Here is a 144179-nt window from a genome sequence, read left to right as displayed (position 1 = left end):
CCTACAAGCCAGAGTGGCCTGATAGGCCTCCTTCTTTAGTCTGACGGCATCCCTTACTTCCGGTGTCCACCACCGGGTTCGGGGGTTGCCGCCACGACAGGCACCGGAGACCTTGCGACCACAGCTCCGAGCAGCCGCATCAACAATGGAGGCGGAGAACATGGTCCACTCGGACTCAATGTCCCCAGCCTCCCCCGGGACATGGGAGAAGCTCTCCCGGAGGTGCGAGTTGAATACCCTACTGACAGAGGGCTCCACTAGACGTTCCCAACAGACCCTCACAATGCGCTTGGGTCTGCCAAGTCTGTCCGGCTTCCTCCTCCGCCAGCGGATCCAACTCACCACCAGGTGGTGATCGGTTGACAACTCTGCCCCTCTCTTCACCCGAGTGTCCAAGACACGCGGCCGGAGGTCTGATGACACGACAACTAAGTCGATCATTGACCTCCGGCCTAGGGTGTCCTGGTGCCACGTGCACTGATGGACACCCTTGTGCTTGAACATGGTGTTCGTTATGGACAATCCGTGGCTAGCACAGACGTCCAATAACTGAACACCGCTCGGGTTCAGATCGGGGAAGCCGTTCTTCCCGATCACCCCTCTCCAGGTGTCACTGTCATTGCCCACGTGGGCGTTGAAGTCCCCCAGTAGAACAACGGAGTCCCCGGTCGGTGCACTGTCCAGTACCCCTCCCAAGGACTCCAAGAAGGCCGGGTACTCTGCACTGCTGTTCGGCCCGTAGGCCGCCACAACAGTGAGAGACCTGTCCCCCACCCGAAGGCGGAGGGACGCGACCCTCTCGTTCACCGGGGTAAACTCCAACACGTGGCGGCTGAGCTGAGGGGCTATCAGCAAGCCCACACCAGCCCGCCGCCTCTCCCCGCGGGCAACACCAGAGAAGTGGAGCGTCCAGCCCCTCTCGAGGAGATGGGTTCCAGAGCCCAAACTGTGCGTGGAGGTGAGGCCGACTATATCTAGTCGGTATCGCTCAACCTCCCGCACAAGCTCAGGCTCTTTCCCCCCCAGCGAGGTGACATTCCATGTCCCCAGAGTTAGTCTCTGTGTCCGGAGATCTGGTCGCCGAGGCCCCTGCCGTCGACTGCCGCCCAGATCTCTCTGCACCGGCCCCCTATGGATCCTCCTGCGGGTGGTGGGCCCACGGGAGGGCGGCCCCACGTCGCTCTTTCGGGCTGTGCCCGGCCGGGCCCCGTGGGGTAAGACCCGGCCACCAGGCGCTCGCCATGGAGCACCCATCCCAGGCCTGGCTCCAGGATGGGGCCCCGGTGACGCCGATCCGGGCGACGTGAACTGCCTTGATTGTGTCGTCGTCATAAGAGGCTTCTGAACCGATCTTTGTCTGACCCGTCACCTAGGACCTGTTTGCCTTGGGAGACCCTACCAGGGGCATGAAGCCCCCGACAACATAGCTCCCGGGATCATTCGGGCACTCAAACCCCTCCACCACGTTAAGGTGTCGGCTCAAGGAGGAGCCGACACAAAACTAACCATGTTTTATTCACAGTTCACAAATAGTTATGTACAGCAGGTTAGGCACATGATAATTCTGGGCTAATTTAAGATGAGTTGTAGTTTGTGAACTGTACAAATGAAAAGAGACTGTACAAAAGTAAGCAAGACATTTTTGATTTTTTCCTTTTTTAGTTTTCTTATACAACCTGTGTCTGCATCTATAAATATTCATTTGTTTAATTGTATTCATAAAGATGGAACCAAATTTTCTTTTTTTCCAGCGATGTAGTAGAACATGTAAAGTTCTATGTATGATATTTCCCGTGTTGTAACGGATCTGGAGAGATCCCAGGACAGACGTCACCAGAGGAACTGTCATGTGGCTCTGTCAGAAGAACTGTCAGATACAAGTGGAGTAGATTAAAAATATTAATATCTATTATAATTTCAATTAAGTTCATTAATATTATAATTTAGATAAAGTACAATTGAACTCGGTCTGCAAGACTGATATCAACTGAATCTAAATCTTAAGTAATATATTTTCTTCTGTAAACAACAAAATATTCATGGTGTCTCGTTATAAAACTTGATACAACTAGTTTATGCATTGTGTATTACTTCAACATTTTAACATAATGCTCTTTGATGTATTTGAAACATTTACTTTGAAAAATCGACTTGAAGTTCTCATCCCAAAGCCTCATAATGACTCGCAGGACTCTTTCTTTCTTACAAGTTGCAGTAGATCAAATGTTTTGAATAGATGAAGGTCGGATGTTTGTCTACACTATTACTATTACTATAACATTATTTTTTTTAAAGGTGGCAAAAAGCGTCACCTGGTGGACATTTAAGTACATCTGATCTTCTGTTCAAATACTTTAGATGTTATAGCTTATGTTTAGCCACACAACCTTTAATAATAAAATGCTCTAACAAAACAAGAGCATTACTTCCTAAACAAGAGCTTTTTAAATGTATGATGCCAGAAATACATAAACACTGTCTCCAATCATATGCAATAATGTCATATTCATGTTCATATAACTGCTGTAAATAAGAGTGTTTACTTTACCTCTATTATTATTATTATTATTTTGTCTTATGTTATCCTATTTTTATGTTATTTTATCTTTTTATTTTTTATTTTTCTCTCTCTATTCCTTATTAAAAATGTGAGCAGTTCTGTATATAGGAGTTTTGTTTATAAGAGTTTTTCCTATTAAGATTGTTTTTTAAACCTTCCTATAAGTTATCTGTCCTCTTCTTCTGTATCTACTTGCGTTGCAACACCGAAATTTCCCCTTTGTGTGGACAAATAAAGGCTCTTATCTTATCAACTGTGAACTGCATTCCCCTCTGTGTCCACCAGACGTCAGCAGAGCCTCTGTCCTTGCTCCATCTGTGTGTGGTCTGCCCCAGCCTCACTCCTCTTGTAAAATCACTGAATTACACATTGTGGATCTTTGTCTTTGGTTGAGTTAAAGAACAGGAAAGTGAGCTGTAATGTGCTTTAATGTGTCCATCAGTGACCTCTGTCTTTGTTTGTCCTTTCACCAGGGAGACGGCGCTTTGATCACGGCTGGAGTGGCTTTACGCACAATAAAGTCCACTGAAGAGCAGGGACAGTAAACGTCACATGTACGCTTCAAATACTGCCTCAGAGTTTAGGGCCACTGCACAAATGAGGCTTTAGACCTAGACTCTATAAATAAGACAGGTCATGGGTAATAAATATCTCTAAAACTAAACTTGATGATTTTTGGGCCCAATACATAAACATATACATATTATACATATACATACACATATTATACATATACATATTATACATATACATATTATACATATACATACACATATTATACATATACATATTATACATATACATATTATACATATATATACACATATTATACATATACATATACACATTATACATATACATATAATACATATACATATACATATTATACATATACATATACATATACATATTATACATATACATATTATACATATACATACATAAACATATACATTCAACATTTAAATAACAATTGGAATATTTATTGTCTTGTTTTTGTTTGGTCAGTTGTTTGTCAGTAGATCTATGACATTGTCTCTGACAGTAGTTCCATCACTGTGATCCAGGTTCTAGATGAGAAACAAGTTTGAAGAAAGTGCAGGTTTAGAAAAGCTAAAAACAGAACTAAAACATAACAAAGAACAACATGAAGGAGCAGAAACTAGAGTTTGAGAGAAAACTGCTGTAGCTAAAATGGAGCTAAAAGAGCAGAACAATGAACACCAGACAAAGGTCCAGATGATGGAGGACGTCTTTAGGACGTCTGTTCAAGAGGAGCATAAAGATTTTGAAATGTTGGACAAAGAGATTAAGGTATGAACAAAAAAAACTAGAGGTAAAAGTGTCTGAGACCATCGAGGAAGTGGAAGGACTAAAACGTTAACAAGAGAAATGTCCAGATGATGGAGGAACCAGTCACCACAAAAGCACAATGTGCACACAAGACTGGAGAAAGCTCTGAGGAGCAGAATGAGCAGAAGATCAGGCAGATCTTCACCAGGATCAACAGAATAATCCAATAAACTCTAAAGCACCTTTCTCCTCCCACCACCAGAATCACAGTCAGAAAAGGTTTATTGCCACAGTTCACAAACATAGAACACGTTAGCACACGTTACGGTGCAACATCAAACAATGAGTAATAAAATAATAATAATAATAATAATAATAATAATAATAATAATAACAACAAATATAGAGAGAAATATGGCATGCATGAATTAAGAATTTACCAATAAAATAAGATGAAAAAGTCAAAGTCATGTACACAGATATTTACACAAATATTATAGATGGTCGGGAATATTCCAGAAAGTGAAGAGTGTTAAATAAATAAAATAATAGTATCAGGACTTAATATTAAAATAACTTTAAACAATTGCACTAAATTAAGAATAGGTCACATCTGTGTTTAGCAGCTTAATAGATGAAGGTATAAAACACAACTAACATCTATTTGTTTTGGCTCGAGGTGTATTATAGCGCCACCTGGAGGACAAGAGGAACTCTGTAACAGGATGTGCATAGAATGTTATATCAAATTATGAATTAGTTTATAATTGACCACTTATATTCTTTATTCAGAATGAGTGTTTGCATAATGTGCATCTTACATTTAAACCATAATGAGTGAGTGGTATTATGTGATTGTTGCTGTCTCACAAACATCCACCAGGTGGCACCAGGCGTAACAGGTTTTGTATTTCTCTCACATAAAACACTCAAGTTGCTTCTAAAAATCACTTTCTCTATTGTTATTGTATAAAGTTGTGTCCTTTACTCTAGTGATGCTTATTGTGGTTCAGAGTCCTCCTCTGGGTTATTTTCACAACTGGAAATGAAGCAGGAGCGTTGATCTTTTACACTACACTCACTTTTTAAATGTTCTTTTAAATGAACCTCATACATCATTTACACAATATAATACTGTTTCTGCATCTGCATCAACCTTTAACAGATCAGGACCAAAGAACATCCACATATTTTAATGTAATATTTTTATGTTTACACCTCTTGATGGTGTTTATTTGGTGAATCTATGTAATTCTAATAGAATCCTTCAAATCCTTAAAAGTAATTTAATCAGCTCATAAACCTAATATTTAATGGAATCATATTTTAATACATTTGAAACAACAAATAAACCAAACAAACACATTTATCCGCCCACACTGACATAAATCATTAGCACAACAAAGTATCTTGTTATTTTATATGATCTTATTAGTATCTTTTTCCATTGGAGCAATCTATTCCCCTGTCAGAAGTGTTTAACTCATTTTACACACATTTCTTAATGTTCAATTATATTAATAAACATGTAACAACACATGCATAAAACACAATAGATGTGTGCATAGGTGTGGGCCAGACTGACAGACATTAACATCTCAATATAAATATCAGAATAATCAGGAGATAGTTTTACAATACAACATAAATGTGTTGAATGTTAGTTGAGGTTAAAGTGCAGACATCAAACAAAAGACTGTAAAACCCTGACAAAAGTGCTGAAATATCGTTTTATACTCTTATTAGAGAAATTACAACATTTCTTTTTGCAGTATTTGGTAACAGCAAATATATATTTCCCACTTTACCCACAGTTTGTGAAAAGTGATGTTCTACTTCTGACACTTTTCAGGTTCTGTCAGACGTTACATGTGATCTAGTTTAAAGCCAAACTGCACATAAACGACTGCACGAGATAAACCTGCAGAAGTGAACACCTAAACGTCACATTTTCCAGATGTTTGTTCTGAAAGTGGCAGGAGCGGCGGTGCAGACAGGGTTGTGTGGGGGCGGCAGGTGCAGGTGGTTAAAGGAGACTTTTTGCAGATGCTGTGACCACGTCCTGTTTCCTCTCGCATCTAAAACCTGCTTTAACCCGGTTTGACTCACCACAGACACATATCCTGTCAGCGCTCGATACATTTGCAATCATTTGTGCTTCTAGTTTAATCCTTCTGCTTTGGTAGTTTTAATAATACTTGTTTATATTTGTATTCTCACTTTATTAACCATAAAAACATATCCATGTTAGTGTTAGTGCCATGTTCTAAATTCCTGTCTGACACTTATTTTACAATCAAAAAATATTCTCTTCTTCAAACAGCCATAGCAGCTCTAAATAAGAGTATAACGTGGTGCTGAGGCAGATGTGGAGATAATGTTTGTATGTTGTGTTTTAACTGGCTCAAGTTCAGTTGTTTTTAAATGCAGCTGCTTCATTTGCAGTTTAAAATGTAATTAATTGTCTTAAATAGCAGAAAACGTCTCTCTTCTGGTGCATTCACACTTGTACTAACACTACATTCAAATTGTGACTAAACTAGAACTAAATCAGGACCAAATTAAGTTTATATCAGAATTAAATTGGGCTCAAACTGGGACCAAACCAGCACAAGTGTGAATACAACCTTAAACTCTTATGTTTAAATGATGCAACAGATCAGCCCTGAACTCATGAAGAAACTCAAACATGATCAACAAGACAAATAAGAAACAAATATGTGTTTTATTAAAAAACTTAAGCAATTATACCATTCAGTAGCTCTTTACAGACATAACATATTTAAAATCCACTGCTTATAGCGCACAATTAAAATACATCAGCAACTCAAAGTGCTGCACACGTTTAGAAATATCAGAGGGCAAAAAAACCAACAAGAACATTTATAGATTAAACAGATTTGATGCTAAACCAGGCGACAATACGATGAAAGACTCTGATGCCACGATTCTTCTGATGACACCAACTTGAATTTGACTCAGGTTTGTTTCCCGTTCAAACGCTGTAACAAAACAGGAAAAAACACAGTTACTCAGACTTTCAGGATCACTGCTGAACTCAAACAATTCATATTTTTGTACCGACCTGAATCCTCCAGACCAGGAAAGCCACAAAGAGCCCGTAGACGACGCCTTTGACAATGAAGACGACGTATGACAGTTTGGCGGTTTGCGTGACCTTCAGGTATTCCTCTGTGGACACATTAGAGACACAAATAATGACTCACCATGTGTCAAGCCTTAACTCAATAGCAAATGAATGGAGTCCTTTGAAATGAAATGCAGTATTTTGCTCACTCAAAGTCGCATTAAATTGGTGCATTATTCATTCTTTAGTTCACTCAGAGCGCTGAAGTGACACTGTAACACATTTGAACCGTAAACCTTTTGGTAAGTGGGCATATTCTCCAATTAAGCTACAGATGCACCTATTTTTAAAACGTAAATGCAAATAATTTGAGCCTCGATTGGCTTTGTCTATGTGTCGATGTGTTTAAAAGCAGTTGAAGCCCATTTTTACAAAGACACATTTAAATAAGTCTCATTTAAATAACCGATCACATAATAGAGGCCAAACTATTGATTTTCTGACTTGTCCAGAGTCTGATGAGTTCATAGAGTCAAACACATCACATACATAATACATCATTTCATACCTCTAGTCAAGCTCGTCAAGCCACCTTCTTCTTCTTCTTTTTCTGAGGGAGACACATTTTTGATGAGACATTTCCTCTTTGAAGATGGCCATTGTAAACGTCTTGGACTCACCTTTAATCCCACAAACTCCATCAGTGTAATCTTTGTATCCTGTCCCGTCATAGAACTGGACTGTGCAGTTGAAACAGTTCTCTGGGTTGTTCCAGTCTGTGGCTTTCACTCTGAGGCGGCTGCTGATGCTGTAGTGCTTTTCTTTCCTCTGGGCCGCGCTGTCTGTAGAAACCCCTTGAGTTCTGTCCAGTCCATTGACCTTCCAGAACACGGTCACGTGATCCGGGTAGAAGCCCCTGGCCACACACACCAGCGTCTTAGCTTTAGGGTCTTCTCTTCTCCTGGGACGCTCGCTCTCAGACGGGACAAAGACTTGTACTTCTGGTGGTTTGACCTCATTGTCCGATTCTGCAGAAGGACAAAATATAAACATGTAGAAATGTGACGTTTTACACATGGATAAAGTGTGTCGTGGACTAAAATGGAAATTGTCGTGAATTTTCATCAACGTGATTCAGTGACAACTCGGCAAATTAAACCAGTGTTTAAACAATTACTGCAAATTCAAGGTCGTTTCATCTGCAGATATTGTAGAGTTTAGTAAGAACAAATGTTTTTAACCTCGACTCTCTTGTAATTCTATATAAACCTCTGTAATATTGTTTGTTTTACCAAAAATACTACATAGAATAACTACACCTTCATTGGCCTTAATAAAGCATGAACAAAGAGTTTATTCACAATTATTCAACCTCAGTAACATAATATCATAAGTCATAACCCATTATTTTAGTCATTCCAAAGTCTTTGTACATTATGAATTAAGCTCATGTTTTATCAAGGCTATTTTAGGTTTTTTCACAGTTTTTCCAGATTTTGCTGTGAAACATTTTCTTCATAATTCTTAGAACACTATTCTTCTATAACAATAACACAGGAATAAAAATATATGCTTCACAACAACAGCACTTATGATATTATTATATTTAGCCTGAGCGGTTGTTGTTCACACTGTTCCACTGCCACTGTTAAAACCTCCACCTCTTTTACCTCAAATGCTCCAGTCGGATTAACACCAAATTCAACCAGTATTTTTCTCCTTTACATTTGGATCAAAATACAAAAGCCGTTTATGTCACTGCTCCAAAAGAAACTGAATCTTTCCTCATGAAACAGATTTTTGTTCTGACTTTGTGGAGATTACAAAGACTTACCCAACACAGTCAGTTTAGTTCCCTCTCCAAAGTACGCCTGCTCGTTGTAGTTCACACTGCTGCAACGCTACTGTCAAAACCTCAACCTTCCCAGCTTCATTTCCCACTTCAATAAAACACCTCATTTCATGTTAAAAACAGAAAACCTTCATCAATAACTTTTATATCCATTGAAACGCTGTAGATCAATAGTTTGTGCTGAATCGGGCGAGTTTTGTGATTGTTTTCACTGCAAAATTTGATTTCAAAGTGTTTTACAATCAACAACACTACTTTCTAGAATAAAAGGTGATCATTTTATGCATTTTCTTACCCAAGACAGTGAGTTTGGTCCCAGCTCCAAAGTAAGCCTCGTACTGGTTGCCCACAGTAACACGTGGATATAATAAGAACCTAATAACTCTGAGCACGGATCTCACCTTTTCTCTTGCAAAAACAATGCTTTAATGTTTGTATTTAAGGGTTCGACATATTCTACCTTTGTAACAAGCAGTTTGGACGATTTGAAGGACATCATTCTTACCTAAAACGGTGAGTTTGGTCCCAGCTCCAAAGTAAGCCTGGTTGTAAGAACACAGAGCGACTCAACTGTGCATAAACGTGCTGCTTTTTCTGCCTCTGCTTCAACACGATCACGTCTTTACCACTGGCACATGTTTGGGGCCAGGGCCGGCTTTGCAAATGAAAACCTTGTTCAATGTGATACGTTTAGCATTGATTTGGATGTTGAATCTACAGCTCAAAGCTCAACGTTTCTGAGACTTATTGGAGTTTTGTAAATGTACTTCACACTGCAATATGGCCAAGAATCTAACCTGTTTCTGACAAACACTGATTTACTTTATTCTTACCACCTTTTGGATCAAGCCAGAGAAATCAGAGGAATGTGAAACGTTCTAACATTCTCCAAACATACTGCACTATAATACAAACGTAGACTATATTAATACATCTGTTTATGCTGTTTTATTTGCAATTCAAGGAGATTTCTTACCTATAACAGTCAGTTTAGTTCCTTCACCAAAGTAGGCTTCGGAGGTGCTAGTCACAGTGTGAAAGTTCTGTACTCAAATGTATTTGCAGTACTTACCTTTAGGCACAAACAGGTCCAAGTACTACAACTACTGCTATACTACAAGTGACTATATGGCCACATTTTGACTCACCCACAACAGTCAGTTTAGTTCCTTGGCCAAAGTAAGCTTCACTGTCGAAGGCACAGCAATAAGACTTAACATAATAACCTCACCAATAAAAGTCACTCAATTGAAGTATGTAAGTCACAAATATAATGCTGTAGTTGTTTAGGTCTCTTACCTAAAACAGTGAGTTTGGTTCCTCCACCAAAGAAGGCTTCAGAGGATCCAGAGTCACAGTGAACTGACTCAATGCTAAAATCAGACCATTTCTTTCCTAAACTTACTGCCAATGTCCTCAGGAAATGAGTGACTTACCAATCACTTGCTTCAGTCCATACAATAACTATATTTTCAACATTAGAACAGAATTAAAGGCACACAAATCAATATATTATGGTGTCTTACCCAGAACTGTTAATTTAGTTCCTCCACCAAAGAAAGCCTCGCTGCCAGAACCAAACACAGTGTATTCAGCCATTGCCTTAACACTGAACCAGCTGCTTTTCAGTCATTCTTTTACTAATACTGTTTTAACATGTACCACCACCATTACTGACTATCTGCCCGTCATAGTTAAAGATAAATGAATCAGGCTGTGTTGGTTCTACTCACCCAGAACAGTCAGTTTGGTTCCTTGGCCGAAATACGCTTCATAGTTGGCACAGAGCTCAAGCGTGATATCAAAATGTCCTCGTATGGACCTCAGCCTCGAATGCCAGTTTATCACACCACAACATTTAAATATTATACATTTAACTGCATTTGCTCACCTAAAACAGTCAGCTTGGTTCCTGTCCCGAAGTGAGCTTCGTTCACATTGTCACAGTGAAACGTTACAGAGCAACAAACACTCATCATTCATTTGACTGAACCAATATACATCTGTGCAGACTCAACATACCTGTGATTCTACTTCATGTAAGACCAAGAGCATCATAAAAACATCATATTTACCTAGAACAGTGAGTCTGGTGCCTGGTCCAAAGTAAGCAGGTTCAGTGTAGGTCACAGTGCTGTTACTGCAGATCAAAACTCAGCTTCAACACTCACTGTTTCTTCCATGAAACAAGAGTCTCTTTAGACCAGACTGTGGCCACAACTATCCACAACTCTGACTTTCACCTCGTCTCCTAAACAGACTTCAGCTCCAGTCACAGGCCTCTGTCATATGTATAGACTCACAGTCATTTGGAGACAGTTGCATCAAAATCTAAATAATAAATGTTATTCTAATGTCCTCAGTGAGTGAAATGTCCCGTTCAGAGCGAGGGTTGTGTCCATGTGGACTTGTCTCTGTCCTGTTTCTCTCTGTTCCTGTCCCAGTGCAGTGAGAGCAGCCCTGTGTGAGAGCTCAGAGGTTTTTGTACGGCGCCTCTATAGGAGTGTATCACGGTGCCCCATGTCCCCACCATGAAAAGACTTCATACAAAAAGCTCAGCTCTCACCCGCCTCCTCTGAGAGCGCCGCTTCACTCATATCTATAGATCTCACTGAGCTTTACACAAGCTCAAGAGAAGAGCTTTTTATAGAACAGGAAGATGAAGGACATCACACATGTGTCACATACATGTCATACGTCACATACGTCACATACGTCACATACGTCATATGACACGTGTTTTTTTTAACTTTGCATGGAGTTGGAAGTTATATCTTGTTCAAACTCTTTGGCGTTTTAAGCGTTAGTGATGATAAAAAACTACAATAACTACGTTGACGACATTTAAAAAAAAATACTTTCTTTTATGAGGCCAGGGGCATCCACAGTATTTATAACATTATTGTTTTGATCAAGAATCAAATCTACATCACATGTTGTCATTTCAGAGACCAGTTTATTTTATGTGATTTTAATTTGTATTTTAATATAGCACATATTACTCACATGCACTTATCACATTTATTTTACCTGGAAAAAATTAACAACAAATTCTTATTTACAACGTTGGCCTGAGAGTGCTAGAGGGATTTAACTAATGAATACACATCATCCAAGTCCTTAAAAATGTCCTTTAGTTTACATTTTAAAGCAGTATTCTTGAAAGAACAATGTATTTTATCTTCAAATCACTTGTTAAGCTGAATAAATTCACTCAGTGGCAAGAAAAATCTATCAAAAAATCGGATCAGGTTCTTATGGCTCCAGATGTGTTTTCTATTGCAGTGCCACGTGCTGCCTGTAGAGGTCAGTGTGGGATCACATGGTTATAATGTGTTTAAACTTTGGGACACACATATAAACTTCTTTATTTGTTATTATACATGTAAATGACATTATGTAGATCAAATGTGGGGTTCATTTAAGTTTATTTCTTCTCTCTAACACTTTCTGACAGTTGAGGCTCTAACAAAAGACTTCATGTTAAACATAGAAACAATCAAACTATTAGTTGCAAAACAATGTTGATTCTTCATCTTGATTTTTTATTTAATATTTATCTCTTCAAAACTACCTTTCAATAATGTTATATTTATTGTTGTTCTCCTCTAAAGCGTCTGTGGGAGTCCTGAAAAGCACTATTTACAGTAAGTGTTGTGTATTATATTGTATTAAAGGGTTGAACTCCACCCTGCCCCTTTCCCTCGCCTGTAAACCATGTGTCAGTGTTATTTGTGCAGTGATGTGGTTGAATGCTTCGCTGTGAGAGGCAGCGCAGTAGAACGTGCCACTGTCGTCTGGGACCAGATTACTGATCACGACAGAGAAGTTATTCTTGGCTCCATCGAGCAAACACTGGAAATTTTCCCTTTTTTTTTCGATTTCACTGCAAACCAGTTCCATCTTTGCTCCATAAACCTTCTGTCTGTACCAGTACATATAAAAGCTGTTCATTGGACGTCCCTCCACACTGCAGTCGATCCTCGTGGAAGAACCAGGGTCAGTAAATAGATTTATCGTTGGCTGGATAACTGTGCTGGAGAGACCTGGAGGAACAGAACGTGATTAGAACTCCAAGAAAAATGATGTAAATATAAGACAAACTGACCTGATCTGAACAGTAGAGTCAGACACAGGAACAGCATGTTGTTGATGAGAGTCATGGTGCTGAATGAAGCTTAAATCAAAGGTGTCACAAGGTCACATGATCCGAGGGTGGGACAAGGTTAGGCCCCTTAATGAAAAAGATATAGATATCACTGCCATACAATATCTATATATATATATATTTATATATATATAGAAGTTATTCATGTTTTCCAGATATGCGTCGAAGTACTCTTATCTTTGGATGAATTGAGGCAATGTTGGCAGTTCCAAAATGTATAAAATATCACATTCATGTTGCTTTTTATTTCAAATGTGTAATTTTGTGATGGAGTGTGTTTTTGTGATTTTATTACGTTTAAACTATTTATTATAAGAATGTATGTTTTTAAAGGTATTTTTGAGCAATAAAAACACCTGCATTTAGTTTCAGTTTATCCAGTTTTTATTCAGACATTTTGTTCACAAAGGCTAAAGTAAGTATTAAATAAATGCTTTAGATTCCACCAAAAACAAATACATATAAACCTACTTTATATCATTTTCATCTTTGTCTTGACAGTTTGTAATGAACAGTTCAGAGCTTATATTCTTCACCACAATCTACACGTCCTCTCAGTTTGATTTGGGCTTTATTCTTCTCCCATTGTCCAAAAGATATAAAACACTTTGAAATGACATTTTCTGTATTAACTTGAGTTTCGTGGTCTTTTCTTTTCTGCGACTCTTGTACCACAGACCACTCAATCCAACGTATCATTTGAGAGGTTTTTGTGATGCGTTTCCTTTGTTCCTGTGACTGTGTGGCTTGTCTCGCAGCTCCAAAATACACGCCACAGTCTGAGGTGGTCAGGTTGGAGATGTGAAGATGAGCCGCCCTCTCTCCATCACCGCTCACAGAAAAAGCCTCCGTAAATGCGTCCTCGGCGTTGGGGATTTTGTAGTACATGTACCCTAGAAGTTTGAGCGCCGTGTCTCCATTTAGTCGCTGGTACCATAAAATTGTGTCGTATTTGGTGCTTTGGTGAGACAGAGTCAGTTTTAGCTCAGACCCGGGTTTAAAAAATACATCTGAAGACTTTATGTTCATTTAGACTCACGGCTGCAAAAGAAAGTTTCAAAATGTGATAAATAGTTGTTAAAAGTTCACATGTGACTGAAATGAAGAGACGTTAAATGCATCTTTACCTGTGATCATTAATGTTGTGATGAAAGGAAGGATGACTTTAGTCCACCTCATGTTGAGAATGACACGTATCATCACAAAGACATGACGTTTATTTGAGGACAGACAGGAAGTGACTCTTACTCCACAGACAAGCTTTTTATTTTTTACATAAACCATGGGAACAATACAAAACATTTGAATCTTTTCAGACCAACGCATTTTCATCAAATCATACATTTCATTATTTTATTCAGCTCTTACACACTAAAACATCAAAGTTTTATTCATTAAACATTTGTATCTCAAAAAGTACAACAGGCAGAAACTTGAAGTAGCTTTTATCTGGTTTGAAAAAATATTCTGACATTTTTAGTCGTTTGTCATTTTTGGGGGAAGAGGATTGTAATTTCAGCATTTGGGAAGAATATGTTTTTAAAAAGTTACCGTTTTTCCTGTGATTGTGATTTGTTGGACATTTTTGCTGTATAATAAGGACTGTTGCATAACACAATAGTCCTAAAAACGACACTACAACATAGAAAAAGACAGGACTTGTTCTATTGCAGGTCATAAAGATGTTTGGGACGCTCAGTGCTGCCTAAATTATTTGAATAATCTCCAGAGACCTTCACTTCTGCCATTGTTGACACGTCTCAATTAAAATAATTGACATCATTTAACTATTATAGCATAAGCTTCTGACCGTCCCTCACTTTGCTGCAGTCATCGATATGCAGAGATGTGGATTTACAGACGTGACTTAATTGAGACAATGATTAGTCCATTTAATCAAGTCAAAGTTTAATCAAGATGTTTCTCCTAAAAAATATAGCTTTACAGTTGATGATCAGATGTACAGATTAAACATGTTTCCACTTTTCAAAATGTGCTTTTCCACCTCAAGCAAGTGTATGAAGTTTTATGTGAATTAAGGATTCTAAATGTGAAATGTGACAGTTACTTCAAAATGAGCATTAAAAAAAAAGTGATGGAAACACAGTTATTGTTTCATTTAATAGGAACAAACTGGAACATGTCACTCAACACTTTTTTATTTGTGACCAGCGTTTTATGAAGAAGAACAATTCAAAAAATCATATAAATTACAAAAAAATATAAGCAATATTCAATCGTTTGGTTGTAGTGACTTAAAGGACTTGGGACTCGACTCAGACTTGAGGCCAAAGACTTATTTGCTCTAAATTGCCTTCCCATGTGTCCAGGTCTTCACTTTACAACTCCAGGACTCAACAGAACATTATTGTAATGAAAATACATCCTAAATCATCTCATTATAGACGATACAAAAACCTGAGAACACTTTTAATAACGACACCCATAAACCTGAATAAACCACAACAGCAGGTGCAGCTTCTCTCTCTCTGAAAACCACTAATATCAAACAAAGTGCTATAGTTTTTGTTCACTTTGTCACTTTCTTTGTATCGATGTGCTTCACTGGCTGCACAGAAGTAAACTCCGCTCCGTTCTGCTCCGTCTAACTGGATTGACAGTGACCCGTTTTTGGCCTCAGTTCCCCCCAAATCACCACTGATGCTAAATGATGTTTCATATTGCTTTTCCATAGTGACTGCTTTAAAATATAAATATCCGATTAACTTCATGGCCGTGTCTCTGAATGGTTGTTGGTACCAAAGCATCAGTCTGTAGTCTGATTTCCCATGAGTGCAGTAGATGTTTACTTTTTCATTTACGTGTTTGATTAAATCTGAAGTGGATTGATGGACCTGAAGACCAAAACAGCATCCTGGAAACACAAGAACATTAGCAACAATGTCAAAAGTACGGCAAATTCATTAATTTTAACCTTTTTTTTGCCATCAATTATAAATCACACATAATCAATTACCTGTCATGAGGCAAAACAGGCAAAAGTAAATCATTATAAAACGTTTTTTCTTCAAGTTCAAGTCACGTCAAGAGCGACAGTATTTGTCCTTTGTTTGAACAGGAAGTAGTTGTATTATAGCGGCTGTTTGTGGGCGGAGTTTACATGATGGATTCATATGTTGGTTCTAGTTGTTGAGCTATAGCTTTAGTAATTAGTGTCATGATGATGTCATGATGATGTCATGGTGATGGTTGCTCCGCAGTATCTTCTGGTCCAGTGTTCAAGTAGTGGTCCAAGTATCTTCACGAATAACACATCCACAGATATAAGTAACATAATTATGGTTGAGATATGCAATAGGATTTGAACTGGACATTCCTAGTGAAGTTTTATTCCAGCGCAAAAAATATGACACATTAAAATAATACTTATTTGAATGGGTCTATGGCTAATTTTCTTTTATCTTGCATCAGTAAGTCTACAAAGAGAAACATACTTCTTAATACTGAAGTGAAAGTACATTTAGCAAAAGTTGTAATTACTAAAAACCCCTCAGACAGTAAAGTCTTCAGTAAAGTCTTTAAATCTGGAGTTGCAGCTCCATCCACAGAACACAAACCAACATAGATTTTGTACTTTAGGCAATAATTATGTTTGTATTACAATAATGTGATACATGAAATAACATGGCTTCAGATTCATGGACATTTCAACATCTGGTTTACATAAAGTGTAAACTACAATGACACAATGAAATCCACATTTGCAGGTGTTGGTTTCTCTGTTTTTTCATGTTCCTATATTTTTATATCAGATTTGGCTGAGCTCAACATGCTCCAGGTGCAAATGGATGTGAGCTCATTTTAATCAGAGTCAATATTCTTGTCATGGGGTCGACCTCTTTGACTCACTGTGCTACTCGCTGCACAGTAATACTTGGCACTCTCGTTGTTCTTTGGAAGAGTTAAAATACAAGTCTGGTCCTTCAGTGCTCCACCTTTCATCTCCACATCCACTCCTTTCTCTGGATATCCATCCTTCACGTTCATGTATCCCAGAAGCTGCAGTTGAGTGGAGTATTTGGATTGTTTGTACCATAATATACGGTTGTAGTCTTGGATGCTGTGAGAACATTTGATTTCACTTGGTTGTTCCATTTCAATGACAATTTCAGTTGGAGTTTGATGGACATTTGTAGAAGAGCCTTAAAAAACAAAAAGTCACAACCATTATCACAATTTTCCCCTAAATCGTACGATATATTTAGCCAAGTATACACAATATATACTGAATTAGATACATATTCAGAAAATATATGAAAAATACCTGAAGCCAGTATAATTTTAAAGGCTATTAAAATTATAGAAAGTTCCATGATCATTTTGGCTATGCATTCATACTCAAATCTATCTTTTCATGCACATGTTTCAGTTTGATAAGTGTTATGTAAAAGTGGGAGGTACAAAACACTGCTGTTCCTATTGGTTATTGTTCATCGAGCCCAAGGGGAAAGTACAAAGTAAAAGTAGGCATAATTTGCCACTATTACTTGTACTTTACTTACTTACATTTAGTTTAACTCCACTGCATTTCTTAACTGGACTGGAAAGTACAAAGTATTTCTAATAACATCTTTAGACTTCAGGTCAAACAAAACAAATGCAAGAAAATTAAAGAGCCTGAACCTGATTTTAATTTATTCAAGTCAAAATACAAATCAAGTCTAGATCTCTTAAAAAAGTAAAGGTGAAGTTAAATATTTAGTTAATAATATTTTATTTATTTTATTTATTTTATTTATTTTATTTATTTTATTTATTTGATTTATTTGATTTATTTTATATTATTTTTCCCTGTGTTGCTGCACGTTTGGAAACTATCATTTATGTGTTATTATATTATAACACGTGCTTTATTCTGTAAATAACGTGGTTTGTGTTGATGCTGCTTCTTATTGTGACAAACGGCGCCCTCTATTGGATTAAATGCACATTACATCACATCAGTCTTGTCAAAGAGCTGCTGCAGGTGTGTGAAAACCGTTATTCCTCAGTATTTCTGGGCTGACTTGGTTTTTGTTGCAGTTGTGGAGCTTTTTTTGTCACTGTGGCTACTGGCCGCGCAGAAATACACAGCGCTGTCTGAGGCTGTTTCCAGAGTCAGAACACGCAGAGACGATTGACTGGACCCGCTCCCACTAACGACGTACGAGCTTTCAAACTTCTTTTCTACAACTAAAGTGGAGAATCTGACGTAAGCGACGAGGGTCAGGTCTGTGAGTCCAACAGTTTGTCTGTACCACAGGATCATGTCCAAGTCTGAGCTCCAGTGGGTGCAGTTAATGAGCAGCTCTTTAACCAGAGCTGTGATGATGCTTTTGGGACTTTGGTCGACCGCATATTTGGACTGATCTGCAGAAAAAAGAAAACAAAGAAGGAAAAACGTTTCATTTATTTGTCCTGATGAATTAAAATGCAACAAATGCTTTTGGTCTCACCTGAAAAGCACAAAGGCAGAGTCGCTAAAGAGAAAAGAAGTGTGAACTTGAACATGATGCTGACTCAGGGCGGAGTGTGTGTGTTTCTGAGGATGAGAGAAAGACGTGGGAGGAGTTTGAGTCAGGGGAGATAAAAGAAGCCAATCAAAACTGTCCACGTCATTTATTCTGAAGAAGTTAACCTTTAGTCTCAGGAGAACATGACTATTTACAGTAGGAATAACAGTCTGCAGTAAAATTACATGTCAAAAAGATGTTCAAAATCAACATTAGACCAGTTTGCAATGTATATTATCTAAATTTGATATATGTCTCTGGGAAAGAAATCCCGCACACTGTCTTACTTGCAAATAAAAATGTATTAGTAAAGGGAACAAGCGGTAGAAAAATGGATGGATGGATGGTAAAGAGGCAACGTTTCGGCCACTGGGCCTTCGTCAGGCAAAATCTGAAAAATCTTTTGCCTCTCAGGTTCAGTTGAGATGATGATGGTTTTAACTTAGAAGTAGAAAGTTGTTGTCCAAGGAATGACATGCTTGTTGGTTATTGAATATGTGCAAAACTTTTGGGCAGTGGGTCTGTTTATAAATGTGCTATATAAATACATTTAACCTTGACTCAAGTAAAAATAAAGAATATCGGGGCATAACATATGATTTATCATTTAAAGGTCATGTAAATGGGAGAACTAATATCAAATTCTGTACATTATCTGTTATTTTCAAAGAATAGTTCACACAAATGAGCCAAAACTGAACCATATCTTAAGTTGCAATGGCAGAAACACATTTTCAAGTCATTTAATATAATCATATAGTCACATAACTCTAAGCAACTATCTGATGTTTGTATAACTCTTTTCCACGTCACGTTGCCATAACCACTTTACAGTATATTGAGTGTGTGCCAAATGCTGCAGGTGTATCCTCTCTTTCAGTTTTGTTGAGTTTTTGTTCATGTTTTAAATGAGTTTGTGTCACTGTGTTCACTGACGGCACAAAAGTAAACTCCTCTGTCTACAGGCTGCAGCTTTTCCACGGTCAATGTGCCACTTTCTGCATTAGGTTTTGTGACTTTGAATCTTTCGGATTTAAAATCGGGCTCAAAACTGGAAGTGGTTGTTGTAGTAAATACAATTTGTCTCATGTGTTCTCCAGGTCTCTGTCTGTACCAGTACATTTGATAATAAAGGGCTCCTTTAGTGTGCTGGCAGTGCACAGTGGCATTTCCCCCTTCAGTGGTCCACAGCATGTCTGACTGAGTGACATCTCTATCTGCGGCGTGACCTGTGTCAAAACAAGACTTTACTTTCAAGGTAAATGTTCAATAAATTGTTGTGTTGTTGTGTTGTTGTGTTGTTAAACTGGTCTTACCCTTTTTATTCAGACAAACCAGCGTCAGTAAAAAGACAAGGACATGTCTGGCCATGTTTGTGTCTGCTTCCCCTTTGAGAGGTGCATGTTATAATGATGAACCCTTTGACAGTGCTCCATATGAATATACATGACAGATGAGTGACTGCCCCCTAGTGGACATGAGGTGTTGTGCTTTGTTCCTGGGTTTCAGTCACATGACTTTTCCTGTTTTGAAATACTTTTAGAGGACTTCTGCTTGTTCAAAAGATGTCATATTTTGGTTTGAATTCTTCTTTGCTGTGACACTGTAGTGGTGGGAGACATGCCCCCTCCAAAAAATAAAATCAAAATTTTCTTGTTTTCATATTGTGATTCCTGATAAAGGGTGTTTTTAGTTTCACTTGAAATCAACCCTCTTTGTTTACTATCAAACTAACCTCTATGTTTACTATCAGTCCTATAATGGGCTATCAGCCTCCTATTGTAACCTGGCTTTCGCTCCCTCCTCACTGAGTCCCTGATTAGCCTCCGAATTCCCTGGTCTACCTCTCCAGGGATTCAAAACTCCATCATAAACGGCCGGAAGGTTGAATCTTAAACCTCCGTCTGACCATAGGGCTTCACAGTGAGGTGAAGAAATGTACACACAAAAAAGGTACAATTACTTTCTACTCCTTCAACAATCATGTCTCATATGTTTATGTTCTTGGATCTGTTCTGCTCAATGGTAACAACACTTTTCTCTGTGATGTTGTAATAAATCTGGTGTAATAAATCTGATGTACAAACATTTCTCAACTTTGATACTAAAGAAAGGTCTGGATGCTGATTAGTGGCCATTCTTACCAGTCAGGAAAAGTCCAATTATGTAAATATTTTAAAACATATACGTTCGATACTCAATTTCAATCAGTTCAATACTAATTTGAGTATAAAATCTCTCGGTTATTGAAATGTGCTGTTTGTGGTGTGAGTTTGCAGCTGCATCGTGTCTGTTCATCTGCCTCTGCTCACATTAAACACTCTGAATCCATTTATGTCAAATTTGACCAATGAAACAAATGCTTTGATGTGTGTCCTGCCAAAACTCCCATAATAATGTAAACTGAGCTGTCGGCACCAAAAAGTACATCCAGCTCATGATTGAACCCAGAGAGTGATCACAGATTACTGCTGCATGTCAAATATGGAGTTTGCTTCAGGTAAAATGTTAGTTAAAGTTTAATGTTTGTCTTTTCTTATACCAACAATTTGTACATAGTGTATTTACCGCTGATCCAGAGAATAAAGATAAGTTAATTGTTAATCACAGAAGAAGAATAAAGAAGGTTAGTGGTTTAGTTGTGTTTTGACAATAAAAACAAATCATCTCTTTATTATATTATATACACAATGTAGTTAATTTAGACAAGGTTTTATGGGGACATTTTTGATTATTCCGTGGTGCAGTGATCTTCCATTTTTTTCCTGTTTATTGCAATATTATTTGCAGTTATGAAAGGCCTTGGTACTTAAGAGATTGAGATTCCTTGGCCTACATTGTTTTTAATGCTTGTGGCTTTGTGGTCTAATAGTTCTTATGGGACGAACATCTCCAGAGACACTTTATGATGAGATAAGAAGGTGAAAAGTAAATTAGATGTCAAGAAACAATGTTTGGACACAATCTACTTTCTTTTGAAGCAAACTCGTGCAGGGTGTGGGACGCTAATATTTCATTTGATGAGTTTTTTAAGATGAACTGGGATTTACATCTTCAATAATGACAAAGAAAAGTCTAAAATATCCATGAGAAAAGAATAGTTCTACGTTTAACACAAAGGAGGACAAAATGGTGGGAAACATGTCTCTAAATGAATCAAAAGCTGCACCTGACAATAGCCTCCATGATAAGACAAAGTGTATAATGGTTGACACAAATGAGCAGCTGTATTTGTTTGTTTGCTTGTGTTGCTCATGCTGCATAGATAGAGGTCAGATTAGCAGCCGCTTGTTGCGCAGGGCGCTTGCTGCAGCTGCTGTGACCACGTCCTGTCTCCTGCACCTTCACACAACGCCTTTCACGTCAACAACCGCTTCAACTGGGTTTTTCCGACACCACAGCTCACTTCCTGTCAGACTTTCCACGCACTGACTTCAAAACTTCAGCTTTGCAAGGCATTTGACTGTTACGTGTACAATTGTTCTAATTAAAGACTAAAGAATATATTTATGGACTGACATTATGGTTTGTCTGTCTTCAACATTGACTTTCTAAACCTTCTATATCCAACTCTGACAATTTATATGTAATAGTATGAACCTAAAACCATGAATCATCCATTTGCAGAGCATTTTAACACAACATGTAGAGATTTTTTCATAAATAATGGCTTTGAGTGGATTTTCAGACCATTTATTTCTCTCATTACAACACAACTCACAGAAATACATCAATTACAACTGAATATTTGCAGTACTTCAGGGGTTAATATATTGAAGTAAAAGAGCTAAATATGCATTGTTTTGTAAAATTTGACTGATACAATTCACACCACAGAATAGGACTTTTAAACAATAGTTATAAAAAACAACTTATTTTCAAAAAGATACAAAAGAAAAAAAAGCCATATCAGAATATTATAATTTGCAGATGGCTTTGGTCAAGGAAAAAGAAAATAGCATTAAAAAGCAGTTTAAATTCAGCAGCTTGACATTTACATTGCATCAGATCAACATTTCCACAAGCACAAAGTGTGATAAATGTGAATAATTGTCATATTTCTCTAATTCACTCACTGTTTTCCAGTTGTTCCCTGAAACCCAAAATACAGAGATTTATATAACGTCAAACACAAACATATTCAAACAATAAATGAGTCTTTATTCGATCATATTTCTGATGTTGTGAGACCGACCTGAAGTTTCCAGACCAGAGCCCCCACAAAGGCTCCATAAACGAGGCCTTTGACGATCAGAACAGTGTAGGACAGTTTGCCCGCTTGTGTGGTCATCATGTACTGTTCTGAGCAACCACACAAATCAGACACATTGTGAACCAGGATGTCACCGTGGCAACTGTTATTATTTTCACTCATGATTATTTACATCCTGACCAAACCTATTCACACTTGTTCTAGTGTGTGACCAGCTTTATGGAATCAAACTTTCTGAATGAAAATACAAAGTTAATCGGTCATAAACGGCCAGATAACAGAAACACGTTATATTTTTGTATCCAAAATTCTCACTAGGCAGTTATTCTTTTTTGTTCATAATATTGATCTGAACAATTACCAACATGACTTAAACATGTCCAACTTAGGCTAAAATTAGATCTATATTTGGCCGGAAGTGAACCATAAGCAAACCACATCTGAATCAATACTAAATACGTACTGAAGTTTTACCCAAAACTAATTCAATCTTTATGGATGATCATTTCTATTGTGGGTTAGGTCTAAACCATGATTACACTAAACCTGGACTGAATTAGGACTGAACCAGGATTGAACCGGGGTTTAAACAACAGTGTGAATTACATACCTCGCGTGATCTCTGTTTTTCCTGTAGAAACAAAGATCATTGAGAACCAAACACCAATGCATTTTATTAACCTTAACAAACATTTAGATTTACCTTCAATGCCTTTAATCTCCACAAAGTGATGTGTGTAGTGCGTCCCATTGAAAAACTGCACATTACATTTGAATGTGTTTGTTGGTTTGTACCACTCTTCAGGGGGAATCATGAGCCGGCTGCTGATGGTGTAGTACTCTCCTTTCCTCTGGGGGGCGCTGTCTTTAGACACCCCTGTCACATTCTGTCCATTAATGACCCAGTCAACGGTCACATGGTCCGGGTAGAAACCACTGGCCACACACACAAGGGTCTTTTTGGGACCCTCTTTTTTGGACGGTTGGAAGATTGTCACTTTTGGTGGAGTGATCGTGCGGTTTGGCTCTGCAGAGATGAGAAGAAGAAGAATGTGTGCAATTTATACGTTTTTTTACAGCAATATCAGCACATTTTGACAAAGTAGCAAAAACTAGTAGTGTATATCAGTGATTTATAATAAAGGATGTCAAGACTATTCAAATAATCGATATGCGTGATTATTCAAGCCACAGTATAATTGTGAGAACTAAAAAGTTATAATTATGACGATGTTAGAAGCAAAATGTGTCTTTTTACTTCAATTTATAGCTGAAAACTGCATCTGAATATAAGGAAATTGCTGTTTGTGTCACATTAACTTTATTTTGTCATTCAGAATGTACAATTTTGTAAATCTGATCACAAATATGAGGAATAGTCATGCGTTAGACAACGGAAAGATTTCACAATTGTTTGGTCTCAGTAATCGTGAATAATGAATAATATTGTGTTTTTCTCACAATAATCGTAATCATTTGATATAGTGACGTCCCTATTTATAATCCAAAACCTCTCAAACAATAGACAGAACAAGATATCGATGATAAAGTTGTTTCAGTTGATTCATGTTCTCAATATTGTACATTTTGAGCCTGGAATCTTTTAAACATTTACTGCACGTTTTATTGATCAGCCGCAAGGAACTTTACAGAAGCAAATCTCATCAGAAAATAATGTTTTTACAGTTTATGTCTTTACATTTAGATTGTTATTAGACTATTACTATCATTTTAGTTGAACATTTTACCATGAATCTTGGTAAAGTTTTGCTTCTTTCTTTATTTCTTCAAATTGTCACATTAAGATATTTCGTTGAACAATGAAACATCTTTAGAACGGTAGATTTATGTTGTTCTTACCTAAGACGGTAAGTTTAGTCCCTGGTCCAAAGTGAGCCTCTGCCTGGTAGTTCACAGTAAACATCTGAACACTATCAACCTGTTAAACTAGAGTCGACGCCGCAAAAACTCGGCAATGAGCCAATTATTTATAGCGGCAATAGTTTCACAAGATACAACTGTATTTATCTACTAACAATCTGCACAACTTCAACTTCAAAAGCTTGAATTAAAAGATTTTATAACCAGAACAATGTAACGACAAGAGTGTAACACGATCAGTTTATCATTCAAAACTCTTCTAAATGAATATATTCTTATTCTTACCTAAAACAGTGAGTCTGGAGCCAGGTCCAAAGTAAGTGTTGTCGTATGAGCACAGAGCCACTCAACTATTCAAAAACCACACACTTTTACCTTTCTGCTTCAGTAACATTATGAACTCTATTTCTTACAGGCAGGTGGCAATTTTGATCAATAAATGATGATTCATGAAGTCTACATTAGTTTGTCTTTATCTAAAACGATTAACTTGGTTCATTTGCTAAAGTTTGCTTCAGTTGAGCCGAAAACATAATGAATTTTCTTAGTGTCCAAACTAAATCACATATCCAACTAGTCATTTTATAATATAGTCAGTTTACACATTTAAATGGATTTAGATGCATTATTGAGTGATTATTTCAAAGCTTTTTTAACACGTCGTTGGTTCTACTCACCCACAACAGTCAGTTTGGTCCCTTGGCCAAAATACACTTCATAGTTAGTACAAAGCTCAAGCGTGATATCAAAACAATTTCTTAATCACATTATATCTTAAGCTCATATCTTGTAATAATCCAACTGTGTTTTTAGTTTTTTTCATCCCAACACTTACCTAAAACAGTCAATTTGGTTCCTGGTCCAAAGTAAGCTTCAGTGCCAGAGTCACAGTGAAAGAATTCCCAGCATCAAACTCAAACCACACATAATGGCATCTTTGTACTGTTTTACAAGTCAGTACTTGTATTTCACATTTGACTCTGGCTTTGAGTATCACAAATAAAGGATCAAACGTACCCAGAACAGTCAGCTTGGTTCCTTGCCCAAAGGAGGCTTCGTTCATGTTGTCACAGTGAAGTCATCAAAGGCTTTAAAGCCCTCGTTTTCTCTGCTTGTTCAACTGTTTCCAAAGCGTTGCATTCGGACCCAAACTATAAAATACAGTGAATATTTACCTAGAACAGTGAGTCTGGAGCCTGGTCCGAAGTAAGCAGCTTGTGTCGATCACACTGTTCCTGCAGATCAATACTCACAGCTCAAAACATTCTGCAATTTCAAACGTTTAAATGCTCAGAAATTCAAACCTGTTCAGACAAATCAAATAATAATCCATCCATAATCATTCATGAACAAGTTAAACTACAATAAACTACAATATCTCATTCAAAAGTGTCCAAACATCACAGTTACATATTTTATCTGTTGTCTTCATGCTGCATACGTCTCTCTGTCACATATATTTGACTTCTACTTCATAGAATAATTGTCTTTATCATATCCCAGTGTCCTCAGTGAGTGAAATGTCCCGTTCAGAGCGAGGGTTGTGTCCATGTGGGCTTGTCCCTGTCCTGTGTCTCTCTGTTCCTGTCCCAGTGCAGTGAGAGCAGCCCTGTGTGAGAGCTCAGAGGTTTTTGTACGGCGCCTCTATAGGAGTGTATCACGGTGCCCCCTGTCCCCACCATGAAAAGACTTCATACAAAAAGCTCACATCAGAGACAGAGGAGAGAGAGGAGCAGCAGCTGTGCGCCGCTCACGCATCATGTCAATCAAACACAAAGTGGGAACACGTTTAGTAACAGAGAGAGCAGCGTTTGAAGGATCAGGAAGTGACACGTTTCCTGGCCACACCTCAGATCCAATCACATGAGACAAAGATCTAGTGCACACTTTGAGGAGTTTTCTTCTCACTTTATATTGGAGGACGGCGTCTTTATTTGAACACTACAGACTCTTGTAGGATTGATGGATTGTGCAGCCTGATCACTGCCCCATAAACATACACATAAAACAACAAAAACATAAGCAAGACCAGAGACATTTAGTCCATTGTTGGTCAAATGTGTCAATTTCCACAAGTTATTATTCTTTTTTTCCATATCGCATTATGTTGATGATGGTGTTGGTGGTGATTTGTATCATCCATTGTTTTGTGATGTCTTCTTCCAGCTGCCAGAAGTATGTTCCAAAGTGATCCATCCATTGTGTCCATGGCTGGGGTTTTGAGGCCCAGATACACAGTTCTGAAACTGAAGGAACTGCTTAATTACACTCATTTATGTCAATGTTAAACCTTCAAGTTATCTTTTCTATGTACAAAAGTAAAATTGTATCACACTTGCCATCAAATGATAAACACAAAGCTAGAGGTTCAAGCTATCAAGTTGTCTTTACTGTATATACATGTTATAGATCACACATCCTAAATTGAGTAAAAGCCAATTATATCATATTCTTTAGATACAAATAAATCTGTGACCACAGGCCTGATGTATTATGTTTTAAACAATATGGCTGATCCATAAATAATAAAAGAAAATGAAAGAAAATAGGAAAATATAACCTATTATGAATTACTATATAAGTGGTCTGTATTAAATCGTCTACATAGTAAAATGTTGTTGTGAGTTTAAAGGTCCCATAACATGCAAAATCGACTTTTCAGAGCTTTTAACCTTCTTACATTGCTATTTGTGCTTCATATATGTACCCAGAGTGTTTTTTTGATTGATTCCCGCAGTGTTTAGCTATATTACAGACTATCTCCTTTCCTCGAATCTCCAAACTGACGGGCGGAGGGGCAAGACCGCGTCATAAGGGCAAGCACGCATCACCATCCCCCCTCACCCTTTAATATCTCTAAATGTAATCCTATTTCCTCCCAACAGAGGGCAGTGTCTTCTCATACTTTAAACTGTTATCATCTCACATCTTAAGACAAATACATTGATCCAACATCTATGCTGATAGTTACAAAGATGACATTATTAGTTATATCTCCAGTCTAACAAGGTAATGACAGTGTGTTGTGTCTATTGTGTGTGAATGACTGAGGTTTATAGACACTAACACAACACCTGCTTATCTCACATTTGTGGTGAGGGTTTGTCTGTTCATTTATATCATGTACTTTTGCCTCAAAGCTTCCTATAATTTATTTAAACAGAAATACTGAAATGAATGGATATGTTTAATAGTTTACACTTACTTCATCCTTAATGTAGTCTATGTTTTTATCAAAATGAGGTTTTGTAAAGCATCAGTGTTTCCCTGAGTCACTTTGCTCGACTGGAATCGCAGTAAAACAGCCCAATCCTCTTTTGTCACATTATTTATAATCAGGCAGGATTCAAACACAGACGGCCTTAATAAAGTGAGTATTTGTGAAAGGACTCGATAGTGGATGTGTTTTTACAGACAGAATACGCCATCAACGTCATTTTACTCTCTGAAATACTGTGTCTGTATCAGTACATGTAGTGGTGGTATTTTTGCTCATGAATACAGAAAAAAGATGCAATTTCTCCAACGTGGCACTGAAAATCTTGATGTTGTTGGATAGTCACAGTGAGGCAGGATTCTGAGAGACAAAAGACACACACACTGTACATTATGATACAGCCGTGACATCTGTAATTGTGAATAATATAATAGTTTTTCTTACAAATAAAGATTAAAATCAATAGAAAACTTAATTTCATCATAGTCATAGTCACAAGTTATTACCAGCTCCTACAGCTTCAGTGCAGAATATTGTGCTGCAGTTATTTAAATAGATTATGCTCCACATCTACACAAGCTGATACAGGCTTTGTGCAGGGCAAACAGCGCCTCCTACTGGTGACAACGTTCAGTGTATCACAGTTTGGTCATTTGGGTCTTGATGCTCACAAAAAGTCTTATTTGTTTGATTTAAATGAGACTAATTGATTCAGTGTTAATCACGTATATCTACTTTGGCATTATATCTTTCTTATTCTGATTTTATATTTTTATTTATATAGTATTTACAATCATAACCATAATCGTCTGCAACGTGTGTGGAAATGTATCACTGCTGAATATATATTTTTACATTTATATATATTTTTTGTTTGAATGATTGAATCAGAATGTAGTAGATTATCTCTTCTCATGACAGGCCTGTCCCTGAGTATTTTATTTAACTAAAGGCAGTTTAGACGTTTTACCACAGTGGACTGTCCAATACCAGCGCCGATGTCCACTGTCCATCTCTAATCCAGGAATCGGACCCTGGGACCATAGTTGTGGGACACTGACTAGTCAAACTTGCTCAAACTGTCTCATTTCAGCTTTAACATGTGTTTCTGAGTTTTGAACGTGATCCAGGAGGTTTCTGTATCAGAGTCAGATTAACCACATCACTGTGCACTGGCAGCACAGAAGTACGTCCCAGAGTCGGAGGAGTTCACGCTGGAGATGCTCAGAGCTCCTGTCTGCCTGTCTGCTCTGCTCATCACAAACCTCTTCACAAAGTCGTTCTCAAAGTCGGGGTCAAAGCCGATGTAGCTGTACACGATTAACTTCAACTGTCCGTCCTCCAGCTGTTTGTACCAAAGCATCACGTACATGCCATTGTCATCGTGGTGGCAGTTTATTTGTACTGTAGTGGTTTTGTTCACTATCATGGGACCAGATGGGTCAAATCTTATAGCTTCAGCATCTGTAAAATAAAAAAAACAACATTAAGACAAACATTTTAAAGTTTAAAATATAGCGTTGTGAGCAGCAAATAACATTACGTGAAAATAAAGTGAGAATGAATCCAATCACAGCAAGAGGCAGTTTAATCTTATTAGACATGTTTGACAAAGAACATGATTGTTCAGGTCCTGTCTGAATATGAAATGATGCAGTTACTTTAGATCTTTTAAGGGGTGAGGGAGGGGCCTAAAGTTACACCACACTTCAGTGCAACGTTTGTCACCTTCATGGGTCGATTATGACCTTATATTTCAGTATTTAACATGCCATGAGTTCGCCAGTTTTTGTCTTATAATTGCAGATGTATTAATCTAATCCAAGGCAAAATAACAATTCAGAAGGAAACAGATTTTATTTATTTACTTATTTATTTACATTGCATATTACCGTAATAAACCTTTCTGTAAATATTTCAAAATTAGGCAAAATGTGCTGTAGTCCCATGACAGTTGCTACTTTCATCCTAAAAACAGGGAATGAAAAAAAATACAATAAATCAATGACTCTTTATATAATAGTTATATTGCACAGACACATCAATCATCCAGTTTTCTGTACAATATTTTTACCCTACCTTGCATTTCAATCTTGCAATAGAAAAGAATGGTGTAAATAATCCTTCCAATTTCTTATAGTATATAATATAGTTTATCTTGTCAAACTAACACATTTTTTTTTTTTCTTGATTCTGTATTTGGTTTTTAGTAATACCTTTTAAAGACGTATGCCATCTCTTCTCCAGTTGTTTTACCAGAATTTATAAAGCCCTTGAACACAAAACATCTTCCACCCAAAACCTATTTATAATGAATAAATTATATATTCTTTTAAACCAGTGTTGTGACATTAGTATTGTAAAACTATAATTTAAATCACAAAACAGAAGTAGGAGTTGGTGCAGTAAGTCCTTCCTCTTTGTGTGAGGGGTTTTGAGCTGGGGGCCTTGTCCTTTAAGGTTTTATTCAAATTTAGGTAGTATTTCTTATAGTCAGAGCTGTATTTGTGTTGCCATCCTCAGAACTGTCGCTGGTGTGACTGTGACTTGTCTTCTCAGCTGATTTTAACAGATTTCTTCCTACTTGGAGCAGGAGGACGACAGCACCATCTACAGTCTGATTTCAGAACTGTACACCAGGTGTGAGAGAGTTGATACGCCCCCTCGTCCTGGTTTACAGGTTCTGCTTGTCTCTTTATGGCTCGTGAGGATGATTTCTCATGGTCTCATTTTCTTATTCCCTTTGATTTTCCTTAAAACGTGAAGACCTAATGTACCTAATCAGACTATTTAGGTAGTATTTTCATCATTGTAATAAAGAATTTAAGAATCTAAAATTTAACTCATTTTTTTCTGGATGTCACATTCTGCCACTGTAAAATATTTTTTATTCCATCCTAACCCATATATATGTAGTAATAGATGAACAGTGTTTGATACTTAGACACTGAATCGTTGCCACAGTCTGGTTCTTGTATTGTGTGTGCAGTAGGTTTTGAGCTGGGAGTGGCTCTACCTCTCATCACTGTGATACTTGCTGCACAGAAGTACACAGCCGAGTGTGAGGTGTTTGCACTGAGCACCGTGAGAGAGCCAGACAGTGTGTTGTGCCTCTTCATCTTAAACTGATTCTCAAGTTCATCCTCATATTGTTCACTTCCCACATAAGTGTATCCAATCAGCATCATAGACAGAGTGTCCGGCCGGTGCTGGTACCAGAGCATAACAGTGAGGGAATCATCGTTGTGGCTGCACTCTATGGAGACTTCAGCACCGCGGTTCACTATTATTGGGGGAGATTGCTTAAATGTTGCAGCCGCTGTCACATCTGTAAAGATAGAAAGGTTTAAAATTAGTTGTGGATAAATGATGACTCAAAATGTCTAATTTATGAAAATATTTGGCATTATATTAGAACAAAACATAGATTAAAATGTGGACAAAACCAGGATCAGAACAAATCTCAACTAACTTTGTCAAAAAATAGAAATATTGAATCTAGATTTAAACAAAAAGCACTTTAAAGATTAAGTTCATCTTGCACAAAAAGAAAGGATTAACATGATTTAGCTAAACTAAATTATAACTGCAAATATCTGAGCCTTACATGAAAAATACAGACAGAATGCAGCAGCAGAAATGAGCAGAGTTGAGGACATTTTGAGCGCTCACAGCATTTGTGAAGGTGCAGCTTGTTCTAGTGGTTTTATTCTCCATCATTTCCTGCTAAGAATCCGTGGCTGGTGTTATGCTGCCACCAAACGGTTCACTCGACTCAAAACCAGCTATAATCATATATAATTTATTTTCTTTCCCTCTATGCTTATGTGTAATGTGTACATAAAGTAACAGAAATTATCCTCCAACATAAGTAACTCTTAAGTAATATTGTGCTTGTTTTGCTGCTAAAATCCTGTTCAACGTCTTCTCTGGATTCTATCGTTTTTGATGTGGATAAATCCCATGTTACGCAAAGTTTAGGCAATTTCTCATTCTATCCCTAATGCGTCCATCACATTTTTACCAGTGTTTATGGTGGTAATATTAGGAGTGTGCAATACTGACAAATATGTATTCATACTTTAAATCCCAGTGACAATAAAGGAAGATATTATGGCATTTGGCATTCGGTGCATGAATTTCAGATGTACAGGACTTTGTGGGTCGGTCAGCACGTCGGACGGAGACTGCGTTATCATCTCATCATCTTTGAGAAAAACTCCTGCAGAAAAACATACACAAAGCTTAGTTTAATCGATTTAGATAAGATGAATGAGAGATTTAATAGTACCTTTGATAATGTTCATACAGAAAATCAGACGGATACAAACAGATGGCTTCATGTTGAGAGTGGAACTACAAGTGTGTCTGTGTCTGTCAGTCTGTCATGTTTTAGTGAAACAGGAAGTGATGTTGTTTTAGAAACTCAGCCAATACTGTGTGGGCATCATTCACTTTGAACATGAGTTTATTTGGCATTGGCACTTAATAGAACAGAATAGGTTTTGTCTACTGAGGTCAAATTAATTTTTGGCACAGCAACAAGACAGTCATAAAAACAGCACATTACAAATCATTATAGCCGGCTGGTTTGTTTTCTGTGCTCAGTGTGATTTGCACGATAAAAATCTATGTTTTTGACTTGTTGATTGCTTAAAAAGGCGTAAAAATGAAGTAAATGTAGTTTCATGCTCCATCACACACGCAGCCTTAACTGGGACTTCAACATTTAGCATGTTCCCTGGTAAATTGTATTAAACTCGGCCGGCTCATTTCCATTATCAGGCTTATTTGTCCTGTTGTGACTCTCACACATTTACAAAACATTTTAATTGACAGAAAGTCAATAGAATTAAAATAACTGTGACTAATCTGCCTCATTTGCAAGTAGAGATGTCACAACATGGAATGTGAGTCTTATTGTGATTAGAAACATCACACATTTACAGTTATTCATGATTATTGACACCAGGACCAAAGAGTGAAACAGTGAAATCCTTCATTTTCTTTCATGAACATTCTTTAATATATAATCATGTTGAAATCAAACTGTATGAAAGAAAAAGTGAAGTCACACTGGCATAAACAGCTAAATAAAAAAATACAGCATTACATATTTCTGCTTGTAAAATGTTTAAAGTGATTATCTCTTAGTTTTTATCATAATGTTGTGTGACCTGAATACATAGAATAATGTATTCTAAACCTTGACCTGACTAAAACATGTCATGATATTGTTTGAACCCTCTTGTCTCCTCAGCTGCATGAGATAAGGTCGACCTCACAGGTTTCATGTCTTGACTGTGGCTCTTTTTGAACGCTGTGCTTCTCTTGCTGCGCAGTAGTACGTCGCCGTGTGCTCTTCTTTCTGTGCATTTGTAATAAACAGGGATCCGTTCTTCACGTCCGCCTTGAGATCTCCTCCTAGTTTAAAGAGTTTCTTAAAAGCTGTTTCCACGCTGTCGTTGTTGAACTCGGTGTATCCGAATCCGATGAGATCCAGAGCAGTGTCTCCAGGTTTTCGACGGTACCACAGCATCACTCTGTAGTCGGATCGATGGTGTGAGCAGAGGAGACGGGCTTCAGCACCACTTTCAACCAAAACACCTGAAGGAGACTGACGAACAACCACAGCCCAAGAAACGCCTGCAAAAAATGAAATGAAGTTAGAAAGTAATTGTACTATGGAACGTTTTTGTTTTTTTTGGGGTCATATTTTTCTACCTGAGAGAAAAGCTAAACATAGTAAAAGCTGTATCATTTTCTCAGGGCTTTTGGTGAAGGCTTTGACTCTGGTGAGAGATGGAAGAAAACTGATTGTGAGAATGAACTTGAGCTAAAACAGCGTCAGGAGGAAGTGATGTCATAATCATGTGACAGAAAGTGACATCCAAATAAAGGTTATACGAGAGTTCATTAAAATATGACCAGATGCAATTCAAAAACCAAAGTGATGAATTGTGATGAACTAAGGGAAAAGATTGATTGAACACAAGATGCCACTTCATTATTATAATATCATGCGATAATATAATTGTATATTCTATATATTTTGTACATTTTAACACTGAATAATAATAGTTTTTTATGCTGTTTTAGTATTAATGAGTTGTAATGAGTAAACTCTGTTTTTTACTTGCTTCAGGCGTCTGCTGCGTCTCCACTAGAAAACTGACCTAGTGCACCTTTAATATCATTGTATTAAGCTTTTGTAAAAAATAACATCATTAAAAGAGTAGAATGGATGTAGAAAACTATACAGTACAAATGTCTGAGTGTTTATGATGCTGCGGCTTTAGCAGGTGCTTCCTTTCTGTTCATGTTGCTTCTGATTAAGTCCTGGATCTTGTCCTTGTCTCTTGCCTCCTTGTGACAGCGCCCCCTGCTGTCCAGGAGCAGAAGTGCACTCCACTCTGCTCCTGGTTCTTCACAACGATCCATAACACACTTTTCTTTTGAGAGCGCTCACTTAAATCCCCACTTATGTTAAAAAGTGCTCTGTAGGGTGCTCTATGCTGCTCTGTAGGGTGCTCTATGCTGCTCTGTAGGGTGCTCTATGCTGCTCTGTAGGGTGCTCTATGCTGCTCTGTAGGGTGCTCTATGCTGCTCTGTAGGGTGCTCTATGGTGCTCTGTAGGGTGCTCTATGGTGCTCTGTAGGGTGCTCTATGCTGCTCTGTAGGGTGCTCTGTAGGGTGCTCTATGGTGCTCTGTAGGGTGCTCTATGGTGCTCTGTAGGGTGCTCTGTAGGGTGCTCTATGGTGCTCTGTAGGGTGCTCTATGGTGCTCTGTAGGGTGCTCTGTAGGGTGCTCTATGGTGCTCTGTAGGGTGCTCTATGGTGCTCTGTAGGGTGCTCTGTAGGTGCTCTATGGTGCTCTGTAGGGTGCTCTATGGTGCTCTGTAGGGTGCTCTATGGTGCTCTGTAGGGTGCTCTGTAGGGTGCTCTATGCTGCTCTGTAGGGTGCTCTATGGTGCTCTGTAGGGTGCTCTATGGTGCTCTGTAGGGTGCTCTATGGTGCTCTGTAGGGTGCTCTGTAGGGTGCTCTATGTTGCCCTGTAGGGTGCTCTATGGTGCTCTGTAGGGTCCTCTATGGCGCTCTCTTTGAAGTAGAGGTTCTGATTGGCTTCAGGGCTGTGTCTCTGGTCAGTTGATGGCACAAATGCTCTGCCTTAAATCTATTACATCATGAGTGCACTGGATCTTAGCATCAAGTGTATGTTTAGAGATGTAAATATGGATGATATAGATATTTAGATATTTGGTAGACTTTGATACATTTTATAACATGTGCATATAACTGTGCAAAACTAATTACCTAAATAAAGACACAATATGAACAAAATAAAGACTAAAGCTGAGGTAGAACTAGACTGAACCAGTGCTATTCTCTAAACATGGCCTTTAAAGGTGCACTATGTAACTTCTACCACTCGTTTATTCAATTGCACATGTTTTTATTGCTTATATGCCTTGAAAAACATTCTTACTGTGAGCGGTGTCGTCCCTCCAAAGATCTGACCTGTAACTTGCCTTGTGCCATCACATGCTTTGTCTCTATGGAGATAGATACATTTGATGCCATACTGTGGAACCTTTCAGACAAAGCAACAACATCTCCAACAGAAAAGTTAAATAATGCACCTTTAAATTAACTATATCAAGGCAATATAGCATTTTACTCAATTACCATGGAAACTACACACTACAAATGACTTTACTCTCACATCACAGTTGGAAGTGTAGCATTATCTGACATAAAAAAGCTAACGTTAGTCACCTGTTAGATATAGAATAAGTCCAAAGTGTTCAGTTGCACGTTACCATCACAACGAATAAGAAAAGTGTTGTAAGGAAGGACACGGCAGCTGCGATGGGCGGAGCTTTTCTCATTTCTGATTCAAAACCACGATATAAGTTTTTGTACAGGGATGACATGATATGGAGTCATTGTGCATAGCTCGCTGCACAGTAATAGACCGCACTATGCTCCAGTTGTACGTCCTTTATAATCATGGAAGCGTTCTTGGCTTTTTCCCCGCTCAAATCTCCAGTGAATGTGAAATGTGTCTCAAAGGCCTTGTCGTAGTCTTTGTTCTCGTAGTATATATGTCCGATGCGTTTGAGGGACAGTTCTCCAGGTAATCTTTGGTACCAGTGCATCATGGTGTAGTCTGTTCTCCCGTGGCTGCAGAACACTTGGACCTGTTCCTCTGGGTTTTTGAAGACAGATGATGGAAACTGGTGGACTTGAACAGAGAGGCAAACGCCCAAAAGTGACAAACAGATGGATGATGAAAGCATGTCGACCGCTCTGAGACATCAAATCTACTGTGACAGGTCTGAGTCTCAGAGGCACTTTTGAATCAAGTCCTGGTGGTGTTCCTGAAGCTGCAGCGCCACCTACAGGGGGCATTAAGAGAGGCCAGTACTTCTGTTCTGTCATGATGATTTGTAAACCTTTGCAATAATAAATACCCTTATGATTTATCAAATGTTTTAGTAATGAAATACAGGATTCACCGTGAAGAGATTTTTGTTTGAATTCTCAACATTTAAACAGCACAACTTAATATAGCAACAAAGAAAACAAAACCAATGGAAATAGCTCAATATGAAGTGATGTTGAAAGATCACATTTAATGCTTTAAAGATTTATCATTGGGAGAAGCAAATTTAGTTTTCTAATTTGAAGTTATTATTCTTACTGAAGCAAAATATTTAACGCTCGTAACATTGGCAAATACTATTTTAAGACCGTTAATATTTCCTCAACTCAAGATAAATTCTGTTTAGTTGAAGCTCTCATTCATTTATTATCAGTCAGTGCTTTATGTGTTAATTGTATATAGTTTGCAGATGGGAATGTGATTGTATAACTTATATTAACATGTCTGTACCGGCCCAACATCACATGCAGCTGCAATGTTTACTTCAAAAAGTGGGCGTGGCCTGCTGAAACATATCAAACTGCTAATTCAGTGTGGTTTTTGTCACGAGAAACAGGAGCTTTCATCACTGTGAGAGAAGCTGCGCAGTAGTAAACGGCACTGCTCGGCTCCTCGACGGTTAAAGTGCACGTTTTGCCTTTGTTAGCGCTTCCTTTCATTTGCACTTTGACCCCAGACTGTGGATACGCCTGATTGGCCAGCATGTAACCCAGATACTGCATCTGTTCATCACTCAGCTGCTTGTACCAGAGGATTTGGTCAAAGAGATAAATGTCATGTGAACATCTGATCTCAGCGCTGGTTCCCTTTGTCTGGTAAATGTCTGTTGGCGTTTGGAGAACCAGAGAAAAACCTACAAAACAAATCATAGTTTAGTACGTCTTCATCACAACTATACAATGCTATTTTCATGGACTTTATGTTACCTGAAACCAGATTGATGTTAAAAGATAAAATCAGTGTAATGAACATCTTGCCGTTTTTCTAATCAACAGGAGAATCTGTTTGGAGACGTTGAACTGCACCAAGAAATCGTCCAATCAATGAAGAGGGTGTGTGTAGTGGGTGTGGTCAATGTGTTTTGATTTTTTTGTGGACAAATGGCACATGACACTGTGTTCATGGTCTTTATTCATGTTAAAATGTGTTGAATTGTTGTGGTGGACTAAGCATAATTTCCTACCGTCTTTAAAATAGGGCTGCAGGATATTTAACATTATAGTGATGCGGCTGTTAATAGTTTTTAACACAATTATTTCAGTTAAATAAAAATGTATTCGCTCAATTCTATCCAAATAAAAACTTAAAGGTGGTATGGACGATTTTTTTCAGCAATTTTTTGTATCATTTTCCTCGTGGCGTGGATAAATCATTTGTCCTGCCACGTATCAATCATAAAACGCACCTATCGCTCACCTGCAGCCGCGTGCGGTCCGTCCCCATGTTTCCGTGTGCCTAAGTGCATGGATCTATCATAATATAGTTCCCTCAGTGTACGGGGCAAAATGAAGACGGAGAAAGACAGTTTGAGCTGACGCAGAAGTGGACAGAAATCTACGGGAGACGAGCGATGCGATGCGCTAATAAACAAACGCACGTGTGTGTTGTATCAGTCCGCACGGGGGAGTGCGCATGCGCACTTCCACCTGCGTTCTCAAATCGCCGAAAAATCGTCCATACCGCCTTTAACAGAGACAAAACCAACATGAAATCAAGGCTTAGACTGAAAAAAAAAGAAGAACATCATGACTAAAACCAGACTTTTTCAACATTTTCATTTCAAAAACAGAATTTCTGTGGTGGACTTTGTTATTTTATGATATATTTAGTTCCTTACGACATTGATCATTACTTTTTATCGTGTGTTTTGTCTCCTGTAGCGATATTGTCCAATGTAACGCTACAAAAACAATGGCTGCTTATGCACAGTCGTGGTCTCATATGACGGCATGTGACTTTCCCGTGTGCAGAGTGTCTCGTGTGGGCTGACACATTGTTTTGTGGTTTATTCCCGCAGGTGTTCACAAATGTGCTTGAAAGCGTGTAGTTTTTGATTGGCGGCGAGGCTGGCTTTATCACTGTGCAGACTGGGAGCACAGTAATACACCGCGCTGTCTTCCACTGTGAGATTTGAAATGGAGAGACTTGTTTGTGAACGACCGTCTCCCTTTAGAGTCATCTTGCCTTGAACGCCTTCCTCCAGGTTAAGAAAGTTAAGATTCATAAAACCGAGCAGAACGATGGAGCCACTTTTCTCCTGTTTGTACCATAATGTGCGATCGAAGCTGGGGATGGAGTGAGAACAAGTGAGCTCATTGTCGTGGATCGATTCGTGAGTGAACTTTATCAGGTTGTGAGTTTGGTTGATTTGATTGGAGATGGATTGTCCTGCAAGAAAGAACAGGGAATTTAAAAACTGTCACATAAAGTTGCCAAATGTATGTTTCTGGAATACTCACCTTTTATGCCATGAACCAACATGAGAAGAAAAAGGATCATGTTTGTGATGCAGCAGGGGAAACGGGGCTATGGTTCGAAAAGACTGATGCAGCTGCTTTTGGAGGTGTTTCTTTGTAACGGGGGGAGGGTTCTTTAGAGGCAAGTCATCGGTAACAACTATCTCCCTCTCGTGGAGTCAGAAAATCAACTGATCCACCACATTTTAACATCAGAAATCTCCTGTATTGTGTTGGTCCTTGTTGGAAGTCACTTTGAACTATTCCAGTCCAACTCTCGTCTCTCGTCTGGGGAATCAGCCTCAGAAAAGATTTAACTGGGCGAATGTTGAAAATGTGGAACCGAGAAAACAAAGGGAAAAAGACAGAGAAACCGTTTTTGTTTGTACTTTTCTATAACTGTCCGATAGTAAACTACATACTATTAGAAATTATGTATTTATATTATTAAGTAGCTGGAAGATTATAAGAATATAAATATGATTTATTTATTTTTTAAATTAAACTACTAAATTTTCTAAAAGTTAATGAAACAGGGTAAAAACAATTTACACCAATGAAACTTATTTTAGTTAAGCCCATTATTATTGGCAAAAACAAGAACTAAAATAAACAGAAAACAGCAATTTATGTGAGTTTCCCCAGAAATCCCCTATTGATCTTTCAAGGTTCAAATATTGTTATATTATATTATCATTATTTAAAAATTATAAAACCTGGATACGAATGAATTGTTTCATTCCTACTTTTGTTATATTTCTGTTTTGTCTCAGTTTAAATACCTTAATACATATTTGCAGTGTGAGAAGGATCAGAGGGTTGTTGTTGTGTGGAGCTGCAGCATGTAGTGGGAGTGGTGCAGGTTTGCACTGGGTTCATCTGAGTTGACTTGTGGTTTGTCTGTTTGCAGGTGGCTCTTTGCTCTGATATTTAAAGGCAGGAGGTTTTTGTGAGCTCTTTATAAGGCTCTGCACCACTGTGTCGTCTGGCTGCACAGAAATACACAGCGCTGTCTTCCACTGTCAGGTTCTTGATGGAGAGAGTGGCACTGGAGCGGCCGTCTCCAGACAAACCAACGCCATCTTTGACATCGTCCTCGGGGGAAGCGCTCTTGGCGTTCAGGAAGCCCAGGAGTTTGAATTTGGCACTTTTCCCTTGTTTGTACCAGAGGATGTGTTCAAAGTTTGAATCCTTATGGGAACACCGCAGGCCGCTGATCAATTCACCCTCCAATTTGATAACGTCAAGAGGAGTTTGAAACACATTTTGTGCAGCTTTGGAAAATAACGTAAGAAATCTGATTATTTCACAAGAATAACATGTTACTCAGTCTATTTTAAATGTGTTGTTTTCTTAACTTTAGTTTCACAAATGTAAAAACTAAAGCAAATAAAAAGCATGAACATTGTTGTGTCAGATTTCTGCCTCTGTCTCTGCCTGAAGTTCAGTGATGTTTGAGTCATGTTCAAGACTGTTCTTATGAAGATCATTCAGGAAACTCACATGTTCTGGAGTTTAGCTTCTCCTGGTGGTGAGGTTTAAAACTGCAGCTACAGGAAGAAGATACGTTTGTAGATAAATAAAGATACCAATTGCAATATTTATTTATTTACATTTAAAAGTTGCTTTTCTGTTAACAATCTTCATCTTTGTTGTAATGTCTCACTTCTATGATGAAACATGTCCTGGATGAGCTCAAATCTATGCGTTACCTGTTCTAAAATCCAATATTTGTTCACAGATCTGCAGTTTTTCAGACATCTTTTAGAACATGTGTGAGATTTCACAGACCCGTGCACCAAACAGTCAGTCAATCGTCAGACAGTTTGCTGAGACTCCATTTCCCATGTGCCCCTTGTGTTTGTCATGTGCTCCCATGTTTGTTTCTGTGTCTCCGCCCCTCACCTGCCTCTGCTACTTCCTGGATTTCACAGTCACCTCCCACCACACCTGCTTATCTTCTCATTCCCTCAATTAGTTTCTCCTGCCACTTGTTTGTTCTCCACCAATCACCTGCTTCTCTGTGTATTTTAGTTCAATCTCCCCTTTGTTCTGTGTCTGTTCGTCATTTGATGTCTGTCCAAAAGACCGCTAGTAGCTCCTGCCCCTGCTCCTGCTCCTGCCCCTGCCCCTGCTCCTGCCCCTGCCCCTGCCCCTGCTCCTGCCCCTGCCCCTGCTCCTGCTCCTGCCCCTGCCCCTGCCCCTGCTCCTGCCCCTGCTCCTGTTCCTGCCCCTGCCCCTGCTCCTGCCCCTGCCCCTGCTCCTGCCCCTGCTCCTGTTCCTGCTCCTGCTCCTGCCCCTGCTCCTGCTCCTGCTCCTGCCCCTGTCCTGCTCCTGCCCCTGCCCCTGCCCCTGTTCCTGCTCCTGCCCTGCCCTGCTCCTGCTCCTGCCCCTGCTCCTGCTCCTGCTCCTGCCCCTGCTCCTGCTCCTGCTCCTGCTCCTGCCCTGCTCCTGCCTGTCTACCTGAGCTAAGTTTGTGCGTTCCTGTTTTTGACTTTTGGAATTTTGGATATTTTGTGTTTTTGGCATTTTTTTGGACATTCTGAACCTTTTTGCTTTGCCTTTGGATTTTGAACATTTGTTAAATAAACTCTACTTTGCCTTTATTCTGACTGCTTTTGGGTTTTTGCCACCGGGATCATAACAAAAGCAAGGTCCACATGTGTGTCATTTGAAAATAATAATAAAGAATAAATGAAGAAACACATTGTATTGTTTATCAATAAATTAGTGAAGCAAAACTAACCATGTTTTATTCACAGTTCACAAGATGATTATGTACAGCAGGTTAGACACATGATAATTCTGTGCTAATTTAAGATTAGTTGTAGTTTGTGAACTGTACAAATGAAAAGAGACTGTACAAAAGTAAGCAAGACATTTTTGATTTTTTTCTTTTTTAGTTTTCTTATACAACCTGTGTCTGCATCTATAAATATTTATTTGTTTAATTGTATTCATAAAGATGGAACCAAATTATCTTTTTTTCCAGTGATGTAGTAGAACATGTAAAGTTCTATGTATGATATTTCCCGTGTTGTAACGGATTTGGAGAGATCCCAGGACAGACGTCACCAGAGGAACTGTCATATGGCTCTGTCAGAAGAACTGTCAGATACAAGTGGAGTAGATTAAACATTAATATCTATTATAATTTCAATTAAGTTCATTAATATTATAATTTAGATAAAGTACAATTGAACTAGGTCTGCAAGACTGACATCAACTGAATCTAAATCTTAAGTAATATATTTTCTTCTGTAAACAACAAAATATTCATGGTGTCTTATTATAAAACTTGATACAACTAGTTTATGCATCGTGTATTACTTCAACATTTTAACATAATGCTCTTTGATGTATTTTAAACATTTACTTTGAAAAATCGACTTGAAGTTCTCATCCCAAAGCCTCATAATGACTCACAGGACTCTTTCTTTCTTACAAGTTGCAGTAGATCAAATGTTTTGAATAGATGAAGGTCGGATGTTTGTCTACACTATTACTATTACTATAACATCATTATTTTTAAAGGTGGCAAAAAGCGTCACGTGGTGGACGTTTATGTACATCTGAAGTCAAGATCTAATGACAACTTTAACTGTGCTTCTGAGCTGCATTCCCCTCTGTGTCCACCAGGCGTCAGCAGAGCCTCTGTCCTTGCTCCATCTGTGTGTGGTCTGCCCCAGCCTCACTCCTCTTGTAAAATCACTGAATTACACATTGTGGATCTTTGTCTTTGGTTGAGTTAAAGAACAGGAAAGTGAGCTGTAATGTGCTTTAATGTGTCCATCAGTGACCTCTGTCTTTGTTTGTCCTTTCACCAGGGAGACGGCGCTTTGATCACGGCTGGAGTGGCTTTACGCACAATAAAGTCCACTGAAGAGCAGGGACAGTAAACGTCACATGTATGCTTCAAATACTGCCTCAGAGTTTAGGGCCACAGCACAAATGAGGCTTTAGACCTAGACTCTATAAATAAGACAGGTCATGGGTAATAAATATCTCTAAAACTGACTTGATGATTTTTGGGCCCAATACATAAACATACACATATACATATACATATACATATACATATACATATACATATTATACATATACATATTATGCATACATATACATATACACATACATATACACATACACATACATATTTATTTTTTATGACCAGGTTTGAATGTATTAATTTAATCCTGTTTTAGCAATTGCATTTTTTTTATTCAACATTTAAATAACAATTGGAATATTTATTGTCCAGTTTTTGTTTGGTCAGTTGTTTGTCAGTAGATCTATGACATTGTCTCTGACAGTAGTTCCATCACTGTGATCCAGGTTCTAGAAGGAGAAACAAGTTTGAAGAAAGTGCAGGTTTAGAAAAGCTAAAAACAGAACTAAAGCATAACAAAGAACAACATGGAGGAGCAGAAACTAGAGTTTGAGAGAAAACTGCTGTAGCTAAAATGGAGCTAAAAGAGCAGAACAATGAACACCACACAAAGGTCCAGATGATGGAGGACGTCTTTAGACGTCTGTTCAAGAGGAGCATAAAGATTTTGAAATGTTGGATAAAGAGATTAAGGTATGAACAAAAAAAACTAGAGGTAAAAGTGTCTGAGACCATCGAGGAAGTGGAAGGACTAAAACGTTAACAAGAGAAATGTCCAGATGATGGAGGAACCAGTCACCACAAAAGCACAATGTGCACACAAGACTGGAGAAAGCTCTGAGGAGCAGAATGAGCAGAAGATCAGGCAGATCTTCACCAGGATCAACAGAATAATCCAATAAACTCTAAAGCACCTTTCTCCTCCCACCACCAGAATCACAGTCAGAAAAGGTTTATTGCCACAGTTCACAAACATAGAACTTGTCTCCACGTTACGGTGCAACATCAAACAATGAATAATAAAATAATAATAATAGCAGCGTCTATAGAGAGAAGTATGGCATATATACATTAAGAATTTACAAATAAAATAAGATAAAAAAGTATAAAATAAGCTTGTCTCAGTATGTACACAGATATTTACACAAAGATTCACAGAAAGTGAACAGACAGAGTTAGCATAGCATCTTTTCTCTTTGAGGTTCATGTTCTCTGGGAACTGTCCTTGTTTTAAATAAATAAAATAATAATATAACTTTAAACAATTGCACTAAATTAAGAATAGGTCACATCTGTGTTTAGCAGCTTAATAGATGAAGGTATAAAACACAACTAATGTCTATTTGTTTTGGCTCGAGGTGTATTATAGCGCCACCTGGAGGACAAGAGGAACTCTGTAACAGGATGTGCTCAGGTTGGTCTAAGATTAGATTTCCCTGTCACTTGTTATTACATATTTAGTCTCTCTGACATGGTGTATGCACAAGCATATTGTTTCAGGCATTTCTTATATTTTAAGCCTGAAAGAATTAAATTAATTTGGAATTCAAATTAATGCAAGCCTGCATAATAAAAAAAAAAATGAATTAGAAAGTAAAAAAAGTAAATTAGTTTGACTTCCACACAGTGTTTGCTCTCTGAGATCCCTCTCAGATCATGATCTCCAGTTACAAAGCCGTAACAGTCCCATATCTCAGACGTGCAATGCTTTTGTTAATCCCGAGTTGTCCCACTCAAACTCTTTGCCTCTCGCTTCAAGTGTTGTGTTTCCTCTGGTGATGTGTGTATGTAACGGCTGCTTCTGCGCGTTAAGTCGCATCTGATCGGTCAAAAGTCAAAACAAGCCCATGTGTGCAACAAACATAAGATTAAATCATTTCAGTTTGCAATATGCATATTGCATATATTGTGCAGCCCTGCACTTCCCTGTAACTATATGGTGAGTTGTCATAAAAGTGTTAACAAATAAATATACTTATGTCTATTGAAAAAGCTTAATTGATCGTTGTGCGTAAAGCAGTGGTGTGTGTCCAGTCTTTAGAAAATGGTAAAATAGGAAAGAAAGAAAATGTATTTTAAGTCGACTAAAGATATTCTTGGTCGACTAAAACCTGCCCTGTCGATGGATTGGTCGACTAAAAAGGGGGCGTGTCATAAGCTCTCAAAACTATGAAACATCTCTGTGTATCTGACCCAAACTGCCCTAACAAGACTAAAATGGGAGGGAGTTCATGCAAAAACAATCATTTATACTGAAGTACTAGGAAGAAATGTAGTTATATGTAAAAGGAAGATTGTCCTCGTAGTTCACTCCAGATCTTCACCTTTCTGATGTTGTCCCTTATAAATCCTTATCATCTAAATAAAAACATTGGTCGAACAATACAAGATTTGCTCGACTACGACGCCATCGACTGATCAATCGACTAAAGACAGCCCTAAAAGAAGCATGCATTAGTTGAACAAATTTCTCAAACGGCGTACACTTTTCCACACTATAGTTACCGGCACATGACTTGATTTGCAACGTTCTTTAATGGCTGCTGATCCTAGAAAGTTGCTTGTGCTTACGGACATCTTTAAAGCCCATAATAATAAACCAGCAGCCCCCGGAGGCCTCAGACAGAGTGAGTGACAGCGGACTATGTGTGGCGTGTTCAAACCTGAGCGTGTTTGGTCCACAGGTGAATGGGCCGAGCGGCTGTGCAGGTAATTGCCGGTGTCCTCTGTCACAAGACGTTCTGTTTTGGTCTCCGCTGCAGCTGGAAAATAAAAAGGGGTGGTTTTATTTACTACAGCGGGGGTCTACAAACCTTCCTCCCCTGAGCTGGACACATTAAAACAGCTATTTGTATTTCGTAACAGTCATCTATGTCCACTTCCCATTATGGAACTGCATTTGTGATGGAGAAATTATACCACTAACTAATGTACTTTTGTAGATACAATAGATACATTAAAGTCAAATTATGATAACATTGAAAGATATATGCTAATTAATATAGAATTTAGTCTGCTCCACATATCGTTAGCCAAATTTATGCTTGAAGTAGCAAATATTTGACATAACGAGACGTGTAAAGGGCCCAAAAGGTAAAGGGTAAGTATTTTTGTCATATATGTATATACAAGGCCAAAGTGAGCCACATGTTTTAGTGTGAAGATAAATTGGAGCACCCTGAGACACAGACGTGGGGAGAACGTGCAAACTCCACACAGAAAGGCTGCATAAAATCATAAAATCAAACCCGAGAGCTGCTTAATGTGCGCCAGAAAATGTTCTGAATTTTACCAGCAATATTCGGCCCCTTTGCCACCAATTAATATTGAATAGACAAATCAGGCGGTGCACACTATTAATCGATACTAAAACAATCAAAACAAGATGGAAAATTACATTAAAGGAGGTACAGTATGTGCATTTATTTTTCATAGGTAAAATATGTCTCGCCCCAGCACAAATCCATTGTAAAAGCAGCTCTTAGGGTCAAAATGAGACCACAGTGCACTGTCTGCACCCAATTATAGAGAAATTTATCATCCATAAAGTAGGAAGTGCACTGTAAGTTGTCAAAAACGCTTATAAACTCATCACTGTGAATAACTAGGATCCTCAGAAGTCGATAGGAAAGTGAGCAACACGTTTGGACCGTGGCAAACAGTTTAAAATGAAATAGTTCTGTTTTTTTGTGGGTTTTTAAGAAGTATCGCACTTTTAACAGATCAAAATTTGACCTGTATCAGAACTAGTATAAGACCACATTGTAACATAAAGAAAGTACTATGTCTATTGTCTAAAATATTTCTTGATATGGAGTTCGAGCGTCTACAGGTGTCTCTCTTGTGGCTGAAACGGCATCCTCTGAAGCCCTGCATTAGTCTCCATTACCACACACACCCTAAAAGCAGCCAGCTCCTCGTTTTACTGTGAGAGACCCTTTTTCGAGGGGCAAAAGAGAAAGAGGGAGAGAGAGACAGAGAGCCCGGGGGGGAGGCGGAAGTGTGGCAGTAACATAAGCAAACAGAGGAGAGGAAATGGTCTGGTCCTAATGAGCAGTGGTGCATTCAGGAGCAGCTCGGAGCTCCACCGAAATGCTTTATGGACAGGCCCTGACACCCACAGGAAGTGTAAACATGGGTCAAGTGTTAAAGTCCAACCCGCCAATTCTCACCTCCATTAAACTGGTGTGAGGAGCGGGAGGGAGGGGGGGCCCGAGCACCTGGGACTGGGAGCATCCCCCCTCCCGCCCACCTCCGCCCGCTCGCCACTCTGCAATGCTTCGTAAAACAGCTTCACAGGTCGCTCCGCTTGTCAAACACGTCTCTGTGCGGCCATCGAGTCAACTATGACCTTCATATTGAGACCGCGGGGTGTTCACATGAAACCTCCGACAGCAACACTCAACACGACATGGCAATCACTCAGCAACTGGTCTTTGGAGCGAGTTTTACACGTTTGGTTACTCGAGTATTTGTGACTCTTTGGTGAATATATTTATGCACATGAAAATACATATTCGACAAGGTAATTTCATGCAATAGATCCGAAACCTTGATTAAAAGGAGATAGGACTAAATATGCCAAAAATGTATGTCAATTATTCGCTGTAGTGTTACTTTCTCAGGTAGATAGTCCCAAACATGTCCACCAATCACAGCTGGAGAACTGCAAAGGTTTACAATACTACAGTACTTGCAATACTTACAATACTACAGTACTTGCAATACTTACAATACTACAGTACTTGCAATACTTACAATACTACAGTACTTGCAATACTTACAATACTACAGTACTTGCAATACTTACAATACTACAGTACTTGCAATACTTACAATACTACAGTACTTGCAATACTTACAATACTACAGTACTTGCAATACTTACAATACTACAGTACTTGCAGCGTAAGCCGGTCACAATTACTTTTTGGGCTCAGTATTTATCGTGTGCACATTTTCTTTGCTCTAGTGGGAAATTGATTTTGTTATTTGTATGTGGAACAATAAGATCTGAGAGTTAGAGTCAAATAAGTAACTTCCGGACCAATTACAGATACAAAGTTGGGTTTTGTTGGTCTTTGTATTTGTTGCAGCTCATGTTTTTTCAAAGATATCGTGTTTCGGAAATTGTTATACTGATAGTGGTCAGTCAAAATGTGTCACTGTGACAGGTCTGCAGCATCGCCTCATGTAAGTGGTGGGAACTCTTGATAATAACCAGTTTGCACCATGATGTTTGTAAAAACCACTGCACAAAAGAGTGTGCTTCAGGGCCTTGTTTTTGGTGGGTCTTGTGTCTTTGTGGTTGTCATGGTAACAGTGACAGTGGCTTTGAACCGAGTCCGTCCCACCTGAACGACCGCAGACAACAACAGGACGAGGCGGAGGGAGCACAGTCCAAACAAGAGAATTCACTTTTTACACACGTTTAAAAAGCTCTTTATGTCCTTATTTTTAGGTGTTTTTTTAATTGATTTGAATTGTATTGATGATCACACAGGGAGAGAAAGTAGCTAATTACAAATGCTCACGTTGCTGTACTTGGGTGCATCTTTAGCCATGTAACAGTACTTTTACTCAAGTACAAATATTCTCTAATATTTCCACCACAGTTTTAGAGAATGGATACAAGGGATGTTCAGATATCAAATGTTAGTGTTACGATTATTGTGTGAAAAAACGTCACTATTTAACGATTATTCACGATTGTGACAAAATAACAGTGAAATCTTTCATTTTCTTCAATAATAATAATAAATATAGCCGCAAGCGGCAATGATCGGCCCTCGCCACGCCGCCGCCACGCCGCAAGAGGAGGGGGCGCTAACGCGCCCCAATTGTCCTTTTATTACGCCTACTGCTGAATCTGTGAAGCTGTCACATCTTCTCACTTTGTTTTACCATCAAAAAGCAATTTTATTTTGAATTCTTGGCAAAATGTGCGGCTTTGCCGCACAGACACCGTGACTCTTTGAATAAAAATGTGGATAACTTTTGATGGTCCACCCCTGAAGATGAGCCTCACCAAATTTCAGGTTAATAGGGCTAATGCCCTGGGAGGAGTTTGTGAAAGTCTAAAGTGTAAACATGTTCTGGCGATTTCCCCATTGGAATAACAAGGGAGGTTTTGGTCATTGCTACGGCAACGCCATAACAATTATGACATGGGTCTCATTGACTTTTTTGATGGGGAGGCCAAAATTGAGTTGTGTGTCAAATTTCATAAAATTTCGCAAAACTAAACATTTAACCTCCATATAAAATCTGTAGGGGGCGCTGTGGCTCCAAATTAATTTATTTCACTTCAAGTAGGTTTAGGGCAAAGAGTTTAACAACTGATTCTAATTTGACGCAATTCGGACTTTATCTGCGCAAACGGCAGAAATTTTAAAAATGGGAGATTTCTGAAATTCTAGCTACAGTTTGCGGCTTCGCCGCACAGAGACCGTGAGAGGTATCAATGTAATTTGGATAACTTTTGATGTCCCACTCCTCAGTAGCATTTTCACCAAATTTCAGCTTTTTAGGGCCAACGCCCTGGGAGGAGTTCGTAAAAGTACGACGTTTGGAAAAACTCCGAAGTCATGTTTAGCCATTTTTGAAGCAATATGGCCGACATTTGGTTGGGCGGACGGCGTTGCCGTAATAATATTTTTTACTTCTCTTGTCACCATCTACCTCTGCGCCAAATTTCATGATTCTACGATCAGATCTTTTTTGGGTCATTTCCCATCTCTCAATGCATTTTTGGTACATTTGGGGGCGCTGATGCGCCAATTTTTTTTATTTTAGAAAAGGGAAATAGCCAGAATGTAGAGAGGCACGATTTTTAGAGGTGTGCAAATTTTTGTGACTTTTCGTCAATGTTCACTGGGTGAAAAATAGGGGGGTTGGTCCCGAGAAGAAGAAAGAAAGAATAATATTCCGATGCGAAAACAATGTTTCCCATTTTTCAAATATCATAAACTATACATTTTCGGAAAACGCTCGCGCTTTCCTACCTCATGGTGTGGGTCCCTGGTCACTGACGGGTACTTTCGTTAATTTTGAGTGGGCTCCGCCCACTTTGTGTTTTTGGCCCTCTATACAGTAATAATGTTCAATTTTTGCATTACATGCTTATATGCACGGAACATGCAAGAGATGGGGAACGTATTCGTGAGCTACTTAGCGCAAATGAGTGCTTTATATGGGGATGACGACCGCTTCGCGGTCGTCATCCCAATGTAAGGTGCTCGTTTAGTGCGCACTTTTGCACGGGCTTCGCCCGTTTACAACGGTAATGTTCCATTTTCCTACTACTAATTAGTATGCACGGGGCGTGCATGAGTGAAGGAGTGCGTTAGTGAGTGTTTGGAAGTGGGCGAGCGCTTCGCGCTCGATTTCGTGCGCACTACGTGCGCACTTTTGCAGCCGTGCTTCGCACGGCCTTACGAGATTAATAGGCCTCTCGCCAGCTTGTGGCGCTCGGGCCTAATAATACATTTTATTTGTAATGCACTTTACATTCCAATGGAATCTCAAAGTGCTAAGTGCTCTTTCATTCCTGTGGTCTGAAATGTTACTCTTCCTCAAGTTTGTGACCGGCTTTACCCAATTGAACTGCCTGAAAGACAAATTAAAGTTAAATTTGACAGAAATAGACAGATAAAAGAAGTTCTTTACATTTAGGTAAATTCTTCGGACTATATATTGAACAAAAAATACTTCTAAAATCATCACGATTATTATTGTTTGGTTCTTACAATTATATTGTGACCTGAATAATGACGATTATCGATTAACCTAATAATCTTGACATCCCCACTGGATACATACTGCACTTAAAAACACAAAAAGTTAGGGATTTTTACAATTATTTTGTAAATGTCTGTTTCCTGAAAATCATAGAAAATGTTTTGTCTATCTTACTATAATATCCAAACTATAAAAAAGTGAAGTGGTGTTTTTGTGAAATAAATACTGTTCTAATGGGTCATTCCTCTGTTAATAAGTGTTTACCTGCCTCATTATGAGCCTTACTCATTCAGATTCATTTCAGTGTGCGACTCTCAGACAGTCCAATACACAGGGACAGGGGTTAGGGGCAGAAACCTGCTCCTGGGAGGCTAATCCCTAATTAGTTTGGTAATAACATGGACTCTCATTATAATGAAGAGACTGGGGGCCGGTGTGTTTGAATGATGCAGGGAGTAGCTCGTCGCACGGGACACAAAACTATGTGTCGATGTAAATGAAGGTCTATACACAGTGTCCTCCTCCCGCTGTCACATGGAAATACAAAACACACACAGCACAGTCAGGAATTAGGAGCCTCATTCCACTGTTACATGGAGAAGTCAGTGTTATCTGGGCTTAAACTGGCCGAGTGAAACAAGAGGAGTTCAAGAGTTTTGATTTAAGATAAGGATGAAAAAAGCAAACACTATAACGACCTTAAATCCCTTTTCAAGCCTTAACTCTCATATTTAAACTATAGACACACTATAAACACGTTTTGCCGTATCTTTAACACAAAGATACACTACGTGACACACTGTTTGGAATTCAGTCAGACACAAGGGACACAACATGACATACAGGAACCACAATGAGGTGTTATCATATATATATATATATATATATATATATATATATATATATATATATATATATATATATATATATATATATATATATATATATATATATATATATATATATATATGATATTATCATATATATATATATATATGTATGAGAAAGCACTAGGACTTCTGCAGTGAGAACAGTCTCTTCAGGTGCTAAAAGTAAAATATAGAAAATAATATTTTTTTTGTGTCATAAATAATTGCATGTAATATTTCATACAGAAGGTTGCAGCAAGGTGGTTCTGAAGGATTATTACAAAACACACCTAGAATATGTCTTATTGTGTCGGATTACGATCTCGAAATAAAGTTTGGTGAATAAATGAATATATATAAATATAATAGAATAGAAAATATCAAAACAGTGACATTATCTGAATATAATCAGGTCTATTTGAATCTAGAGCTGATATTCAATAATCACGGTAATTAAATATGTTTTATCCACCTAAGTCAATAGTAGAAACAGTATAATTAGTATTCAGAGTGCATAGTTTGCATGCTTCAAATTAATTACATATCATATAATTCAGACAATTTTGTTTAGTTAGTTCATTTTGCAGTGAAAAGTATTTTTATTTGCCTAAAATGATCAAAAAAGACAGTAAAATCCATGTGCAATGAAAGCAATTCACCACTTCATGCAGTATAACAACACATTATTTCACATGTTTGCAGAATGTGTCATTTCTTTTACTTATATTTTCACCATTCCAGAAGTCCTTTCATATGGCACAGAGTTGCTGCTATTGGCCAGTGTTTCTCTCTCTGTCCTGTGCTGAGCAGTGGCCCTCAGTCGTGTAGTGGATGTGTATTGGAGCCAGACAGAGTGTACCTGCCCTTTCACTGAAGCCCATTCATAGTCAAGGTGAGGGCCACAGCCCCTCCAGCCCTATATAAAACCTTATATACAAGCCAATGGGGCATTAGTTCATAAAGTCATTAGAGATGCATGAACAGGAGCAGAGCAGGGCACAGTGGCTGTTAAAAGTGTCGGGCAGGCGAGAAGACGCTCTCCTTTTCAGTGTAGTCATAATAATGATTATAGTGTTTCTACGTGCTTTTGTTTGGTTCAATCATGTGTGAACTGAGAGCCGTGGTTTTCCATCTCACTTCTACGACAGGCACAAAATACTGCACTGATAGAAAGTTTTACGGCCGCCACTGTCTTTAAATGACCACTTTGATCCTTCGGCCAGAACACTAAAGGCTCTGCCAAGTTATATGAGCTGCTAATAATGTCATTACTTTGGGCTTCCACTTCTGCCCTTTGAATTAAGATGTACAAGTCTGCATTATCGTAATCAGTTAAATCTGTTAAATGGACCTCCTGATGTGATTTTTGAGAGTAAGACAAGGGTATTTGATCTAAAATAGTGGGTATTTATAACTGCATAACTGAATGACATCCAAACCAGGCATGTGCAGTTTTTAGTAAGAAGGGCTGAACGAAAAGACACAAAAAGACCCACTTTATATCATTGCCATTTAAACAAAAAAATAGGAAAAATATTTTAAAGTCAGAATTCTGCCCCAAACTGGACAGAAGATCGCGATTAAAATGACACAAGAATATCATTGACGATTGGAAATGACAAAATCTCTATCTGGATCAAAATTGTGTTAGTTACACTGCCTTAAGTAGAAGCAATAATTAGCGGACAAATTCTAAAATAAACTTACTTTGGGCATTGTGCACATATCAATTTCTTATCCAACCAAAATTCCCAACTGTTGCAGTATTTGAATAATTAACTGACATTTCCAAAACATTTATAATATAAATAAGTGCCACTGATTCTTTCAATTATTCAATGATTTATACATTTCTTATCATTATATATAGGTAGTTGTTTGTCCATTTATAGGTATTTGTTATGAGCATTATAGAAATTTTAAATAATTGGATTCGCTTGACAGTGAGTTTGAATAAAATATCCTTGTTTGAGCGGATGATATAACCAATTAAAGGTTTAAAGGAAATTAAAGTGTACAACTAAACACACATTATAATTTGTTGAACGTATGTGTGACATGTTCCCCTTATTTGAAATGCAAACAACAAATGCTTTTCATAACAGATATCAGATTGACCTTATTGATTTGAGTTTCAAGCCTTATTATCAGACCATTACCTTTCAGCGTTAACGGTCGGAGTGAACGATTGCCTCTGCATGAATAGGCGCTCATTTGAGGAGGATGGCCCATGGAGCTATTAGTGCTGTGGTGGGCCTCACTCTGCCCCAGGACCATGACTATGAATGGGCCGCCTCGGTGTGTCCGTGTATTCCTTGTCTGGCTTCAATACACAAGTGGCAGCTTCAGGGAGAGAGGGTTGGTCACTATCACATGAAAAAAAGATGGATGAAAGCTTTACCAAGGCAACTTTGGCTTTTATCCCTTTTATCCCTGTCAAGCCTTGCATGGGAATAAAATAATAGAGATAATAAAGAGTCAGAGTTGGTATTGTTAGGGTCTATGGCGCTTCCTTAGAGAAAAATGCAAAGATACAACTTAAAATACTGTGATTTTTACCATATGGAGAATGTATTTTGAACTATGAGAAGTAATAGCCTAAAGTATATATTAGCCAAAATAAATGTGACTTATTCAAACTTGACATGCCTTTTTGGATCCAAAGCAATTCAGATCAAAGTGTGGGCCTGAGTGAATGGGTTCCTTGGTCTAAAATTATTTCAGTGCTCATTTGTCAGTGAAAAATAAAAGAATGATTGGTAACATTTATCTGTAAGACGTTACGTTGTTAATGTAAATTGAGAACGTTTTAATATATACGTCAAGCAGTAATTTTATGGGTAATTTACACCCTGCCATTGATGTGAAGCTTTGGGCAACATTTGTTAGCTGTAATTTGTGGTAAAACAATTGGGCAGAATTTTTCACAACAAGTAAACTACATTAAATAGTTTTGGTGATTGTGAGTAAATCTACAAATGACAAAAGCTTAATGACAATAACACATGAGTTCCTTTGATGGTTTGTCCTTTCAATTAACTTCAAATAATAAATGAGATGTTACGTCCAATCTGCAGTTACTATTACTTGATTAGAAATACTTTTTAGCACTATTTTGTACTTCTACCTGAGTAAAATTATTTTGAAATGACTTATCCTCTTACATTAGAGCCTACATTATTAGCTACTCTACCATATCTGATAATTAAAGGGAAAATTGACAAAGTATACATTAAAATAGTTAAATATAGAGTTAAAATAAGTCTTTCTCAAATGTAAATAAACTAAAAACTCAGAACAAAATAAATTTTCAAACGAACAATGACTATATAACACGTCAAGGTGAGTATAATACCAGTATAACGTGCGCAATGGCGCACTTGGACCCCTGATTATGACCCCCGCGTGGCCCCGTGAAGTGCACCTCGAGTGGGTGGTCTCCTGTATCCCGCATCAGAAGAACCAGAGTCTTTGTAGAGAGCGACTCAACAAAGTCTGTGTTTGCCCTCTTCATTAGACATTCTCCTGCGAATAAATACGTCCCGGCGCGGTCAAAGGAGCCGGCGACTCGCTACGCGCTTTAAATGTGTTTTAACAGTTACTTAAAGGGCCGCGGACGCATCTCAGCCGCTTCACAAACGATGGAAATGAGGCCGCGGAGTTTGCAGAGCTGGCAATAATCCCAGTTGAAAGAAAGTGGCGCTTTGTCCCGATGCTGTAAGAAGCAAATGACTTCCTTCGACTTCAAAAACCCCGCGGCCTTTTGACGGTTGCTGATGAGATTGAGGCTTTACGCACGTATCCAGATGCCATTAAAAACACGCACAGCACTGAGTTAAAGTTCAAGAAAGGGTTGTTATGATTATTGGACACTTCACTGAGGCACAACTTGTCGGGACATGAGCAGTTTGGGTCAAGCAAGAGTCCACTCAAGTTCATTTGGATCAAAGCGGCAGTGGAATTACGCGTGTAACATGATGGCCCAGTCACACAAGAGTCATTTACACCTCGCGTTTTAATTTAGGCCTTTGACTGATTTCTCTCATCTCACGTTGAGATTGATGTTATTCACGTAAGCATTTGTTTTCCTCCTCTTTGGTGAAAGGCCTAAATGTTGTGCCACACATTTGTTTGCGAAAGAAGTTGGATTGTGTTCATTTTAGACCGTTGTGTGTTTCCTTTGTATTTGCCCAAGTGCTCAATTTGCATCAATTAAAGTCAAATGATCCAGCCACCAAAACCAGACATGTCCAGTCCAGTTTTACGGGTTTTGTTAGAGCATATACACGACTTTAGATTTTGAAATGCATCAATCAAATGTATCCCAACTGTAGGCTTTGACTTAGAAATAAAGAAAATATGTTGCGTCTCAGCGTCCACAAATTGTTATTGTAAAAAGAAAACTAAACACAATTATTATGAACAAAATACTAAAATAGTCTATCAGGTTTTTTTATTTTTTTTAATACTGTTGTCATGGCTTTCAACTTTTCAGTTTGGAGATTATTTGCGTGCGTAAAGGTGAATACTGACACGTTTGCAGGCCATTATCTTGTATACCTAGGACTTATCACTGTCATTTATGTTCTATTTCACGATAAGGCTTGATTATCTCTCGTTTCAGATGTAATACCTGTGGATTAATGTAGAGATTGAGAGTGAAAAGGGCCGAGCTGGTGACGCCGCACTGACACTTCAGCAGCCGCCGGGTTTCACGCCTCCATCACGGCCCGGTTTGAGACGCCACACCGCTGCTGTTAAAAGACACACTCAGCTAAAAGCCACGTTGATTTGATACAGGAAAAAGATTATGGACTGTTTGCGTAAAGGAGCGATTCTTCATTTGCAACAGGTTGAGACAGATGCAGGGATATATATAGTGGCAATACAGGGCAATTCTTAAGAACAACTAAAACTATACAGTAACGTCTTCATTGTGAGATGTGAAGCCGGCGGTCACGCTCCTAAGAGCATCTGCGACTTAAAAGAGACCAGGAACTAAGATGATTTGGGAACATCAAGGGTTTCTCAGCGTAATGATTACATTTGGACTTAAGATCCATGCAAAGAATTTGTAGCCCAATAAATCCCCCTCCAGCCCCCGCCGCCCGAGTCTCTTCAAAAGCTCCGGGCTACACTCAAAGGCGGAGGATGTTTGACTATCCCAGCTTGTACTACTTCTTCACCAATTAATTGGATAGGCCCACGTTGTCGGGATGTGCGCCTCTCACAAGTGCTACTTAGAAAGACAATGGGCCGGTGGGGGGCTGTTGACACCTCCGCGTCCGGGCGCACTATAAAGAAGGAGGTTTCTGGTTCCAAGTCATTCAGAACTCAGACTTTCAAGGAGCAACAGCTTTGCAACAGCAAGAACTTATTATTGTTTTTGGCTTTTTGGACTCTGCCTCAGGATGCAGGTGAACGCGTATGGATACACTCCCCTCTACTTCCAGAGCAGCTGCTCCGCTCCAGCAAAACCGCCTCCGGGAAAATCTTTTACAATTGACGCGCTTTTGGCTAAACCGGACCCTCTCCCGAGCACTGACCGAACCAGTCCCGTGTCCTGCGGGGTCAGATACCCAGCAGCTCCCACTCCCATCATGCCTCTCGCTGGAGCTATGTCCGGAGCGCCCTATGTCTATCCTCACAACGTGCTGCACCCCGCGGTCCACACGCAGTCCAGATACTCCCTCTACTGCTGTCCGTCATGCAGCTACGGGACGTCCTGCCGCAACACCTTTTACGCACAAGGTCAGTTGAGTTTCACATCTTGATCTTTTCTTTTTTTAAATGTGCTAGTTGTCATGTTTGTTTTATTTAGCAGAATATTAATTTGCTCTTGTATTTTCAGGTCCAATGGCCAAAATGAGCTCAAGTATGCACAGCTTCAAATCCAAAGGCGGAAAGTCCAAGCGCATGCGCACCAGCTTCACCAGTGAGCAGCTGTCGCGGCTGGAGAAGGAGTTCGCCCGTCAGCAGTACATGGTGGGCTCAGAGAGGTTCCTGTTGGCCTCCGCACTGCAGCTCTCCGAGGCCCAGGTCAAAGTCTGGTTCCAGAACCGACGCATCAAGTGGCGCAAACAGAGCCTGGAGCAGCAGCAGGCAAAGCTGGCCAAACTGGGCCTGGCCCCTCCCAAAAGCCCCGGGTCCCAGGGCCACGGAGACGAGGGCGACGACTTCTCAGACTCCTCTGATGTCGATATCGATGTTTCAGATGACTGCATCGATCACTGCTGAGCTGAACTGATCCAAAGACTTTGTACATAGCGACCCATGAACTATTTAATAGATGTATAGTTTTATTTAATTTGTACTTTTATTGCTCTTTGCAGAGTTCACTTGAAGCTTTGTAAATGTCATTGAATTATTCAGAAATATATATTTTTTATGATAAGATAACTTCTGTCTCTTTGATTAATAAAAAAAAAAAAAAAAAGCAAATAGTGTGTTCTAAAAGCTACATTATACCGTATATGCATAGTCAGTGTAATTGTTCATTCTCCAGGAGTGTTTGTTAAAAAAAAAAGTCATTCTGCAGTTAACGTTTTGACTTTCAAAAGTCATTCTCTAAAGACAGTCTCCATTTTTAGAATGACTTTTGGATGAAAGTCAAAACAGCGTCCAGATGACTATGATTATGACTTGAAGCATGATAGACACTAAACACACATTTGTTGGGCACAATGAGGATTCAGTGGAGTCCAAGTTTGACGGTGAAGGTGTTCAAATCTGATTCAATGCACGGAACATGGCACCAGCAGTTTGGAGCACATTTTAGCATTTCTGTGTTTATTAAGTACAAACTATTAACATGTTAAAAGAACAATCAGTTCTGAGTTATAGAAGATAGAACAGATAGTCAAATTATATGCAATTATGCTGTTAATGGGCCTTAACTAAAACAGGCTGAAAACAGGGGAAAGAGACAGAGCACTGGACATAATGAGTGACGTAAGCGGCCATGGCCCCCCTGTGTAAGATTTGGTTCTGGGACCAATTCATTAATCTAACAATATGAGCAATTCTTGTTCACTTATAATAAGAGTGTGGTGGCATAATGACTATAGAGGTCATTCACGTGACGTCACACGACCGCCCCCCAGGCTCCTCCAGGCTCCTCCAGGCTCCTCCAGGCTCCCCAGGCTCCTCCATGCTCCTCCATGCTCCTCCAGGCTCCTCCAGGCTCCTCCAGGCTCCCCAGGCTTCTCCAGGCTCCTCCAGGCTCCCCAGGCTCCTCCAGGCTCCGTCTGTCTGCTTCGATTTACGACGAAAACACGGTTCGAAGAGGCCCAAAACCTCATTAATGATATCGCACGCTTTACTATAATCACAATGGTGAAGGCAGATCAAGGACCTTAGTGGGCCCCTCAGGGCCCGTGGCCCCATTGCAGCTGCCCTGTCTGAACTGCTTGAACTATCATGCCCCTGTACTCAATATAGTCCCATTTTTTGTCTGAATATTTGAACACACTAAATAATAAACAAACACAAGAGTAAAAAGTCACTTTAAAAGTCTGATTCGGCCCAGTGCAATCCTGAGTATAACCTTTGAACTGTAGTTATTACTTTATATGGCTTCATTTCCTCCTTAAATGTGACGCCTGCCACGACCTGTAGCGAAACAATCCACACAGAGCAGCATTTCTGGGATTAGAAGTGAACCTCGGGTGGCAGTGGTCAGTCTGTCTGGTCATTGTATAATCTATTTAAACGGCCACTACGCCTGTTATCAATGCTCTGAAATAAAAAGAAAGGTCACAAATGTCCAGTCAGTGTAGGCAGGTGCCTATCCTCTCCCATTGCCTCTCCACATGCTGCCTCGTCTGCAGACTGTGTGGATGAAGCGGTCAGAAGCCGGCGTGGGGAAAGGATTGGGATGTGCCAAATGAGTCCATCAGAGCAGCTAATTGGCCTGGTGCACCTCAAAGCTCCTTCCTGTGGCTAACGCTAAACAAAGAGGGTTTCTTCCTAATCCTTAAATCCTGATGCCACTATATGTGATACATTTAGATGTGTTTCATTGTGCCTCTTCAGCTACATGAGTGGTACGTTTGGTAAAGTAAACCTCAGCTCCCACTACAATGCACAGCATTAGAGGTGGACAGATTATGCAAACATTGATGATGGTGGATGTTGTTTTGAAAGTATACAAAATTGGAAAATGTAATATCATTTTGCAAAAAGACCCGATTAAATTGAAAATGGAAAACACTTTAGTTATTAAGGGCAAAATGTTATATTTTTCAGTGGGACATTTTACTGTCATTTCACATTTAAAGACATGTTTTAATACATTTTTGTAATTTCTTCTGAATATATAAATCAAGATACTCCAAACAATATCAATATGCATTTTTTGTCATTATTGCTGACCACATACTGACACACTATTGTGACAGAAGAAGACTGTTTCTATCATTTACTTTTCTAGATGTTGGGGGAAAAAGTGCTGCAAACCGAAGTTGGGCATGCAGACAATGACCAAATAAGGCTGGGGATACAACCTAAACTTGTACACTTGCCAATGTACACAGATCAGACTGGAGTAAAGAGTCTGAGTCATTAGATATTGTTCCTCCAAAAAGTAGCACGAGTCAAACTGCCCAGTGAGACGGTTGTGCCCGAGGGAAGCTCTTGCTGAGTTAGTTTCTTTTATAAATTCCGGCTTAAAACAAACCTTTGTTGAAGCTCAGAGCATAATCCAACAAACCAAAACACTTCTACATGAAGAGCAGCTCACAGTGAAGCAATGTAGCTCAGCCCAAAGCCTCTCGTGAAACAAGGCAATCTGATCATGTCATATCAAAGCGCTACAAGGTGCTGTATGTAGTTACACTCAGTCCTCTGAATAGAGCCAGAAGCAATCAAATACACACAAACCAGATTAGATTTTTTTGTTGGTTCTATTTGACAAAACAGCACTGTGTAAAATGGAGGTGAAGAGCAAATGAACAGTGTCAGGAATCGATCTCATGACTGAAGGCAGTTTTGTGGCACTTTCATGTTATAAAGTGTTTATGTTTTGCCTTATTTCAGGAGGCAAAAGAAAATGTAATTCTGTCAACTGGACAAAAGTTTGAAGACGTTTCCACACAGACTAAGACACAGACACAGAATAATGACTGAAATACAGGCTGTTATCAGTCAATTACCATTTTAAAGCCATTTTTACTGTTATTCTATTAAAATAAGTGCATATTTATATCAGCAGCGACAATCAACATTTTACTTATTTCATTTACTTATTTTAATGGGGCTCGGGTCACTTGTTTTAGCCTTCGTCCTCAATGTTTTGGTCACTTGTTGCTCTCTGAAAACCTAGCAAGCGACCCTGTGGTTCACCTGGAAGAGAAGAAGAAGGTTTCCTCCGTCAGGAAGATCCAATTTCCTCATGTTTGTCCCGTCTGTCACTCTGCTGTTGTCAAAGAAAGACAAATATGACACGTCTAAATCAAGCAGTAATGTAAGTTCAAAACATTTATAAAAGTGTGGCAACTGTCCTGGTACAAATGTAAATGTAATGCTGTTTATTATATAAGTCATGCATAACCTGGTGGATTTTGTACATGTATAATATAACTGAAAATACAAGATATTTCCTTAAATCAGGCATGTCCAAACTAGGGCCCGGGGGCCAAATGCGGCCCTCAGACCAATTTTTGTTGGCCCTCCAGCTTCCTGCTATGTCGGCCCAAACAACAAAAACTAGTACTTTTTACTGTGAAATTGGGAAAATTCAGGCATATTGATGTTATACCAACCTAATATTAATGTTCTAGGTATAATTAAAGGTGTGGAGGCTCATCGCAATTACATCAAATGCAAAATTTCGAATGATTCACTTTGTCATTCAACAAATTCGACATTGTCAAGTTGTTTGTGGCCCTCTGCCCCGTTTAAGATTCAAAATGCGGCCCTTGGTGAAAAAAGTTTGGACACCCCTGCCTTAAATTGATTGATTACAACTTTGATTATATCGTATTATTAATTTCCTGACCATAAACAAAGTGGACAGAACTATTCAACACAAAAAATAGTCAAATTTCCTCCACAATCTGAACCTTGATCTCGGTTAAAATCCAATCAAACCATTTCTCAATCTTTAATTTAGCAGAAAATAGATTAGATTGTTGTGTTTTTGGTTATTTGTCAATCCTAAATGAGAGAATTGCACGAGTAAACGACTTATACCTGAGTATCAGACCTAGTTGCAGCGTCACCCCCCCCGTCTATTATACCCCGTCCTGCCTATTTCTGATGCGATCCGAGCCCCCCCCTCACACTGTCCCGGCAGCTCCGCGTAATCCCATTGAGGAACAGAGAGAAGCAGTGAGAGCTCTGGGAAAACCTGAGCGTCCCGGGAGGAGGGGGTCACTGGCTCCTCGTCCCAATTAGCACAGAGGGGCAGATGAACGGCAGGAGACAGGTTTGTTAGGCTCTCTCCAGGACCAAAGGAAGCGGCTTAAGTCCAGTGACATCTTTATCTGGGAGAGAAAACGCAGGAGCAAAAGCGTGAGAGACGTTATCAAGCACAAGCAGTCATTTTGTAATGTCAAACTTCATATAATCCATATAATAAAAAGAAAAGAATGAATAAACTGAAACAAATCAAAATAGCTGAGTTATTAAAAAACAACAATAAACTGATGAATAATATCCATGTCTAGATGTTTGACATATGGTTGTTTTACAGTAATATGTAGCATGGGAGAGTATGGGAAATCTGTATCATTCCTAAAATTAACAAGGATATTAATAAAAGTAAAACTGTTTTTCACCATCACATATTGACACGCTTCAGCTCCAATATTATTTATTCACTAAATTAATTAATTTTGGGTTTGTTTGCATCTGGAAGCCTAATTGTTGGGACATTCTTTCATTACAACTAAACCGTTTTTGGCCATAAATGTGGCCATGTTTCAAACTCAAAAATCCCAACTAATCTGTTTAACTCAGAAATGTTGGAAGACACTGATGTCTTTGTTCTGAGTCCATCTCTGGTTTAATCCTGAGATGACACAGGGGTTGCTCCGAACAAAAACTGTTTCCTCTCTTGTCTGAGGAGAGTGTGAAATTTGAACCAGATTGTCATCACAACAGGGGAAATCCACTGCTGCTTGTGTCGTCTTTCAATTAGGCAAGAATTAAAGCAGTGGCAGTTTGTGCAACAAAATGCATTCAAAAATGTAATAAAATAAAATAAAAGGCTGTGCATGAAAAAATGCTTAAATTTGCCTCGTGGTCCAGGTGTTCCAGGGATGTACTGCACCCTTAATATCAGGTTTTATCATAAGCCGGAGTACTTTGTCACCACACACAGCCTACAGTAAGGCTCAGATGGCCTGGTAGTCTAAAGTGCTCTGGCCTCTTAGGTTGTATTGTAGCGGTGAAGGTGTGAAAGTTCTCATGGAGACCAGTAAGCCACACTGCTCCATTGGAAGAGTGCACTCCTCCCAAACATGTCCCTTTTATTGCGTGTTATTTGTAGAAGTGAGGGCCCTTCTACTCAATCTGATAGTCATTAGCTTTCATTGCCTCGTTTGAAGTGGGACCTGCTCTTTGTCTCCTCCTGAAAGGGCCGTGTTTGAGCCACAAAGGCTTCTGACACTGGCTCTGCGCGCTGAGTGAAGCCTCATCCTCCTGGTGTTGGACGATTTCTCTTAAAAAGAAAAGTAGCCGAGGAAAGCGCGCCTGCCTTTATAATAAGCGGAAATGACACGTTCAACGACACCGAGGGGCGTAAAGGCCTAAAGTCTATTTCAGTCAATGTTTTTACGAGACCAGAACTGCCCTGGATAGTCAGACGATTGTAACAAGGAACTAAGAATATCAATAAGTAAATATGAACAAACCATTAGGCCTAATAAACGACGCCACATTAAATTGAAACGAGCTTACCTTCATATTAGTAAGTAAGTGCCATGAATCTATGTCCCTGCCATAACTTGTAGTTCATTAGCATGTAGAGTTGAGTTGTTGGGGTGAGATGGGGGATGTTTGTTTATGCTTGTAGGGGCGCTGGGGGAGCGGGGACTCTGCAGGAGGAGCGGGGTCTGCAGGAGGCGCGGGGTCTGCAGGAGGCGCGGGGTCTGCAGGAGGCGCGGGGTCTGCAGGAGGTGCAGGAGGAGCGGAGTCTGCAGGAAGAGCGGGGTCTGCAGGAGGCGCGGGGTCTGCAGGGGGAGCGGGGTCTGCCTGCAGGAGGAGCGGGGTCTGCAGGAGGAGCGGGGTCTGCAGGAGGAGCGGGGTCTGCAGGAGGAGCGGGGTCTGCAGGAGGTGCAGGGTCTGCAGGAGGTGCAGGAGGAGCGGGGTCTGCAGGAGGAGCGGGGTCTGCAGGAGGTGCAGGGTCTGCAGGAGGTGCAGGAGGAGCGGGGTCTGCAGGAGGTGCAGGAGGAGCGGGGTCTGCAGGAGGTGCAGGAGGAGCGGGGTCTGCAGGAGGTGCAGGAGGAGCGGGGTCTGCAGGAGGAGCGGGGTCTGCAGGAGGTGCAGGAGGAGCAGGGTCTGCAGGAGGTGCAGGAGGAGCGGGGTCTGCAGGAGGTGCAGGAGGAGCGGGGTCTGCAGGAGGTGCAGGAGGAGCGGGGTCTGCAGGAGGTGCAGGAGGAGCGGGGTCTGCAGATGGATCAGGCTCGACGACACTTGTCACGCACGTGGCACAAACGCACACACATGCTACTTTCCCCATCTCGTTATAATGGGGTGAATTTCTCCAACTTTTTAAGTGGAACAGATTAGCTGAGCACACAACGCTAATGTGAAACAAAATGAGCAATTAGTTTATTAATGAATGGAGGAGCAAAGGAACCAGCTTAAATCAGCCTTTTGACAATAACCTGAGAATAACCTTGACATGACAAAAGAAAAGCCACTCCATTAAATATACTTGATTATATAGGGCACTTAGTACAAACATTTGAATCACATTAGCAATGTTCCTATGGTTATTGCATCATCATATTACAGACATCTTATACTTTCATTGATGCTTTATTGTTCCATGTCACTGTCATCGATATGACGTAAACATATTTCCCCTTAATCCTGTTTTAGGATAAACAGAAGGTAAATTTGCACATTCTGTTGCATAAAGTCTCCACTTGGGAGAAGCATTGGCCAACAAGACGGTTGTTATTGGCCAAATGGATGCAGACCAAGTGGGGAAATCCTTCTTATATCATGTCATAAGTCCTACTTTTCTTAGAAGCAGAAGAAAATTGAATAAAATAAGTTTACGGACCTATAATGTTTGCCGGATAAGACTATTTAATTAGGCAATATGAACAAATAAAAACTGAATTGTTAACATTTTAAGTGGCAGGAAAAAGTGTTTATTTTACTCCCACAAGAGGGCGCCATTTATTTGAAACCATGTGAGTGGTGTTATTTTACAGCATGTCATGTCTAATGATGGAAGCATAAAGCCTGAATTATAATTAAGTACAAACAAATCGGGTAAATCAAGTAGACAAAATTATACGGCTGTCAACAACACCCTTAGGATAATTATAAGCCTATTTTAAAACACAAAAGGTTCCCCACTTGTGTTCTAAAATAGTTTTTAAACATTTAGAACATTTATCACTTATTAACAGTCTTATATCTGACATAAAAAGGTTGTTTCAAAAAGGTATTTTGTTTTTGCCAGAGTAGTAGATTGTGGTAGTTGGACACACAGAGCAGCTGAGGGTTTATGACCATCAGAGCCACTGAGGAGGGAGCTTTTGGACTTAAAGGTCCGCCACCTGCTTGTCTCTTTGGTGATGCTTTGCCTCGAACGTTTCCAAACGTCTATCTTGGATTAATTAAATGCATTGCCCAAAACATATAATGAGCAGAGTCGCCTTTCCAAAAATCTGACCGTGGAGCCATAGAGCCACTGATTGTCTCCGTGGCTGGAGATGAATACGTTTAATGTCATAATGTAGCACATTCCAGGGTAATAACATGGACACAAGTGGGAGAAAGGTCAGATTGGACCTTTACGCGCTCATGAAGAACTTCATGAAGAACTTCATTTTCGTGGTCAAATAGATTGCTACTAAATCCATCAGAAGCAGTGCTTGTGACAATAGCCTTTGTACATCCAATTCATTGACATTTAGGGGACTCTACACGGCCTTAAGTTCCTAATAATAGCGCCACAGAAAGTAGAAGAGGAGGTGTGCTGAACACAGCAGCCCGAGGGAAAACAGAGCTCCGCTTTGTTGTTGTTCGTGCCGTGCCATTTGTCCATCCATTAACCAGCAGAGATCAGGGTCAGTGCGTAAAAGCGCACGGGATTCATCATTAAACAAACCTGTGGCCTCCCCTCGTGTCGCCACAGCGACGCACCGCGGCTTAAACACAAAACCCATCAGACGCGCTGCGGTGGTGACGGACATTCAATTTGACCACGCAGTGTTTTATTCTCTGCGAAAGGTCGAGTCAAAATGTCTAGTTCCTTATCTCTAATTATGGCAAACACAATTCAATTATAAAATAAAACCTATATGAATTAAAAGTTATGGCGCAAATATTGAGTTAGTTTTAGTTGGTAATAGCTTCAAGCTAGTTATCATTTTTTAATTAGACTGAAATTAATTTACCTGCCACGAATTAACGAAAGAGAGGTCAAAAGTTTAATAATAATTCCTCTTGAATATTTCACAGAAAATCTTTTAAGTTGGGTTTCAAAGAAGTGTCTGTCTTTAGGAGCCTTTAGCTCTAAAAGCCTAATAAACAACTTGTTTTAGCTCATAATTTCCATCGGTAATGATTTTCTAATGCAGCCCGCGCACAAACGACCTTATTAAAGTGGTAATGATTGACTTGGTTAGTGCCGTGGGACAAAGCCGCGGTTTCCTCCCGCACCACACAAGACTCTTAGCTCCAGGAAAGAGCCGGACAAACCCGCGCTCCGGTGCCTAGGACGGTTATTCATGCGTAAAGAGCAAAACCGAGCACGTGTTTAACCAATACGTTCTGTCGTTTTGTCCAACAGCTACAAAAATGACCCTTTCATACAATTAATTCAAGCTAAAAAGGGTAAAATCGTGCGTAAAAAAACGATCCCCGGTCTTCTCTCTGCAGACCCAAATGGACTAATAACATCTTTAATGTATTTTTATCATAAACGTTTTAATTTGGAACAAAAACTAACTGTTCTAATTGTGTAGTTTATTGTAAGCTTAATAATGAATAATCATATTTTTCCTTCAGAACTGAAATTTTCCAACGTAGGCTAACTATTCAACCATCAAATCCTTTAGTTACTTTTGCAAATCATTAAGTTAGTTTCTTGTTTTTACAAAGAGCAAATGCTTTGGTGCATAGTTTCAACTGATTTGACTTGAATTGTGTGCAATAAATTACACTGTCAAATGCTTTTGTCTGTTCAAAATGCACAATAATGGCTCTCCTCTATTTGAACAAACCACTCCAAACATTTAGATGTTACTTCGTCGTTTGGAACCACGATTAAACCTTTGGTATTTTCAAAACTTTCATGATTTATGAGATATAGCCTGTAGCAAGGTAAAACTAAACTTTAAGTGTTTGTTTGTGTGCGTGACTTGGGCTTATAATGGAGCCAGTATAAAATATGATCCATATCTAAAATTACACAACTAAAACCTGATGGTGTTTTTTTCTCAAAATGAAGAATCACCTGAGAGATGAGTCATTTGCACCCATCATCTGATAAGTGCTATTGTAAACAATAACAAATACTTATTTCTCTACATTTCCAACATGCCTCATGCATTTGGTCAGAGCATTATCTGAAAACACTTGAAGACTGTCCATCCTGAGGCACGAGAAGAGGCCTTCATTCTGTGACATGAACTGAGGGTCTGAGAGGCTGATTTGAGTTTGTAATGGATACAATGGGGTTTGATGTGTATGACTTGTTTTGAGGAATGCAGTTGAAGCTTTGAAATTAAATGTGCCAAAGCAACTGAGAAAAACAGTAATCTAAATGTCTTATGATGTGCGCTTTAGAGCGCAGCCTGTTTCTTCTGATGTGTTTAATAAAGTGTTTAATGAGGTGTTAGCGGAGGTTATTGTCTTGTGACGACACCTTTGTGTTAACGTGAGCCGTATCATTACAGAGCCACAGCCTTACGAGGGGGATTTGCAAAGAGGAGGGGAAGTCATGATTTACTTTAAGCTTAAAATACAATGTGTAGTGAGCCAAGATAATTGAGATAATATGAGACTGTGTTGTTTATGTATCTGGAAATAAAAATATATTTAGTTTGAAATGACTTAATATAATAACAGGTTTTAGTTCTTTTCAAAATAGGCTATAGTTGTTGAAGTCATGTCAAAACACGAGTTGTTGATTAGTAAACTTAACACATTTTATGCACAGTATAACACATTTCTCGAGTATTGCTTGTTTATGTGCCCATAAGCTCCCCCATCCACCTGTTCCCTCACATACACCAGGCACAGGCAGAGCAGAGCTTTAATGAAGAGAGGCGTGTTTCCACGCGCAGATCGTTTTGCGCGTGAGGGAGGCTATTGGCAGCTGCTCTGGTCCAATCACATCTCTTCGTGCGCAGCGTCAGGTGTCGTGCACAAAAACAAGCAGTGCGCATCTCGGATTCAAAGGATGTTGAGTTGAAGAGTCTGGGATGGAGTTCTGAGCCCTGCTTTTACTGGAGCATTAACACAAGACAATGTTTTCGTCCTCGGGAAAGCGCTGTTTCACCATCGAGTCTTTGGTGGCCAAAGACAGTCCACTGTCGGAGGAGCCCCTGAGGCCCACGGCGCTGCAGTATCCCTCCCAGCACGGGCCAGAGGCACTTATGGGGGGCTATCAGCCCCCGGCCCCGGCCCGGCCGCTGTACCAGAGCCCGGAGCTTCTGTTCCCAGAGTCTGCGGCTCATCATCTCTCTGTGGCGCCGCATCAGCACATGCAGCACCCGCACTTCTTCAGCTCTCAGCACCGCGACCCTCTGCACTTCTACCCCTGGGTCCTGCGGAACCGCTTCTTCGGACACCGCTTCCAGGGTGAGTACGGGACACCGGACACCGGACAAGAGGCAAAAGAGTAAATATATAAAATGCATTGCGTTGTAATGTCTGCGCGTAGAACAGCAAGTGTAGTTTTTAAGCTATAGCCAAACATTTCAATCGTCTTACTTAAGGTTTAACGTGTGCATGTTTGTTTTTATATTTCAACATTAGGCTGATTAAAGTAATTGAAAAGTTAGAATATTAAGGATTATTGTGCGCAATTGAGCACGCACAAAGTTAGGCAAGTGATTAATGGTCTGCGTAAAAACACTTTCTTCTTTTAAATATAAGTCAGTTCAAAAATAAACGAGACAAGAATGCAACATATCATAGGCTACCGTAACCTATTATAGTTGAACAGTTGTTAACAACAAAAACACGCATATCCTAATAAATAATAGGTTGCTTAAAGATTTAAAATAGCCTAATTCAGAATACAAATGAAAATCGTAAATAAGAATAAAAAATGATCGTACAGTGGCTACATTGGCCCATATCGCCTCTGTCCCGTACGGGGCTTTACATTGTGATTATTCACTGCGATCTTCAAATACAAATGCTTGTGTAAATAAAATAAATATAAAGGTGCCGGTGATAATTATGAAAATAAGATTTTACGCATGTGAATCGATCAAATGCCGTGCTAGTGTCCCGTGCCTAAACCTATTAGACATGGGCTATAACCTATTTTTCAAATGTAAATACATATTTGTAGTATTTGAATCTTAGCTTTTTCTTAATTTTAGTCTATAATAGGACACACATTTTCATAATAAAACTTGAAGTAAACTTTGATTACTTATTTATAAACTATAAAAAGTCAAAATAAATTTTATACTGCAACATGACCTAATATAATATCTAATAATATCTATCAATAATTTTGGCCTATAACAACAGTAAACATTCCATATTAATTTTGGTTTGGCAATACCTCCAGGTCTCATGATAAAATGCGCACTATTACTAAAAATGCCCTCAGCTCGTTTTGAAAGTCTTGTGTGTGTTTTCAGGTAATGACGTGTCCCAGGACAGTCTCCTGCTCCACGGTCCGTTCGCCAGGAAACCTAAGCGCATCCGCACGGCCTTCTCTCCCTCTCAGCTGCTGCGCCTGGAGCGCGCCTTCGACAAGAACCACTACGTGGTGGGAGCCGAGCGGAAGCAGCTGGCAAACAGCCTGAGCCTGTCCGAGACACAGGTGAGACAGGATCTGTGCTGATAAGAGAATAACCACGGCATGTATTATATATGTCATCATCATTATATTAGAAAGAGACTATAGGCTATAATGTAAGCAGTGTAACTAATATTTTAAATTTTCAATGTTTAAATAAGGTAAACTCTAAACTTTATTCATACAGGAAAAATTTGAAATGCTTTACCTCCATGTTACAAATACAACACATTCCAGGCAGAATAATTGTCATATTTATATAAAATCACTGTCGGAATTATTCAATTATTCATACCAAACGTCCATGGATAAAGGCTCTTAACAGTGTGCAAATATTATTGATGCAGAGTAATGAGTGCGCATGAAGTCTATCATTTGGACTATCATTAGGCAATAAACTGTCACTGAATCTGCAAAAAGAAACTATATTTCAAACTTCAATCAATCACTTGCACATTTTAATTGTGGCATGTTACAAACACACAGGAAGTATAGGCAGTTTAAATGAATGACACCTGTATGCCATAGTTTCCATTTTATTCTAGTTTCAAATAAAATCTTATTTTTACATTCCATCTGTTAATACCTGCAGTGTGAATCTTAATTATATTGTAGTGTTTTGACAATTGAAACACCTTTTATGAGCTGTAAATTGATGCTCTAACTTCACATTTCTCTCCATTGTTAATAGTCTGAAATGTTTCCCACTGCGATTAAATATTTTAACAATTTTCATATTTCTTTTTATATCAATTTGACTTCTATTCACCAATTTTGCAGCAAACCCAATAAATTCCATTTTTAATTTTAATTTAATAAAAACAATTAGCAAAAAATGAACATTCTAATTGAGATTTTTTTTTTTTACTCAATTTTAACCTTTTAAACTGCAAATACAACCACATCTTCTCAGTTCATTTCACAATAATCCAAACAGTGTATCGTTGTAACCCGTTTGTTTCCATGTTTCAGGTCAAAGTGTGGTTCCAAAACAGACGGACCAAATACAAGCGTCAGAAACTGGAGGAAGAGGGTCCCGAGAGCCAGCAGAAGAAGAAAGGAAACCACCACATCAACAGATGGCGCCTCGCTACCAAACAGTCCAGTTCAGACGATATCGACGTCACTTCGGAGGACTAAACCCAGCCCCAAAAAAACAAAATGGACCGACTTATTTATTATGTAATATTATTGATGTAAAGACTGACCATCGCCTGGAGAACTTCTTGCATAGACTTTTGCCAAGAAAGAACGGAAAATCGTCACAGAACTGATTATCAATCCCAGTTGTTTTTGAAAGAGCACATTTGTTCAGTTGAATCTACGGGTTTTTTCTTTTTTTTGTCGTTTTTTTTCACCTGCGTAGATCATTAACACCCCATATCTTTGCCACGTCTGCCATCTGTGAGCGTGCCATCTTAATTTAAAACCGCTTCCTGTCGACGGAATGGAATCCTGAATCAGGGGACACAATGCTTTTTGGGGCGTCAACAAACAATGAAAAAATAAGCACTGACCACCATTACGAGCCGACGGGACAGAAGAGGCCATGGACTTGTCTGAAAAGATATTTTAGTTTGGGTTCGGTGTAAGGACATCGCCTTAAGCTCTTGTGTTGGCATTCGTTTGCAGACTTCATTGTGCCGTACAAAACCTATATATGAGAACATCATTTTCAAACAGAATGTGTAATAACTAAAATATGTTTTAGAAATAAAGTAAAGTATTTCTCTGGACACTCAAAGTTCAATTAATTTTGCAATTATCTTAAAATGCATGCAGTGTTATAGGTGGAATGGCAACATTTTTAATCCTTTTAGATCAATATATGCTGTATATCTGTCCACGTTCAAACAATAGAGGTACAATGGAAAAAGAGACTGCAAATGTATGAACATCCAAACAAATGCAGTTAACACAGAAAATAACAACAATAATCTGAAATCTGAAAACACACGCGACAAAATGAACCACATTTGATCAATTTTGATTTGTAAACCATTCGTACAGTGATAATATGTACGAATGGTTTACAAATCAAAATTGTCACATACACATACAGTACAAAGATACGTTTTAATGAATAGTCAGTGCCAATCTGGCTTCTTCACTCATTACGTCGCCCCGTGAGCTCCAGGTGAAAAGTGTGAAACTCGCTGCGACTGACTTTGATTAAAACCAGACAAGAGGCACAATGATCCGGTTCAGTTTGTTTCTTCATGGGAGAACAATGGATCACCAATTTGAACGTTTCAAGAGGTTAACTAATGTTTGACTCACATCCTCTCTCATGAGAATTGTGGAGCCATGTCATATTTTTGTAGCAAATAATAGTACACGCCGAACAAACCGGAGAGAGCAAGTCATTCATGCTACTATTTTCTGGTGGTGTTGTAGGAACTATATTGTGTGATTTTTTGTGACACTTTTCAATAACCGATATCGATATACAATATTGCTGTTGTGGCCAAAAACTGATATTTGCAGATATTGATAAAAGCACGATTTTGGGGGGAAATTATCAGAATCGAGATTTTTCTGGCATGTTTTGCGATTGCTATTAGATTTGCAATATTTCTTTTAATGATAGGTTCAAAGTTCACACGTATTTCAGAACATGTTTGCACTGATTTACACTTCAGAGTTGGCAGTTTTTATGCAGAACAAGACATAAAGAAAATTATTGCAGCTTTTGCGATTTGCTTGCTCTGATTGTGTCCGTCCATTCAAATTGCAATTGCTATTATTTTTACCGTCTGTTTAAAAACACGCTGCAATTAAAAAGAAAAAGAAAGTAAAATTAAATTAAATCAAATGTTAAAAAATAAATAAAATAGGGCAGATTGGACAAAATGTCAGGGGGAAAATGGGTGTGGTCATGCTGATAATGCTATATAGTTCCACCACTAATACCTGATCATTGAAAGGTGTCATGATTTTAACTACAAAAGCACCTTATCACTTACTTATTACGGAGCGTGATTGAATGCATGAAACCGTTTGTGCTCATGTTGCCTTACCCACAAGAGATAATGACCAGAAATGTGCTAAAAGGTCAGTAATTGCTCTCCAAATCCGACATCACGGCAGCTTCCAACAACTTTGAACCTCCGCGCTCGTCGACAAAAGCAGGCGGTGGTGAGGAATGCAGCCACACAGGTGTCAGGTGCTGCTGCTCCTCTCCAAATTCCTGCAAAAAGTGAAAAGGGGCATCAAGGTGTTGTCCCGTTTGAAAAAAAAAGCAGAAAGTGTAGCTACTATTGTGCGCTGGCCCATTCACAGCCATCTTTGTACTCGTCTGTCAGAAAGAGCGGAAGGAATTTGTGGCTAATGACCCTAAAGCTTCAGAGATGAGCTGCGCGTCTGACCTCGGTGTTGTGTTTTGTAAGCTAAGAGCCAACACGCTGGAGCGGGGCGGAAAAGGTCCAAAAAAACACGCGGTGAGCCGGTTTCTCGCGCACACACTGAGAAAAGCACACAATACGTCAAGACATCTGTGATCCCAAAAGGAAGCAGCTCCTCTGTTTTGACTTTCCGGGATATTCTATACTCACTGCAGGTGCGAATATATGCGGTGGGTGAATTAAAGGTGCACTGTGTAACTTTTCTGGTGCGTGTGTCCGTGGGAATGTTGTCGCTTGGTCTGGAATGTTCCACAACATGGCATCAAACTTGTGTGTCTTTGTGGAGATGAGCAGATGACGCTAACAAGCCGAGTTACGGGTCAGATCTGTGGAGAGACGGGTCAACTGACAATAAGAATGCATGTTTTTGAACAATAAAACGTCATGAAAATTATGATAAATGCAGGATAGAAATATAAGTTCAGTGCAATACTGTGGAATATTCCAGGTGAGAAGGATTTCAAACAGTTGTACACAAGATGAGTAAAGAAATAATCATGAAACAAAATAATTTGTTTACACATTCACATTCATACACTAACCCTAAACTAAAGTATTATGGAATAATAGAGGTTTCATCCTATTTAAACTCAAATCAAAGAATACTTGCCCTTATAGATATATAGATAGACAACTGTATTTCAAATGTACTATATTCATATACCAACTATATATATATATATATATATATATATATATATATATATATATATATATATATTTGTCATTTTGTTTTTCAACCACATGAAAAAACATCCCACCGTGCAGTTTCTAACATGGATTTTTGGCATGGATTTCACAACAGATGCCCTCCTAATCTAATCCTTAAAATATACAAGACTGTTCTGGTTATTGATCCATATTTTTCACATATTGGTGGGTCAATGCCGGTCTCAGTTGCTTCGGTGCAGCTTTACCAAAGTGCTAACGAGTCACAAGGTTTACTCGCTGAGGCGTACACTGAAAGACAACCACTCAACTCATTCACTACGGGCAATTTACAGCCGTCAAAAAGGTCAAGACATCCTGACTTCACACTTGTAAATGCTTTGATGGATCAGAACAAAAATCAATGTCTCGTATTTACTGTGAGGAAGAAGTGCTAACGACTCTGCAACACATAAGAAATGCAACCCAAGCCCAGGATTGAATGATTAGGAATTTATAATAACGACTTAAATTAAACAATAAAAACCAAGAAGGTGCTCAAACCAGCCAAAATATGGATCCAATGAAGATAATTTCTGAACCCGGACAGTGTTATTACATGTGAAAGTTATAGATTTGAATTTTAAAGCATTTTAATGCACGTTTCTGCTTTTGTTGTCATTAGCTCCATGTAGACGTTAGTAACATTGGCATCACAGAGCATTTATAACTGTAGCGGCTCATGCGCAGTCGACAATAAAGATAAACTAAGGGGAAAAAATAATAACACAATTACTATTAATATTTTAACTGTCAGATGTTAAACTTCATCCAAACACAGGGTGCAGCCATTTTGGATTGTCTAACTTGGATAAACAACTGGACAACTGGAAGCTAACCGTTCCTCACAGCTAATGCTAACTTTTATTCAAATGCAAATAAACAACCAAATACATTTTAAAGTAAATACTGCTCGATTGTTTTTATGTGAAGATTATTTCAGTTTATTTTAATTTGTTATCATTTTGACCTTTTTTGTGCATCAGCAGTAAAATTAGCATTAGCATTAAAACACAAACACATTGAATATTCACCTGGTTTGTAAAGTAAAGAGACATTCACCCACACCTCGCTGTTCACTGCTTGATTTTAGAGTTTTTATTCATTTTAGACAGATTTAGCAAAAAAGCCTTGGAGATAGATTTAGTCAGAAAGTACTAATGCTAACACTGAGCTAGCCTTGCGCTGTTGTGTTTGGGAGGTTCATATTGTGAATTGTCTTTTGTAAGGACACAAAGAGACTGAAATTGCACAATGTATCCCTCTTTATTTTTATTCCAATTACTATCAGCAGCATTTCTGTTTGATCTTTATTACTGGGGTTGTTTTTATAGGCTATTGCAATTTAATATATTGCAATCAGGTACTTTTCCTGGGGCATGGACCTGATAAATCAAATAAAATCCTTCTCAAAGACATTTAAGACAGCGCTCTTTTCTGGTCTGTTTTAATGAAGGGGAAATGGAGGCGTTCTGTAAATCTCAGGTGATCTGAGTCAGCGGCTGTGAGAATACGACAAGCGGCTCTCCAGAGGAACAACGCAGAGGAAGCGACGACGGATTCAGACGCGAGGTGAGGATCCTTCACAGGCATCAGTGAACTGTGCAGTTAGAGGGTATTATGGAGTTATGCAAATCTTAAGAACAAGTTTTTAATCTGCGTACATGTTCTACTGGTGGTACCTGGAATTATTTTGGTGGTACTCTGAATCCTCAGCCAATTACATTTGTATTATCATAAAAACAAAAAAATACAAGGAAAAGGAAATAGAGTAGCCAAAAGATTAACAGAAAATAAAAAGGTCAAACAGGCACATGTCCCCTTATATCTGTCCCATCTGCACCAGTGTCTGGGAAATGTGTCCATGTTTAAGTTCAGTTTGAAAGTATTTTTTTCCAGTTTGTAAATGTCCAAATGTATTTCAGTCCAGTTCATGGATCTATTATATTATCGGTCCAGTCCTTGATAGTTGGTTAAGTCCCTGTCATCCATTTTCTTATTGTTTTTTTGCTTGTATTTATTGACAGGGACAAAAAAACAACAACAAAAAAACATTGTTCTTAGTCCTTTATTTTCAGACCTGCTCCCCAAAGCAACAAAAAGACAGCAACAAACAATACAAGGACATACAGTACATATAAGACTGAATCGTAGGTATTAAACATACAGTAGTTGAAGTAGCAAGTGACGTGATTGATTTAAATAGCATCTGAGTCGCTGTTTTAAAAAAAATGTAAAGCATATTTATAATAGACAATTATAAACAAAAACAAATCAGTCAGTATTAGTTTTATTAATTAGAAACAAAATGGTTGATAATACATATAATTCACATATTGATTACTTGGTACTGCTCAGTTTCGTTGAAAAAATATATGTATAATTTCTGTTTAACATTTGGTTGTGTGGCAGTAGTTAAATGCATGTTATTTTCATTATGCCGTGTAGTCAAAATGGAAGTACAATTACAGTATTACAACAGAGGATTTAGATCTATAAAGTCTCCCTACGTCTAAGGTGCAGTTGATAGTATAATAAAAATACTGTTTCACATTCACAAGTACAGCTCCACTATCACGTTATCATCACCAGAGCCTGTAAAAAATATGTTTCATTTCCTTCACATCAAATGCATCATGACTTCTCCCAGTTTGAAAGTGTTAAAGTCCTTTGTTGTAGAACACAATCGTACTGTCTGTTGCTTTGGCGATCTCTGGCTCCAGTTTTTCCACAAAGATCTGAGGAAGTCAAAGCAGCGAGTCAGAGGATTATGACAATGCGTAACCAATAATTTCATTTAAAACAAGGTGATATTTCTGAACTTTTGTGATTCATTTTACATCTGCCTGTTAATTAAAACTAATCAACTAATGTTTCTATTGGATTGACAACTATATTTGCCAATAGTTATCGGAATACTCCTATAAGGTGTTGAGATATTCGTCGATATCGCTCACCCATAGTAGCATTATAAAGTTCTTAAGCCATCTTTGCATGGCTGGATCTCACCACTAGCTCACTACTTGCTCCTTCAGTCCCTTTCCCTTGTTACTAAATAATGCTATAAGCCTGTAATGTTCTGCATTTACCGCTAATGTGCAAAAGCGTCCAATTTGGCAGGTCTGAGTCTAATTTGAGGTATGCAAACTCCTAATATTTGAACCAGAGACAGATGGCTCCTGGCAACGGCTGCTGAATCTTAATCAAAAAGCTTGTGTTAGGTGTGAAATGGGGAAATGGGACAAATCTGAGTGGGCGTAGGGGGGGTTCGGGAGAGCGGGGGCAGCGTGTTGCATTTTGGGTACTATTTTCCTCCTTCCACGCCTATATTGGATCGAGTGCAAAAACAGGATCCGAGTGAGAAAAACAACAGAGGCCCCTCCATGCAAACTAGGCAGGCTGGTTTTCGCAGGGCTGTTGGCGGCACATATGTTTTGAAGTTTTTTGCCATATGGTTGTCTAAGTTATTTCCAGCGGTAATTAAATCCTAAACATTTTAAAGCCAGAAAAGCTTGGCTTGAGTCAGCTCGAGTCATTTGGCAACGGGAGGAGAAGGAGGAGTGAAAAACAACAGAAACCGAACCAAAGACGAGACTTAATAAGCAGATTGATACACGCGAGGGATAAAGGAAGTAGAGCACGATTGGGTCAAGATCTTTGGATAGGAACGGGTCCCAAAGGCCTGATTAACCAAAGAGGTGCCGTTTTAGTCAAAAGGGTTTCAATCAAAGAAGCCATTTTGGGTGATCGGTCGGTGAATGGGGGATTTGGCAGACCACGCCGAGGCATTTTAAAAGAGATTAGAAGAGATATTAGAAGAGAAGAGTCAGGCGTTTTTGGTTCATAAAAGATACAAAGAGCCTAACATTTGACCCTAAAGAGCTCGGATAAGTAGAATGAATGCAGCGTGTTTTGTTGCCAGCGAGCTAAACTAAAAAAACAGATTTATATATATGTTCTTTGGACTTTTGCTTTTGAAATGTAAATTAGCAAACAGCAATTAGGGGACAAATTAGAGTAGTAAGGATATAGACTTGATGGCTTTATGTTTAATTCAGCTACTAGTGTTGTTACATATGTATTGTGATTATATTGTGAGAAGTAACATTAGCATTTTACATTTATTGGCGATTATTGACATGACAAAACAACAGTAAAATCGTCAATCCACACTAATTAGATGATCATTTGTTTATGAGCAGCTTTATGAAAACACAGTTTGAGTTAATATAGTTAATTTGATTACACAGATAAGAGAAAAGGTTGACTTTATTTTATTTTTTTAGCTTGAAATGGCAATAGGCTTTCAGGCAAAGCAAGACAAGTTAATTTATCAAGCAAAATTCATACACACGGCTCTTCAAAGTCTTATATTTTGTTATTTTGTTATTTTATTGAGACCCGAGTTGTTAGTTATTGACAAACCGATTCATCTTTACATCCCCGGTGCAAGTAGAGCTCGTAAACCCCAAAACGGACCAGGACCTTTTCATTGTAAGTGGCTTTTCTACATGTCATTTGCTGGAGCCTTTACCTGGGAGGTCTGAGGGAAGAGGCTGATGGCGAGGGGCAGCGCGAAGGCGAACGAGGCCAAACAGACCGCAGCATGGACCGGCAGCACCAGTCTGGGGTTTCCCTGCAGGAGCGGCAGTCTGCGGGGGCAAGCTCAGATGAGTTATTAGACTTATTGTATTGGATGTTCACTTTCTTTTCCTTCTGACTCCCAGTGCGCAGTGACAATCGTTCAACGCTTTTTCCATTTACAGCAGTTTTCAGTGACATAAGGGGGACAAAGCAACGTTTTAACTGGTCTGAAGACTGAAGGAAAAATACAAAACAACATAAAATGTGAGTGTGACTAACTGACAGACTGACAGTTAGTTATTAACAGCTAGTTTATGACTGTAATGAGGGAGACTTGTTTAAAGTTCTCTTGTTTTTCTAATTAGGGCTTAGTTTGGTAGAATAGCACCTCATCCTTGTACTTCAGTTAAGTTTCCGTTTGTGACAAATCTTTGAAATCTAAAATTACAGGAAGTAGTGCTGAGTTCTAAAATGGAATCCCTTTGTGATGTCATCCATATGTGCGGCGTGCCACTGAAAACACACAGGTAGTTCACATTTAACTGACACATTTTCTGACAATTTAAACAAACCATTCATCCAAAATAAAGGTGTTATATGCGGTATTATTCTAAGTCAAATCATAGCTGTTGTGTAATTCATGTAGGTTTTTGCTCTTGTTTACAGGACGGTTGCTAGGTAACAGTTGTGGAATTAACTCTATGTTGTATTTGCTGCCCGTGTCCAACCAGGAAGTACACTTATAAACTTCACAAACAGGCAAAATGTTAAGTAAAATCTGAAATATAATTGCGTTTGCAACGTTTTAGAGAAATGTTTAGTCTAAACTTTCATATAGACTTTAAATATAATTTCTTTATAGATAGATTGTGGTAAAAAAAAAGCTCACATTGAAGTGTATCTTGAGTAACAAAACAAAACATTGTGTGCAAAAAAAAATGACTACACGTTCAAATGTATACATGACGTCTTTTGCTTATCATTTGGCAACATTATTTAAAAGTTTGAAGAAAGTTTGAATGAAGTATGGATGTCTCTGAAATATATGATTTACATATCGACACAATTATTACCAAATAAGTGTATGCAGCCCTTTCTAAACAATAATATATGTAATCAATTACTCACTTTACATAAAATATCTCAAAACACTGCAAATGAAAAGGCAAAGGGCTAAAAATGTATGACTGAAACTATACAAAGTCATCTCAGCTAATATGCCCAGGACCATTTCCTCGACCGTTTATCAAGTCAGATTTCACTATCGTCAATTACATTATGCAAATTTTTCTAAGCTCAACCCACAGCCCAGGTTCCACATCATCCTCTGACATGTCTCCCATAGCGGTGGCGGCGGCCATGTTGGATTGTATGTTTGGGACGGTGAGCGCAGCGGGTGCGTCTCCTGCTCCAGTGACGCCTCTCTCCCTAACGAGGAGCGCGCTGCCTAATGAGAGAACTAATTAACACATACGACTGCCATGCTTTAATTAGACCCTATACACACACACACACGCACACACACACACACGCACACGCACACGCACACACACACACACACACACGCACACACTACTGCATTCACCGAACACAGACAAGCACAAAGTCAAAGCTACAAAGTTGAAAGGTACGTGTTCGAACCAGGTGATACCAATGTATTACGGCGCCTGAATTTGGCTACGGGCCATTTCAAGGTCTAACTCAGGTTTATGCGAGACCCCCTTTCGAGAAGCTAATTCATGGACGTCCCGCTGTTTCACCAAACAATGGAGACAGTGTCAGAGGCGGCATTCAAGGGAGGATATACAAGCGTGTTTTTGACAGTCACGAGACGGATACTCCACCCTCGGCTTACAACATACGACCGTTTATTCGTACCAAAACAGGTCACACAATCAGCATTAAGGAAAGAAACGTTTGATTTTATTTTGAAAACCCAAAGACCTTTCCCTTCAGAATGCTGGCACAAACTGCACCTAATGGACTTCACTATAAAAATTAAATCAATCAAAACATCCATGCTATAAAAATATTCAATTTAATTATTAGTCTTCTCCTGTATATTACTTTTTGTCTTTGTTTATGATTATTTAAATTTCAATTTAGTAAACATAGCTGCATCTGCATGTATTACTTGTAATATATTTAATGTATATAATTTATGTTATCTGGTCACTAATGTAAACAACAATGTAAACTCCAAAGGAAATGTCCCTAAAATGCTTGTGGTGCTGAAACTGTGTGTGCCGGTTATTGTGTTGTGCTAAATATGAATTATTCATGAAAGTGTTTGTGTGAAGTTTGCAGCGCTTCATCACATTGTGGGGACAAATATCTATAAACACATTTACATCATGAGGACTCAAAAAACTCAGGTTCTTATGACGTTAATCCTTTATTTTAAAGATCAACAACATGATTTACAGTTCTAATACGACTTAAAATAGGTAAATGATAGGAAGTCACTGTAATGTTCCCAAAAAGGATGAAACTCAACAAAGATGTGTGTGTGTGTGTGTGTGTGTGTGTGCGTGCGTGTGTGTGTGATCATTACAAGTATTGCAATTGTGATTAGATTTGCAATTTATGTTTTAATAATAGGAATCGGTTCAAAGGTCACATTTTAAAAAAGGTCTATTTGAACTGAATAAACTAATCACATGTAAAGGGTTTTTAATGCAGAATAAAACAGGATATTTTGTTCTTTGTGGAGGAGATTTCCACATAACAGTGGTGGGTTAAGATGTTTATTTGGCAAATCCTTACAAAAAAATTGCCATTTACAATTAAAAAAAAAAAATGTCGTCTGTAATTAATCGTACGTTGTGTTCTACAGAATCAACAAGTAAAAATCTGAAAGTTACAAGGATATTTGAAAGAGTTGCGTTCCGTGTTTTCTTTTCCCAATAGATACTTATATTTATACTTATATACTTATACTCACTCCGGAGCGACTTATATGTGATATGATCTGTTATTTTCACACTTGCATTTCATGTCAGTGCAACTTATATATGTTTTTTTTCTTCTCTATTATGCATTTTTTGGCTGGTGCGACTTATACTCAGGTGCCACTTATAGTCCGGAAATTACGGTATATGGTTAATCGATCATTGTCATAATTCAGGCACAATATACTCATTAGAAACAAAAATTAAGTATTTCTAATCCAATCAATAGTCCAACAAACAAATATAAATGTAAAATACTTTTTATCTGGCAGTTTGTCATGTTTGAACTTTATTCTGCCATTTAGACAGTTTCTTAAGCTGGTCACAAACATGAGGAATAGTAATTAGTGAATGGGAATGGAAGACAATTAAACTCAATAATCATGAGTAATCGTTAAATCATGATGTTATTTTTTATCATCATGACTTGGCTGAACGGTTTATGTAAGTCCAGCTCTGTCTTAGTGCCCAGCTGTTCTTAGTGAGCCGCGCCTCTCTCAGCGTGGCCATCAATCACAGAGGGGCCCGTCCCGCTCCCGCTCTGTCGTCTTGTTCCTGCTCCATTGAAATCCAGTGAAGTCGAGCCGACACAGCGAGCGCGACTCACCTGCGCCGCTCTCTCAACTGCACCTACACACGTCAGGAATCCAAAACACACCTGGACGGAGGACATGGAGGCAGCGGAGCTGGACCCGCCACGGACAAAGTGAACACATCCATCAAAACAAACAGACTGTGCGTCATTACGGCTACTTTACAGCCTTATCAGACGAGAGCGCGGGGTTCAGCGGCGACGCCACGGCCAGAGTTAACAACGGATTCATATTTCACACGTTATGACTTTGATTTATGCGCTGGTTATTTTCAATCTGAAGCACAGGAGAGTCGGGGAGAAGGGGAAATTGAACAAATTTGAGGATAAAAAATAAATAAAAAGTTGTAAAGTTGTAGTAAAATAAACTGAAGAAATGATTTTTGAATATATACTTAAAGGTGCACTATGTAACTTTTCTGGTGGATGGTCTGCAGCCTGCTTGTCTCCATGGAGATGATTTTGCTTTGTACGACATTAAAAGAGACATTAAATAAAAAATGCAGGGACAAAAAAAGGGGGGGGGGAAACACATTGTAGTAAATTTGTAGTAAAATAAACTGAAGAAATGCTTTTTGAATATAATTATACTTAAAAGTGCACTATGTAACTTTTCTGGTGGATGGTCTGCACCCTGAATGTTTCCATGGAGATGATTTTGCTTTGTATGTCATGAATAAGAGACATTAAATAAAACATTTTGGGACAAAAAAATGGGGGGGGGGGGGGGGGGGGGGGGAAATACATTGTAGTAAAATAAACTGAAAAAAGCAGTTCAATAGAAGAAATGCTTTTTGAATATATACTTAAAGGTGCACTATGTGACTTTTCTGGTGGGTGGGCTGTCCCCTGCTTGTCTCCATGGAGATGATTTTTTCTTTGTACGTCATTAATAAGAGACATTCAATCGAAAAGGCAATAGAATTTAGACAATAACTGACGCACTTTTCTGACAGTTTAAATATGTTATTATTGGTTCAATCAGAACTATGGTGTAATTACATAGATTATAGCTCTTGTTTACAATATGGTTGCTAGGTAACATGTGTGGAATTACCTGTCACTGCTGCTGTGCTCATATCCAACCAGGAAGTAACACTAAAGATAGGCAAGTTTATTTGTAGAATCTTTAATAAATACATGTTCACTATGCTGAAGGGAAATGTGTAGTCTAACCTGTCATATGAACTTTAAAAAGTTTTAATTATGAAGAATAGAGTTTAAACATGGCTAAATTCAGGTACTAAAAGTCACTAAACCAGACTAAAACATCCCACATGAAGAGGGTCCTGTTTTGATTGGGAATGGTTTCACATCTCTATGTATTAATTATGAAGTCAGTGATAAAAACAGACTGATAATTTTGATTTTGCACAATGTGAAACGTTTACTAATTATCATTTCACTTTGGTTAATTGGGATATTTAAAATATAAACTAATTTGAGGTATCAGCTTGGAAAAATACTCTCATTTCATTACAGTCATTACAGCATTAATTGTGCTTCTTTTACAGGGAAAAAGTGGTGAAGATTAGACAAACTGAGCAGAAAAACAATGTGTTATTTAAATCGGTATCGAGCGAAAACACCTGGAGTTTTGCATAATGCACCGAATATTCCTGAAACACCAGCTGAGGTGTTTATGAGAGAAGTTTGATGAAGTTACAAGAAAAAGAATGTATGCAAGAAAAAGTGTTTAATTAGCAAGTCACACATAATAGTAGGAAACATCAGGGGAAAGCTATCAATAATTACATTTGCACTATTTTGAAATATTACATTTGCTAATAGATCTCACTTTAGAGAGACTACGGTCAATCCGATTAGATTTCTACTACAAAAGTAGGTTTAGGTGCTACAAAGACTTAGTGTATACTGTTGTATAAATGGGTAAAAATCAGGAGCGGCTGGTCCATTAAGGGCGCTGGGGCGCCGCCCCCCCTGTCAATCTGCCAACTACGTACATTTTTTGGTGTCTAAAAACAATATAATTTATTCAGAAATATCTTATATTCTTATTAGTGTAAATGTTTAAAATAATAATATATATCCATATATATATCTATAAATAGATATAGATGTATACTTTGTTTGCGCGCCGTGCACTGCTGCGTGGCGCAGCCTGCGTCACTTTTCTACGTACCTATGGGGCGGTTTGAAAAGCGCCCCAGAGCCCCATAGAAAATCAATGGGGATTTTTAGCCAATCAAATCACAATCAAAAGTGACTACGTCACTATGGTTTTCTCCATAGGAAAATAGCGACTTTGGGGCGCTCCAGAAAGCGCCCTTTTAAACGTAGTGTTTACGCCATGGAGATACACTTTTTACGCTAGAGTCACAGACATGTGCGCGCGCCTGCGCGGAAGTGCCACACGCGCCGTGTTTTCCGTGTTTACATCTTAAAACTGCATCTACAGAGTCTGTGACAAAAGGTACGTCCAAAACGACTCAGAATGATCTGCTCAACTGTTTGCTGGCTTTATTTGTGTTGAAAGCGGCTGATTTCGTATCAATTCGAGCCACATGTGATCTGTCAAACTCCGTGCTCCGTTACCATGACAACAAACACGCAGTTTTTTTTAGTTTATTACTTGCATAAAGCTAACGCTAAGCATTAAGTATCGCTTAACTTCTATTGATAAAAATATGCTTTTGTTATTAGAAAACCTATGAAAGAAAGTCATAAATGACAACTTTCCATACAGCAATAATGGATGTGATGATTAAATATAAAAATGTAAAATGTTACACATGTAGGTCAGGGTAACTAATGCCACTTTTTGTATTTTTTGTGTTTTTTGTTTGTGTTTTTATTTCCTCTTAATGTAGTAATTGCTACTCTGCACTATAAGTGACAGTATCACTGAGATTTTTGATTTGCTCTTTTGGAGTGGAAATAAAGAGTGTTTACTTAATTCATTCAGTTGTAAATGTGTATTTAAGATATGTATCCATACAGTCAATGTTAAAAAATTCAATTTTGGACATTTAAAAAAACAAAAACACGGTCATGTCAAATAGCCCCCCCTATAATTTGTACCACCAGCCGCCACTGGTAAAAATAGGTTTCATTTATGCAACATAAAGTCACTGATAATGCAGAGCAGTAGGCCATGATAAGCAAGATATACATAATGAAATTAAAATCCCAATTTGATTTGTTTCAATCAGCAAATAATGTAATTAATCAAGTCCTTTGCAAACAACAAAATAACTTGTTTATTCTAAAAAAAAAAACTACCTTAACCCTAGTTTAGACTTCTACAAACCTGAAATAAATGTTACGCTCCATTTCATATTTATAATTAAACTAAAATAAAGTCAGCCCATGGTGTAATTTTGACTTTGTCTTACTTTTCCAGGTTAGCCATGATCATCGGCGGTAGAACCAGGATGGGCATCGGCATCACGATCCTGGTCAGTGCCGTCTCCAGAAGAGCCTTTAAAATAGACACGCACATTAAAACCAGGTATAAAAATAGAGTATTACAAGGTTTATCTGTCCATCTAACACTATCAGAAGATATAGAACACCTGGAAGTAATGGCCAGACATGAATGGACAATAAACTACAATGTGTTGAGTATCACGTCTCCAGGTCCTGTGCTCAGGCTACTCCATGTATTTCTACAACTACTACTGACTTAATGTCCTCCTTCACTACATCCATAAATCTCCTGTTTGGTCTTCTCCTCAACTTCTGGCTTTCACATGATGACATTATTAGTTTGTTTTATTGTTTGCAGTGTTAAATGTGTTGTATTTTGTGCTTTTATATTGCCTTGGTGAAGGACAATTTAATCCAGTGCAGATTTTTGTAGTAAAGTGAGTTTAAGGGCCTCTGTCATCACTAAAATCAGATTCATTATTAGTGGATTAGCCTTAGATATGTTTTTTTGGTAAATGCAACCTTACAAAAAGTAGTTCCCACAATCTGAGAGAATGACGTCATCATAATACATCATCTGTAAAGCTTTAATGTTTTACTTTGTAGCGCCTCAATATCGCTTTGTGTCGATTTGACAGTGAAAAATGACTATTACCAGGGCGCAGTAACAAAGACATCAGTGGAACGTACATGTTTGGCTGCAACTTTGGACGTCCCGACCACGTTACCGTTCTTGTCCAGGACGTTGATCCCCTCGGACAGCTCCGACCCCCTCATGAGCACCACATTACACACGTTGGCACTGGCTGTGACGAGAGAGAGAGATGGAAGAGGAAAAAGGAAAAAAGGAGGGTGGAAGGAAAGAGAAGAGGAAAGAGACAGAGGCAGAGAGGAAGAGAGTGAAGGAGGCAGAGGCAGAGACAGAAACAGAGTGATTACACCGTGGAATCGTTCTACATAGTTTACATATTCTATTATTTCACAGATGAGGAAAAGTGTCTTCACCCTGCAGCGATGGTGAAAACATCATGAGCCTCTGAGGAGAAGCCCTGGGGGGAAACATGAGCGTGAGGAGCAGGGGATGGGATCAACGCTGGATGGTACTAGCAAAAATATGCAAAATGATAATTAGCTTCACTGAATTCTATAATATTCATCACTAAAACATGTTTATCTCCACTTTAAATACAACGTTTTATGCAGTAATCATGGCGGTGTGCTTTGGTGTGACACAAAAATATAACATTTTAACAAGCAGCTGCACCAAAAAGGAGCTCATCTGACATTTATGAACCAGGAAGAGCTCTGGGTTTAAGGGTTTGAGGATAAAAAACACTATGAATCAGCAGATAACATGATCAAACAGGAAAGAGGTCCAGGAACTTCATGATTTTACCATCTTGGTACGTTCAGGTTCGTTAAGCAGCAGCAGCTTACGCACAAGCGACATACAGATTGCGTTCCCTTATTCCCAGTCTGCTCTGCGTTGGGTCGGCCCGGTGATAAGGAGCTGGGACACAGTTCAGACTATGATGGGGCTGATCGGGCGTGACATTTGCACAGAGCATCTCACTCAGCTGACATAAAACATATTCATCCGTTTCCTAGTGAAAGTCTCATGCACATGAAGTGACAGCACACTCCCCAGAGCCTTCAGACCCACAGCTAATGTGTTTAGAAAAGATGTGTGATTAGAAAGAAATTGAGAAAATAATTGAATATGCATGTTTTTTCCTTGCAATTCCTACAAAGCAATGATGAAAGGGAAGTCACAATATCGCTACCGTAATTGTTTGTGATTATTGTGAGAAGGAACGTCACAATTTTACAATTCTACACAATAACCAACACCATGACCAGACGGTGAAACTCTTCATTCACTTTCATGCACTTCGTCTAATACATTTTCATTCTGCCAGAATATGAACAGCTTTATGAAAACAAGCTTTCGGAATGTTAACAGTCAGATAAAAACACTTTCCATTTGAGCTTTCCGTTTTTCAATTGGCTGAATTTAAATCTATTTATTTATGCTTCAATAATTGTCTCCATTGTTATTATTATCATAATATTGTGACCTGAATAATTATGATTATCAATAAGTAAATAAATATATATACAGCCCCAATTTCTGCCTCCTGTCCTTCCCATACCAGTATTTTATTTATTATTTATCATTTGCCCCTTCTATTTTTGAATATATATATTTTTTCTGTGTCATGTAAAGTGTCCAAGGTGCATTAAAAGAAGAAGGACATTTTGGGACAGAGACGAGTGTGTTTCAGTGTATTTCCTTATACTACACTGTGGTGAAATGATGTGGGGGGGTGTTAGTATTTCCAGGACAACAGTTGTGACAATGATAATAATGGTAATGATATAGCAACAGTGATATAAACGATAACAGTGATAACAGTACTAACAACAGCACCAATGATAATGACGGAAATAACAACAAGATTAACAATACATGTATGTGTTAATAACATGTTTATGGGGCAGGGTGGTAGTTGTGGTGTAGGACTTGGCTCACAGACAAATACATAGATGACTGAAATGTGTGAAGAGTGGAAGATGGAGGAGGAAGAGAAGGGAATCAGAGCTGTAAAAGGTCAGAGAGTGTTGGGCTGGGGGGGGTCTGATTCAGATGAGTGATTATAGATGTATATTCCATTGTAATAAAGTCAGTGAGAAGATTTTTTCCAGTGGTTAATGTGTATGTTATTGCGGATTTTCCAGTTCATGAGGATAAGAATACAAGTTGCTTCTTAATTTAATGTGAAAAATGGTTAATGTGTATAATATTCCACTGTTTATTACCACCTCTTGAGACAAAGTGTTTACTCTATTTTACCATCACCATAAAAAAGTCCATACTGTAAACAACATATGGGAAAACAGTTAAGTGGTTGGGCAGCACTACCAGGAGGTCAAATGAGTGCATTATGCTTTTATATTCATAATAAAGTGTCCTTTTGTGATTTTGAACTCGCGTTTGTGAAGGTGACTGACTTTACCATGTGAAATGAACTGAAATGTACGCTAATTCAGACAAACTCATTCTCCTTGACTCATTTTAGTGAGTTTAACGTCAGCGCCCGGAGCCTTTTTAATTTAAGACAATAGCGTTCGGTTCTTATCTGCAATATGGCTACGGGGAGGCAAATTCAATTGAGCAAATCACTTTTTCTACCTAAGAGCTATGTTTTTTTTCAAGCAGACCAATTAACAGAAAGGACACTGCAGGATTTTGGCCGGGAAAAATATAAAGTAAATTATATAATACATGGACAAAGCTGCTTGCAATTAAAAATGTAGCTTAATTATAAATCGGGCTAATTATTGAAAAGTCTGTTTGGGTACAATATAAAGTGTAATTATTTGAATTAATTGCGTTACATGTGCGTTGTAATTGTAAGCTAATAACATTTTGTGTATTTATGGAAATGCATCTAAGAACTTAGCGCATAATTACTCCCTAAATATCACAAATAATAGGCAGCGTTTTTACTGACAATTAACTTCGAATTAGTATTTTTATGTTTTATTTATATATTTTTAGCCTCCAGATACAGTCCTTAGTGAGTGACGGGCCATTGCTTGATTAGGTTATTACAAATAAATCTAGCCTTAAGTAAGCAGACAGAATTAAGGTGCAAAAATCAATTGCCGCTTTGATTTCCGCTCGCTCCAATTAGCCGTTTTAATTACCTTTTGATATGGTTTGAGCCCGAGCAACAATCAACAATGCATACACACACAGAGAGAATAAGCAGGTGAAATAGGGGCACTGACTTATAGACTTCACGTTAGGCATAATTATCCAATTTGTTCGAGGCAAAAGAGTCCTAACGAGAAGCCAATTACCAGGCAAAGGCTGCGCTCTACAAACCTGTTGATTTAATTAGAAGAGTATGAAGGGAAAGGGAGGGGGTAAGACTAAAAAACAATTTAATTATGAGCCAGCAGCTTGGGGCATTGGGCAAGGAGCTACACCCAAGGGGCCAATGTGTGTTTGTGGGGCATACATAATGACAAAGCGCCGCTCAAAACATGTCTGTAAACCACTATTGGAGTAAAACACCTTGAAATTAACCATTGCATCTAATTGTGAGAATTTGTGACAGAGGGCAAACAGCTTGGAATTAAAAGCTTCAAAGTGTAATACCGATAATGGCCACTAGATGTTGGCTGCAAATGAATAGAAGTGGTCCCACGGGTGCTTCTGGTATCATTGCATGTATTGTGACTCCAATAATTGGTTGGGGGTGTTTGTAAATGAGCCGTCAGATCTGTTAGAGTTTGTTGTGGTGATGGCGAGTGGCTTGGGATATAAGAAGTTTAGACAAAAAGGACCATCACAAATAAGTAGTCAGCGCAAAACAAAGCCCTCGACATGGGATGGTTGACCGATTATGAGAAAACATCTATTAGCGACTGCTCTGACAAGCATTTCATTGTGTTATTTCAAATGCTATCACAATTTCTGTTAAATTAGCATTGTACGTGTAGATGAGGTACTGCAGCGGGTGTTCTCTTTGGATTCAGAGCATGATGGGAAGTGTAGTTGTTATAAGATAAGATAAGATAAGATATTGCTTTATTGTCCCACATGGGGAAATTTCATTGGTGCAACGCAGGAAGATACAGAGGTAGATACAGAAGAACAGATCACTTATAGGATGTCTGAAAAACACTTTCAGTAGAAGATCTCCTATAAATAAATAAAAACTCCCATAGACAAATAAATAAATACATAAATAATAAATATTTAACAAAAACTAAACAAATGTATGGGTCAGGACACAGTGGTGCCACATCTACATTTGTGTGTCTGATACAGGATCAAATTACAACCAGGATTCACTAAATACTGGGAGTAGTTTATGTTTAATGTCTGTGTTTGACCAGAGTACACACTGAGTATGTACGCAAGTTGATAATTACCAGAGTTTTTAAAGCCAAGTGCGGCCTCCCTCTCAAAACTAAGAATAAAAAGGACAATGTATAGCAGCTGTTATTTTAGTAAGCTTTTATTGTTTTGATTAGTCAAAAAAAGAAGCTGAAGGTGCACTATGTAACGTTTCCTGTGGACCGTTCAACATCTCATTGTACCTTGCATTTCGTTTGTTTTTAATACCTTGAAAAACATGCAGTCTTAGCCGTTAATTGGCCTACTGTTGTCACCTGCTTGTCACCATGGCGACAATTAAGTTTAATGCCATACTGTGGGACTTTTCAGGCACACCGGTAACTTCAACACGCAGACAAGCTGGTTACAGACCCTTCGGAAATGTTACATAGTGCAACTTTAATGAAACTTTAATATATTGACTGAAGACCACGTGATTAAAACACAAAACATAACAGAAAACATATTTTCCAGCACATATAGTTCATAAACCTTTTGAACAATTATTTATCTAGTTATTTTATTATTTTACTTGGCAATTCGTCACAATTCATTCTAGTACTTGTTGCGGCCCTTTACTAAAGTTGTTACTCTCTATCATTTATAGTTAATTGTAATGTTCTTGGAGACATGTTGTACTGACATTCATACTGTATTTGAAAGTCACAAGCCGCAGCAGCAGCACTTTCCCACTCACAGCTGTACATTTGTCAAACTAAAGTGTGAGAATGTAGTCCTGTGATAATCTGTTGACAAAGGCCACTTCAGATCAAAACTGCTCTAAATCCCTTTGTGTGGAGTGTGGCTGTTTGAACTCACCCACTGCTGGGAAGGGGACGAACCGCTGCACCAAGAGTCTTGTCGTGGGGCTGAAACCTTTGGCTCTCTGGATTAAGACGTTCAAACCAACCTGAAGAAAAGCAGAAAACATCTATTTAACAACAAAAAAACCTGTGAAAAGATGCACTTCTTATACGAAACTTTGAATAATTGATAAACCCGTGCATGAGAAATCATCATAAAGCAACAGTACACTGCGAATAACACCAGCCAAATATAAAAACACACATACATTCATTTGTCTTTTTAAGATTTAAGTAATTAACATAGCAGGTATATGTGATGCTACATCTGCTTTATTATTAAGATTTAAGTCACTGGCCTGCAACACTCAAGAAACTAACTTATGAAATCCCATAAGAGTGATAAACTCAAGTTGTTGAATGTGGTGGCGGACAAATAATAACTGCAACAAATGTTTTATCATTCAAAATGCCTATTACAACCCAGAGAGGCAGTACTTTTTATTTAATTAATGTGACGCCACAGTAAAGGTGGGACATTATCTAAATGATTCTCAGCGGGTTCCTAAGGGTAAATTGCTTTGTTATAGTATTTTAAAATCATTACTGTTAATATAACTTATTTATTCACCAGAAAACAAGATATAAGACAGTTGCTTCTCAGGTAGAAATGCATTTGAGTTTCCGAAGTATCCACGGGTAAAACAGGGGTCGCTAGGAGACAAAGGTTGGGATCCACTGGTTAAAAGAGGGACAGGTGTCACAGCAGCAGATATGATGCAGGTAAAGACTTGTAAGTGTTCATCTAGCAAACCTCCTGTAAGCCAATAACCAACTGAGTCACTGAACAACCTCTGTAAATACTGGACTAATCAGAGTTAGCCAGGAAGAAAGAAAAACATGCCTAACTTATCAATTAGTCGAAAATGTTGTGCAACAGCGAGAAATTGTCGAAAGCCCTCAAAACTTTTCTACATGATCTGACTGCTGCTGTCCCATATACAGTAATAGTCAAACAGTCAAAATAGGCTTATCAGTTAACTTATACAAAATTTGGTTGACATTAACACTAACCGATTAATCGATTGAACAGCTAAAACCACTAAACAAGGAAAAATCTGGTTGGATTTGAGCTTTCCTGAAGTACTTCAATTTCTACATTAAAAGGTGCACAATGTAACTTTTGTTTGTCTAAATGGAGATGTTCTTGCTTCCAGAGACTTTAAACTTATCTTTCTCCTTGGACAATATCAGGTGGCGCTATCAGGCCAAGTTACAGGTCAGATCTGTGGAGAGGCGACTTCGCTCACAATAAGAATGCATGTTATTAAAGGTATTTTTCAGCAGTAAAATCACCTGTAAAAAGTGACATTGTCCACCTTTCAACACAACAATATCCTGACTAGAACAAGGAGGCTGTATATGCCTGTATATTTATCCTGTGCACACAACCTGAGAGACACGGTCGGGTTATGAGAGTGCACTGTCCATTGTTGTGCACGAGTGGAGAAGCGGTGCATTTTTTGTGCCAATTGCAGCTTGTGACACATTAAACGCAGCAGTGAAAGGCTGTATGTACTCAGATATCACACCAGTGCCACCTCTGCCCCCGGCTCTTCCCGGGGCCGCGGGGGGTCGTCACCAAAGCGGACGTTTAATTGGAGATCTCCGCCCCCCCCTTTCCCGGCCTGTCGCGACGCCCCCACGGACCCCCGCCATGTCCTACAGCGGGACGGGTAATTGGCTCGGTTTGAGGCTCTTGTCCGCGCTAAGGGCCGCGTCGGGCAGGTGGACCACTGTGAGGGCTCTTTGACGTTTAGGCCTTTGATGGGACAAAGGTAAGAAAAGGCCTGCGCTAAAAAGAGGTCTCTAATTAAATCATTACACTCAAGCTGGACATTCAAACACAGATTAAACACACGCAGGGGAAATACCTGTCCATTACTGAACCGCCGCATCAGTGCATGTTTTATAGCACGTGAAAGGAGTTTAGAGTGGCATCATTTCACTGATCCTTTAATATTATACTCATTATATTTATATCTCAGTCTATTGTATGTATTGTAGTTATTTTTACTGTGCATGCGTATTATTGAATATCCATCCATCCATTTCCATCCTTTCGGGGTCGCGGGTGACTGGAGCCTATCCCAGTGACTTCGGGCCTTAGGCGGGGTACACCCTGGACAGTGGCCAACTTGTCGCAGATTATTGAATATGTGCACGTTAATTATTGCTCCGTGTCGTATGTCTGTATCAATCGCCAAAGTCAATTCCTAGAGAGTGAAACTTTGTTCACTGACAATGTGATTACGAAAAAAAATTCAAATGATTATGATATAGATTCTGATGTAGTATTGTATTCATTGAAAAAATATCAACTATACAGTTAAATACACAGTTACCATATACAGTTAAGTATGTACTGAGGCCGTCAAAATATCTAGATACTAATAATTGATACAAAAGCAAGACATGAAACTAAAAATGTCAATACTAAAATAGATCAATATCACATTAATAGGTCTTTCTTAGTGTGAACATTGCGTTAGACATTTTAGTATTAGACAACACTAGTATGTGCACATATACTGTACATACATGTGCAAAAGCTGAACATTGCATTTGTTAACACACATCACCTACATCATATATATTCTTATTCAAAATCATACTCACTAATGCATTTACTGTCAATCAAGCAGCACACAAACATACAAAATAAACCACAAAGTGAGAAGGTCCTGGGTTCGACTCCAGGACCTTTTCTTTGGAAACTTACTGCTATGGACACAGCACTAGTCACTGCTCCGAGGTATCCATAGACAAACGCTGACGTCGGATTTTGCTGAAAAGAGAAACTTCCTATTAGTCTAATTTTATTAGTTTTAATGAATTGCGCTTTAAATATATATAGACTTTATAGAGGTTTCTTATCTGCAAGGTAAATTACATTAACTCACTGCTCAATGAATCCTTTATAAACCATACTTTACTTTGTGAAATAGGCATAGAGTTGTATTAAAACTGTATTAAACATAGCAACATATGTACAAACGTGCACGATTTGTATAGACAAAAATAAACACGTTGGGTTAGAATAATAATCAGAATGAGAAACCAGATTTTTATTTGCACTATGCAAGTCTTCTAGTAAATAGCCCGCCACCTGCTTGTCTCATGGATATTTATTGCTTTGCCTGAAATCTTATTTAGTACAATATTAAGCCTCCTGATCTTGTATTTATTTAATTTCAGGCATTTATATAGATTTTTTTTTCTTTTTACATAGTGCACTTGTAAGCTTTGTTAAAAAAAAGAAAACAAATTAAATAACGTATCGTATCAGTGAGTATTTCCTGTATTGGAACATGGCATCAGTGATATTTTGTGCATATGTTTGCGTGTGATTTGCCGGTCGGGAGGCGAGTTAGCACGTACCCGGGAGGCGTTGCGGTTGCTGTAGTTCACACAGGCGTTATGGCTCTGGTTCAGCCACTGTCAGAGTAATCAGAGTGTGAAGAGCTCGTCAATACGTTGGTTGAAGATGATGAGTTTAACAGTGGGCAGCTTATGGTCAACGCAGCAACCCACTGACCACTCCCCGACGCCCAACCAGGACAAAGAAGCAGCGCTCTCGATACGTAAGCAGAGAAATAATGTGATAAAAAGCAGTCAAAGCAGTCACAGAGTTATATCTAATTGCTTTAAAATTTCAGCTACAGGCCTTTTTACCCAAATAACACAATCTACAACACAAATACATACAATTAAAGCCAGCTTTTACAGGCGTCATGTTCATTTTGCAGTGGAGTCCTGGCATGGAATCCGTGCTTTGATACATTTAAAAAGGTGATTGCATTCAAGTTTGGTGATGGATAGAATTTCTGAGTGTAAATACAATACCTGCCAGAAGATGGTGGACATGAGGGTTTGATTTGGTAAAAGGAGTCCTACAACCTAAAAAAGAAAAGAAGAGTTAAAGGAGGAAATGAATGAATTAAACTGTAAAATTGTACTTACCACAGGTGTGCCAAAGGGGACAAAACCTGGGAATATCAAGAAATAGACTTGTAATTTACAGTTGAACCTAACCTTTAATCCAAATTGCATACATTTCTGCTTTAAATCTTGAATTCATTTTCTCTGAGATTTACTGGGTTTTATTATTGGTTGTTTGTTTACCATTGTTCTGTAAAGTGTCATTGAGCGCTACATTTATGCGTACATATCTGGTGCGTGTGTGAATGGGTGGTGGTGGTCGGAGGGGCCGATGGCGCAGATTGGTAGCCTCGCTTCCGTCAGTCTGCCCCAGGGCATCAAGTGAGGAGAGCATGAATAATGCAATTTGAAGGATCTTTAAGTGTTCTAAAAAATGACTAAATAAATATGGTACATTATTATTACTATTATTAATTCTATATAACATGTATTAACCCGCCTAAAGCCCGAAGTCACTGGGATAGGCTCCAGTCACCCGCGACCCCGAAAGGGAACAAGCGGTAGAAAATGGATGGATGGAATTGTGTCCGTCTGTCCGTCTGTGAGAGTCGGATCTCTCCTTCACTGGAACTCCTCCAGGTTTCTACGTTTTTTTCCCAAAGAGGTTTTTTTTTTTGTAGTTTTTCCTGGCCGAGAAGGAGAGTCTAAGGACAGAGGACCCTGGGACATCGTCCCTCGCCACCACAGACATTGTCTGACTCCATCGCCACCACAGACATTGTTGATTCATTTCTCCCTGTGGCCCTCAGAGGCAACTGTTGTTGTGATTTTGGGCCTTACAAAAATAAATTGATTTGATTTGATTTGATTTGATGTATTAACAGGTATTATCACTGTATTGTATTGATTTTAAAATATTCAGTCATACAGACCGTGTTTGACTTAAATACAATTCAGTGTAAACTGTATTACTTTCAAATTAAAATGTATAGTTTTGTCACACCATATTCTTTTACATTTTTTGTAAATGAGTACATTTTGTGTGTTCCAGCAATGAGTACATTGTAAAATCAGCACCACTGTGCGCTATCTGCATCTAATAAAGTATTTTATATCTCGTCAACCTGGATGTAAGAATTTAAAGCAGCGCTACTAGAGCAAAAATCAAGTTATCCAGCTTTAAAGTTTATAGTTAAGTTACTGTTACTGTGGAAATCAGTTCCCTCCAGTTGACTTTGGTGACTCCTCCTCTCTTGAGCACCTGCAGAAGGATTAGCCGGTAGTACATGGTTTCATGAGGAGTAAAATGTCTCTCTGTCTCTGCATAGTCTCATTAACTAACCCAAAATGTCAGTTAAGGTCTGACCATCCAACCTTTTGGCATTTCAGTTTTAAAAACTTGTCTCTAACTCTCCTTAAGTTTAATTGATACTGCTCGCAGCAGGAAGTCACACCTTTGCTCCTCTGAGTCTGACGTGGACTTGGGCCTAACATTTGTGCCTTCGAAGACAGCTAAGTCCGCTCACTTAAAAGGTGTTTTAGATTCGACCAAAATACTTATGTTTTTCAACTCTGCATGCTTAAGGACGTCTGTGTCTCGGTGGGGGAGAGGGTCTAATCAGTTTCCAGCAGAGCGTGACCTTTTCTGGCTGCAGACAACCTGAAGAGCCCCGCGGATCAGTGACAGTAACAAGAGCCGTACCTGACATACGGAAGGGCATCAGGATCTTCTCGTTTGTGTCCGGGTGGATGATGGCCTGAGGGAAAGGCACTATTAACTTAAAACAACTTCTGCACTATTTATTTATTGCTTTGCCTGTTCCACCGAAAGAGATGGCTAAGTTCAATGCAAATCACTCAATATGTATAATGAAATAGAGCCTTACAGTGTTTGTCAACAAAACGATGCCATTAGCCCAGTACTAGTACTAGGACTTACCAGGCACTATGCATTTTCAAACATCGCAAACTACGAACATCCACTCAACCACACAAGAGTAACACCAGAGCCTAGGGCAAGGCAAAATGGGGGGAGATTATGATTTGGTATTTCCAAAAAAGTTAAAGTAAAAATGGCTTTTGGTAACATTTCATGAATATTGACTATACAAACTTTTTATCTGAGCCATTTAACACAAATAATAATCAAATTTCTTCCTCCAAAGTCTGACCTCTGCTCAAAACACACATATTTTTACCTGTTTTCAGTATCGACTGTGGACTGCTCAATTCAAAAACACCAAACCTACCAGAGCCTAGCTACACAACAGATTATCCTTGTTAATTAGCACCACAATTAGCATGCAAGCTAATAACTTTGTAACATTCCTTAAATATAATGTTACACCAAAAACCGTTTGACAATGATATTTATTTATGACTTTATTACTGGCTGGCAAATGTGAAGAACATCTATGGAATGTTCCGGTTGCGTGCACATCTTCTAAACTCGATCTCGAGCCGATAGCGCGCTCTCCCCGGGATTTTAGCAGTACCAGTACTCTGCACAAATGCTCCGAGCGCGTCTGTATCTCTACACTGAACTTTACTTCACTAACTCACAGCGCACTTCTGTTCTCTAGTTATCAGTCGCCACCCCTAATAACAACGCGACCTCCAAACCAAAAAATATACCACCAGCAAGTGATAAAGTAACCTTATTTATTATGATTTTATTTTCAGGGCTTAGGCCTAGATACATTCATTTGGTTGCCCAGCCAACAGGAATCTACATTTACCATGGCATTTGGAGGGTGCCAAGCCTTATTTAGGCCTGTTACATACATTTTCAACCTTAATAATAATATAATGGGGACCTTTGACTGTCGGTCTCTGATTGGACCCTGTTTCACTCAAGCTGTCATTGGTTACGTTTTCTTGTGCTTGGGCTTGATTGAACGACGATAGGAAGTAGATAGGACTAAACATCATCAGCGCTGGATTCAGCTTATGCTGCTTGAATCGTGGTTATGTCATATTAAAAACTACATACTGTACATAGTGATCACTTGATATGAAGTGCTAGACATTGAGATGAAGTGGACTCCTGACAGAACAGAACCTTACAGACTGAGGACATGTGCAGCAGAACACGAGTAAGTCTTTGCTGAGACTAAATACAATCGCAGGCTATTCTCAATAAACCTTTATGAAAATAAGGTACAGCGCCTTAAACAAAAGATTTATAGCTGCAAAAATTTCAATATGAGCATCACCACAAACAAATATATTGGGCCATAATGTGAGGCATGTCAGACTTCATACATTAACCTGACATTTTCTGATTTGACCCTTCAATGCAGATGGTCTAAGAATTATAAAAGCCACATAGAAACTGGTAAGTTGAGAGTCTAATATGTTTGCTCAATAGTCAAAGTCTTGAGTGTATGTTTTGTGACCCACCTGTTTTATCTTCTGGGCTTTCCATAGCTGTAAAACATCCCACACAGTATTGGCAATTAATCCTATTTGATCTATGATTCTATATAATCTTTATGAATGGCTTTTGGTTATACCTGTTCATTTGTGACACCCGGCGGCAAACTCCCGTCTTTAAAGCGTTGGAGGAGGTCAATACTGTCCTGAAGACGCTTCTGATCGACACAAACAACCCATCATTAAACATGTGTGTCTCTTTTTACTTTCTTTTTCATCCTGACCGAGCTTCAAAAAATACCTCTTTGGTCTAAATAGTCTCCTCTGTTTGAACACATTGTACTTGGAGGCCATCTTGTGATAATTACGTTTCACTAAAAAGTTCCACGCTGCTTTCCAGTTGACAAATGAGCTTCCTAAAAGGTAATGATGGCGATATTTCGGTGCAATGATCGCCAACTAATGCAGGGGAAAATACAGGATCATGTGGCCCAATTTGTACTAATTAGCTTTCAGCGACTGAGTGTGAGAATATAATCATAGGAGGTCATTACGGGCAAGTCGAGGCTGCACCCGTCCCACCAGGAGTCCACCCCCCCTCCTCGCTCTTCTCCCCATCCCGAGAGCTGGTGCGGCTATTACCGTCACGAAAGGGCCCGCTGACAGGTTCATTACCCACCGCGCCGGAGCAATGATGACATAAAGGGAAATTACCACAACAAAACCATGAGCCGAGGTGTTGTTTAGAGTGCAGTTCATGTCACGGTCACGGGATTGAGGAAAAGTTACAGGCAAAAGCTCAGAAATCAAACAATCAGGGTAATTAATGTGTTGTGAATTGGTAAAAACTATATATTCAAGTCTGCGAGCACTTGTAACTAGCTTTATGTTGTCCTGTGTTGAAATTTGTGTGAAATGTGTCATATTTGTGTCCATTGTCGCCATCAAATGAATGAAATAAAATAGAAAACTGCACAAGAAAATATGGTTTGAATGGATAAGTTGTGGTCACACTGAGCTCGACAACATGATTGACAATAAACTGACCTCGCTGACAAACAAAGTGCTGGGGTCAATCACATCCAGGAAGTGCCGGAAGCGACCAAAAAAGGTGTTCTGGGGGAAAAGATATTTAACATGGATTCAAATGGAAGAAAAACATATTAATAGGCTAATATGACATACCATTAATAATAAGAAAAAAGCATTCTGACTAACTAAAGTCAACCAGCCAAACCGTGTTCAAATGTGGCTAAAAGCTAACGCTAATTGTATCTGTGCTATAAGATTCTTTACAATGCAATATATTCAATTATTTTACAAGCTTGACAAACAACTCAAAGTCCCACATAAGTCATAATTCATCGAAGAATTGATAATATTGCAAATGTTGTTTTGGAGATATTAATTCTTTATTGAACTTTATCTAACCAGGAGAGTCCCACTGAGATTAAGAATCTCTATTGCAGGGCAGTCCTGGAGAATATTCGAATGTGACAATGTGTACAGTGTCGTCAAGAATTAAAACTATTAAGTATAAACACAAGTATAAAGTGATATTTCTCCTTCTGTGGTTAAATGTATGCTCCATTTACATGTTGTGCAGTACTTGATCCTCAACCAAGACATTTCCTTTTTTAATCTTGTTTTAGTCCCCGTTTTAGTCCCTCTTTTAATCCACATTTAGTCCTCCTTTTAGTCCTCCCTTTGTCCTCCTTTTGTCCTCCTTTAGTCCTCCTTTAGTCCTCTTTTAGTCCTCTTCAAGTCCTCTTTTAGTCCTCTTTTAGTCCTCTTTTAATCCTCTTTTAGTCCTCGTTTAGTCCTTGTTTAGTCCTCGTTTAGTCCTCGTTTAGTCCTCGTTTAGTCCTCGTTTAGTCCTCGTTTAGTCCTCTTTTAGTCTCGCTAGTATACGACAAATGTGAATGGACCAACAAAGGTGAAGACTATAAAAGATAGATACAATATATACACATATCTTTAAAACAACATTCACAATCATTTCTTTTTATTACTTCCCCACCTGTAAATACCACACACACATAGACAAGGTGAATAAAGTCTTTCTGGAGGGCACAAGGCCACGCACTGGTCAGAGCTGGGAAAGAACTTGTTCCATACAGTAGATATATAAATGGAGGTAAATGTACCAGTAAAGTTGGCAAAAGTCTCACTTCTCACTTCAAATCACAAGTGGATCATATGTGACTCCAGTCTGACGCCGTAAACTAAATGAAGTGGAGGATTTTGATGGAGTTTCTCCAGCTGCTGTCTCGGAGTAAACGGCTATATTAGCTGGAGCCAGCTGTTTAGCACGCCAGGTGGAGTTCGCTCATTACCATCCCACAAACTGTTTCTGATACAAGTCTTTTAGGGACTCCGACTCACTCACACCATTTGCAATTAAATTCTATAATGACTGTACCAGAAATACTCCTCCTCTACAGTCATTTATACCCAAAGCATAAGGAATAAAATCTGAAATATATTATCGACACCACAGAGGCTGCCTCGTCGGACCTTAATTATGCGAACTGCTAATTTGGATGGAAATCTGGTCTGTGATTCACTGCAGCGCCTTGTGACTTCCCGAACATATGGACAACTGATCAAATGTGGAGTGGGGGTTTAATCTGTTAATTCAATTATTTATTTGCCATTTGAGTTTGACAAAATCATCGAGAAGATTGTTAAGAAGTTGAAAGGATGCTTGGATTTAGTTTGGGATTTGAAAGTTTATATGAATTTATGACACAGGCAGTAGAATATTATTATTATTATTATTATTATATTATTATTAATAATAATACCACATACATACATATTATTCATATTTGTATTATTAACTAGGTCTGATATTTAATGTATTAATTATTCTTAATTTATAATGTTTATGCCATTTTTGTTGTGAGTGATTTGGGTGATTAGTTGTTTAGAATGTGGACGGGCCAGTGAATATGAAAGGTTTATTCAATTTTACACACATAAAGCTGAACTGAATATTTTCCACACAAAAGGGTGTTTTAATTGAAAATACATTATTTACAATTGATTTCTGCTCTGTTTGAGTAATAAAACCTCTTCTCTCCGCTCATGTTTTGTGCATGGAACAGTAAACAATTAGTCCATTACTTAATTAATTGCCAACTATTTCTACAATATATAAGCTGCGATTTATAAATGAATTTGTTGCAGCCATAAAGCGTATCCATCTCCACGGAGACAAACAGGTGATGCAATTAGGCCAAGTTACAGGTCAGATCTGTGGAGAGTTGGCGATCCCGCACTCACACTTAGAATGTTTGCACGGTATTTTTTAAACAATAAAAACAAGTAGAAAGGTTAATGCCATACTGTGGAGCATTCAAGGCAAGAACATCTCCATGGAGACAAGCAGGGGGTGGACCCACCACCAGAAATTTTAAATGGTAAAATATGCTCTGTGATTAAAAGATGCACTAAGGCAAAGACTCTCGTGTGATGGTTTTAACATTCAAAACTACAATTGCCATCTGTCATTTTTAAATTTGGGACACAGCTTTCTATTCATTATTTCATACAGGATATTTAATAGCTGCCACCTTCAAAAACTGGGATGTATTAAACAATATTTTTCCTGCAAGCGCAGAGCAACAGATCATTGCTTTTAAATGAAAAGCACAATGAAATATAGTTGTCAAGTGTTTCTACACATTACAAATGTTTGTAGAGCCCTCATATGTTGTACTTTATTGTCCTGTAGATGCGCCATAATATAATAGACCCATGAGATAAGCGCGTTAATCCACAGGTCAAAGGTCAGGGCTACAAGTGACACGATAATAACAAAAAACTTTAATGCGTTTTCTTTTACGCCCTGTTGCATACGCAGCAATTAACGGTTATTGAGGCTTATGAATGCATAAAACAGGAAAGTGAGAAATAAATAAATAAAACTGTCATGTGTAATTTGTTGAGCTTGTTTAATGTGTGGTGCCGTCTGCAGCTACAAACCTGCAAACAGCTGATTCCGGTTTAGCCTTTGCGTGAGCTGAAATTACCCCGTGTAGTTCGTGAAATGCACAATAAGTTCTGTTGTGACATTAATACCTGATCGAAGCGCGGTTTCCCCAGCTGGAAGTGCGGGTAGTCGGACATGCTGCGGCCGCTGGAGTCTCAACTTTCCCCCGTGTCCGTGTTTTGCGGAGCCGCGGACGCTAGCTTGAGTACATGTAGTTCTTCTCTCTTCAGAGACAACGCAGCCGTGCACGGGTCGAACTGCATTTCCCAGAAGACACCGCTCTGACATGTATTTGAGGCGTGGAGTTGAGGAAACAGTTATGCGTTTGTCACTTTTACTGTTGGCTGACTGTGAACTGGACATTTAGGGGGTAATGGAGCCCCCTGGTGGACACTTTGGTCATCACCGCCTCAGTCCAGTGGTTCATACAGTTACAACAAACTATTATTATCATTATCATACAGTTACAACAAACTTACACATTATTCACAATTGTCATCTACATTTGCATCTACTTTAATAGTTAGCGACACAACATGTTCCTTAGCTACACAAATGCATTAGTCGCGCCCATGACTGACATCATTTTACCTGGTTTTTAATATTCTAAAATATCACATTCATTTGATTTATTTACTCTGACGTACATTGTTTTATATTTTTATAAATTGCATTGTGTTTTTTTTTTAATTGTGTTTTAAACATTGTAAAGCACTTTGAATTGCAGTTTGTATGAATTGTGCTTTATAAATACATTTGATTTGATATAGTCAGATATTATTGACTCAAAATCTAAATTGTATTGAGCCTTTTAAGTGTGTTATGACCAATTTATGCTGTGCCGATCTGGTCAATTTCTGGTCAGCTTTCACGCTGCAGTCCACATTTGAAACCAACATCTGATACGAAGAGTTAGAGCCAATGATACGGTGAGCGAGAAACACAAAATATTCTTTATTAAATATACAAAATTTGTGAAACAGAATTGCATCACGTTTGTAAACTTCCCAGTCTTACACGCTGCTACCTTTGAGCACATTCGAAACGGCGACTCAGTCAGGACGATTACAATCAAACTTGAACTTAAAACTGCTTTAAAATGGAAGACGTGGAGACGACTTGTATTCTATAAGTGCCACATGGAAACGCGCCTCGAACGCTCGTTCGGGATTAAACCGAGAGGGGAGGACGCTCTGAACTGTCTATCGTGGAAGCCCAGAACAAGTTGTAAGTGCAGTAGTATTTTTCTGATGGTCTAACTTCACTGATACTGACATAGGTACGGCAGAGATGCCATTTAGTGCACGGACGTCCACAAACGCTGTTAAATGTGGCTTAGTAGTCTGTATATATTCACTCTGCTCCACAGATTTAAGACTATATTTGGCATTTCACAGCAACATTTACTCGTTGTCTACGGCTATGCATACTTTTCTGCAGCATTTCAATACGACGATGGAAAAATAATAAACAAGCACTTTTTCTATTCTTATGGTAAAACGAAGAGGCAAAGCAGAAATAAGGCAGCATTTGGTATAATATGTTAACAATTTCGGGAAAACACATTGGCGCAAAGCATCAGAAAACATGTGGCGGCTGCTCGTGATACTGTCCTTGCCTGATTATGTCATGAACCCAGATAAAAACGCTCGAAAAAACTGTGGGTAGTGGACACGTCAGTGCAGGAAAACATAGGAATGAACGAGTGAGTGAAGATAAACTACCTTTTCACTGTAGAAGACACTTTTGAAGGCGCTACAACCAGGTCCAGGTGAGGCGGGTGAACAAAGCGGTTTGGGTTGTCCATCCGCCAAAAACGAGTCAAAGCACTTGGTATAGATTAGGTCGGAGTCGCTCCAAAACATCCAGTTTATATGATGCAGAGAAACAGGTACTTTTTTAACTTTAACTTAACTCCAAACCGCAATATTAGACCTTCAAACACCTTTGGGAATGAATTGAAAGAACGGACTGATTCTTCACTTCAAACACAAGGTTCAGATGTACTATATCATATTGTTGTTTGTGAACGGAATATTAAATGACCTAAAGGAAAACTCTACAGCGTGTTTCTAAGCTCTGAATGTAAGGAATGTGACTGACATATGGCACTATGGGGCAGGTGTCGGGATTAAGAGCCTCCATTTCATTCAATGGCTTTGTTTGTTGCTCTTAGAAGCAGCGTCGTATGCGCAGGTACGTTTGAGGATGAATGCTGTAAATACTCACGTGCGCAAGACACTAAATGGCAAGAAATGTGTGCATAATCTATTTGTAAGGTTAGATAAAACAAGACAGGCAAATGTAAACAGCTAAAAAATGAGTAAAACAAATAAAAACTACATAATGACTGATTGTCGTCAGGGGCACTGGCACAAAACTAACGAGACGCAACTATGCCGTTCATACGACGTGGATGTTTTGGAGCGAGACTTCCCCCGTGTTCTGTGATCAAAGTGGTGCGGGTGACAGTCATTTCTACAATCAGTTTCTTCAATGAAAGCATCTGGAAGCCCTTCTGTGAGAGCTCGACCTGAATGCGACCTGAGGACCCGCTGCTTTCTTCACACGACCTTCAGTTCGCTCGACAACATGGGTTTTGTTTCGGAGGAGCGTGCTGCCCGGGGAAACCTCTCGGTGCCTGTGTAACTGTGTCAAAAAGGACAACAGAGCAGTGAAAAGACTAAAAGATTCCGTCGTGGGGCTTTTATCGCGGGCGAAGCCGAAAAACCCCCGCGCTCACTTGAGCTTGGAGCGCACTTGCAGGAGAGTGGGTTTCTGCTCCATGATTCTCACCAGCAGAGTGTCAATGTAGTCCTCTAAATCTTTGATCTGCGGCTTCAGCTTCTTCAGCTCTGTCTCTCGTTTGGCCAAAAGGATTTTCTGTCGCTCAAACTCCGCCTTCTGTCTCTGGAGCGCCGCCTCCCGCTGCACGAGCAGAGCCACCAGTTCAGTGTGCGTCAGGTGATAGTAGGAGCCCGCGCCCTCCGTCAGGGACTGAGGGGAGACAGAGAGGCGATCAGACGTACAGACGTGATGCATACGCTTTGGGTAAATGACACCAAGGATTATGATTTAAATAATATATGATAGAAAAACAACTAAACAATCATTTCGTTTGTGCGATCAAGCCTTAGAGTATCATTAGCCAGCATTTTAATCCACTCAATTAAAGTCAATACAAGTCAATCACTGTCTACATACACGGCAGGAAAAATAAATCTTCTGTCTCGAGCGCTTTGAATTGGATTTCTAAACTTTGTGTAAATGTGGAACTTCAGTTTGGGATAGTAATTCAAATCTCTTAAAATCACATAAACACATGAGCTGAAGTATGTAGGGCTGGACCATATCATACTGTTCATTGTGATACCGCTATGATTTTAAGTGATGATATGAAATTGAAATATTGGAAATAAATGTTGGATGAAAACTTGTTGTTAACTTCAAAATATATATATATTTTTTTTTATTTAAATTTGCACCAGTAAAATGTAGCATTTTTGAAGTATTTTGTCCAGCGCCCATTATATCGTCAATTACATTACGTTATTGCAATTTTTCTATTTTATACTGTGAAAAAAAATGTGGCCCTACTACCAGAGACAACCAGGCAAGTGTTAGACATTTAGAAAAGCACTCACTCATTATAGATCAGCAATAATCAAAAATGATAGCTCCACCGAACAAGAGTGTACTCTGAGATACCTGTAATCCTATGACAAATGCTTGTATACATTTGTAATACGTAAAGTAGAATGTTCATGCCATGGCTAAAAGTTATGCATTTTATAAAACCTAAACCTGGTTTACTGGAATATGGAACATAACATTAATAAAACACATAAACCATCCCCCAATTAGTCTCTAGTCTAGGCATTTCTCAAGTGTTATTTGCTGTACCTTCTTCTTGTCGCTGTCTTCCGTGGACTGGCTGTTCTTTCCCGTGTTCCGGGTGAACTTGAGCTTCTCCAGCATAGACCGGCTCTCAGTCTTCTTCTCTTCGGCCGCAGTGGCAGTGGTCAGGGGCTTCACTGGGTGTGGACTAAACAAGACCAATACAAGACGCACGGGGACAATGTTAGACTCGGACCGGCAACAACAGACTTTGTAGAGACAAGGAAGAGAAGGACCCCATCTGGCTGCCACACCGGAGGCCAACATATCTCTGCTTTGAAATCTGTTATTTTAGAGCGGTTGCACACAAATGTAAAAATAACAGATCATTTGACAAGATAGTAAATCAGCTAGAAGTTATTTAAATGTAATTAGGTTGGCATTGAACATGTAAAAATGTTGTTATACCTCTAACCACAACAACAGGAAAGACCATTTCCTGTGTCAAAGGCCTACATTTAATATGCATGAGCAAACACACTGCTCGAACAGTACTGCTTGTTGTACAGTATTTGCAACATATGTCAGATCCTCCAGTGTGACACCAGATATTGAAAGTATAGATTCATCTGAAATTTCCCTGAAGGTTAATTTAAGAAACTGGAAGTACAAGAAGTTAGACAGGTGTAAGATGCCTCATTAATGGAAACAACGGTGAAAATTGAAATTAAATTAGCGCAAAATTGAAAGCCTTAATTGCATGCTTTTGCGCAATCAAACATGTTAAATGTATTATTACCCCAAGGTGAAAAGGAAATGCTATTGGCAACACAACAACACCTTTTGTTCCCACCGTACACGGCCTCGATTTCGGGTTGAGAACTCCGCAAATGACGGAGGCTGTGTGAGAAAGCTTGGGAGAGTACGGGGGAGGGAGACGAGAGCTGAGTCTGTATGTGTGTGTGTGTGAGAGAGTGGTGGGGGGCGTGTGGCAAGATTCAGGACAAAATAATAACTGCTAATTGGCCAGAGGCTCAGTTTTCCCTCTCGTTTCCACAGAGCCAGGACATACAAGACACCTGCGGCGCCGTCCTGTTAGCACCTGCACGTGAGATCAAAGAGAGGAACCCCACGAGAGCCGGCGGCAATCAAGTCGAGCGGAATAGAAAGCGGGATAGAGAAATCTGGAAGTAGTGGGGATGAAGTGCTCCCCAAAGCGTTTCTGAGCATGTGCGGCCTCACCTGTCGAGCTGATTGGCTGCCCGCTGCTGCTGCTGAGTGGGCGACCCCCGTGTGGCGGCGTCAGCGACAGGCGGAGGGGGACAGAGCGCTAGGGGGGAGCTACTGCACTGAGGGGTTAGAGAAGGCGGGAAAGGAGAGAAGAGGAGCAGGTCTGGCTGGGGTTTAAAGGAGGTGAACTCGGGGTCGCTCCCGAACGCGGAAGCCTGGAGTTCGCCGAAGGCCGGGGAAAGCACGCCTTCGGACTGGGAGCGCTGCAGAGAGGCGTGTTCCCCCTTGAGACTCTCATGTCGTGGATGAGCGTGACTTTGTAAATTAAAAGTATCCACGGCGGGAGAACCGGTCCCAAAAATGTCCCGGTTGTCGAATACTTTGGCCTGATGCGTTGAATAGGCGTCGTCGGCTTCCTGCGTGCGACTTTGTACACTGAAGTCGTCCGCGGCCGCGATGTTTGACTCGAAGATGACGTCGCTGTCAAATAAATCGCGACTTATGTCATAGAGCACTTCCTCTTTCGAGCTCGGTAAATTGAAGGTCCCCGCCGTGTAATCCGACTCGATCTTGGCACCCACCCAGTCATCAAAATAACCTCCATTGGGGTTATTTGAAAACACGTCTTCAACAATCAAGTCCTGTTTTGGTGTGGAGACGGGGCCACGTTGTAAAATGAAGTCATCAGCTGCTGTGAAACTTGACTCAAAGTCGTTTCCTTTCACGTCACCAAATGGCCCATTGTTACCGTTTGAAAATATAGCGTCCAAGGGCACTTCCTGTTTTGAACTTTGAAAATGATGTTCCAATTGTGTAAAACTCGTCTCGAAAGCATTAAAATCCAAATCAAAGCCTTGATTTAGTTGAATCATTTGGTCATTTAAAGGTTTTGTCTTAAAGAAGTCCTCTGCGTCTTTAGCCCTATTACTAGCCTCCTGGACGGCGATTTGCTCAACAAAGAATATTCCATTTATATCCTGGGAAAACATGTCCTTTTCAACCCTGTCCTCTTTTGGACTTTGAAAACTGAAGTTGTCCATCGCTGTGAAATTTGTCTCAAACATTGGCACGATAAGATCACAAAACACGCCTCCATCTTGTACGGCAGGTACTTTCTCTTCGTTTGGTCTCGTCTCGAAGACATTGACCAGGTCTGTCGCCGTGTGATGTGCCATTCCAACACCGTTTTGCTCCATAACAGGTGTTGCAGATTTCTCCGAGTGTCCTGAAGTCACGTGTGTCAGACAGGATAGATATTCCTGGGAATCGGCGCTGGCATACATGCTCTGTGTGAAGCTGGTCCTGTCCGAGGCGTTTGTGTGCGACAGGGAGGTGTCAGGGCTCGGATTTATGCTCCTTGTGTTTGGGAAATCTGTGAAAAGTGCCACGGGGAGAGGGGAAAGCTGATCCTGACCCGCCACGTTCGTGCTCTCAAAGGGACAACGGGAGAGCGAGTCGGAGAGCCCGGGGGAGGAGGTTGTGATGAAAACTGGAGGGAGGGCTGGGAAGAGTTCACTTTCAGGGGAGGTGGAAGCGCCTCTATCTGGCTGTGGGTCAGGAGTAGTGTGACAATTTGGCTTCTCAATTTCAGCCTCTATATTGGCGACAGAAGGTTCTAGTTTTGAGCAACTCTCGCTCGTCTCCTTGCTGTAGTCCTCGATTAGCGTTTGTTGGTCTAAAGACACATCCTCCGACTTGTCCATGGTCTCCTCTTCGGATGCTTTTGAACGTCTTGCTGCGCGGTTCTTCTCAAAGTTCTGCACCTCCGTCTCCTCTGAAGACGAGAGCTTGTCTGATAAAGAACAGGAAGAGACGCAAGAGAGGCCGTCTTCTTCCGCCGAGCTGCCGAGGCCTGAAGATGAAGGGTCAGGCGAACTGCTGTGGAACTTTTGACCTGCAATTTCAACATTAGTGTCGCTGAAAACATCGGCTTTAACTTGTGACGTCGGTTGAGTTTTACCAACTGATTTATTGTCATGCTCCGAGCCGTTTTCTGGGATAGTGTCTAGTAGTTTAGAGAAAAAGTGCATAGGTTGAAAATATAGGCTGTCATTAGTGGTTTGCTCGGCGTCCGTATTAAATGACATTGCTTTTTTATGAATACAGTGTGCTGGTGGATCACTGCAGAGACCGTTGTGCTGCGTTTCGGAATCAGTGGTCGGATCGTCTGGCGATTGGAGCCTGCAGGCTGCAAACTCGTCAAACGAATGGTCCAGCTCTGAGTCCAGCCCTTGTTTTGGCGTGAAAGGATCGGACATCTTCTTGTTTGTGTCTTCATCGTTTTGTGTTTTACTCGAGACGTCGATGCTGGGGGTCTCTGTGATGGACTGCGCGTTGATCTCCGGGAAGAGCGTGGTTATAGGAGGACGAGCGCTAGAAAGAAATGGCAGAGGCGGCGGTGAAGGACTCAGGGGCTCAGTGCAAGACATGTCTTTATAGAAGGGGTTGTGCAGAGTGGTGAAGAAGGGATTGGAGCGGGACAGAGGAGGTGAGGGCTGTGAGGGGCTGAAAAGGTCAGTGAGGTGCCCGGGGCAGTCTACAGAGCTGCCCCAGGAGAGAGAGGGGGAGTAAGGGTCTGTGGGTGACACCACCTCGTTGTGACTGTGAAAGGAAGCAGTCCTCCAGATTAGTGACCATCACAGGCTTGGGTAGATTTAAGAAATCAATCTTCTTGACCATTTTATACGTAATATTTTCTAAAATTATGCTAATCAATAAGCTGTTTAGAAATAAAACAAACACTTTTTGAGGATATTTTGGTCATTAATTACAATGGCAGACTAAACCAGCAGCAGTTTACACATTACTTTTAAAAGAAACAGCACAAACTTGTGAATCGTGAATTGATTGATCATTCTACATCCATCCATCCATTTTCTACCGCTTGTTCCCTTTCGGGGTCGCGGGTGACTGGAGCCTATCCCAGTGACTTCGGGCCTTAGGCGGGGTACATCCTGGACAGTGGCCAACTTGTCGCAGTATATATATTTATATAAAATATATACATACATAAATCCAATCTGACAGAATTTAAAATGCACCATCTGTGTCTTTGTTTTCAACTCTTGCTGCAGCTGATTACTTGGCGCTACCTGTGCCAACTTGGCATTTTTCCCAAGACTCTCTGAACGCATCAGCGTGTAAGCCCTGCGTGTGTATACAGAGCAGGCCAAAGGTATTGAGAGTACAATAGTCCAGAGGAGCTGACCTGGCCTCAATCACAAGGTGCTTATGAAGCCAATACATCCCTGCAGCAGATTATAAGAAATACAATTCTGCTTCGTGTGGACTGAGCTGCTGTTTGGAAAGATAAGATGAATGCTAACCATGTTTATTATTTTAATCCAACCCAAGTGTTTGAGTGTCACAAATGACCTGCAAATGACCCATCAGTGAAATAAAGGTCTTTCATAATCAACCAATCACCTTGTGAATTACGTAACAACATGCACCATCAAAAAGATACCTCTTAATATTTAAACCTGGTAAGAATATTAAAGAGCAAAAACTTTGTCAATGCAAATGAGGAAAGACATTTACAGAAATATTTTTTCTCAGAAACAAACATTTCCTTCTCTAAAGCTGAAACTGTAAACTCAACATGGAGGTGCTGAAAAAGAACTTCAGCACTTCAGGTGGAATCATAAGAATTAAAGTTGACTCTTCAAAAAGAGTGAATGTGCAGACTCTGTGTGAATCTCACCTGGGTTTGTTGTGCGAGTCCTTTGATCCAAACCAGCTTCTGTGTCCGTCTTCTGCTGGAGCCAGTTCAAACTCATCTTTCCTCGTCTGTTTCTGGCTGTCGGCCTCTACGGTGCAGGAGGAAGCGGTGCCTAAACTGTCCTCCTCAGGTTCTCCTTGCATGGGCCCGCTCTGCTCCAGTGCAGCTGCGATGGCAGCCTTTTCCTCCTCGTCAGGTTTGTCGAAGGACCAGCGGCGCCCGTCTGCCAGGATGACTGGGGGCAGGTCTCCGTCCCGCGGGCTGAGGTTCTGAAGGGACATGGACAGGGGCAAAGGCTTCAACAGTCCCAGGCCGAGCGGCGCTACTGCTTTTCCTGAGTCCAGCGGCTGGACGCTGAGAGAATGGCTTCCGTTAACGCACACTTTTGGCTGAGGCACTGTGATGGTGATCTCACCGGCCTCGTCCCCAAACTCACATTTGGGAGAGGACAACTTTGGCGACGTATTTGCTGTGTGCTCTGGAGAAACAGAGAGAAGGTGTACATCTAGTATAGGGCTTTATTCAAAGCACAAACTGCTAAATAAAATGCTTTTACACATGTAGTAATTGACTGTAAGACCAGCCTGTAATCCAGTGCAGTGTACCTGGGCTGTTGTCTGCGGTCAGGTTGCTGCTGTTACTGGGAGAGTTGGACAGGTCGGACACCACCACACTGATGCCGGCTGTGGGGCTGAGGCTGCCGCCTCTGGATGACTCACTGCTCTCGGAGCCCAGGGACGTGCTGGAGCGAGTGTCTGAGGACTTACGCAATTTCCCTCTCAAGAAGAAGGTCCTCATCTTACTTCTCCGGACCTCTCCGCCCTCATCATCCTCATAGTACTCCTCTCCACCGCCATCACTAGGCAACCGCTGCCGCATGCGCACCAGCGAGCCGTATCCGCCGGGCAATATGGCCGACGACGAATCTTCTTCACTGGAGCGCCTCTTGCCCTTAATGCGCTCCTTTAGTTTACCAAAGGTGGAGACACTTTTGTCCTTCATGACCAAGTCGTACATACTGGCCGTTAGATTGTTTCTGGTGAACTGCACAGTGACTTGAATGTCTCCTCGCTCCTTCTCCTTCTTCCCCGTCTTTGAGTTCAGTCTATACCACCTGCAGAAGACACACAAATACATTTCAACACAAATGTAGGGGATAGATGTCACAGTAATTAATCACAGCTACAAATAAGAGATACGAGATATTTAATAAATGAACAATTAAAAAATATATCAGTGTCATAATGTCAAGTACCAACAACACATTCAAAGTCCACCCAGTCCGAGTAGTTTGTTAATGATAAAGTCTGTTCTGTTGCAAAGAATGGAGCCAAGCTGGTGAATAGTGTCCTAGTAACGCCCCATGTGTGCGTGTATGTACGTGCGAGAAGAGGGGGCATAGCATAAATCCTCTGGGGCCTCGGAGGGTTTTGTTCAGACAGCGAGTGAGCGCGAACAATAACTTAGAACATGACACAGTTTTATTTAGCCACAACGGACCAAAACAAACTAAAAGGCAGGTGACCCAGTTGGTAAATGCCACCGGTGCTGAGCAGTTCTTGGAACCAGAGTTCCCCCGCCTGCACCACATGACTCATGGGAAAGTCTCATCTGTTTGAATTAAATGATGGAAAAAGCCCCCATTAACAAGTGTTTGTGACACCCACAGGAAGTGAAGCTCAGGGAGCTTTATTTGTTTCATTTCCTCTGCAACTGGGCCATTTCAGCTCACACACCTCAACCACACAGCATTTCACTTATTTAAGAATATCTGAGGTTCTCAAAAATAATGACATGTAACAGTCGCCCAGGTCAGTGCTAACGTTTCAGTTTCCAGACTGCAGTAAAAAGTGAGAGCTGAGCTTGCAATGTAGTGTTGATTGCACGTATATTACAGATATATAAGATAGCAAATGTTAGAGTATGCTTCCAATCTGTCGGAGAAAGCAAACTAGCACCATATCAACTTCATCAAGCATCATACTATTAAACGGGAAACTGTGAAGTTTACATCATGTGATGATGATAATCATAATAATAATAATAATAATAATAATAATATATTATTATTATTATTATCTGAAGCCTCAACTAGGGATTTTTTGAGCCATTTGTCTTGCTGCTGTGGCCATTGACAGATATTCAGATTATAAAAAACACAGAAAGGCACCCAAATGTATGTTATAAAAATGTTCACAAATGTAGTAATGCCAAACTAGATTAGACTACATTTTATACATTGCACGAATAACAATATCTGTGAAAACCCAAACAGATATCCCCCATCCCAACCATCCTGCACAGATTAATCCAGCACAACAAGTGCACACTGGATTATGCAGTGCAGGCAGTTATGTAATAGGACTATCCCACTCTCTGGCCACAGCCCAATAAATGCAGCATAACTCAATGTGAAAACAAAGGGAAAAAGTAATTACAATTTAATCCAAACAGTGAAATCTTCAGTTGAGAGTAAATAAAATAATCCCCTTTCCTTCTGCAGTTTCTCATGTGAAGGTCTTTGAAGTGTTTTCTACTTCACAGACGGTTAAGGGTGGACTAAGGTTACACTCTGACAGAACAACAATAGCCTCCTCACACCGGCCTACACCCTGTGGCCAAGGTGGAGTGCACATTCCTCAGACAGCTGGGAAAGTTTATATCAATCCTGAACCACGCCAGTAATGCAACCATATGAAACTGCACGACTATGATATTACATTTCTGAGAGCCGACATGTGGCTGCTTCCAGACTGCACAACAAACACCTGCCAATAGAACCACAGAAGTAAAGTAAAGAAGAAAACTCACAGAAACGTCATATAGTTTGCAGCAATTCTACCCTCAAACGATAATGCAATTAGGGCTTGTACCTGATTAGAGTTTATACCAACAGAGTCGTCCATTTTCGAAGACCTGGTTCTGTCACATACGCACTATGTTCATGCAAAGGTTGAACTAGATCCAAGCAAGTTACGTTAATTTGACTCAGATAAGAAACTGCAACACGGCAAAAGCGGCAGCAGCAGAAGCAGAAGCAGGAGCAGCAGCCTACATTCGAGCCCACGTCCTGGAGCAGAGAAAGGACAGCCTGTTACTGGAGAAGACCCACTTTCCCAAACACAGGAACTAGCACTTAAAACGGGGCCAAATCACAAAACCAAAGTTAGTCTTTTATGTTGGGCTGCACACTTTAGGCAAAATGTCTAATAACAACGTCCAAGAGCATTTACATTTTAAAATTGCCTGAAATATGAGCAGCTAAACAAAAAACAAATGCATTTCAGTGCATTTTTGTAAAAGTCTAACTACAGTGTAAGCATTTTTGTTAACATAAAGACAGGACACTTGTTGTTTGCAGAGGAAATCAAATTTGCATCCATTCAATCCAGCAATTTTTATTCAATTGTGATATTTCCTGCAGCTCAATTTCTTTCTAAAACAGGAGATGAACATAAACAACAGGAGATAGACATAAACTCGTATGACATAACTTTCAGGGGCAATCGGAGCTTATACAAATGTCACGTAAACAAGCTCATTCTTCAGCATAACTCCTCTATCTGCTTCCCAATCGCTCCAAAACAGGAACCCACAACACTCCGCCCGGTCCCCTGATGACACCATCTTTTCCAGCTCGGATATGCTCCTCTTATTCTAGTCTAAAAAAAAGTATACGGTCTCTTTTCTGGTGTGCTGATCATCCCCAGAAACCACCCTTCAAGGCAGTGGAAAGCTGAAATTACAAGAAGGGCTAGCAACCTATTTTCCCAGTCTCCACGGAGCTTTAAGTGTCTGGGTGGTATCTGAGCTTGACAAAAGGGACTCTTTGACATAAAACAGGCCACAGGGGAACTGAGTGAAGAATGTAGCGACGTACATTTCTAAAGTCTTCGTGTAATCACTCTTTTTACAATCGTTTGTGATAAAAAAAATAATCCATTGTCCAATGCCCAGTGGCAAGAATGTAACACAACACAAATAAGAGAGGTCACATAGAGGTGTCACTGGTGATAGTAATAAACTCTATTAGGATCAACAACTTCTGGAAGGAGAAAACGAGAAGGTTTGAAATCCCTTTTGTTAACATGTTCACTTTGTTACTCCAACATTTCAGAACATTGAGCTGCAGTAGTTTTGTTTCTCATTGATAGAGATGACAATGATCTTCCCCAAAATAAGCTGAAAAAAGAAATGGTATGGTAAATTATATTTGTATAGCTTATAAAACATTAAAATGTAGAATAACAGTTCAGCTCTTAAATAGAGTGAATAATTGAATCCACTTAACAACTTCAAAATATGTTTTTTTATTTATATTTCCACCGTGGTCTTGGCAGAAATCACAGGAGAACTTCAGCAAACATTTTGGGAAAACTTTGGCTCAATTTAGAAACCACTTTAAAAGAAGAAATGCCATGCAAAGCTATTTTAAACAAAAGTTTCAAAAGCAGCTCTAATCAAATTTTGGTGTTAGGTAAAGTCAAGTGCAGACTATTGTGCAACTGCATAATACTTCTGTTTAATAGAGCTGCAAACTCGGCCACACCTAAGTAAACAATGTATTATAAAAGAATATGCAAACACGCGTCATGATACTCTAGTGCAGAAATCATAACACAGAATAAATATATTTTACTCTGATAAGAACTCTGATAAGAGTATTAAATACCAGAAAGTGCTGCTGTCATAGTACAAACATTTCAAACTCAATTTCAGTGCTAAGGCAAAGGCTTAAAACTTTTTTATTAAGAGTTTAATTTTCAACATGAAAACATTTGGTAAAAAGACATTGCATTTACCGTGTGGCCTTATACTTCGTTCAGAAAAGATGAAATTATGTCCCATTTATGTAATGTTTTCAATATTGATACTTCATATCTATTTTTTTAATCAATGCCTTACGATGGCTGTAGTAGATTAAATACATTCTTAAATATTGTAAATAAAACATTACCCGATTCCAATCAATTAATCAACTAAAAAGAGGCGTGGCTCTGGCAAAAATGTGTTAGGCTCACTCACAAAAACTAAACAACTTTACAGAGAAGCACGATAAATCATTTTAAACCACAAATTCATGAAGGAAAAGGCAGATTAAACAGCCCAGTTACTCTCAAAACTCCAGCTGATTCACTCCATGCCTTCTCTTTCCGCCTGTGGTCCATAAAAATATTTCAACTAGCGGTCAACTAAGACCATCAACCGATTAATCAACTAAAGGCCTGAACCACTGGAAATTGCAGGGGACCAATCTCTACCAATGGCAAACATTCTTACATCTCACAATAAAATTAACGTCTGTATAACATGCTTTCTCTGGCAGACTACACATCAATGCCAGACATGCCCGCAGCAGCCGATCATATCTTCAGTTGTCTGGACTTGTCCTATTGTGTCTGAGGTAAACGAGGACAGTTCGACTGGATGGGACGGCGAGGAGGCGCGCGGGGAGGGCTGCTGCGGTGACGCTTGGGGCTGTGGTCCAGATTCCTGCACTTTGACACAAGTAGCGGACAGGCCACAAGACCAAAACCACATTCCACATCTGGACGCTATGCGCTCGAGCCTCACCGCCGACTTCCCATGAAATGCTTTCACACAGGCGGACATTGTGAGCGAGAGAGCCGCACATCCTCACGTGCAGGTTAGCCACGAGCAAAACAGGATTCCACTTTAGCGTTGGGAAAACATTGCGGTTACACGTTTTGAAAGCCGGTCGAGTTTGTATGGACAGGCTTAATCCTTTTGATGGATGAAAAAAAAAAAAAAAAGTGACTCCTGCATACAACAATAAAAGCACGTTTCTATTGACAATGAACTAGCAGAGTAACTTGTAGAATGTTACAGAAGAATAAAAGAAAACGCCTACCTTGCTCTCCTGTTATCGTAACCTTAGAGATGGCGCAGTATGAATGATAGCTGCAGCTCAGTCGAATCCAATGTGATAATCTGGTGCATTTCATCCGAACGGTACGAGAAGCTTTGGCGGTTTCGGCTGATCCTGGATGTGCCGTAACTGACTGTTATGTAACTTTAATGAAGAGAGGAGTTTCTGCTGGACATACTGTACATTGCACAGAGCACAGCCTGAGCCCTGAGGTTTATACGCTTATAAATCCACGATCGCTGGGGTTGGCGGCCGCGATGATCAGGGGACGTTAAATTGTACCGTGGAAGTAACATGCAATGGTGTAAATATCGCGAGGATGGGGCAATATTGACAGAAATTATTATTATTAGGCCCGAGCGCCACAAGCTGGCGAGAGGCCTATTAATCTCGTAAGGCCGTGCGAAGCACGGCTGCGAAAGTGCGCACGTAGTGCGCACGAAATCGAGCGCGAAGCGCTCGCCCACTTCCAAACACTCACTAACGCACTCCTTCACTCATGCACGCCCCGTGCATACTAATTAGTAGTAGGAAAATGGAACATTACCGTTGTAAACGGGCGAAGCCCGTGCAAAAGTGCGCACTAAACAAGCACTTTACATTGAGATGTGGGGATGACGACCGCGAAGCGGTCGTCATCCCCATATAAAGCACTCATTTGCGCTAAGTACCTCACGAATACGTTCCCCATCTCTTGCATGTTCCGTGCATATAAGCATGTAATGCAAAAAATGAACATTATTACTGTGTAGAGGGCCAAAAACACAAAGTGGGCGGAGCCCACTCAAAATTAACGAAAGTACCCGTCAGTGACCAGGGACCCACACCATGAGGTAGGAAAGCGCGAGCGCTTTCCGAAAATGTATAGTTTATGATATTTGAAAAATGGGAAACATTGTTTTCGCATCGGAATATTTAGGCCCGAGCCCCAGCAGGGCGGAGGGCCTATTGCTCCCGCAACGCTGCCTTCGGCAGCGTTGCAACTGTCTGACCAAACATGCGGGCGCAGCCCGCATGTTTGGTGCCCCGTCGCCCCTGGCAAGTACAGTGAACTAGCCCATGCCGAAGGCATGGATCATGCATACTTACTCCTGCTATGACAGAAATAGTCAACAATTTGTGAATGGGCGTAGCCCATTCACAAATTGTTGACAACAGCAGCGCAAAGCGCTGCATTCCTCCAAAAACCCTCCTGGCATCGTCCTGTACGCGAGAATCCATGCCGCAGGCATGGGCCATGCTTGTATCTGCTCAAATCAATGGAAGTCTATGGGGAGTGGGCGGGGCATCCCGACGGAATGGGGAGTGACGAGCGCGTAAGCGCTCGTAATGATGATTCCACCCCATGGCGGCATGGGGAAGGCTTAGAGCTTTCAAACGATGTATAATTTGTTGTTATAGTGGAAACGGCTATATTGTTTTTGCTAAAAATATTATTATTAGGCCCGAGCGCCACAAGCTGGCGAGAGGCCTATTAATCTCGTAAGGCCGTGCGAAGCACGGCTGCGAAAGTGCGCACGTAGTGCGCACGAAATCGAGCGCGAAGCGCTCGCCCACTTCCAAACACTCACTAACGCACTCCTCCACTCATGCACGCCCCGTGCATACTAATTAGTTGTAGGAAAATGGAACATTACCGTTGTAAACGGGCGAAGCCCGTGCAAAAGTTCGCACTAAACGAGCACTTTACATTGGGATGACGACCGCGAAGCGGTCGTCATCCCCATATAAAGCACTCATTTGCGCTAAGTAGCTCACGAATACGTTCCCCATCTCTTGCATGTTCCGTGCATATAAGCATGTAATGCAAAAATTGAACATTATTACTGTATAGAGGGCCAAAAACACAAAGTGGGCGGAGCCCACTCAAAATTATCGAAAGTACCCGTCAGTGACCAGGGACCCACACCATGAGGTAGGAAAGCGCGAGCGCTTTCCGAAAATGTATAGTTTATGATATTTGAAAAATGGGAAACATTGTTTTCGCATCGGAATATTATTCTTTCTTTCTTTCTTTCTTTCTTTCTTTCTTTCTTCTTCTTCTCGGGACCAACCCCCCTATTTTTCACCCAGTGAACATTGACGAAAAGTCACAAAAATTTGCACACCTCTAAAAATCGTGCCTCTCTACATTCTGGCTATTTCCCTTTTCTAAAATAAAAAAAATTGGCGCGTCAGCGCCACCAAATGTACCAAAAATGCATTGAGAGATGGGAAATGACCCAAAAAAAATCTGATCGTAGAATCATGAAATTTGGCGCAGAGGTAGATGGTGACAAGAGAAGTAAAAAATATTATTACGGCAACGCCGTCCCCCGAACCAAATGTCGGCCATATTGCTTCAAAAATGGCTAAACATGACTTCGGAGTTTTTCCAAACGTCGTACTTTTACGAACTCCTCCCAGGGCGTTGGCCCTAAAAAGCTGAAATTTGGTGAAAATGCTACTGAGGAGTGGGACATCAAAAGTTATCCAAATTACATTGATACCTCTCACGGTCTCTGTGCGGCGAAGCCGCAAACTGTAACTAAAATTTCAGAAATCTCCCATATTTAAAATTTCTGCCGTTTGCGCAGATAAAGTCCGAATTGCATCAAATTAGAATCAGTTGTTAAACTCTTTGCCCTAAACCTACTTGAAGTGAAATAAATTCATTTGGCGCCACAGCGCCCCCTACAGATTTTATATGGAGGTTAAATGTTTAGTTTTGCGAAATTATATGAAATTTGACACACAACTCAATTTTAGCATCCCCATCAAAAAAGTCAATGAGACCCATGTCATAATTGTTATGGCGTTGCCCAACGATGACCGAAACCTTTCATGTTATTCCAATGGGGAAATCGCCAGAACATGTTTACACTTTAGACTTTCACAAACTCCTCCCAGGGCGTCAGCCCTATTAACCTGAAATTTGGTGGGACTCATCTTCAGGGGTGGACCATCAAAAGTTATCCACATTTTCATTCAAAGAGTCACGGTGTCTGTGCGGCAAAGCCGCACATTTTGCCAAGAATTCAAAATAAAATAGCTTTTTGATGGTAAAACAAAGGGGAGAAGATGTGACAGCGTCACAGATTCAGCAGTAGGCGTAATAAAAGGACAATTGGGGCGCGTTAGCGCCCCCTCCTCTTGCGGCGTGGCGGCGGTGGCGTGGCGAGGGCCGATCATTGCCGCTTGCGGCTATATTTTTTATTATTTTTCTTGTTCTTCTGCTTTTTGAGCTCTAATTTGACCCCCTGAACATGCTCAAAAACTCACCAAACTTTACCCAAAATTCAAAATCGGCAAAAAATTTTGTTTTTTCTGGGCCATTTTTTTTTTCATTAAAAAATGGCGCGACAGCGCCACCGACAAAAGTCAAAATACATTGCGCCTATGGGAGACGCCCCGAGGTCAACTTTGTCGTAGAGCTACGAAATTCGGAACACGCATTCCTCTTGTGAGGACAAAAAACAAATATTATTGTGGCCACGCCCCCAGAATTACCCTATGCCCGCCATCTTCCTTTGAAAATGAAAACACGCTGTGTTAGCCATTTTGTTCACGTCAAACTTTGACGAACTCCTCCTAGGGCGTTTTGCCCACCGACTTCAAAATCGGCGGACGTCCTCTGGACAAGTGGGGCATCTAAAGTTATCAAATTTTTTGAGATACCTTTTACGGTCTGTGTGCGGCGCAGCCGCAAAGTTGGACAACTTATTTTGGGATATTGCAGATCTAAAAATTGTTCCCATTTGATCAAAACAAGTCCGATTAGGACCAAATTTGAATCAGTTGTTCAACTTTCTAGTTTGGACCAGTTTATGATGACAAAATTGAAATGGGCGCGATAGCGCCCCCTACAGAGTGACCTTTAAATTAACATTAAAGGTCAAAAATTAGTTTTACCAAAATGTTCTAAACTTTACCCAAAATTCTATTTTGGCGTCGCGATCAAAAAAGCCAATCAGACAAATGCCTTAATTTTTACGGCGTAGTCGTAGCGATGACATAAACCTCCCATGTTATCCCTATGGGAAAACCGCTAAATCTCTCGAATATCCACATTTTTATGTTTTACACTTTAACGAAGTCCTCCTAGTGCGTTTTGCCCACCGACCTCAAAATCGGTGTACGTCCTCTAGACAAGTGGGGCATCTAAAGTTATCCAAATTTTAAGGATAGCTTTTACGGTCTCTGTGCGACGGAGCCGCAAACGTTTCCCAGAATTCTGACTATTTGGCCTTCAGAGTGGCCTATAAACAATAGAGTTTTTCCAAATGACATGATATTTTGAACAAAATTCTAATTTGCCATCCTGATCATACAAGTATGAGAGCCAAAGTCATATTTTGTACGGCATAACCGTAGCGATGACAGAAACATCCCATGTTATCGTTATGGGAAAATCACCACATTTTTACGCTTCACACTTTAACGAACTCCTCCTAGGGCGATTGTCCGATCAAGTTCATATTTGGAGAATATCATCTACACAAGCGGGGCATCAAAACTTATCCATATTTTGATTCTAAGTGCTACGGTCTCTGTGTGGCGGACCCGCAAAAATATGTCAGAAATGGGAAAACAGCGAAATCTCTGAAATGTTCACATTTACGCTTCACACTTTAATGAACTCCTCCGTGGGCAATAGCTCGATCAAGCTCATATTTGGGGAAAATCATCTACACAAGCGGGGCATCAAAAGTTATCCATATTTTTATTCCAAGTGCTACGGTCTCTGTGCGGCGGCGCAGCAAATTTGACTGACACTTGTGTTCATTTGCACTGGATTGGCCATGTCCAATGTGTCGCCGTCTGTCAAGTTCTTTTTTTATTCAACACACAATAAGGGCGCCATCTTTATCAAGTCGAAAGCGCAGAGTCGGAAGGCCGGCGGCCCGCGAGGGCCGTTGGATGCCGCTTGCGGCTTTAATTCTTTCTTCTTTCTTCTTTCTTCTTCTCGGGACCAACCCCCCTATTTTTCACCCAGTGAACATTGACGAAAAGTCACAAAAATGTTCACACCTCTAAAAATCGTGCCTCTCTACATTCTGGCTATTTCCCTTTTCTAAAACAAAAAAAATTGGCGCGTCAGCGCCCCCAAATGTACCAAAAATGCATTGAGAGATGGGAAATGACCCAAAAAAAATCTGATCGTAGAATCATGAAATTTGGCGCCGAGGTAGATGGTGACAAGAGAAGTAAAAAATATTATTACGGCAACGCCGTCCGCCCAACCAAATGTCGGCCATATTGCTTCAAAAATGGCTAAACATGACTTCGGAGTTTTTCCAAACGTCGTACTTTTACGAACTCCTCCCAGGGCGTTGGCCCTAAAAAGCTGAAATTTGGTGAAAATGCTACTGAGGAGTGGGACATCAAAAGTTATCCAAATTACATTGATACCTCTCATGGTCTCTGTGCGGCGAAGCCGCAAACTGTAGCTAGAATTTCAGAAATCTCCCATATTTAAAATTTCTGCCGTTTGCGCAGATAAAGTCCGAATTGCGTCAAATTAGAATCAGTTGTTAAACTCTTTGCCCTAAACCTACTTGAAGTGAAATAAATTCATTTGGCGCCACAGCGCCCCCTACAGATTTTATATGGAGGTTAAATGTTTAGTTTTGCGAAATTATATGAAATTTGACACACAACTCAATTTTGGCATCCCCATCAAAAAAGTCAATGAGACCCAGGTCATAATTGTTATGGCGTTGCCGTAACGATGACCGAAACCTCCCATGTTATTCCAATGGGGCCAGAACATGTTTACACTTTAGACTTTCACAAACTCCTCCCAGGGCGTCAGCCCTATTAACCTGAAATTTGGTGAGACTCATCTTCAGGACCATCAAAAGTTATCCACATTTTCATTCAAAGAGTCACGGTGTCTGTGCGGCAAAGCCGCACATTTTGCCAAGAATTCAAAATAAAATTGCTTTTTGATGGTAAAACAAAGGGGAGAACATGTGACAGCGTCACAGATTCAGCAGTAGGCGTGATAAAAGGACAATTGGGGCGCGTTAGCGCCCCCTCCTCTTGCGGCGTGGCGGCGGTGTGGCGGCGGCGTGGCGAGGGCCGATCATTGCCGCTTGCGGCTATATTTATTATTAGGCCCGAGCCCCAGCAGGGGGAGGGCCTATTGCTCCCGCAACTGTCTGACCAAACATGCGGGCGCAGCCCGCATGTTTGGTACCCCGTCGCCCCTGGCAAGTACAGTGAACTAGCCCATGCCGAAGGCATGGATCATGCATACTTACTCCTGCTATGACAGAAATAGTCAACAATTAGTGAATGGGCGTAGCCCATTCACTAATTGTTGACAACAGCAGCGCGAAGCGCTGCATTCCTCCAAAAACCCTCCTGGCATCGTCCCGTATGCGAGAATCCATGCCGCAGGCATGGGCCATGCTTGTATCTGCTCAAATCAATGGAAGTCTATGGGGAGTGGGCGGGGCATCCCGACGGAATAGGGAGTGACGAGCGCGTAAGCGCTCGTAATGATAATTCCACCCCATGGCGGCATCGGGAAGGCTTAGAGCTTTCAAACGATGTATAATTTGTTGTTATAGTAAAAACGGCTATATTGTTTTTGCTAAAAATATTATTATTATTATTATTATTTTTCTTGTTCTTCTTCAGCGCTTTGATCTCTAATTTGACCCCCTGAACATGCTCAAAAACTCACCAAACTTTGCCCAAAATTCAGAATCGGTGAAAAATTTTATTTTTTCTGGGCCATTTTTTTTTTTCGTTAAAAAATGGCGCGACAGCGCCACCGACAAAAGTCAAAATACATTGCGCCTATGGGAGACGCCCCGAGGTCAACTTTGGCGTAAAGCTACGAAATTCGGGACACGCATTCCTCTCGTGAGGACAAACAAAAAAAAACATTGTGGCCACGCCCCCAAACTTACCCTATGGCCGCCATCTTCCTTTGAAAATGAAAACAAGCTGAGTTAGCCATTTTGTTTACGTCAAACTTTGACGAACTCCTCCTAGGGCGTTTTGCCCACCGACTTCAAAATCGGCGTACGTCCTCTGGACAAGTGGGGCATCTAAAGTTATTCAATTTTTTGAGATACCTTTTACGGTCTGTGTGCGGCGCAGCCGCAAAGTTGGACAACTTATTTTGGAATATTGCAGGTCTAAAAATTGCTCCCATTTGATCAAAACCAGTCCGATTAGGACCAAATTTGAATCAGTTGTTAAACTTTCTAGTTTGGACCAGTTTAGGCTGACAAAATTGAAATGGCAGTGATAGCGCCCCCTACAGAGTGACCTTTAAATTAACATTGAAGGTCAAAAATTAGTTTTACCAAAATTGTCTAAACTTTACCCAAAATTCTATTTTGCCGTCCCGATCACAAAAGCCAATCACAAAAATGCCTAAATTTTTACGCCGTAGTCGTAGCGATGACAGAAACCTCCCATGTTATCCCTATGGGAAAACCACAAAATCTCTCAAATTACCACATTTTTATGTTTTACACTTTAACGAAGTCCTCCTAGTGCGTTTTGACCACCAACCTCAAAATCGGTGTACGTCCTCTAGACAAGTGGTGTATCTAAAGTTATCCAAATTTTAAGGATAACTTTTACGGTCTTTGTGCGACGGAGCCGCAAACGTTTCCCAGAATTCTGACTATTTGGCCTTCAGAGTGGCCTATAAACAATAGAGTTTTTCCAAATGACATGATATTTTGAACAAAATTCTAATTTGCCATCCTGATCATAAAAGTATGAGAGCCAAAGTCATATTTTGTACGGCGTAACCGTAGCGTTGACAGAAACATCCCATGTTATCCTTATGGGAAAATCGTAGAATCGCTCAAATCACCACATTTTTACGCTTCACACTTTAATGAACTCCTCCTAGGGCGATTGTCCGATCAAGTTCATATTTGGAGAATATCATCTACACAAGCGGGGCATCAAAACTTACCCATATTTTGATTCTAAGTGCTACGGTCTCTGTGTGGCGGACCCGCAAATATATGTCAGAAATGGGAAAACAGCGAAATCTCTAAAATCACCACATTTTTACGCTTCACACTTTAACGAACTCCTCCTAGGGCGATTGCCCGATCAAGCTCATATTTGGGGAAAATCATCTACACAAACGGGGCATCAAAAGTTATCCATATTTTGATTTTAAGTGGTACGGTCTCTGTGCCGTGGAGCTGCAAATATACTGTCACAAATGGGAAAAACGCCAAATCCTTGAAATGTTCACATTTACGCTTCACACTTTAACAAACTCCTCCGTGGGCAATAGCTCGATCAAGCTTTACTTTGGGAAAAATCATCTACACAAGCGGGGCATCAAAAGGTATCCATATTTTTATTCCAAGTGCTAAGGTCTCTGTGCGGCGGCGCAGCAAATTTGACTGACACTTGTGTTCATTTGCACTGGATTGGCCATGTCCAATGTGTCGCCGTCTGTCAAGTTCTTTTTTTATTCAAGACACAATAAGGGCGCCATCTTTATCAAGTCAAAAGCGCAGAGTCGGAAGGCCGGCGGCCCGCGAGGGCCGTTGGATGCCGCTTGCGGCTTTAATTTTTCTTGTTCTTCTTCAGCGCTTTGATCTCTAATTTGACCCCCTGAACATGCTCAAAAACTCACCAAACTTTGCCCAAAATTCAGAATCGGCGAAAAATTTTGTTTTTTCTGGGCCATTTTTTTTTTCGTCAAAAAATGGCGCGACAGCGCCACCGACAAAAGTCAAAATACATTGCGCCTATGGGAGACGCCCCGAGGTCAACTTTGTCGTAAAGCTACGAAATTCGGGACACGCATTCCTCTCGTGAGGACAAAAAAAAAAAATCATTGTGACCACGCCCCCAGACTTACCCTATGGCCGCCATCTTCCTTTGAAAATGAAAACACGCTGTGTTAGCCATTTTGTTCACGTCAAACTTTGACGAACTCCTCCTAGGGCGTTTTGCCCACCAACTTCAAAATCGGCGGACGTCCTCTGGACAAGTGGGGCATCTAAAGTTATCCAATTTTTGGAGATACCTTTTACGGTCTGTGTGCGGCGCAGCCGCAAAGTTGGACAACTTATTTTGGAATATTGCAGGTCTAAAAATTGCTCCCATTTGATCAAAACCAGTCCGATTATGACCAAATTTGAATCAGTTTTTCAACTTTCTAGTTTGGACCAGTTTATGATGACAAAATTTAAATGGGCGCGATAGCGCCCCCTACAGAGTGACCTTTAAATTAACATTGAAGGTCAAAAATTTGTTTTACCAAAATGTTCTAAACTTTACCCAAAATTCTATTTTGGCGTCCCGATCAAAAAAACCAATCAGACAAATGCCTTATTTTTTACGGCGTAGTCATAGCGATGACATAAACTTCCCATGTTATCCCTATGGGAATACCGCTAAATCTCTCGAATATCAACATTTTTCTGTTTCACACTTTAACGAACTCCTCCTAGTGCGTTTTGCCCACCAACCTCAAAATCGGTGTACGTCTTCTAGACAAGTGGGGCATCTAAAGTTATCCAAATTTTAAGGATAGCTTTTACGGTCTCTGTGCGACGGAGCCGCAAACGTTTCCCAGAATTCTGACTATTTGGCCTTCAGAGTGGCCTATAAGCAATAGAGTTTTTCCAAATGACATGATATTTTGAACAAAATTCTAATTTGCCATCCTGATCATGAAAGTATGAGAGCCAAAGTCATATTTTGTACGGCGTAACCGTAGCGATGACAGAAACATCCCATGTTATCCTTATGGGAAAATCGTAGAATCGCTCAAATCACCACATTTTTACGCTTCACACTTTAACGAACTCCTCCTAGGGCGATTGTCCGATCAAGTTCATATTTGGAGAATATCATCTACACAAGCGGGGCATCAAAACGTATCCATATTTTGATTCTAAGTGCTACGGTCTCTGTGTGGCGGACCCGCAAATATATGTCAGAAATGGGAAAACAGCGAAATCTCTAAAATTACCACATTTTTACGCTTCACACTTTAACGAACTCCTCCCAGGGCGATTGCCCGATCAAGCTCATATTTGGGGAAAATCATCTACACAAACGGGGCATCAAAAGTTATCCATATTTTGATTTTAAGTGGTACGGTCTCTGTGCCGTGGAGCTGCAAATATACTGTCACAAATGGGAAAAACGCCAAATCCTTGAAATGTTCACATTTACGCTTCACACTTTAACAAACTCCTCCTAGTGCGTTTGGCCCACCGATCTCAAAATCGGTGTACCTCCTCTAGACAAGTGGGGCATCAAAAGTTATTCAAATTTTATGGATAACATTTACGGTCTCTGTGCAGCTGAGCCGCAAACTTTTCGCAGAATTTGGACTATTTGGCCTTCAGAGTGGCCTATAAACAAGAGTTTTTCCAAATGACATGACATTTTGCACACAATTCTCATTTGCCATTCCCAAAATAAAAGTATGGGAGCCAAAGTCATATTTGGTAAAGCGTAGCCGTAGCGATGACAGAAACATCCCATGTTATCCCTATGGGGAAACTGCAAAATCTCTAAAATGACCACATTTTTACACTTCACACTTTAACAAACTCCTCCTAGGGCGATTATCCGATCAAGTTCATATTTGGGGAGAATCATCTACACAAGCGGGGCATCAAAAGTTATCCATATTTTTATTCCAAGTGTCACGGTCTCTGTGCGCTGGAGCTGCACATTTGACCGATATTTGTCTTCATTTGCACTGGTTAAGCACAGCATTGTACATGTCCAATGTGTCACTGTCTTAGTTCTTAGACAATTGCGTTAGCGCCAACTCTGTAAAATGCAGAGAGCAGAGTCGGAAGGCCGGCGGCCCGCGAGGGCCGTTGGATGCCGCTTGCGGCTTTAATTTTTCTTGTTCTTCTTCAGTGCTTTGATCTCTAATTTGACCCCCTGAACATGCTCAAAAACTCACCAAACTTTGCCCAAAATTCAGAATCGGCGAAAAATTTTATTTTTTCTGGGCCATTTTTTTTTTCGTTAAAAAATGGCGCGACAGCGCCACCGACAAAAGTCAAAATACATTGCGCCTATGGGAGACGCCCCGAGGTCAACTTTGGCGTAAAGCTACGAAATTCGGGACACGCATTCCTCTCGTGAGGATAAACAAAAAAAATCATTGTGGCCACGCCCCCAAACTTACCCTATGGCCGCCATCTTCCTTTGAAAATGAAAACAAGCTGAGTTAGCCATTTTGTTTACGTCAAACTTTGACGAACTCCTCCTAGGGCGTTTTGCCCACCGACTTCAAAATCGGCGTACGTCCTCTGGACAAGTGGGGCATCTAAAGTTATTCAATTTTTTGAGATACCTTTTACGGTCTGTGTGCGGCGCAGCCGCAAAGTTGGACAACTTATTTTGGAATATTGCAGGTCTAAAAATTGCTCCCATTTGATCAAAACCAGTCCGATTAGGACCAAATTTGAATCAGTTGTTAAACTTTCTAGTTTGGACCAGTTTAGGCTGACAAAATTGAAATGGCAGTGATAGCGCCCCCTACAGAGTGACCTTTAAATTAACATTGAAGGTCAAAAATTAGTTTTACCAAAATTGTCTAAACTTTACCCAAAATTCTATTTTGCCGTCCCGATCACAAAAGCCAATCACAAAAATGCCTACATTTTTACGCCGTAGTCGTAGCGATGACAGAAACCTCCCATGTTATCCCTATGGGAAAACCACAAAATCTCTCAAATTACCACATTTTTATGTTTTACACTTTAACGAAGTCCTCCTAGTGCGTTTTGCCCACCAACCTCAAAATCGGTGTACGTCCTCTAGACAAGTGGTGTATCTAAAGTTATCCAAATTTTAAGGATAACTTTTACGGTCTTTGTGCGACGGAGCCGCAAACGTTTCCCAGAATTCTGACTATTTGGCCTTCAGAGTGGCCTATAAACAATAGAGTTTTTCCAAATGACATGATATTTTGAACGAAATTCTAATTTGCCATCCTGATCATACAAGTATGAGAGCCAAAGTCATATTTTGTACGGCGTAACCGTAGCGTTGACAGAAACATCCCATGTTATCCTTATGGGAAAATCGTAGAATCGCTCAAATCACCACATTTTTACGCTTCACACTTTAACAAACTCCTCCTAGGGCGATTGTCCGATCAAGTTCATATTTGGAGAATATCATCTACACAAGCGGGGCATCAAAAGTTATCCATATTTATATTCTAAGTGCTACGGTCTCTGTGTGGCGGACCCGCAAATATATGTCAGAAATGGGAAAACAGCGAAATCTCTAAAATCACCACATTTTTACGCTTCACACTTTAACGAACTCCTCCTAGGCCGATTGCCCGATCAAGCTTTACTTTGGGAAATATCATCTACACAAGCGGGGCATCAAAAGTTATCCATATTTATATTCTAAGTGCTACAGTCTCTGTGCGGCGGCGCAGCAAATTTGACTAACACTTGTGTTCATTTGCACTGGATTGGCCATGTCCAATGTGTCGCCGTTTGTCAAGTTCTTTTTTAATTCAACACAATAAGGGCGCCATCTTTATCAAGTCGAAAGTGCAGAGTCGGAAGGCCGGCGGCCCGCGAGGGCCGTTGGATGCCGCTTGCGGCTTTAATCTTCTTCTTCTTCTCGGGACCAACCCCCCTTTTTTTCACCCAGTGAACATTGACGAAAAGTCACAAAAATTTGCACACCTCTAAAAATCGTGCCTCTCTACATTATGGCTATTTCCCTTTTCTAAAATAAAAAAAATTGGCGCGTCAGCGCCCCCAAATGTACCAAAAATGCATTGAGAGATGGGAAATGACCCAAAAAAAAATCTGATCGTAGAATCATGAAATTTGGCGCAGAGGTAGATGGTGACAAGAGAAGTAAAAAATATTATTACGGCAACGCCGTCCGCCCAACCAAATGTCGGCCATATTGCTTCAAAAATGGCTAAACATGACTTCGGAGTTTTTCCAAACGTCGTACTTTTACGAACTCCTCCCAGGGCGTTGGCCCTAAGAAGCTGAAATTTGGTGAAAATGCTACTGAGGAGTGGGACATCAAAAGTTATCCAAATTACATTGATACCTGTCACGGTCTCTGTGCGGCGAAGCGGCAAACTGTCGCAAGAATTTCAGAAATCTCCCAAATTTTACATTTCTGCCGTTTGCGCAGATAAAGTCCGAATTGCGTTAAATTAGAATCAGTTGTTAAACTCTTTGCCCTAAACCTACTTGAAGTGAAATAAATTCATTTGGCGCCACAGCGCCCCCTACAGATTTTATATGGAGGTTAAATGTTTAGTTTTGCGAAATTATATGAAATTTGACACACAACTGAATTTTAGAATCCCCATCAAAAAATTCAATGAGACCCATGTCATAATTGTTATGGCGTTGCCGTAACGATGACCGAAACCTTCCATGTTATTCCAATGGGGAAATTGCCAGAACATGTTTACACTTTAGACTTTCACAAACTCCTCTTAGGGCGTCAACCCTATTAACCTGAAATTTGGTGAGACTCATCTTAAGATAAGATAAGATATTCCTTTATTGTCCCACATGGGGAAATTTCATTGGTGCAACGCAGGTAGATACAGAGGTAGATACAGAAGAACAGATCACTTATAGGAAGTCTGAAAAACACTTTCAGTAGAAGATCTATAAATAAATAAAAACTCCCATAGACAAATAAATAAATAATACCATTGCATGTGATCCCGACAGTAATTGCACATGAATATGTGTCACGACAGCACATAGATTGCACATGAATTTCACAGTAATTGCACATGAATTGCACATGAATTCCAACAGCAATTGCACATACGACAGAATTGCACATCAGTATTAGGTTAGGTCAGTATTGCGCCGGGATAACGTGACGATCTCCGGGTAAGACGACAGTTCTCCGCAGTTTCATGAGTTCCTCCTTTGTGGAAACGCGGTACGGCGCCGGCCGGGGGGCGGGGCCGGAGCCGGGGGGCGGGGCCAGAGCCGGGGGACTCAGAGCCAAAACACATCGCAACGACACGACGAAAACACTCAATCCAGCCGAATAAAGTCAAAACAAAAAGGGTGGACCATCAAAAGTTATCCACATTTTTATTCAAAGAGTCACGGTGTCTGTGCGGCAAAGCCGCACATTTTGTCAAGAATTCAAAATAAAATTGCTTTTTGATGGTAAAACAAAGGGGAGAAGATGTGACAGCGTCACAGATTCAGCAGTAGGCGTAATAAAAGGACAATTGGGGCGCGTTAGCGCCCCCTCCTCTTGCGACGTGGCGGCGGCGTAGCGAGGGCCGATCATTGCCGCTTGCGGCTATATTTATTATTATTTGTAAGTATCCCAATGACGATAAAAAATATGTAAAATATCCCCTAACCCTTATAACTTTTTTATTTTTAATTTTGCATATCCTCGTGCAACATTCATAATATTATCTAATATTTATATGTTGCCCACCTCTACTAGCGCGCCATAAATAATGTAAACAAGCAGGAAAGGTTATTCTAAAGTCCAAATCATGTACCTGTCTTGTGGGGCTGCAAGATGTACCACACATTTACAATTAGCAACAACATATACCATAACATATACTCTGTAGTTTAGGCCTCTACACACATGTTTTGAAATGCATGGGATTCTTCATTGGTTTACCAGTTCATATCTCAGTCATGTCTCAAAGTATTGCTCCTGGACACGTAAAAAATGTGCACTTTGAACCAAATCCAATTATCAAACCAAAAAATGGCAGATTTAATTGCAATGTTTTCATGTGATAATTGATCTGTGCTTCTCAGAATCTCTACACAGCAAAGAAGTGCACAATTAATGAGCAACACATTATATGAGTAAGTGTCTTGTCTATCTTAAGCATGTGTCGTCATGCTGTGGAAATTCCATACCGGCCCAGCCCTAGTTGGTAGAAAATCTAAAATAAATAATAATAATTAGTATGGTGACATTTGGAGAAGAATCCAGTGTTATTTTTTGTTGTAAGTGCCTTTATTATGAAAATAATAAGCATATCAAGTTGTGAGTTTGAATCCCGGCTCTGACAATTTACTGCATGTCCTCCCCCCACTCTCATCCCCATCTCAAGCTAAACTGTCCTGTCTGAAAGCCTTGTATCTATAATTTCTTTGATCAATATGGAGTTTGATTGCATTGATTTATTTATTTTTTTGACAACCTTGCTATGGCTGTAGTAGACTAAATACATTCTCAATAATTCTAAATAAAACATTACCCGATTCCTATCAATTAATCGACTAAAAAGAGGCGTGGCTCTGGCAAAAACTCTCAAAATTGTTAGGCTCACTTACAAAAACTAATCAACTATACAGAGACGTACGATAAATCATTGTAAAATGGCAAATTCATAAAGGGAAAAGGCAAATTAAACAGTCCAGTTGCTCCCAAAACTCCAGCTGATTCACTCCATGCCTTCTCATTACACCAGTGTTCCATAAAAATACTTCAACCAAGACCATCGACAGATTAATCAACTAAAGGACCAGGGGCCAAACAATCCTTGGAAGGACAAAAAAAAAAGAAAACCCGTACTGGCATCGGCAACATCACAAACAAAGCCCTCAAAAATCTAAAATCCGAAGTATAAAATCAAAGTGACAGACGCTCATTCCCAGATTGAAGGGTGTTCCCCTACATTCTGTTCATCACATGAACATTCACTGTCACCTTAAAATGTAGGTCACAATATGACACAGCAGAAGGTGGCAGTGCAGAAACTATGGCAACTGGCAAGTCAACTGAGAAGACAAAGACACCTTCCTTACTTCAAATGTATTACCAGTAAATGCATGTGTTTGTCATTTGGTAAATTGTCGTGTCGTTTCATTGGGGGGGAAGATATGTACAGTAAAGGTATGGCTTGTTGTGCCTTCGCTGCTCCATTGAACTGGAAATACCAAAGGGAAAGCACCCAACACCCACCTTCACAGAAATCTGACACGGCATCTGTGCTGCTAATGTAGATACATCACTGCAGCCTCCCACGTCAGGCAGGTTCACCGTTCAAACGCAAAGAATAAATACTGACAACAGATCCACACTTACAGAGTTACTTCGTGTTTAGGTTGTCGCAAAACTTTTTTTTTCTGGGCAAAAAAAGATAATTTACTTGATTTATTCCATGAAGAAAACTGAGAACAGCCCCTTAAACTCCTTTAAATCCTGTATTTGGGTAGATGTTTTGTGTCCCAAAACCTTTTTCACTGCATTTTTTCAGGGTGTATAACCAGACAAACAAACCTACACTGCCAATGGTCATAAAGTCTGAAGATACAGGTTCCAATCGCAAACATAATTGACAAGACAACATATCAACATACAAACATCAAGTACGAGCACCTCTGCAAAAGAACTAAAAAGGTAAATTTAAAACTAAAAACATAAATTACTGCTATATTTTCCTAGGCGACTCTGAATCGTCGTTTTACCGTTTCGTCCCGTCCATGCTCAGTGCAGAAGCGCCGCTCCGGACCAGCCCGGATTCACCAAATGCCACATGGAGATACAAAATGTACCACGACACTGAACTGCTGACACATGCTCTGCACAAACACGGGCCTAACCTTCAAGTGACCAGCTCCGCCGCGGCCAGAGGAGGAGACCGGCTCCTCTCGGCTCAGGTTTACAGGTGCACCGGAGTCAAACCGACACCGGGCATTCATTAAAGGCCATATCACGAAAGGGCACACACTGATGGACTTATGTATTATCTAGTCTGTGCTAGTCTGTAGCTTTAGCCACAAGAAGGAACATGATGTATGGAAACGGCATTGAATGTGGTGGTTACACTGTGGTCTTAAAAATCAGTATGACCGGCTGAATATTTGGCATTCAAGAAACTCAAAGTACCTCAAAATACATGGAAAATACCAAGATTGTAGCAGCACCAAAGTACTGAGCCACTAAATGTGAACAGAAGGTCCTGATGCACAATCTAGTCCACAATGTATGAACCACTGCATTGCTAGAAAATAATACTGATGTTTATCGCTGTGTATGCGATTTGTTTTAATGTATTTATTGCTATTGTTTGCCCTGATTTGATTTTACTGGCTTTATTGTATTTGGACAAAAGAGATCAAATTGAGAATGTACTACTACAGTGTGTAGTGTTTTTTTTAGTGTTCTGTGTTTGTGCTGCACTTTGGAAACTGATTCTGCTTATATATAAAAATGGTTTCGGTCTGACTGTATAGGTAATGTATATGTAGATGTATATGTCCCTATCCTCTGCATTGCCCACACAAAGACATAAGACCTGCCAAAAGAACAGGGCGGCAACAATTAACTGGAATAATTGTGACGAATCAACTAAAATAAATAATCGTGGACTATTTTAATAATCATTTTGTATCAATTGTTGTATCAATTTGCAATATCTCACAACTAAAGAAATGATTATTGTTTTTATTGTGTATCTAGAAGCCTGTTTCCACCTATAAATATGGAAAAAAGAATGCAATAAAGTCAACTACAGAAATAATAATTCGTTGCAGCCCAAACAATTCGCATCGCATTATCATCACAGCCATCTCTAAACTATGAAGCTGGTGCGTTCTCTTTTTACCGCCGTTATCATAGCAACAGCTAAAGCCAACGAGTTTGAGCTTGTTCTCCATATTCATTTCCCAAGCCACAGAAGACAGGCTATTTCTGTTCTGAACAATTCAGAAAGGAAAAGCGCATCAAACTGAAACAACATGGATGTCAGTGTTCTCTTTGCCACGCAGTGAACTTAAGGCTTCTACATCTAAATACTTCCACTTTTAACTCCACAGTAATGTTACTTTACTGCATGTTTCAACTGCTGACACTTCTCAAACTTGCTGTGAAATAGTGTCTGAAAGTAACTTGGCAATGAGACTAAAATGAGCCTACAAAGACGAGAAGTCCATGCAGGTCCTGGTGGTTGATAGGCGTCGTTTCTTGGCTGTTAAATGTAAAATAATAAATACAAATTAAAATAAATAGAAGAAAGAATAAAAACTGTTACTGTTACAGACTCAATAATGGCCATCACTTCTCAACCATGCAAAACGCTCTTCATTTACGAAACAAGATGCTTAAAACCACTGTCAGTTGGGAGTAGATTTGTCAAAAGTATCCATAGTATATCAATAGAAAACTAGTATCGAAACTAGGTACTAATTTGAAGTATCGATACTGAAAAAATAACATAAAATGGGCAAAACTCAACCTTTCCTGAATAGTTTTAGAGGTATTGATCAGAACTTGTATAAGACCACAGGGAAATATGAAAGAAAGTACTATTAGTGTTGAAAATACCAATCAATCGTCCAATACCTGTATCGAGTATCGAACCTTGGTATCAAAATCCAAGTTTGAAATGTTGGTATTGTGAAAACGATCGTCGGTAGTGTCGTTTAGGCGACACTCGCACTATTACGAACTGTCGTATCAAAAGAGAAAAGTGGAATTACATTAGGGATCATTTCCATATCCCTAACACAACTTTCTCACATTGTTTTTGGCACAAATAAGACCCACACAGACAAAGTCCAAAGGGTGCGTCCGCTTCATACAACACTACTGACATTGTGCAGATTCATCTTTTTCATTATTTGCATTTGACAACATTATCCATTGTTTTACGTTGCACAACATCATCAACGCCAGTTCCAACTAGAATTCTGTTTTCATTCAAAGTCTACAATTCAAAAAAGAAGCCTGCTGCGATCACGTCCCACCAGTTTGCTGCACTTTCAAACACTGAGGAGGGTCCGGCTGTGGATGGAGAACAACATGTTGTTCTAAAAATACTCTGGAGCATTCTAGTCATAAAACTGTTAGATAATCCCTGGAATTGGGACGGGGCAGTAATCCTCACTCAACTACGTCACATCATTGCTATTAGGAAAACAAACACAGCAGGGAGCTACTACTACCCATGCAGGCAGAGGAGGGGCCCTAGAAGTTTCCAGAGGGGCCAGTTACTTTACAGAAGTATATGTTGTGGGACATGAGGCGTGTGTGATGTTCCCAGAGTTGTTATGGGAGAAGGAGGGAGAGGGTGTGTCTGCAGGGCCCTGATGCAGCACCAGAGATTTGACAGCTGTGTTTTAGTTCCTAGAGCAGAACAAGCTGCAAAAGAACAGACCAAATGCAATGAGACAAACGGTGCACGATGAAGTCCACGAACCATCTGCACACTTGACACACACACACACACACACACACACGTCACACACACACACACACACAACTGTCAGGTGCAAAACTTACTGGTTTTTCACGCCTCTGCTCCCAATAAACGCCCTGTCCAGAGGGATCACCGCCTGTCCCAGGAACACGTCCAGCCCGATGAGAGCCCGGTGCATGACGGTGAGGACCAGCTCGGTGCCGCTCTCCAGGGCGCCGGGCTGCAGCTCAAACGTGCACTCCTCCCGCCACTCCGGCTCGGTGGTCTTCTCCGCCACGCAGGTCGAGTATTTCTCCTTCGCGAGCTGGATGATGGTGTACACGTCGCTGGTGCCGTTCTTGCCCTTGCCCCGCAGCGCTCTGCCTTTGAGCACCGTCACCTGCACGTGCGTCGGTATCCATTGTTGGTCCTCGTCCGGGTTTAGCGAGGACATGTCCACCTCCAGACAGACTGACTGACCTGCCTCTGTCTGCGCCGGGGGGAGGTGGTGCTGTCCGCCGCTGCCGCCTCCTGCTGCTGCCGCCGCCCTGCTGCTGCTGCCGCTCGCGGTCACATCAGCTCCGGGGCTGGCGGGCGGTGCCGCATTATGGCTGTCGTCTCTCCTCTCGGAAGTACTCCGTGCACTCGCGGTGTCTCTGCCGCAGCAGCAGCGTCCGTGCTCTGCCTCTCTCGCCCCGCCGTGCGGGCCTCTCTGCGGGCAGCGACGTCACGCGTTACCCCCCTTCTGCAGGACAAGGAAGTTCAGCACATGGCGGTGTCTGTGGTGCTGTGTCTGTGCTTCTGTGGACATGTGGACATGTGTGTCTGTGGACATGTGGACATGTGTGTCTGTGGACATGTGGACATGTGTGTCTGTGGACATGTGGACATGTGTGTCTGTGCTTCTGTGGACATGTGTGTCTGTGGACATGTGTGTCTGTGGACATGTGGACATGTGTGTCTGTGCTTCTGTGGACATGTGTGTCTGTGGACATGTGTGTCTGTGGACATGTGGACATGTGTGTCTGTGGACATGTGGACATGTGTGTCTGTGCTTCTGTGGACATGTGTGTCTGTGCTTCTGTGGACATGTGTGTCTGTGGACATGTGGACATGTGGACATGTGTCTGTGGATGTCACTAACCGTTCCACACGTACCGGGACTTACCGGGCTGTGGAGGAATGCACGTGTTTCTCACGGGATTCCTCCAGCTGGATAAACGGCATCAAATTAGACAAATAAAGATACAAAACCACGAACAAAGATAAGTGCCAAGATCCTCCAGTGACAAAATGGATCAACTCTGAACTAAATGACACAAAAGACTATGACAAATAGACCTTGTTCCTGCTGTTGCAGCTGAGCTGAAGTCTTTAGCTCATTTGCTTAGGATTTCTGGGTAAAATGCAAACAAATACAAGGGCAACAAAAACTCAACTCTTATTGCCATGGTAACAAAAGCATCACTTATTAAAAAGTAGATTTTTTATCTTAAAAAAAAAGTATATTGAATAAAAGCAATATAAGAATTGTTTTACCATTATTATTTGTTTTCATGTTCTTATTTTCATGAAATGTAGGCTATTTAAGTTGATTTTTTTTTCCCACATAGCCTCATACATTTGAAGACTTCTTGTCTATTATTTTAAATTTGGCAATGTAGTTTCAGTTTGGAGATAGAGACAGATACACAGGCTCTGCAGACCGTGCTGTATGATGCCACTGCTGCCTGAACCCAAACCTCACTTAAACTGATCCTGACATTTGAAGGCTAAAAGTGTCCTATAGTTGTTTGTGAGCTTTGTCATTGCTATAAAGTGGGCTGCTGCCAGGTAAGCCTAATTGTAGGGAATGTTAATTAGCCTACTCAGTACAAGTAGCCAAAATGTAATGTAAATGTAATTTACTGTTTCAGGGTGTCACTATTGCACATCTATCAATGCTAACGACAATACAGTCTAATAATGCACCCTCTATGAACCCTCTATAAATGTTCTACCGTGTTTTCACACAGTTGTTAGTTGCCATAGTGTCCTTGTTAATGTCACTTTTCAAGCTGTTTCTGAGTCTTGCTGTATGTTTTGTATTTTGGTCGCCTTGCTTCATGTTTAAAGAGTGAATAGCTCATTCCCTGCCAACTTACCTTCTCTAAACTTATTTGACCTTGTGTGTCTCCTCTGACTGAGCACTGAGTTACTGCTTGGATTGTTGGCTGCCTCAAATGTTGGAATTTAGACCAGTTCACTCTGCTGCTGAGGGCTGATGGAATGCAAACACATCAATAAATCAATAGTGTTTTGACCTTGGCTAATGGAAGGTTATATAATTCATCAGTGTAATTATCTGTGTTTGATTACGAGGTAATAACTAGAAAAAGCCATGCCGCTGTTCTTAAGTGCAATTTTTAGGTTTTACTTAAAGGGTCTATATCATGAAAAAAAAATCAGAGCTTTTAACCTTCTTACGGTGCTATTGGTGCCTCGTATATGTGCCCAAAGTGTTTTTTTGATTGATTCCTGCCGTCATTAGCTAGAGAACAGTCTCTATCCTTCCCCTCGGATGAGCAGACGGACGGGGCCTACTCACCAGGATGAGTCATCCTTTGTACTCTTAAAGTACATTTTTAAAATACATATTTAGGATTTGTGAATGTGATACTTTCACTTTTATAGTATTTTTTCCCTCATGTATTTGTACTTTTACAAGACTTCTTCCACCACTGGTTTTAACAATGAAAATACATTTGGAACCCATTTACCCAGAGATCTTTTCTATAATAATTGTATTGAGCAAAGTTTAAGTTTGATAAAAACATGGTCTTTCATCACACAGACCATCCAGATTATCTTTTTACTTTTAACAGTGAAGAATGAAACAACGTTTATACAGCAATCCACAGAATTGTTACAACGCTGAGTTCCCCATGTGCCCTTATTATATATATTTATAGTACTTTCTCTTTGTCTCATCCTTATTATGGGTGCAATTTTACACAATTTGTAAGTGTGAAGTTGATGAAAAAGGACCTAAACCCATAGGTGCACAATAAAACGTTCACACATTTGGCATGCCCTAATGTTGGGTAATTTAATTAGCCTTTTCCTGTACTGCAGTAGTACACACAAGAACTCTTTTCATATTTTTATAATAGTGGAAGTTTGACATTCCACTCTCTCAGTATATCATCAATTCAAAGTGACATTTTTCCTGTTTTGGCCAAATAATTTGAGATAGCCAGTTTGTCTCCGTAGGGGTTTGTGCTGGGTTAATTTTAGAGGTGCTACTAATTAGCTTTGAGAATAAATTAGTTTTGGACCAGTATTAAATGTGGGGAAAATCATTTTAATAAATAGTACAATCTGTGCCTCATAAAATCTAGTCAGAAGCCCAAAAATGTTTAAGCCTTTGCCAAAGTATTTTTTGGCCGTCAACTGAAGTGGTAGTGCCAGTTCTAATGGGCAGGTCTGGTTGGTAACAGTCCAGACTTCTGAAACTACGAGAAGTCTCGAAATCAACAGGCCCTGCGGGTGTTCAGCTCATCACAAATTCTAGCATTGAAAGTTTAGCTATAACTTTAATTGTGCTCTTTATGTTTAATGTTTAATAAAATGCAGTTTCTTCTCTCCAAATGACCACCGACAACACATTAAATCATCTGCTACATGGCAAAAAAGCTGCATACAGAACATTCTATCATGCGTGCATTTAGGAGAATCAACCCAAAATCATGACTCACCCTAATGATTTTGATATTTTTTCATCATTGTGATCCAGCGACATGGGTTCACATGTGATTACACTTTCTGTACCAGCACACGTAAGGTTAATATACAACACTGTACACACATAAATGTTTTCTGCATATGACTCAGCCGTTGCACTGCAATGGGGCGTTTGTCAGGGGCAGTGGGCCACATCACAGTGTAGGGATTACAGTCAAATAAGTCTTCTGAATATGTATTTTTGGTGTAGAATGTAATGTATTTAATTACGTCCAGTATTTAGTTACTTCCAGTTCCCAACACCTCAACCCTTCTCCAATGTGGAACCACCATCTTGGTCAGAAGTGCCAGAGGATCTCCCTGTTGTGTTTGTGTTGCACCAGGAAGAGCCCTGGGTGGAACCTGTATGCGTCAAAATGCAAATCACTTGGAGGCGGACGATTTGTTGTAGCAACCCTGGAAGATAAAAACCGGAAGAAGGGTTGATCAGAGTTTTAAAGGTATGTAAATGTGTATTTTTTTTTACATTTTATAAACACAAGTCATGATCTATCCGTCTCCAAGGTAAACATGTTCAAATCAAATGTAGCTTTTACCGATAAGATTGTAATGTTGATTTATTCTTACTTATTTGTAATTCTGGTGCTTCTGAGCTGAACATGACGCCTGTCCAGGTACTGAACATGTGTACCTGTGCCTTAAAGGTTAACATTTTTCTCCTGATAATATAATATATGGGGTTAAATATGTGCCATTATTTGCTATGTACGTAGAGGTGACTGCAAACAAAACCCAGAAGTATTCAAAATCCCCTCAGAGTGACGTGAATTACGACATAAGAATCCTTGAGCCCTGTCCATGCAAATCAAAGCAGAGGGAACATGCAGGAGTGCCAGGTTCCGCCTTGAAGACTTCATAAGGGCCTGGTGGAGTTTAATGGACACTCAGAAATCTGATAATCGCTAAAAATGCTTGGGTTTTGATGCCTCTTGTTATCTTTCACTCTCCCTTTGATGGGCCCCCATTGGCTCACATCCAATGGCTCTCACACACCGGCTGTGTGTGAGGAACTGTGAGCAACACGGACGGGATGAGCGGGTGAAGACGGTAGCGCCCTCTGTTGACATTGTGGGAACAACAACGAGGCAATGAGCTGGGAAGTTCTGTTTGTGCTGCATTTAAATAAGGAAAGTAACTGAACATTTTTGATTATGGGAAAGAATAAAAATAATGTAAATTTTACTTATATAGGACAGCATTTCTCAAGCATTTGCCACCTATGATTTTTAATACCACAGTAAGTTGACAAATAGCATTTCAAATCATGGCCAATACAACACAATAGCACACAAGTTCTCATCAATGAAAAAAAGTTATTCTTAGTTTATTAATTAATATTCCACACACGTACTGTATTATCATTATTTTATTAATTTAACATAAAACAGTATTTTCACACATTTCATCTACATAGTCCAATATATTACTTTTTTTCCAAATGGCATATTTATTCTGATTCTTCATACAGTACACAGACATCTCAGAAATATCACTTACAAATAGTAAACTGTGATAGATAATACACGTCAGTCTTCAAAACTCGCATGTTCAAAATTGCTCCTTACATTTTCATTACAAAACAAAGTGTCAGCACTGGAATTTGAGCAGATCATTAACAAACCAAAACCAAGCTTGTGCCATAACACTGCTGCCTCCCCTCATCACGCAAGAGAGAGCCCTGTTTGAGCTTCATAAAGGCATCTAAAAGGCTCCAAATGAGGCTCTGAAATGTTTAGCAATATTTTTCACAATCTTTAATCTGTCTAATTAAGTTATTATCTCACAGGCCAGACCAGGCGACACTGAGCTTATATTATCTTCAAAGAGGAATACCACACTAATATAATCTATTCCTGGTTCAGCGCTGCCCATCACCTCCTCAGATTCATATCTCGGCTCGACAGGTGTTACATAACCAGGACTAATCCAGGGTGCTTTATGGACCCACACACTTTGGGACAATAAGAAGAAGCAGCTGCCGCCACAGAAGATCCACCAAGACTGACATAAACTAGAGCCGGGTCCTGGTCCGAGTCCACAGTGCAAATGGCCTACTTAGAGTTTAAACTGTGTAATTAGAAATCTAATCAGGTCTCATAATGAAATGCCTGCGTCCTTAGTGCTGGACTCACATCGACCCAGAGACGGACCACAGCTGCCACTGCCTGTAAACGCCCCACTACAGCATATGATACCGTGATCATTTATGGCTGGACATAGTCAGTCAAATAAGTGCTCTTGAAATATGGGTAATTTGGAGGTTTAGTTTGTAAATAATAGTTAGAACTGCAATGTCTTGACTCAAGGGTGTTGAGTCAAGACATCTCATCACACACTTTCTGTGCACTCAAACTCCCAATGTTCTTCAGCAGCAATCATCTAATCTTCATGATGGTGCAGCGGTCCCAGGTTTGAATCTCAGACTGTGTGGTGTTGTTCCTGTGTGCATGTAGTTGGACTTCAAATTTCCATTTTGAACGAACAAAAAGAAAAGATGGAGTAAGGTTGGCACTCAAATAATACTTTAATCTCAATCTTGGTCATTTTTGATTATTTATCTTACTGAGATCTCCTTAAAATGTCATAGTGAGCCTGCAGACCCTGAAGATATTTGATCTTCTCTCTTCAGCCTAAATATTTAGTCCAGCACAAAGCCCATAACACCACTTTTACCAATATTAACTTCTGCTCTGCAGCTGCTGAACACGGTTTACTGACTCCACAAGTGTGACTATTGGACTGTTGAGATGGACGGACTCCATCCATTTGTCTAATTATATCATATATATTATGTATTATAATATATATAATGTATATGTTATAACTATGTTATCAATTGAATAAACGTTACAACTTATACAATGAGATATAACACTGCTTTGGACAGCCGGATATTGGTTCATGCATTAATGTGCATCTCTATTGTAGGAGCCAATTGGAGCCAATCTTGCTGCTTGGCCACATGCTGAAATAACTATTCACCAAGGACAGGCCTATAGTTCTTAAATCATAGTGACTAAAGGATCCCAGTGTGATATAATGAGGCCTTTAAACCTTTGGTGCCGGTAACATGTCTAACCAGCGACAACAAGGACGCGTCATAATGAGTGGTTTGTTTGTGGTCTGGAGCTGAAACAGGCGCAGCTCGGTCTCAGGGGACAGGTGGGGTTCTGCTGGAGGTACATTTACTGCTGAAACGAGGTCTTTTGCCGCGACACACTGCAGGGCTGCAGAGAAAGAATATATTTAGACCTCATAGAAAATGAAACATTCACAACTGACGTTTCCATCCTTCGTCTTATGAGATTGTTAGAACGAGACAGTTACCTGGCCCTATTGCCAAGTAATGCATTTCCCCAGATATATGTCTATATATCTATAGTTTTCAAGCCGACCCCTACTGTGTGGGTCTTGTTATTTCCCACAGCCCGTGAAGCCGCGCTTCGTGCCGCGGACGCGGCGGTTTTGCGCGCTCCTGACGCGGACAGCTGGCGGAGCGCACTGTTTGTCTTTGCGGTGCCTTAATGCGGTGTCGGTTTCACGGCTCTTGGGACGTGCTCTGCCCCCTTTGTGCCGCTTAACCACGGACTTACCACTCTTTGTCCAGTTTATTTTTTAATTATCCGCTAAACTGCGGCAGGGGCGGTGTGGGAACGAGTTCAGCGCCTGTCAATCATCCATAAACGAGGTGGAAGTTTAGACTTATGTCTAAAGCCAAGAGCCATTAATGCAGAACATGATTTCAGTGATTCCTCTTAAAAAAAATATTGATGTTCACCTGCCCACAGGCCATTCTTCACATTCTATTGTACTGCCCCTGAACTCAGTGAAGTTCATCGACAAAGGAAACTGGTCAGTTAAAGCTCTGGTACACTATTGGTTTGCTTTTCAATCAAGATAGAAAAAAAACACATTAATAACCGGATTGTAACCCAATATTATTATTATTATTATTATAATAACAATAATGATCGTAATAATAATAAATTTGCTCATCTTCTTAGTGGCAGAACCATAGTGGCTCAGTAGCTCACAAGTTCTCTCTGTTGACTAAAAGTGGTACGACAGACGCTGACCAGACCGTGTTAAGTTTAAATTTGATACATTATATTTACATATTTATTTTGTTTCTAAATTCTGTCGATAACTTATTTTCTACTATGTATGATCATATTGTGACTTGAATAATCTCTATTATTGATTAACCAAACTCTTGAGGTCCCTATCATCACCAACACGCTGCTATATCCAACCTCTTCTCTCATACGCGTTTAATCCTCTTTAAATGACAGACTCAGTCCAAATTAGTGCCCATGTCTCCTCACTCATGGCCCAAACAAAGACATCACACGCCGTCCCCTGTCCCCTCCTGCTGCTGCTGTTTGTGCTGAATATTAAGTAGCTTGGAGTGATTTGTCCTTGGTTTGTCCCGCTCTGATACTTCCTCTCTAGGCGTCTCGTCCCCCATGAAGAGGCTAATCTGCTCTCCGCGGGTCCTCCCACTGTAGACCTGGTGTTGCTCGAACCATTGTTCACAGACTCGGCAGGACAATCCTCATGGTCT

The 144179-nt window shown here is 39.9% G+C and overlaps 7 protein-coding genes across 8 annotated transcripts; 2 read left to right on the top strand and 5 right to left on the bottom strand.

The window, feature by feature from the left end:
* Positions 1 to 6634: 6634 nt before the first annotated feature.
* Positions 6635 to 17309, bottom strand: LOC140370997 (M1-specific T cell receptor beta chain-like). The gene is made up of 9 exons (XM_072458274.1): positions 17247 to 17309; positions 16785 to 17124; positions 13654 to 13919; positions 12902 to 12970; positions 12502 to 12839; positions 7622 to 8069; positions 7510 to 7551; positions 6939 to 7045; positions 6635 to 6855 (listed from the first exon to the last, which is right to left on the bottom strand). Exons 1-9 carry the CDS (start codon positions 17299 to 17301, stop codon positions 6832 to 6834), a joined length of 1689 nt encoding a protein of 562 aa, XP_072314375.1. The 5' UTR covers positions 17302 to 17309; the 3' UTR covers positions 6635 to 6831.
* A 5128-nt stretch (positions 17310 to 22437) lies between these two features.
* On the bottom strand, positions 22438 to 31750 carry LOC140370996 (M1-specific T cell receptor beta chain-like). The gene is made up of 8 exons (XM_072458273.1): positions 31708 to 31750; positions 30802 to 31113; positions 28957 to 29249; positions 24548 to 24626; positions 23391 to 23714; positions 23298 to 23318; positions 22670 to 22776; positions 22438 to 22567 (listed from the first exon to the last, which is right to left on the bottom strand). The coding sequence occupies exons 1-8, from the start codon at positions 31748 to 31750 to the stop codon at positions 22547 to 22549; spliced, it is 1200 nt and encodes a 399-aa protein (XP_072314374.1). The 3' UTR covers positions 22438 to 22546.
* Positions 31751 to 38237: 6487 nt separating this feature from the next.
* Positions 38238 to 40449, bottom strand: LOC140370995 (uncharacterized). The gene is made up of 3 exons (XM_072458272.1): positions 40401 to 40449; positions 39663 to 39962; positions 38238 to 38620 (listed from the first exon to the last, which is right to left on the bottom strand). The coding sequence occupies exons 1-3, from the start codon at positions 40447 to 40449 to the stop codon at positions 38238 to 38240; spliced, it is 732 nt and encodes a 243-aa protein (XP_072314373.1).
* A 16148-nt stretch (positions 40450 to 56597) lies between these two features.
* noto (notochord homeobox) lies at positions 56598 to 57451 on the top strand. Its single transcript, XM_072458271.1, has 2 exons — positions 56598 to 56937; positions 57038 to 57451. The coding sequence occupies exons 1-2, from the start codon at positions 56598 to 56600 to the stop codon at positions 57421 to 57423; spliced, it is 726 nt and encodes a 241-aa protein (XP_072314372.1). The 3' UTR covers positions 57424 to 57451.
* A 10309-nt stretch (positions 57452 to 67760) lies between these two features.
* On the top strand, positions 67761 to 70897 carry emx1 (empty spiracles homeobox 1). Its single transcript, XM_072457685.1, has 3 exons — positions 67761 to 68178; positions 69198 to 69382; positions 70331 to 70897. The coding sequence occupies exons 1-3, from the start codon at positions 67845 to 67847 to the stop codon at positions 70496 to 70498; spliced, it is 687 nt and encodes a 228-aa protein (XP_072313786.1). The 5' UTR covers positions 67761 to 67844; the 3' UTR covers positions 70499 to 70897.
* A 5229-nt stretch (positions 70898 to 76126) lies between these two features.
* sfxn5a (sideroflexin 5a) lies at positions 76127 to 102247 on the bottom strand. Its single transcript, XM_072458391.1, has 14 exons — positions 102106 to 102247; positions 99067 to 99135; positions 98160 to 98237; positions 98047 to 98073; positions 96347 to 96401; positions 94726 to 94751; positions 94609 to 94662; positions 94144 to 94200; positions 93485 to 93550; positions 90719 to 90809; positions 85678 to 85793; positions 84954 to 85039; positions 78005 to 78122; positions 76127 to 76208 (listed from the first exon to the last, which is right to left on the bottom strand). Exons 1-14 carry the CDS (start codon positions 102151 to 102153, stop codon positions 76131 to 76133), a joined length of 969 nt encoding a protein of 322 aa, XP_072314492.1. The 5' UTR covers positions 102154 to 102247; the 3' UTR covers positions 76127 to 76130.
* Positions 102248 to 102954: 707 nt separating this feature from the next.
* rab11fip5a (RAB11 family interacting protein 5a (class I)) lies at positions 102955 to 136559 on the bottom strand. Of its 2 annotated transcripts, none has more exons than XM_072458390.1 (6): positions 135937 to 136559; positions 111410 to 111918; positions 110787 to 111282; positions 107096 to 109684; positions 105920 to 106061; positions 102955 to 105013 (listed from the first exon to the last, which is right to left on the bottom strand). In XM_072458390.1, exons 1-6 carry the CDS (start codon positions 136284 to 136286, stop codon positions 104756 to 104758), a joined length of 4344 nt encoding a protein of 1447 aa, XP_072314491.1. In that variant the 5' UTR covers positions 136287 to 136559; the 3' UTR covers positions 102955 to 104755. The 2 variants fall into 2 exon arrangements, with proteins under 2 accessions (XP_072314491.1, XP_072314490.1); XM_072458389.1 differs by having other exon boundaries at positions 107096 to 109456; positions 135937 to 136367.
* Positions 136560 to 144179: the final 7620 nt, after the last annotated feature.

Source organism: Eucyclogobius newberryi, unplaced genomic scaffold (assembly GCF_026437365.1).
Source record: "Eucyclogobius newberryi isolate DKJ021-1_F unplaced genomic scaffold, fEucNew1.0.hap1 SCAF_21, whole genome shotgun sequence".
Lineage (NCBI taxonomy): Eukaryota > Metazoa > Chordata > Actinopteri > Gobiiformes > Gobiidae > Eucyclogobius > Eucyclogobius newberryi.
The sequence above is the reverse complement of the archived record's forward strand: the minus strand, read 5'-3'. Positions and strand labels throughout refer to the sequence as shown.

Excerpts from the sequence above, each read along its gene's own strand:
- LOC140370997 (XM_072458274.1), bottom strand. The coding sequence starts at position 17,301 with ATGATCATGGAACTTTCTATAATTTTAATAGCCTTTAAAATTATACTG. Across the intron at positions 17,125-17,246 it reads TAAAATTATACTGGCTTCAG|GCTCTTCTACAAATGTCCAT; the intron begins GTATTTTTCATA and ends TTGTTTTTTAAG. Across the intron at positions 13,920-16,784 it reads AAGAATATTGACTCTGATTA|CACCAAATACGACACAATTT; the intron begins AAATGAGCTCAC and ends GTCTCACCAAAG.
- LOC140370996 (XM_072458273.1), bottom strand. The coding sequence starts at position 31,750 with ATGGGATTTATCCACATCAAAAACGATAGAATCCAGAGAAGAC. Across the intron at positions 23,715-24,547 it reads GACTAAACTTACCGTCTTAG|AGCCAAACCGCACGATCACT; the intron begins GTAAGAACAACA and ends TCATCTCTGCAG. Across the intron at positions 23,319-23,390 it reads GGAGATTAAAGGCATTGAAG|GAAAAACAGAGATCACGCGA; the intron begins GTAAATCTAAAT and ends TTGTTTCTACAG.
- LOC140370995 (XM_072458272.1), bottom strand. The coding sequence starts at position 40,449 with ATGTCTGAAAAACTGCAGATCTGTGAACAAATATTGGATTTTAGAACA. Across the intron at positions 39,963-40,400 it reads AATATTGGATTTTAGAACAG|CTGCACAAAATGTGTTTCAA; the intron begins GTAACGCATAGA and ends TATTTTCCAAAG. Across the intron at positions 38,621-39,662 it reads TGCAGCCAGACGACACAGTG|GACAATCCATCTCCAATCAA; the intron begins GTGCAGAGCCTT and ends TCTTTCTTGCAG.
- noto (XM_072458271.1), top strand. The coding sequence starts at position 56,598 with ATGCAGGTGAACGCGTATGGATACACTCCCCTCTACTTCCAGAGCAGC. Across the intron at positions 56,938-57,037 it reads CAACACCTTTTACGCACAAG|GTCCAATGGCCAAAATGAGC; the intron begins GTCAGTTGAGTT and ends TTGTATTTTCAG.
- emx1 (XM_072457685.1), top strand. The coding sequence starts at position 67,845 with ATGTTTTCGTCCTCGGGAAAGCGCTGTTTCACCATCGAGTCTTTGGTG. Across the intron at positions 68,179-69,197 it reads CTTCGGACACCGCTTCCAGG|GTAATGACGTGTCCCAGGAC; the intron begins GTGAGTACGGGA and ends GTGTGTTTTCAG. Across the intron at positions 69,383-70,330 it reads TGAGCCTGTCCGAGACACAG|GTCAAAGTGTGGTTCCAAAA; the intron begins GTGAGACAGGAT and ends TCCATGTTTCAG.
- sfxn5a (XM_072458391.1), bottom strand. The coding sequence starts at position 102,153 with ATGTCCGACTACCCGCACTTCCAGCTGGGGAAACCGCGCTTCGATCAG. Across the intron at positions 96,402-98,046 it reads AAGCCCAGAAGATAAAACAG|GCCATCATCCACCCGGACAC; the intron begins GTGGGTCACAAA and ends CCTTTCCCTCAG. Across the intron at positions 94,201-94,608 it reads TGTCCACCATCTTCTGGCAG|TGGCTGAACCAGAGCCATAA; the intron begins GTATTGTATTTA and ends TTACTCTGACAG.
- rab11fip5a (XM_072458390.1), bottom strand. The coding sequence starts at position 136,286 with ATGTCCTCGCTAAACCCGGACGAGGACCAACAATGGATACCGACGCAC. Across the intron at positions 111,283-111,409 it reads GACCGCAGACAACAGCCCAG|AGCACACAGCAAATACGTCG; the intron begins GTACACTGCACT and ends CTGTTTCTCCAG. Across the intron at positions 106,062-107,095 it reads GCAGCCAATCAGCTCGACAG|TCCACACCCAGTGAAGCCCC; the intron begins GTGAGGCCGCAC and ends GGTCTTGTTTAG.